The 144,179-nt window shown below is 43.5% G+C and overlaps 2 protein-coding genes across 7 annotated transcripts in view; one reads left to right on the top strand and one right to left on the bottom strand.

Moving 5' to 3' along the window:
* The window catches only part of LHFPL6 (LHFPL tetraspan subfamily member 6), a 178,943-nt gene extending 176,666 nt beyond the window's left edge, over positions 1-2,277 (bottom strand). The window contains exons 1-2 of one of the 4 annotated variants that reach the window (XM_037799676.1): positions 2,255-2,277; positions 74-626 (exon numbers count right to left, since the gene is read on the bottom strand). In XM_037799676.1, the coding sequence (XP_037655604.1) occupies positions 74-458 (385 nt within the window). In that variant the 5' untranslated portion in view covers positions 459-626; positions 2,255-2,277. The other 3 variants (XM_037799675.1, XM_037799677.1, XM_037799674.1) reach the window with 3 other exon arrangements.
* A 34,288-nt stretch (positions 2,278-36,565) lies between these two features.
* COG6 (component of oligomeric golgi complex 6) lies at positions 36,566-118,698 on the top strand. 3 transcript variants are annotated; one of them, XM_037799664.1, is made up of 20 exons: positions 36,788-36,817; positions 41,110-41,186; positions 41,380-41,523; positions 51,267-51,338; positions 55,765-55,823; positions 64,421-64,532; positions 67,094-67,176; positions 67,533-67,603; positions 69,612-69,705; positions 73,856-73,984; positions 74,059-74,150; positions 75,461-75,525; positions 80,045-80,136; positions 84,999-85,116; positions 95,123-95,254; positions 95,592-95,759; positions 98,617-98,724; positions 106,770-106,823; positions 112,223-112,302; positions 117,120-118,698. In XM_037799664.1, exons 3-20 carry the CDS (start codon positions 41,383-41,385, stop codon positions 117,265-117,267), a joined length of 1,818 nt encoding a protein of 605 aa, XP_037655592.1. In that variant the 5' UTR covers positions 36,788-36,817; positions 41,110-41,186; positions 41,380-41,382; the 3' UTR covers positions 117,268-118,698. The 3 variants fall into 3 exon arrangements, with proteins under 3 accessions (XP_037655593.1, XP_037655591.1, XP_037655592.1); XM_037799663.1 differs by lacking the exon at positions 41,110-41,186 and having other exon boundaries at positions 36,567-36,817; XM_037799665.1 differs by lacking the exons at positions 41,110-41,186; positions 106,770-106,823; positions 112,223-112,302; positions 117,120-118,698 and adding an exon at positions 106,406-106,762 and having other exon boundaries at positions 36,566-36,817.
* Positions 118,699-144,179: the final 25,481 nt, after the last annotated feature.

The raw sequence follows: 144,179 nt of genomic DNA, 5'->3' as shown, positions 1-144,179 counted from the left end.
CCCACGGCTCCCGCTCCTAGGGCCGGTCCCAGCCGACGGGGAGTCCGGGCAACGGCTCCATGCAGCTACTTACCCCCCAGAAACTGGATCCCGCCGGCCACTCTCCCCACCGTCCTGGAGATGAGCTCGGACACGCAGCAGCCCATGAGCGCGGCCAGCGCCACGAGGAGCAGCAGGCCGCAGCCCAGGCCCGTCACCACGGCGCAGATTCGCCACTCGGCGCTGGGGATGCCGCGGAAGGAGGCGTAGCGGCCGCACTCCTCCACCATCACCATCACCTGCCGGCTCTCGTCGTGCACCGGGTACGAGCACCTCCGGAAGGTGCCGAAGGACACCGGCTTGCCCAGCTGTGAGCCCCAGAGCCAGTACGGCATGAAGAAGCCCACGCAGGAGGCGGCGGCGCAGAGGAAGGAGAGCAGGGCCCACACCAGCCCCGTGCAGGTCAGGCTGGAGGCCATGCCCACGGCCGGGAGGAGGCCCGCAGGTGTCAGGGCACGAGGCGCGCAGGCGCGCAGGTGAGCGCAGCTCTGCGCCACAGGAGGCTCTGTCCGCAGAAGGAACGATTCTTCAGAGCTGCTGGAGGGTGACTTCCCTTCTTCTGGAGCAAGGACGAGGGCCGAGGTTCCCTGGCAGAACAACAGGAAATACTGAAAGTTAAAAAACGTCTGGGAAGTGGTAACTGGACTCAGCCGTCTGCAACTTCCACTGCATAACCACCCAGACTTGTCCCGGCACTTCGGCACTTCGAGAGTGAGCAGAAGCTGCACTTTAAGTAAACTTTTGTCACACTAGCTCAACGCTTGTTCGCGTCTCCATCCCTACAAATGCTCCCAAATCACCTCTGACAGCTATTTGCTTAAAGAGATGCATGACTTCTATTTGCCAAGCCAGCGAATTCATTTCAGACGCTCACATTAAAAGTAATGTAGCATCTTTATTGGCAGTACTCATAATTCAGGATGTTAAAAGAAAATGAACCATACCATGGTTTGTTTATTTGGCCTGCAAAATTATTCTGCTCATAGTTTGTAGCAACTTCTCCCTGACCCTTTAACAGAGCACTGACTTTTTGCATGAGCCCAAACCGAATAAATGAAGACAATTTTTTTTTTCATAACTGCAGAGCACCAAAACTCAGCACACAGTACGGAGCGTCTAGGCACATCCATCAGCGGGAACTGTCACCAACACTCCCAGTCCTCCATGTGGGAATTCCTTCCAACCCAAGGAATCGCTGGCTGAGCAACTGTCAGCGGCGAACTTTCCAGCGCTCTACGGCGAACCCCAGCACGCATTTCCACCTGCTCCCTTTCGGGGCGCCCCCCGGAACCCGCGCGGCAGCCCCCCAGCCCGGCCTGCAGGCGCTCCAGCCAACGCCCCGGTCCCCCTTACCCCCCCGCCCCATTTCCAGTCCCGACCCCTCCGGGCGGCGCCGGCCCGGGGCTGGGGTGCTGTGGCCGGGGGCCGGGCTCTTCCCGGGCGCAGCCCCCGCCCCGAGGGGGTCCCCGGTCCCCCGCGGCCCGGCCCCGCCGAGGGACGGGGATGCTGGAAAGCAGCAACCGGGGCGGGCGCCCCCCGAACCACCGAGCCGGCGCCCGGGGCAGGGGCCGTGCGGGGCTCACCGGCGGCTCCCTTGGGCGGCCCCCTCCAGCTGGCGCACGACTCGCAGCCCGCGCGGCGGGAGCCCTCGGGCCCGGGTCGGGCCGGCGGCGGGGGACGGGAGGCGGCGCCGGCAGCGAGCCCGCCCCTTCCTGCGCCCGCCCCGCACCCCGGCTCGGCCCAGCGCGGGGGGCAGCGGCGGCTCCGGGGGTCGCGGGCGCCGGCTTTCCTACCGCCTTCCGGGGCGGCCGGGGAGGCGCGCGCGGGGTCCTCGGCCCGAGCAGCTCGTGGGCGGTGGGCGGTGGGCGCTGCGGGGCCGGGGCGGGGCCGGGGCGCAGCTGCCCCTCCTGAGACCCAGCGCCGCGCGGACCCCACCCGGCTCGGCTCGCTCTCCCTCCCCGCGCGCTCCCGCCCCCTTCCACGCCCCCTTCCACGCTCCCTCCCCCTCGCCCGCTCCCCCCACTCTCTCCCCTCCCTCCCCCGCCCACACACTCCCTTCTCCATCCCGCGCTCTCCCTCTTCCTTCCGATCAATTTTCAAATCAATCCCACCGCTGGGTTTCTTTTCTGAGAAACAACCGATTTTGATTTTCCGTCGGGACTTGGGGTCTCTTTCGCCGGTGAGCAGCTCTAACCCGCTTGGAAGTTCTGCCTACCTCCGTGGGTGACGTGGGCGTCTGCGCTGCGGAGGGTGTTGGAAGCAGCCCACTGTCCTCTTCTCCACACACGACTTGTGAAGTGCCTTTTCAAAGAACTTGAAAGTAATAAACGAATAGGGATACATTTCATCATAAGTTTTCAACTTGCACAATTTTAATTAGCCACGGTGCCCTGCGCCTTTCCACAGCTTCAGCCGGAGACAGTCCTGCGTTCTTTCATCATTTTGCAAGGCTTTAAGGAATTGGTTCCAACCCTTTTGAGGCCATAGACCTTTTTAAGAATATGATGATGATGAGGTTGCCACAAAAAAGTGCACATGCACCTGAGCCTCACTGCAGGGGTTCTTTGGGGGGGGGTGTGCTCATGCACATGCTCACACACACGCACACGGGCACACTGACAAGCCTGAGAAGGTTCTGAGTGTCACCACTGGGGGGTGATGCTGGCATCTAGTGGACAGAAGCTGGGCCTGCTGCTGAGCACCCTGCAAGGCACGGAACCCCCAGGACAAAAAACGACTGGCCCAGAGTGTCAGCAGCTTCGCAAAACCACTTCGGGTGAAATGTCTGATGATTCCCGGGGGCCCCACAGTCCATGAAGGAGCCCTAGATGCAGAATCCCGGGTTTAAATGGCTTTAATTCTTGTTATATGAATCACCAGTTACTGAGCTCTGCGATTGCACGATAAGGATTGGGGTGACTTCCAGTTCTCTCCCACACTCGTCAGTGTTGGCCAGCACCTTAATGGCTCTGAGATGTGAAGAGAGAAGATAATCGCAGGAACATGAACGAATGACAGCGAGATCCTGACACGGCCCCACACATTCTGGGGGAAGCAGGTCCAGGACACCTTCTCATGCTTGGTGTCGTCCTGAGCCCTGAGTAGAAGGCCAGGGGGACACTGACGACAATCCTAACCCCCAAGACTGGGCCCAGCTGTGTGTGTGTCAGTCACTGCACCCAGATCTTTTGGTAAGTTTAATCCAAAAGAAAAAAGAAAAAAAAAAAAAAACCCACTATGAAGGTGCAATTATTATTTCACAGAAAGGATAAATAATTTGCCCCAGACCTTACAGCTAAAAAGGGCACTTTAAACAATCTCATTCCCTGAATTCCACTGAAACAGTGTTGATACCATAGAAGTTCACCTAAAATTGAAAAGAATGCAGAGGAGGTGGCTGCATTTCAGCGATTTTCTTGGGAGGCAGTGTCGATTGTTGGTGAAAGCATGGTTCGTTACGCACCAAGACTCAAACCTCTAACGGAGAGGAGTGGGTTTGGACGAATGGTGACTTCTCCGGGCCTGTTATTTCATTTGCAAAAAGCAGTTAGAATAGATGATTTCTAATGTGCTTCTGGCTCTGATGTTCCCTTTCGTGATGACTGCTAGCATCATCATATAGATCCACTTATGTTTAAGAAGGAGTCTAGGGATCATTTAATCTAATCCAAGTATGTAATTTTACAGGTGAGGAAACCGAGGCTCACCATCCTCCAGCGTCTTCCCCAAAGCTGGGCCTGGAGTTCACATATCCCGATTTCCCTTTTCATTCATCATGCAATTATCTTCCCAAACTGAAACATCTTCTGAATTACTCTTTGGTTTCTTACAGGCACACATGACAGGCATAATGTCTTATGATATCGTTTAAACCCTGGCAATAAACTTGCTCCTTCAAAGGATCTTTAAATTAGTTCTCAGGGAGACTCTCCCACGTAGCAGATGTGGCTGTGGTGTCCTATTCCTGGTTCGGGTTTCAGACGCTGGTCCCTCTGAGTCATCAGATGAGATCATGAACGTGAAAGTATGTGGAAAGCTGTAAAACCTTCATGGCCACGCTCTTGAGTGGCTACCCAGTGTTAATTCCCAGCTCCCTCTCATTTGCTCATACTTTTCTAGCCTCCCAAGTTAGTGGTGACAACACTAACCAGCCAGTGAGTCTTCAGAGATGTGTGCCGAAGTGGCCACTGTGGAAGATCAAATTCCCTGATGAAGGAGAGAAGCATGAGAACACAGTTCTCTTACCATCCTGGCTGCCTTTGGACACACTCCTGAAGGATGAGATGTCTGGAGCTGTGGCAGCTTTCTGGCAACCATGAGGAAAATCACAGGGCCATCATTTCCCAGCACTCTAACATTGTACAGTTGCTGAACCAAACCTCAGCTCACCTCCTTTAAAAGTATTTGAAAAAAACTATAAATTGTTGATATGATTTAAGTCACCGTTAGTTGAATTTTCTGTTTCTAGCAGCTGAAATTGTTCCTGACTAACAAAGCACTGTACAGACAAGGAATATTCTCCATGACAGGAATCCACACTGATCAACTTTGTATCTCGATGCTTAGCAATTGTAGATAAATACTCAAAAACTGGTCTTTGATCTTTGAGAGAATGGATGAACGAATTAATGTTGTAATGATTATCCTTGTTCCAGCACAGCCCACGGAGAGCGGACATTCAGCTTCGCAGTGAGTGGTGACCCGTGACCTCAGGGACGGGTTATAGGCCCCATAAAATCCGTCCCCTCTTACCACGGCAGGGCAGATTGTGGTGGAGAGGACTTCAGTTCACATTTGTGGCAAACCATTTCCAGATCTTCCTCCCCTATGGAAGCAGTAAAACTCAAACCCCATTTCTCAGCCCCCTTGAAGCTTGAGTGGCTGTAGGAGCGTTCTGGTGGATGAGGTGAAAGTGGAGGGGCACTGGCACCCCCGGCCTTCCCCTTTGCACCCTCCCTGGACAGTGGGGTGCTGCGATAGCCTCCCCTTCACCGCCCTGTGGTAGGGGGAGGTGAGCACGTGAGCCAACGCTGGGCGGGAGAGAGCGCGGCCTCGCAGCCCAGGGAGGACCCCACAGCTACACGGGGAGCCCCGGGGCCGTGCACGGAGCGGTGTGGGTAGACGCAGAGGTGACCCCGATGCCCATGGGAGGACGCCCTGGGCTCGTCTGAGGAACTCCCCGGGCTGGGGGCGCGAGGCCCTGGCTGGTGCCTGCGGGAGGGGAGGGTTTGGCTCCCGCGTCGTGAAACCTCCTGGTTTTCGGGGGCGTCCAGGCAGCGCACCCCTGACCCTGACCCTCAGCCTTCCACAGATGCAGCGGCTGTTTCCAAGCACAAGTGACCCCCCGGGGCCTGGAGCCCCAGGATCCCCAGGAGAAGACCCGAGAAGGCCGTGGGGGGAGCTGGGCCCTGAAACAGCCTCAGGCGGCCGCGTGCCCCAGGCTGCTCCCGGCTCCATCTCTGCCTTCGGCGCCAGGCGCACCCCTGCTGGACACTGTCCCCTGGTCACCCCAGAGCGGCCCCCACAGCAGGTGCAGACCCCAGCAGGGCGAGGGGCTGCCCGGGCGCCCCCTTTCTGCGCCGAGTTAGCGCCGGACCCGCCCGAAGCCTGCAGTGGGCGCTGGGGACCCGGACCGTCTCCAGGAGCCCCGCGGGGCGCGTGGGCAGGGCCGGAAACCCGGGGGTGCGGGACACCAGGAGCCCCCTGAGAGCCCCGCGAGGTGAGGAGAAGCCGCGGACCGGGGAGGCCCTTTCCTTGCACAAATCCCTCCAAAGATGCATTTAAACGGTGAAATAAAATGGCATTTTAACCTTACACAAAGGGAGACATCTCAGGGGCCAAGCGCCTCGCAGGTCTTCTGGGCTCCCTTCAAGGAGCCCGTGAGCAAGAGGGGCGTGGCTTTAAAATGCTAATTCTTCCATTTGTGTGCAGTTATTTATGTTGAAATTCGTATTTAGCTGCGCCCACATCCTGTGGAAGGAGAGCTGCTGTTCCACGGCTGTGAACCCCCGCGGGCCCAGGGACCCCGGGCCCTTCCCGCGGGGCGGCCTCCGTCCAGCCGAGAACAGTCTACGCGGAGCCCTTTGTGCGACTCTCGTGGAAATAAGGCGTCTGTTGCTTGTCCCCCTTCCAGTGGGGCTGTCTGCATTATTCATTTACAGTTTGCAAATTCCTTTAGAAATAAAAAGTGCCACATGATTTCTATACATTATTATTTTATGAATTAAAGTGGCATACATATTTTAAATTAATAACATACAAGAAGAAAAAATGTGAAGTGTTAAATCACACTTTAACATACCAAATAGTTCACACTCAACCATCAAAAAGGAAAATGTCCATAATACATAATGTATAGTTTTTGCCCAATGATCCAGTGTGCATTTGAAAGCAGCACATAATTAGGTTTAGTATTGAATCACTGTGATGCTTGTACTACTTCTAACATATATTTTAATGTTTTCTTCCAGTATAAAAATCAGTTCAGGCTTCTCTATGTTACGTCTACGTGTTTTCTGTTTTTGTTTGTGTTTTCCCAGCCGTGTCAGAGAAGATTATTGTAAACACAACAGGAAGAGAGAAGAATGGTTATTTGTGGTAATAATATTTTACATTCACAAAGGTCTGTTTCTTCAGTACTTTTAAATCCTAACCCCTCCCCAAAATATAAGGCCCTTTGCAAGGATAAAATGTACTGCTAAAGGGAGCTGTCAGGAGAAAGCCAAACCCGAACGCCCGTGATCTGGTAGTTATGGCACTGAGAGGCGGGTGGCCACTGTAAGTCACTGCGCGTTGCGGGCACTCAGGGGACGTGCGGCCTCCGGGTTTCCCCAGGGGCTGGTCCCCGGGTCTCCTGGGTGCTGGCGGGAACCCCTGGCGCCCGTCGGCCGCTCTCCCTCTGGGGCAGGGCCGGAGTCGAGGGGCTGCCCTGCCCGGCTCTGACGTGGCTCGCAGGCCCCTGCCTGGGCCGAGCTGCCCCAGTCCCGCCTCCGTCAGCTATAAACCGGACATTTGGCGTCCACCGGCTGCTTGTTCAGATCCCAGTGGGAAAGGGGAGGACCACTACTGCCCTCTCAGAGACTCCAAATGAACTACCACCAGCTGAATGCAACCACAGCGGGGCATTAATTTAGGGTTGCTCATCTGTGACCAATCGTGGGCAGCACCAGGGCCGTGCTGAGGGCGCAGGGGAAGGGGGAGCCGAGCGCCCACAGTTCTCCAATGCCGCCCGGCTGACTCGCCCACCGCAGGGGGCGCGGTTGAGAGGGTGACTGTCCACCTGGGTGTGTCCCTTCTTCAAGATCAGCGTCTTGGCCTGTTGAAAGCCAAAGCTCCTGGCGAGGTGACAAGAGACAGAAGATACAGGAGTAAAAACAGGGTCAAGAGTGGAACACAGGTCACCCGTGTGAGCAGACGGAGAGTAGAGGTGGTGATGGGGGTAACGGCAGAGAGGGGGGGAAATGGAGGGGAGGGAGGAGAGAACTGTTCAGCAGTTCTGGTTCTGGTTCTGGTCCTGGGAGCAGGGGCAGGGAAGCCGGGCGGCACCCTCTGCCCTTCGGAGGCGGAAAGTGTGGGAGCCCCAGCCCGGCCGCCGTCACGCGAGAGGACACCCTCCCGGGGCCCCAGCAGTCGGCACGGCCTGTGGGGAGGCAGCAGCCTCAGTCCAGACCCCAGCGGCCTCCACGGCAACCCCGGGTCCCAGCCCTCTCCAGCCCTGCGCAGCTCCCAGCCCACCCAGCCTCCCTCCCTGGAGCCTCTCCCCGGGGTGGGCACCCCAGCTCTTGGGGGACTCCCCGCTGGGCCTCGCACCAGCTCCAGGCGAACAGATCGCAGGCCTGAAGAGACACTGGATAAAAAGTTAGTGTGTGACTCCACATCATCAAAAATATGTTCTTCTTCTAGTCACTAAATTATGCGATGTGCTTTTAAAGTATTTCCATTTAGCTAAAATTAGAAGTTCGAAAGCAGAGATCCTCAGCTGTCCAGAAATATATTAGCCAAATCAGCCCTTCCTTGATCAGTGCAGGTAAAAGTTTTACTGTGTAATTGAAATAAGCCACTGCCTACAAATTAATAAGAGAAAAATATAGTAACATGGGGACTTTTCTTTTCTTTTGGTGGATCTGACTAATTTTTCCACAAATAACCTGGATTTCTTATGCAATTAAACTGTTAAATCAGAATTATAAGACAATTGTCAATTAAGCAAGATTCCTGAAAGAACTAAATCTAACTCACTGGACTGGACGGGTCACGAGAAAGTGTATTTCAGGACAGAGCCAGGAAGGGTTGCAGCTGTGCAGGAAGGGAGCATGGATGTCACCAGGCACAGATTAGCGCCTGAGCCTCGGCACAAGCTGCACATCTGCGTGTTGGGATATTTCAAGGAAAACCTTGCTTTGGCCTCAGTATCCACCAGCTTCTTCTCTGTACCCTTCTATTCTTCTGGGGTCACTTTCTTCTTGAACATTTCTGCAACAGCTCAAGAACCTATCCTGTGAGGCCCCAAAATTCCTGCAAGTTCCTTGAAGCCTGGGTCTCTTGTCCCTGGACTGTGGGCCTCTCTTCTTTCTACCCCAGAGTTCTCAGAGCAGAGTCCAGGTGGGGAAACACCTCTTCTCTATCGCCACTTAACATGGGATGTGGGCGCAGCATTCTTAGCCATCAGGGAAATGCAAGTCAAAATCACAATGAGACAACGTTTCACACCCGCTAGAATGGCTGCTATTAAAAACAGAAAATCACAAATGTTAGAGAGGATGTGGAGAAATAGGAACCTGTGATGGTTCATGTGTCAACTTGGCCAGGTGATGGTGCCCAGGTGTCTGGTCAAGCAAGCACTGGCCTAACCCTTACTGCAAGGACATTTGTGGCTGGTTAATAATCCAGAAGGCTGGTTTATTAAATCATCAGTCAAGTGGCTGCAGCTGTGACTGATCACATCCACGAAGGGTGTGTCTTCCACAGTGAGAGAATTCAGTCAGCTGGATTTAATCCAATCAGTTGAAGACTTTCAAGCCAGTCAGACAGAGGACCTTCACTTCTTCAGCTAGCCAGCGAAGTGTTTCCTGAGGAGCTCACTGAACACCCTCATTGGAGTTGCCAGTTTGCGGCCTGCTCTACGGAATTTGGACTCATGCATCCCCACAGTTGCGTGAGACACTTTTATAAAATCTCATATTTACAGATATCTCGTGTTGATTCTGATTCCCTGGAGAACTCTAACTAATACAGAACCTCAGTCATGGCTGGTGGGAGTGTAAAATGGTGCGGCAGCTGTGGAAGACAGTTTGGTGGTTCCTCAGGAAGCTAAGTACAGAATTACCACATGACCCGGCAATCCCGCTACTAGGTATATACCCAGAAGAACTGAAAACAGGGACTTGCACAGATACTTTCACACCAATGTTCACAGCAACATTATTCACAGTCACCAAGAAATGGAAGCAACCCAGGTGTCCATCAACAGGTGAATGGATAAACAAAATGAGGACTATGCATATGATAGAGTATTGTTCAGCTGAAAGAAGGAATGAATTCCTGATAAATGTGACAACACAGATGAACCTGGAAGACATCATGTTGAGTGAAATAAGCCAAACACAAAAGGACAGATATTTATGATCTCACTGATATGAAATAATTAGAAAAATCAAATTCATATGGAAACTAGAATGCAGGTTACCAGGTAGAGAGTTACCTGATTCATACAGAGTTTCTGTTTGAAAAAGGTTTGGTAGTGGATGGTGATGATGGTAGCACGACATTGTAAACATAAGTGTTGTAGATTGCTAATGCTGCCAGAATGCAAAACACCAGAAATGGACTGGCTTTTATAAAGGGGGGTTATTTGGTTACACAGTCACTGTCTCAAGGCCATGAAGTGTCCAAGGTAACACATCAAAAATTGGGTACCTTCACTGGAGGATGGCCAATGGTGTTCAGAAAACCTCTGCTAGCTGGGAAGGCACAAGTCTGGCGTCTGCTCCAAGTTCTGGTTTCAAAATGGCTTTATCCCAGGACATTCCTCTGTAGGCTTCAGCTTCTCTCCAAAATGTCTCTCTCAGTTGCTCTTGGGGCATTTGTCCTTTCTTAGCTTCTCCAGAGCAAACATCTGCTTTCAAAGGGTCTCCAAAATGTCTCTGTGAACTGCAGTTCCTCTCAGCTCCTGTGCATTCTTCAAAGTGTCCCTCTTGGCTGTACCAAGCTTGCTCCTTCTGTCCAAGCTTATATAGTGCTTCAGTAAACTGATCAAGGCCCACGCTGAATGGGTGGGGCCACACCTCCATGAAAATCATCCAATCAGAGTTATCACCTACAGTTGGGTGGGGCGCATCTCCATGGACACAAAGAATTACAGTCTAATCAACATTGATATGTCTACCCACACAAGATTACATCAAAGACAATGCCGTTTTGGGGGGCATAATACTTTCAAACTGCACAATAAGTAATGGCACTGAACTATATATTTGTCACAGCCCATGAGGGCTGTGCCAGTCCAGAGGCCAAAGAAGACAACGAGCATTTTCTGATACATGAACTTTTATTCAGGGCTTACTTACAGGGTGAGAAGTCGTGGAGAGATCATGACGGCTCTCTCAGGCCGGGCAGGCATCGCGTTCGCAGGGAAGACGACCCAGCGATGCAAAAAAGGCAGAAAGCCTTTTATAAGGATTTAAGACAAAGACCTTCCTAAGGGTGGGAGAGCATAGATGCCAGAACAGGTCACTCTGACCTGGGGGCTGGTGCAGGAAGGACTAGAATAACACTTGGACAATTACATTTTGCTCTTTCTGTGAGACTAAGAACCTCTCACCTCCTTCCTGCTTGCATAAAGTTACATTTTAAGGTCAATTTACCCTTTTTCTCTTTACTGGCTTAGAAACATAATAGGTTAAACATTTAGCTGCCTGGGTCATGCAGACTGCTGTGAACCAAAGACCTGCAGGCCTGTTTTGCTCAGGCCATGGGTTGCCACAATCCACCCTACGCAACAGTTTGCATTGACCATAGGACAGACTTTACATTCATAATTCACAACAACAATGCAATAAACAACACAGTAATATTACATTGGTACAGAGAGATAATAAACTTATTAGCAAGTGGTGCTATGGCCAGGTTAATGAGTTTTACCATTTAGCACAAGCACTGCCTGGCTAAAATAGCTAAAGGATAATGCTACCAGGCATTTTGCTTTATTCTATATCTAGTTTTTACCATTTTTAAAACTTTGACCACAGAAATAAATTTCCCTTTTCACCAAATTTCTGCAACTTTCTATATTCATTCAGGTTTTGTTCCCTATCTCCTTTTTTTTATTCTGATACAACCAGTAATTTAGGACAAAATGACTTCCTTTTCCTTTAATGAAAAAAAAGAAATCCCTCATACCCTCTACATTAAAATTTTCAATATAATTCTGGAAATTATTCTTAAGCATTTCACAACATATTATTACCAATAACATTATACTTGTTAGAAGGCTAAATACCGCAAACATTTTAGTCAATGCATTATTGAAATAGTAACACTTTTTAACAAGAATTAACAACACATGTAAACATTAAATTGGACAGCTGAGTGGCTTAACAACATATATAAACCGAGTCTTCACAGTAGATAAAAGGATTCCAGGTGAGCGGCTTTTAAATACCATGTTTCCTCCCCCTGCAGGGAGCCCGTTAGAGTCAGAACTAGTTAGTTTCCCATGTGTTTTTAACACCCATGGGCTTAGGATTCTTAACCAGCGTGACTGCATGTGCCAGAACCAGAGCCAATTGACCTTATTTTCCCCAATTTCTAGTGTTTGTGGCACAGGTAAGAGAGAGTTATCATCACTGCCCCATTGTGGCTTGAAGGCAGCTGGCCCCTTTATCTGGAGTTAATTCTGATGCAGTCCTCGAGTCCATCATTTCTATCATCTTTTAAGTGTTGAGCTGTATCCATAGCAGTGAGAGCATATTTTGTCCCTTTGGACAGAGGAAAGGGGCCAATATAGTTTACCTGCCACCAGGTGACAGGAATCTGGTGTCCTCGGTGCCCAGTCTGCCAGCACAGCCATTCAGCCACGTCATGCATTGCTGGTGTTAGGCTGTGGAATTTTCGCTAGGGCATCCACTTCTATGTCACCCAGTAATGAATTGGTGTTATGGGCAGAGACATGATAAACGGTTACCTTGCATTTGTGGCAGGCAGTCCAGATGTCCTCCCACCAGATGGTGTCAGCGCTGGGCTGGACAGTCACGGCTGCCCAGGGAGCAGGTTGCCCATGTGCCAGTCCATGCAGAGTCGGGTGTATTTCCTTGTCCATCAATGGTGGGCACGGGAGGAGCCACCTCGGAAGGATCCACAGGAAGCAGGGCATGCTGCTCTCTCACATAGGAGGCCAGTCCTAAAATTTCATGCATCTCTGTTTTTAAAGAGCCATTGTCAAAGATGCCATGTCGTAGGAGGTAGACTTTCCATTTTTTCAGTGTGCTCACCTGAGCACTCCCCAAGTGGGGCTCATTTACAGTGTCCCATATCTGCATACCTGTATAGGTATGGTCTTCTGTAAGGTCACTGGCACCTGAGTTAGACCTTCAACACTTGCAACAGAGGATTACAAACTGTGCACAATTGCTCTTTTGAAGGGCTATATCTGAGTTCTGTGCCCTTCCATAGCTGGGACCAGAATCTAACAGGTATACATTTAGCTTGTTGCCTTTGCTGCAAACCCCACTCAAAGCCAATATTGGCACTGGCCACATCCAAATCACAGGGTATATTGGGGTCCACCCCCCCTTAAAGCCTGTGCTTGCAAAATAGTTCACTTAGTCTTTTTAAACACAGCCTGCTGTGGAAAATCCCATTCCCACACCTCTCCTTTTCTAATTAGGGTATACAAAGGTTTCAAAATTCATACTAAATAGAGTGTAAACACTTCCCAATAACTTAACAAACCAAGAAAAGGCATCAAACATTCAGAAGTAAGCAATGTGGGATAACTTTGCATTTTAACAGCAGCTGAAGGAATAGCCTTAGTTTTACCCAACCAGACAAAACCCAAGAACTTGGTAGAGTAGTCAGGCTCTTCTGGAGGTTTCCACATTTGAAGGTGTCCTTGTGGAAGCACAGCAAATGTCCCTTGTTGTTTTCCCCATGTGAAGGCTAACACAGGATGACTGGAAAAAATCTGAAAATATTCCAAATAACATATTAGCAAGATTTAACACAAAATTAAACAGGAGCAACAAGTTTGCTGATGGCTGTCTAGGTTTTTATCGATACTGGTTACTAACATCTCTTAGTTCATCTGGGGAAACCTCCTTTTGATTAGATGCTGCTGCCACTGCCTCGCCCTCTTCCCCCCATGGGGGGTCAGGGTGCTGAACTTCCGCTGTTTAACTCTTTGTTGGAACAGAGGTCGAGTACACCTACTTTCCTTAGTGTCAATTTCCCAGTCAGACAGGGGCGCATCATCTTCTGATGAGGAATCAACAGGGTCCCACACTTTAGGGTCCCAGTCAGGGGAAGCCAGGATACACCTAACTTGCCCTTTGGGCAGCTTATGCGCTCTTACTCTAGGGTGCTGGTATGCTGGTATTTTAAACTTTTATCCAGAGCATCTTTCATTTCTGCTTGTGCTAGCCTCATACCTTTTTCTAGCTTTAGTTTACCTCCCAGGTGGCTTACGGCCACCTTAGCTGCTAAAGCTTCCTCAGTAGTGGCGCATATAGCCTCTAACAATGGCCACAATGCAGCCACAATCTGGTGGCCCTTTTTTTCTTTCTGAATCCCCGGTGGTCCTGTGGCCTGATACAAGATGGCTATTTGTCCAGCCAGAGAGTTATAAACATTTCCATACTCCCTCAGCAGATTCCACTCATCTGGGAGGGTTGCCCCCCCACCCATAGACACCCATTCCTCTGGGAGGGTGGACACCCCTTCCCACATAGACGTCGCACGTCTCCCCAGTATCCTGCCCAGGGCCTTCTCCTTTCCCCTCCCCAAGTTCCTGTCATCAGTGCCCGGGATCTCCTTAGTCTCCTGCTGGCAGCTATTTAATTCTCTAGGCTGGCTCACCAATTGTCGCAGCCCAAGAGGGTCTTGCCAGTCCAAAGGCCAAAGAAGACAACAAAGATTTTCTGATACATGAACTTGTATTCACGGCTTACTTACAGGGTGAGAAGTCGTGGAGAGATCATGACGGCTCTCTCAGGCCAGGCAGGCATCGCATTCGCGGGGAAGTGACCACGCAATGCAAAGAGGACAGAAAGCCTTTTATATGGGTTTAAGACAAAGGCCTTCCTAAGGGTGGGGGGAGCACAGACGCAGGAACAGGTCATTCTGACCTGGGGGCTGGTGCAGGAAGGACTAGAATAGCACTTGAACAGTTATATTTTGTTCTTTTTGTGAGACTAAGAGCCTGTCACTTCCTGCCTGCTTCCCGTAAAGTTACATTTTAAGGTCAATTTACCCTTTTTCTCTTTACTGGCTTAGAAAGACACTAGTTAGCTGCCTAGGTCTTGCAGACTGCTGTGCACCAAAGATCTGCAGGCCTGTTTTGCTCAGGCCACAGGTTGCCACAATATTTGAATGTGGTTAAAAGGGAAAATTTTAGGTTGTAATTATGTCACTAGAATACACTCAAAAACAAAACAAAGCATAGGACCGTACAGTACAAACAGGGATCCCTAATGTAAACTCTGGACTATGGTTAATAGTATAATTATAATAATGTTATTTCATCAATTGTAACAAAGTTACCACACTAATGCAAAATTTTAATAATAGGGAAAACTGAGTGTGTGTGTGTGGGGGGGTGTCGTATACGGAACTCTGTATTTTCTGTTTGGTTTTTCTGTAAACCTACAACTTCTTTAAAAAAAAAAAAAGGAATTTGGGGCCTCCTGACTGTAGGGCCAGCAGCTGCCGGGCGTCCTCATGGCCACTCCCTCCTCCTGGCCCCTCCTGGATCTCATCCCACGCACCTGACTTCTTCTGAGCCCGGTAGCTCGTCTCTCCCAGGCTGTCCTTGGAAACTCAAGGCTTCTGCCTCTGCTTTCCTTGCCACCCCACTAATAAAAGAGGGTGTTCCCTTGCTAAGAGAACATGTGCCTCCCTCAAGGTTAACTCATGCAAACACCAGTCTACTTTTAAAAAAACATCGTAAATGAAACTTTCAAAATGTAGTATTAAATTAGGTTCCAAAGAAGTTTCTTTAAAAGCAAATTTTTATCTGTTTTGTATGAGTTCTACATCATCCTAGGAACCCTTTGAGCCAGAATATTAGAATTTAAAAGCCCTCATCATTCCTGGTTTAAGAAAGAACTCCTCAGGTGTGTGCCCCACACTGGCTCCCCACTTCTGGTCAGCATGCCCCCCGCAGGGCAGCCAGGGGGTGCGGGAGAGGGGTCTGCACAGACGCCGGTCTGCTAAAAGACACCCAGCGAGGTGGTCTTTACTGGACACGATTACTGGCCATGGTGTGTGATGCCTGCCCCGGCAGCTTGGACTGATCCGTTCACTTGCTCTGTGGGTCAGTGGCAGGGCTTGGACTGAGCGCAGTGCGCGGTTCCTGCGGTTTCCCCACGTGGAGTGTTTGTTTCTGTGAACAGCAGCCTCCTCGTGGTGGGGAGGCAGCACGAGGAGATCGGACCTTCAGAGATTTTTCTTCTAGGCTTAAGGATGCACGTTGGATTTCAGGGTAATCTTCTGACTTTTCTGTCCCTAATGGTTACATCCCAAATGCCTCTCCTCCAAAACCTTAGCCCAAGAGCAGGCTGGTGTCGAGACAGGTGCGCAGATTACGGCGCCGGCCAGGGGGCCCCGTCCCACCTGTGCGTAACCCCCCAGGTATTCAGTCATATGTTACAGTCCTCATGGTCTTCTTATCTTCTTCTGTTTTGGGCTTTACGGAGGTGGCTATTATTTCTCCAGTGGTGATAATGCTCAATCATAAATCATAAATTTTGTCTTCATTTACCAGCTGCTTTTAATCTGAAAATGGCACAAGTTTTGTTTGAAACTGCTTATAGCTTAGAAAACAAATACTTATGGTGTAGTGAAGAGAGAAATAGTCTGTTTTCCTTGGTTCAAAGGAGCTTTTGAGTCCGGTTAAAGAGAGTAGACGGAGAATAAACATCATGTTTATTTTGGTTTTTTAGAATTACATTGTGGTAAGATATATATGACATAAAATTTGCCATTTTAACCATATTTAAATATACAGTTCTGTGGCATTAATTACGTTCACAACGTTGTGCTACCCTCACTGCCATTGTTACCAAACCGTGTACATCACCCCAAGCAGACACCCTGTTTGCAGAGCTCCAACTCCCTTCCCCACCCCCCTTGGAAACTCTAAGCTATTGTCCATCTCTATGACTTTGCTTAGCGTCAATATTCCGTAGAGTTGGAGCCATGCGATATTTTTTCCTTTGTGTCTGGAAACATCCTGGTTTTTTGTCTGTTTGTTTTTGTTTGTTTGTTTTTGTTGTTGTTGTGTTCATCTTTTTCTTTACTTTTTTTTTTTTTTTTTTTTTGATTGATGCCCTCTAACCTGTATTTTTGTCTATGAAGAAGTGGAAAGCAGGGAGGCACCAAAAGGAACCCCAATGCAGACTCAACCCAGGGTCAGAGCCAGAACGTCCTGTTCTGGGCTTGGTTTAGTGGCCAAGTCAGCTCTTGGCCTTGGACAGGTGACAACGTAAACTGAGGACCCGGCTGTTCCTGTCGTCTGCCTCCGAACAAGGCTGTGGGCTTATCAGCCTCTGCACTAAGATGGTAAAGTGGTTACCAGCAGCTCATCAGGCCGTCCCAGAAAGTTCCCAGCTAAAACCACTGGGGATCACATTGTCAGGGTCCAGCAAAACCCAGCAGGCACCCAGGGGGCGAGATGCACCATTCTGCCGCTGGTTATTTCTCCCCATTCTTTGTTCCTGGACTTAGATAGAACTTACACCCTAAGGGCTTGATAATGGTTCAGTTGCGCTAATTCGGCTGCGGATCCAAGAGTCACAATGTAGCAGCAAGTTCTGAGTGTATCCTGGTCCCCAATCATTTGTTTTCCCCCACCCATTCTGCAGAGCATTTGGGGTAAGACTGGGTTCACCAGAAGCATATAAAGATCAAAACCCTAAACAAACTAAGTAGTGAACTTACACCCAGTTGCTTTCACTGTCTGTGTTAAAGAGAAAAGTTATTTTTTGTCTGAAGCTTTTCTAGAGCTTCTCGGATCAGATGTAGTGTGTAAGGAAGGAGAGCAGAGGCGCAGCTGCTGTGTAACCAAGTCAGAGCGCCCAGAGCGAGATGGCCCCGGAGCAGCGTCCACCGCGGTTCAGAACCAGCAGACTGTCTGAGCTCGGGTGAGGCGCTCCGCCTGCCTAACACGCAATTTATCCCTCGTGAAATTGGAGATGCTCTATCTGCCCATAACGCCATCCCAAGGAGTGAACGAGGTAACCTCTGCAAAGTGCGTTTTCCTTCTATATAGTAACCGCTCAGTAATAGCAGCTATTATTATAGCAGCATTTTCGTTTTGCCATCTTAGAATTTGTTTAGTAACAAATTATCCAGCACATGGTAACTTACAATTGAAGGCACCATTTTAAGATGAATTTTTAAATAAAATTAACAGGAGCTTTCTTTTTAAAATATGTTTTCAACATGCAATCCATTATGCCTCTCCACAACTCTTTTCAAAAGAGCAGACACATTCTGGCCAAAGTCTGCCCAATTTTTCATATAAATAATGTGTTAAAATGCACCTTAATTTTGATTGCTTGCTCAGTACGCTATATCACGAAATAGTGGCCAATAAAAGTTTCCAAAGGAAATCACCTTTGAAATTGAAGACGTTTAAATGAGAACTGAACATGGGGGACGTGGCGGGAACATGCTCGCTCGGAGCCCAGGACCTCTGAGGGAAGCCCGAGTGTGGACCCTGCGGGGCCCTGCGCGTTCCTCCAGCCGGTCCTGCCCGCGCGACTCGGAACCTCCCCGGCCGCCAGCGGACAGCGGCCCCCGCAGGCGCAGGGAAAACGCGGACTGCCGCAGCCGGAGGCCCCGGGCGTCACCTGTCTTTATTCTGAGATGATTAGAACACACAGTTCTCACAGTGTCAGACGTAGAGCGTCGCCCTGGGCGCAACTGTCCGCTGCCCACCTTTACCAGCCTCCTGGCACCAAGACCCCAGGACATCACAAAGACTGGGGGGCTCACCCTTTTCCAAGCCTTTCTCCCTGGTTTTGGGGGCCTCGAGACCGCATGACTTGTTCAAACGAACCACCTCATCTCTGACACCAGGCAGCTCCTCCAACAGGCTGGATGCAAACTGCAGACCCCAAAACCTCAGGAGGCAGCTTCTCATGAGGAGAGAGCAGCACTTCATAGTCATCTCCCACCACTGCAGCGCCACGTGGTCACTGGTGACAGCTTTGCTCTCAAATCCCCCGGGACGGAGTCTCACCTGACATGGGTCTGGCCATTTCTGTGCAAACGCTGGCTTAAGCGGAGAAAAAAACTGCATTGCATTAAATTTAAAGTTAAAATCAATGATTACTGTATCACAGTGACAGACCACTGCTATGGAATGTACAGCATCACCTGTTAATACTAACTTGTAGTTTGTGGAGAAATGACTTAAGAGCTGAGCCACACACATGTAATTCACACACTGATTCATGGAGCCATGAACCTGTGATCGTGAAAGGAATTGCTATTGACCAGCTGTTTGATTTTATGGTCTTTCTCAGCATTTTCATAATTCATCATATTTCAGTAATAACATCTATGTGCTTTTTCTAGTAGGTTGGTTATTAGCAAATATTTTCCAATTTTCTGACCAGCATAAATTTGTTTTAAGTTGATAAGAATAATATAAAATTTTCCAATGAAATCTTCATATAAAGGTGTTATAACCTTATTATCCACACTGTCTTCATCAGCCATGACTTGGTGAATATATTTTAAGAATCTGGGGCTGAAGGAAGACTCTGATTTTCTTTACTGTAGGAAAATGATGATACTGATCACAAATTAGTATGCTACTTAGTTCGAATTGCCTTTCTCAGTTGTGGCAATCAACTTCCACTATGTTTAACCTATAAACACACATCATATTTGATGAATGTATGACATGAAGTCGCAGACAGTAATTAAAGATCCACCACCCCTAACTGGAGGTTTCTGTAAATTCCAAACACCAAAATTTGCTTTTTATAAGTGAAAAAATTCACTTATTTGTTCATTAAACATATTTATTGACTGTATAAGGGGTTGTTCTCCTTGATGCTATGTGATATATAGCTGAATAATGTGTGTCTTAAACCTCAAGGTATCTTGCCATAGGTAGGGAAATAGATGAGGTATGTATGCATTAGCCATAATAAAATTTCACTTAAAACGTTTCTTTACAGCTCCTTAAGTTTGTGAGAGCCAGGCAGAGTAAACAAAGTCATCGCCGAGATGAAGCTTCTCTTTGGGGCTTGTTGTGTTTGGTGACACCTTTTTTGGGAAGCCAACAGGCTTTAGACCAGAGCCATAGAACTCACGCTTCAGTGTGAGAATCATCTGGAAGACTTGTTAAATACAGATGGCCAGGCTGTCGCCAGAGTCTGTGATTCAGCCGGTCTAGGTGAGGCCTGGGAATCTGCATTTCTGACAAGTTTTCAGGTGAGCCTGATGCTCACAGTACAGTGTAAGAAAAGAGTTAAGTTTAGCTTTCACATAAAGGTGACGTGGAACAGGGGAAATAAAAACTAAACCCAACTAGCACAAACTGACTCTGCAATTAGAGGGAAAGAAAGGGCCTCTGACGTAAGCCTAGAGTTAATGTCAGCTCCGTATCTGGGTAAAAAGAAGTAACAGCCAGGGTCACCAAAATGTGAAGGAACATGAGGTGTAGTCAAAGGCGGGCTAGTCAGCTCTCTCAGATAAACTGTAACCTCCGGAGTACCCAGCCAGCGGGGAAAAGGGAGGGACCTGCATGTTAGGCTTAGGAAATAAATTGTGCTGCTGTCCTTTGTTCAGCGCGCCGACCATTCCATTTTCTTTTGGTTGTGCACCTGCTCCTGCAAGAATGAAAATAAATTTCTTTTCTCCTCCACAATCAGGTGAGCCTTTGTTTTCTTCCACATACGACTCTGTATCTAACAACCTGGGGGCTGTTCTGGTTTGCTAATGCTGCCAGAATGCAAAACACCAGAAATGGATCAGCTTTTATAAAGGGGGTTTATTTGGTTACACAGTTACAGTCTTAAGGCCATAAAGTGTCCAAGGTAAGTTATCAACAATTGGGTACCTTCACTGGAGGATGGCCAATGGCGTCTGGAAAACCTCTGTTAGGCGGCCAGTGTCTGCTCCAAGTGCTGGTTTCAAAATGACTATCTCTCAGGACGTTCCTCTCTAGGCTTCAGCTCCTCAAAAATGTCACTGTTTGTTGCTCTTGGAGTGCTCGTCCTCTCTTAGCTTCTCCGGAGCAAAAGCCTGCTTTCAAAGGCCATCTCCAAAATGTCTCTGTGAGGTGAAGCTCCTCTCTCAGTTCCAGTGTGTTCTTCAAAGTGTCCCTCTTGGCTGCAGCTCCTCTTCAAAATGTTGCTCTCAGCTGCACTGAGTTCCCTCTGCCTGTCAACTCATTTATATGGCTCCAGTGATCAAGGCCCACCCTGAATGGGTGGGGCCACACCTCCATGGAAATATCTAATGAGAGGTATCACCTACAGTTGGGTGGGGCACATTCCATGGAAATACTCAAAGAATTCCAATCTAATCAGCACTAAAATGTCTGCCCACACAAGATTATATTAAAGATAATGGCATTTGGGGGACACAATGTATTCAAAGTGGCACAGGGGCTTATCCGCGATGTTCCTTGTGTGGGCCGGGATGAAATGTTTGTGAGTTAGGGTCTACCCTTTACAAATGTGACCAAGGTCACTATTAGTTTTGGTAGGATTGGTAAAATACAAGGTTTGGCCCACCCCTTCTCCTTTTCCCAATATACACTTAGTTATTGTCTTTTTAGAGTGATCCTCAAGGGATCTGAAGTTGAAGTTATTTTTTAGGATTCAGGCTTGTGGGGAACTGAGTCTTCCATGTTGCCTGAGGCATATCTGGGGTGGTGGCTTGGAATGCTGAGCCACAGGCCTGTACAGAATGCCATGCAGGCCCGCCCTGTAAAGATGTGTGTCTTGTGACTACCATTGTCTTAAACCTAGATTGTATTCACCTGATGTAAACATAGGTCTCTGGCGGGCTCTCCCCCACCTGAGCACCTTTAGCATATACACCTGATCTTCTGAAATAAAGAGCTGGAGCAAGGCTGCATTGTCGTCCACTTAGCATGAGATGCGAGTGGGCCCCCTGCTCCCTTAATTCTTGGCTTTGTGTCCGTGTCTCATTCCTGCGTCGCCCTGGCAGCAATAAGTGGCGCCCGAACAGGGACTCAAGAACCGGACCTGGTTCCTGACAGAGGAATCACTTGAACGAAGGAGGCACAGCGGCGCTGGAACTCCGGGGGAGGTAACGGCCGTGTTTGTATGCGTTCCTTGTAGAACGACCCCGAGCGTTATAAGCAGGGTAATGGGCAATGTTGAAGGACACAATAAATATGTTTCCTATGTTTCCCTCTTACAGCAGCTGCTGCGGGCCAGCGGTGTCAAGGTGGGGGAGTCACAAATCTTAGAATTACTGCAGGTTATTGAAAAATACTGCTCTTGGTTCCCTACCCTTGGCTTGACTGCATGACTGGGAGCGGGTAGGTAAGGAATTGAAACAAAAACATATGCAAGGAGTTGATTTACCTGTTACTATTTGGTCTACATGGTCTTTAAGTCTGTTCTTGAGACTTTAAAAACTGATGATGATGAGGAAGAATATGAGTCTGATGACAATACTGGTCCCAATCCTCTTTCTGATGATGATAAGGGTAAAAAAGATCCAGTAAAATCTCAAGTTTTTTATTCTTGTCAATGCCCCAAACCTCCTTCTGCGCCTTGCTGGGAGGAATGGCCCCCGCCTCCTCCGCCGCCCCTTCCTGCACATAGCTGTACCCCGGCAGTTAAACCTGCGCGCCTCTCTGGCACACAGCAGGGTCTGGCAGAAGCCAGGCGGCAAGGAGATTTAGAGGCCATATGTTGTCCTGTTGCCTTCCCTGTTACGGTTCGTGAGGAAGTGCCTCCTGGACAAGACGCTAATTATCCTGATGGCGTTTATACTTACTTCCATGAGCATGTCCCATTTGCAGTTCTTAAAGAATTGAAAAGAGCTGTACAAACGTATGGGATTCATTCCCCTTTTTCAGTTGGCATATTGCAAAGTTTAGCTGAAGGTTCTCGTCTAATTCCCATAGATTGGACCACATTATCCCGTACAGTCCTTAGCCCAGGAGAATATCTACAATTTAGGACTTGGTGGACTGAGCATGCAGAACGACAGGCTGCACATAATCGGCAACAGAAAGTAAATATAAATCTAGATCAATTACTGGGCCAAGGAGCTTATTCCACTGTTGAAAATCAGTCTGTTTATAATAATCAGGCAATCGAGCAGATTCGCCGTTGTTTGCAAGCTTGGAACAAAATTGAATCTAAGGGTAAAGCTGCACAATCCTTTCAAAAGGTTTTACAAGGGCCAAAAGAATCGTATCCAGATTTCATTGCCCGGCTCCAAGAGGCAATACACCAGCAGGTTACTAGTTCAGAGGCTGCCGATACTATTTTGCAGCTGCTAGCATATGAAAATGCTAATAAAGATTGTCAACGAGCCATTGCCCCATTTAAAGGTAAAGCTGATCTTACTGGCTATATTCATTTATGCCAGGATATTGGGACTGAACGTTATAAAGCAGAAATAATGGCTCAAGCCATGGCTAACTTGAGAGTTGGCTCTCGTTTCCCAGGAAAATGCTTTTCCTGTGGAAAAGTGGGTCATACCAGAAAAGAATGTGGTCACTTTAAAAATAAATCTCCACAAAAGCAGCCTGGTATGTGCCCAAAATGCCAAAAAGGTCGACACTGGGCTAACCAGTGCCGATCTGCTTTTCATAAGGATGGCACCTCCTTTTCGGGAAACGGCAATCGGTGCGGGCTCCCAGCCCCTCACAGAAAGGGAGCGCAGCATAGACCTCGCTGCCAATGCTGAGGTATGTCTCCTCCCCAATAATCCTGTTAAGGTCCCCACTGGCTATTATGGCCCCTTACCTAAAGGGACGGTGGGTCTTTTGCTTGGACACAGTTCTCTCAATCTTAAGGGTGTTCGTGTACACACTGGAGTCATTGACTGTAACTATACTGGGGAAATTCAGGTGGTCATGTCTTCTTCTATTCCATGGACTGCCCATAAAGGTGAAAGAATTGCTCAACTCTTATTATTACCTTATGTACCTTTTGGTTCCTCCTCTAAACCTTGGGAAAATGGAAGTTTTGGTAGCACAGGAAAGGCAGGAATTTTTCTCACAGAGGCTCTGCAGGAGCCGCGCTCTATGTGTACTCTTACAATTCATGGGCGTAGCTTTACTGGGCTTATAAATATGGGCACAGATGTCTCTATTATTAGTCAACAACATTGGCCCCGACATTGGCCTTTGCAAGAGGCACGAATTACTGTTGTGGGCCTAGGCTCCCCTCAGGGACTTATGCAAAGTGTTCGTATTTTGCCTTGCCTTGGCCCTGAGGGACAGAAGGCCACTTTACAACCTTATGCAGCTGCTCTGCCTCTTAATCTTTGGGGCAGAGACCCACTTGAACAATGGGGTGCTACTGTACATATCCCTCCTCCTAGTGGAGTGTACAGTGTTCAAAGCCACAAAATGATGGCAAATATGGGGTGTGCCCCTAGTTGTGGGCTTGGCGTAAGTTTGCAAGGTACCCCTTCACCCACACAAGTCTCACCAAAATGTGACCAATTTGGTTTAGGATATAAACCTTTTTAGTGGCAGCCGCTGTTCATTCGCCTCCCCAACCTGTCCCATTAGTATCGACTGCAACAAAACCAGTATGGGTATAGCAGTGGCCACTTACAAAAGAAAAATTAGAGGCTTTACATGAATTGGTTCAAGAACAATTGTCCTTGCAGCATATCAAAGAGTCTTTTAGTTCTTGGAATTCTCCTGTGTTCCCAATAAAGAAAAAATCAGGAAAATGGAAAATATTAACTGACCTAAGAGGTGTTAATGCTGTCATTCAGCCCATGGGACCTTTACAACCTGGGCTCCCCAATCCTAGCATGATTCCTGAAAACTGGGCTTTAGTGGTCATTGATATTAAAGGCTGATTCTTTTCCATCCCTTTAGCTGATCAAGACAAGGAAAAATTTGCTTTTACTATTTTGTCCCTTAACAATAAAACCCCTTCTAAACGATATCAGTGGAAGGTCCTACCACAAGGTATGCTAAATAGTCCTACAATATGTCAATATTATGTCGACTGTACTTTACAGCCTGTCTATTTAAATTTTCCTAAAGCTTATATAATCCATTATATGGATGATATTTTGTGCTCTGCACCTCAGGAGACTGAAGTAGAAGCTTTGTTCTATGCTGTTTGAAAAGCTTTACAGGATGTAGGATTGCACATTGCTACTGACAAAGTGCAACGTACTTTACCTGTACAGTATTTGGGTTCTAGTATCAACAGACTTACGATTCAACCCCAAAAAGTACAACTCCGCAGAGATGCTGTTACCACCTTAAATAATTTACAAAAACTACTAGGGGATATTAATTGGCTTCACCCCAATTAATTAGTTAGCTAGGTATAGCTAACTATGAGCTCTCCAACCTATTTTCTCTCCTTTGTGGAGATTCTAAATTAAACAGCCCTAGATCTTTAACTTCAGCTGCAGAGAAGGAATTACAATTAGTGGAAGCTAAAGTTCACCAAGCTCAGATATCCCGTGTTGATCCTACACAACCTTTATCTCTACTTATCTTTTCCACTCCCAAATCCCCCACAGGCTTGCTTTTGCAAAATGATAAGCTTGTAGAATGGATCTTCTTGCCCAATTCTTCTGTAAAATCCATTTCCCCTTATCTAGATCTCTTAGCTACTTTAGTTGCTCAAGCCAGAAAAAAGGCAAAACAACTCAATGGTTTTGACCTTCGTTTAATTGTGCTCCCTATAACTGCTAAAGAACTCTGTTATTTTGCAACAACTTCTAGCCCGGCAAATTGCTCTAGCTGACTGTGTTGGCCAGGTGGATAATCATTATCCAAAAAATGATCTTTTCCAGTTCATTCGACGTACACAATGGATACTGCCTAAGTATACTTCTTGTGAGCCTTTAATCAATGCTCCCATTGTTTTTACTGATGGGTCATCTAAAGGTCGAGCTCCCTATACTGGCCCTAAGTCCAAAGTTTTAGATCTTCCTCATTTCTCTGCCCAGCAAGCTGAACTGGCTGCTGTAATAGCCGTCTTAACAGATTTTTCTGAGGCTGTTAATATTTTATCTGATTCTGCCTATGTTGTTCATGTAGTTAGTAAAACTGAAGCAGCATCCATTAAGCAACAGTTGCCTCCTTGTTTATTTAACCTTTTTCTTGAGCTACAATCAGCTATTCATGCTCGTGTATCTCCTTTTTATATTACCCATATTCGTTCCCATACCAACCTCCCAGGCCCTTTAGCAGCTGGCAATGCTGCTGCGGATAAATTATTACTGCCTGTTATTTCAGAAGCTTCTCATTTTCACTCGCTTACTCATCTTAATGTGCAAGGACTCATGACTCGATTTTCCCTTACTAGAACACAAGCTAAAGATATTGTTTCTTCTTGTCCTAATTGTCAACTGCTTACTGCTCCACCTTTGCAGGATCCTGGTGTTAACCCCCGTGGTCTAGCCCCCAATGATTTATGGCAAATGGATGTTACTCATATCCCTTCCTTTGGCCGCGTAGCCACTGTTCATGTCAGCATTGACACGTACTCTGGCTTTCTTTGGGCCACAGCACAAACCGGTGAAACATTTCGACATGTTCGTACTCACCTTTTTGCCTGTTTTGCCTCTATGGGCTTGCCCCATGCTTTAAAAACCGATAATGGCCCAGCCTATACATCTGCAAAATTTGCTACTTTTACTACTTCTTGGGGCATTCGTCATACCACTGGTATTCCTTATAATCCCCGAGGACAAGCTATGGTTGAGCGTGCCCATCATACTTTAAAAACTATGTTAACAAAACAAAAAGGGGGAGATGATGGAACTCCCCATGAACAATTATCAAAAACTTTATTTACTTTAAATTTTCTAAATTTTTATGAAAAAACTGGGTTGCACTGCCGCAGAACGACATTTTCCAGCTGAAAAAACAACACTGAAACATTATTTCCAGAAAGCACCTCCTATATGGTGGAAGGACATGCTAACTAATGAACGGACAATGGGTACTTTATTAACATGGGGAAGAGGTTATGCTTGTGTTTCCCCAGGTGATGGACGAGCACCACTTTGGATACCGGCCCAATGACTGAAGCCGTACCATGAACCCAGCAAAGAAAAGAAAATTCCTATGGGACGTCGAGCCACCAGTGATGCAGTTCCAGGGTCTGACACTGAAGACAACAGTGATTGGGCCAACACCCCGAACTAGGGAAGCCCGACATCCAACTTGGGGTCAGATAAAGAAATTATGTTGGGTTGCTGAAAAACAAGTCCAAAGAGACAAGCTGCCTATGACAGGTTCTAACCTGATGGCAGCAATGTTGGCTCTTATTGCTATTGCTGTGAGTATATCTCCGGCATGTGCTCATTCTGGAAATTATACCTATTGGGCTTATATTCCTAACCCCCCATTGCTGCAACAAGGCAACAGTTCGTTCAGTTTTCCCTCCTCCTTATTTTGGCTGCCTGGGTCCAAACCATTGTTGGGCATGGAGGCCATGGAGCATAGGCTGTCAAGGAGACAAAACTAACCCTCTTGGGGGGCATTGCCCCTCCCTTACATCACCCTGTATGGCCCCGGAGGATGGCTGGTTAGCCAGAGACGGGTAAGATTCCTCAGGGAAGGAACAACCTAAGACAGGCACAGTCGCAGAGGCGCCATCAGGAGAAAACTTGGGGGCCAACAGAGGTGGGGCACAGAACCTCACCCCCCCAGCTTTGTGAGGGTCTGAACCCTCACCCCTTTTTAAGGGAGGTCTCCTGCCCCTGTGGCTACTTTGTTTCCCGGCTCAGATCGGAGCCCCAGTGGCAGAGATCTAACCAGCGGCTAAAATAAAAAGGGGGATATGCGGGAAACTGAGTCTTCCATGTTGCCTGAGGCATATCTGGGGTGGTGGCTTGGAATGCTGAGCCGCAGGCCTGTACAGAATGCCATGCAGGCCCGCCCTGTAAAGATGTGTGTCTTGTGACTACCATTGTCTTAAACCTAGATTGTATTCACCTAATGTAAATTATCCCTTCTGATATACACCTAAGAACCTTTAGCATATACACCTGATCTTCTGAAATAAAGAGCTGGAGCAAGGCTGCATTGTCGTCCACTTAGCACGAGATGCAGTGGGCCCCCTGCTCCCTTAATTCTTAGCTTTGTGTCCGTGTCTCATTCCTGCGTTGCCCTGTCAGCAATACAGGCTGAGTTGCTGTGTACTTATCATCTGGTTTAGGCACAGGTCCCTTCACTCAGGTATAATGAGTTTAGCCTCTCTGCTGTTTGGACTGCTTTTCAGTTGTCAGCAGTACTTGATAGGGTCCTTTCCAGGCTGGTTGAAGTTTGGACTCCTTCCACAACTTGATTAGGACCCAGCTGCCATGTTAGTGTTGATGGATGGCAAATTTAAGAGGCGGGGTCTGGGCCAGCAAACCACGAAATCTGAGGGATGATAAAGTAGAAGACAGGGCCAGTATATAATTCTTAAGGAAGAGATCTTTTGAATCTAGGGAAGGGAGTTCTCCAGTTCTCCCGGGAAAAGGCAAACCAAAAAGCATTTCATAAAGGGAACTGCCCTTTTGTAGGAGCAGTTTTGATCCTTAATAAGGCTATAGGTAAGCACTTGATCCAGGGTAACTTTGTCTCCAAGACTAATTTAGAAAGATGCTTTTTTAGGGTTTGATTCATTCTCTCCACTCTCCCAGAGGATGGTGGATGCCAGGGTGTATGGAAGTCCCAGGTAAGCTTCCCATAATGTTCTGCAACACATGGGCAGTAAAGTGGCAACCATTGTCAGAATCTATATTTTCCACTAAACCATAATTTCCTGTTCAAAATAGGCAGAAGGCAGTTGTTCTAGTTTGCTAATGCTGCCGGAATGCAAAACACCAGAGATGGATTGGCTTTTATAAAAAGGGATTTATTTGGTTACATAGTTAGAGTCTTAAGACCATAAACTGTCCAAGGTAACACATCAGCAATTGGGTACCTTCACTGGAGGATGGCCAATGGTGTTCGGAAAACCTCTGTTAGCTGGGAAGGCACATGGCGGGTGTCTGCTCCAAAGTTCTGGGTTCAAAATGGCTTTCTCCCAGGACGTTCCTCTCTCGGCTGCAGTTCCTCAAAAATGTCACTCTTAGTTGTTCTTGGGGCATTTGTCCTCTCTTAGCTTCTCTGGAGCAAAAGTCTGCTTTCAAAGGCCGTCTCCAAAATGTCTCTGTAAACTGCAGTTCCTCTCTCAGCTCCTGTGCATTCTTCAAAGTGTCCCTCTTGGCTGTAGCAAGCTCGCTCCTTCTGTCTGAGCTTATATAGTGCTCCAGTGAACTAATCAAGGCCCACACTGAATGGGTGGGGCCACATCCCCATGGAAATTATACAATGAAAGATCTTGTCCACAGTTGAGTGATCATTATCTCCATGGAAACATCCAATCAAAAGTCTCCAACCCAATCAACACCAATACGTTTCCTGCCCACGCAAGACTGCACCAAAGATAATGGCATCTGGGGGGACATAATACATCCAAACCAGCACACTGGCGTTGTGACTAATCTCAGTACTCTGCTGGATTCTGCACCTTTCTTATATAGATTTCTTCCTTTTCTGTCCCACAGACCACAGATTTATAGTTATTGCATCGGCCGGTACTCCCCCGCTGTGGTGTAGTGTCGGGGTTGGACTGTAAATTGTGGGTCCTGACGGATACGTGGGCAAGTAGCCAAAATACTCTCTTCAGGACTTGGAAAGTTGAGCAGAGGCAGAAAAAAACAGCTTCCAGGATCCCTATTGCAGCCTGGTTCCCAGCTGAGTCTTCAGCCTTCCCTTCAGATTTTTGAGCTGTTTTCATGTCTTTCCAATAAATTTCTCTGTCTCTTGCTTTGCAACCAAAAACCCAACTGATACAGGCATCCCGGGGAAGGCTACACAGAGCAAAAGGGATGCAATTGGCAGAGAAAGGTCACCAGCTCCTCATCCATACCTCAGTCAGATCAGCCACTTACTGGTGGATTCTTCTATACATTTTGCTTGAAGAAGGGGATTGATTGCTAAAAGGCTTTGAAATTGAGGCATTCATGACTGCTAAGGTTTCAGCCAAGAAACCTTAACCCTGGAGAATTTTAAGGACAGATTGAAGGATGAGAACAACCGCAGAAAAATCTTGAAAGAAAAAGAAGATGAAAAACTTGAGGCTTTTCTCAAAATTGCCAGGGGCATCAGAGAGAAGAGAGTCAGGAGATTTTTTCCACGTGCGCAGCCTCCGTGCCCCACACTGAAGAAAGCAGTCAATGCAAATCGCAGGAGGTTCAAAGAAAGGGCCACGGAAGGCACAATAAAGGCAGAGAAGCACGAGGTTGGCACCTCAGCATTACCAAGAGCAGCCTGTGGCCAAGGTTGTCCTGGGCCAGACACAAATGCCACCAGGACTTCCTAGACACTGATTTTGGTAAAGATGGAAGCTGAACATCTCATACTTGATTTCTTGGCTTTTCTAAAACATAGCACGGCTAAAGAGTTTCTAATCATCCATTCATTGATGTGTCCGAAGTGCAGCAGCCAGGGGTGCAAAGACCCTGGCACGGTGGAGCCTTCTCCAGAAAGGTGGTATTTGGGGTGCAGTGTCCATTTCCAGGGGCAGGCATGGCTGGTGGCAGTGCAATGCTCAGAGCTGGCTGAAGGATCCAGGGTCTGGCTGAGGCCAGCATGTCCTCAACTTATTGGTTCTGGACACTTATTTTGGTCATGGTCCTGGCAACACAGCTTCCTTCCTTTCTGCCTGTTTCCTGAGCCTGTTTCTCCAGTTTTCACAGAGTCTCTGACTTGCCCAATTGTGGAAATTCTGTGGATAAAAAACTTGTAAACTCTGCTTCTGCTTCAGCATGCATATAGTCAGAAGACTGCCTTTGTCTAAACTCCTGTCGAAGACGATGGGAATGTCTTGCCTTGCTATGCTGTGTTCTTGCACATAGTCCATTCCACTCCCAAGGTCAGGCTTATCTGTTGTCTACTTGCCTGTCGATCTTGGTGTCATAAAGGTCAGAATGTCCTGCCTCCCCTCCTGCCTCCCTGAAGAGCCTTGAGTGCCAGCACGTCTCCCTACCCCGAAAATCTCAATAAAAACCGAGATGAGAATTGCTGGGGAGGACACTCTCCCTTGAGTTGTTCTCACTCTCACCTCTCTTGACTTTTGTCTCAAGTAATTCATTGTGTCACTGTGGTTACTGCTGGACAGAAAACCACACCTGATAGTAACCAGTCCTCAAGGAAAGGAGGGGAAATCAAGTCTTTGCTGTTTGAGCGGCTGGGAGCTGGGAATGGTAAAACTGGTGGGGACAGAGTGCTGGGTCTCGGGCAGCCCACAGCCTGCATTGACGGCAGAGCTTGTCACCTTGGCCTGTGGGGTTGCTCTGGAACATGCAGCCTATTTGGGAGGACCGTGTGGCCACTTCTGTATGAAGAACATGAGATATTCAAAGACTGTGCTTCAGTGCTGGAGGGTGCTGAGAATGACAAGCTGAAATGCCAAAGGCCCCTGCTAAAGCTGCGGACTGAAGCTCAGGGACTTTCGACGGGCCGTGCTATGAGCATCTCTGTCTCTTATAACTGTAGGACAGAGAGAGAAAAAAGGAAGAGAGAAAGAGAAAATTCATATGCTTTTTCATGTGGTTGTCCAATTACAATGTCCCTCAACTCACAGCCTTACCAAGTGGCTTATATGAAAATTAGGGTATTGATCGGGAAAGAGTGGGACCCCAAGAATTGGAATTTGAATATAGAAAAAGATTCAGGAGACTCAAAATACTCAGATCCCTAAACCCCACTGAACCTCCCCTGAACCCGCGAGAGGGGGCTATCTCCTAAGGAGAAGGCAAGTGTCCTTAGGCCCTACCTCCATGTCCACCCCAGTTATAGCAGGGACAGATGTTAGCAGGCCCCAATCCCTGCTAATGACAGCAAACATCTGGGTTGTAGGTATGGGAATGCACTTTAAGGATGTTAGGTCAAGGGGAGAACATAATTTGAAATGTGGCTGAATTTATTAATGTGGGTGCATTGTCAGGGATTCTTGGTTCTAAGAGCAATGCACTGGCTCAAACGGCTGAAGAGTTTCTAATTATCCATTCATTGACTTAATGAAGGCTGGACTCAAAATAGTCGCCCCAGAGAAATGAAGTTAAGATACCGTAGCCTTTGGTATAATGTCGAGGAAGGAATCCAAAAACCTAATTAGAAAGAAACGTTGAAGTGGTTTTTTTATCCACTACCAACTACTCCTAGATTTTTTTCTCCTGAGGGGGCTTAGACAACTCACTCTCTGAGGACCTGAGATCTACATTGGCATGGGAGGTTTCTTCGAAAAGCATTTAGTGGTGGTTTTATGTAGATTGTGATCACCAGTGGAAGATACCACTGTTGAAATAGTCTCCATAATCTCAAACAGGATGGCAAAACCATGATGGGTAGCAGCCAAGAAGCAGCCTTAACTGCCAGGGGCACCTATAAAAATATTCAGCAGAGCATAGACCCAAAATAAATGGACAGTCATCACAGGGCTTTTTGATGCCACTATTTACCACATCTTTGGCCTGATGGGAAGTTTTCCCTATGATCAATTACCTGGAAAGAAAAGTATTTGAGTCTAGTTTACAAATCTTTCTACCTACAGGTCTGGCCCCTCTGAAAGTGGTCTGCAGGAGCATCTTGCCCTGTTCCCTGGGCTTCTCTGGGCAGTGGGAAGGGAACTCTTCAAGTAGCACCTTTTGCTGTTCAGTTTGCCTGGGAGTAGAGGATGGAGGTCAGAAGTGATGCTAGTTCATGGGCAGTGGATAACGGATAGGCTGAGTGGTTATGGATTTGCTTGGGTCAAGGTCGAAGGATGGGGTAAGAAGGTTTGGGAAGAGGTATGCAGATGTTCACTTGGAGCCTGAGGTAGAAAATGCTTTGGGTCACATGAATACGGGTAGATCAGAGGTCCCCACTGCAAGCCTGGTCCTCACTAACCAGGTGGACAAAATGACCATCTCCGTGGATGTGATCATCCTTCTCCCTAACCACCCCAAGTGGGCTCATTCGGGCCTAGGAACGAGTGACAGGGTGACGAGGATATAGACTCAACATATGACTTTGTTGAGTACCCACGTTGCCTCTGTATATGAAAATGCCCCATGTGGACCAGTCAGCCATTGAGTCATTAGCTTCCTTCCCTCGGGGAGGGAGCAACCATTTGTTCTATTGAATTAGAATCAGATTTGAATTTGCTTTCATTTTCTAGCACCCATGATGTACTGTATACTTCATATACCACCATGATTTCACACACAGGATTGCTTGTTAGTGAAAGAAGTAATATGATAACTATGGAATTTATTTGTCTCATTATGCATTCTGTTATGAAGAAGCAATTCTAAAATAATGGTAGAGACTATTAGTGACGCCTTACTACACCAGCCAGGAGAAACAGCTCATGAGGTTAGGGTGTGTGCTATTCTCCGAACTAGAGGTCAGCATCTAGTCCCATCTCTCATGACCAGAACGGATGACCCAGGAACAAAGGGGTGGGAGTGCAGTGGCTTTTCCCGTTACTACACATAACGACCTACTTGCAAACTTTTTGCTCTTTTCCAGGGCTGCTGTCCCTGGAAACTATATTGCTTACATTTCTACCACCTCCTGCAAGAACTTGATACTGCCCAAGCCTTTTAGAGCCACTCTCTCATAGCTCAAGCACAGAGCAGGTGCATGTGTTTGGAAGAACCTAGGTCTTGTGTTTAGAGGTGTTGGGGTCTTACGAGGGAAAACTCGTACCAGGAATAGCAGCAGTGACCCACTGAACAAGGGGCTTGAACCCCTACCCAGCCATGTGGGCTATGAACGGCGCTGCACAGACAGGCAGAAAAGGCTGAATAACGTTTCATCGTATGTAGATGCCACATTTGGTTTATCCATTCGTCAGTGCTTCCATCTTTTGGCAATTATGAATTATGTCATACGAATGTAGGCACGCAAATATCTGTTCAAGTCCTCACTTTCAATTCTTTTGGGTCTATACCTAGCAGTAGGATTACTGGTCATATGGTGGTTCTGTACATAGCTGTCTGACGAACCGCCAAACTGTCTTCTACAGCAGCGGCACCATTCTAAATTCCCACACACAATGACCGTGCGCTCCTATTTCTTCACACCCTAACACTTGTCATTTTCCACTTTTTAGTATAATAGTCATTCTAGAGGGTGTGAAATGGTATCTCATGGTTTTGATTTGCATTTCCCTAATGGCTAATGATGCTGAGCATCTTTTCATGTTCTTTTTTTGCCATTTGGATATTCAAGTCTTTTGCCCATTTAAAATTATTTTTTGTTATTGAGTTGCAGGATTCCTTAAATATTTTGGATATTAAACGCTTATTGGATATGTGGCTTCCAAATAGTTTCTCCCATTCTGTGGGTTGTCTTTTTAACTTTTATGATAAAGTCCTTTGCTCTACAAAGGTTTTTAATTGGATGAGGTCCCATTTATCTATTTTTTTTTTTCTGTTGTTGCCTGTGTGTTGGGTGTAAAGTCTAGGAGACCATTGCCTAACCCAAGGTCCTGAAGATGCTTCCCTATGTTTTCTTCTAGGAGTTTGATAATTCCGGTTCTTATATTTAGGTATTTGGACCATTTGGAGTTTATTTTTGGGGTGAAGTAGGGGTTCCCCTTCATTCCTCTGCATATGGACATCCAGTTTTCCCAGCACTGTTTGTTGAAGAGACTACTCTTTTCTGCTTGAATGGACTTGGCACCCCTGTCAAAAAGCAGTTGGCTACAAATTTCAGGGTTGATTTCTGAATTCTCATTTCTACACCACTTTCCTATATTTCTGTCCTTCTGTCAGTACCATGCAATTTTCCTGTCTTTGTACTATCACTGATAATTCCAATTCACAAATTGTTTCCTTTCTAATAATTGCAAATTGTATAAACAAACAAAGTAGGTCTTAATAATAACCTGTTAATATCTTTAGTAACATGTAAATATGATTAGAAAATTTCTATCAGTTCAGTAGGGTATACAACCATCGTTATTTTCTCTATATCTCACAACTCATCTGTGTTTAGAACTTGGGCAGAGTTAGCTACTTCTCCACAGGCTTCGTACCAAGTCCTGACCAAATTCTGCTACTATTAAAAAAACATATTTGCAAGCCATTTTAACAACATTAAGTCTTCTGATGCATGAATATGGAATGTCTTTCCATTTATTTAGGCAGTCTTTAATTTCAATGATTTGTAGTTTTCACTGCACAAATCTTCTACTTTTGTTAAACTTATTTCTAAGGATTTTATTTTTTTATGCTAGTAAAAGAATTTTTTACTTTCATTTTAGATTATTCACTGTTAGTGCACAGAAATTCACTGGATTTTGATATACTGTTTATACTCTATATTCTGCTATTCTTCAACCTTACTGAACTTGTTTATTCATTCTAATCATTTTTAGTGGATTCCTTACCATCTTCTATATACAAGATCTTGTTACCTGCAGATAGATTTTACTTATTCTTTTCTGATCTGGATGTCTTTTATTTCTTTTTCTTGTCTAGTTGTTCTGGTTAGAACCTCCAGTATAAAATCTAACTAGCATGGTGACAGCAGGTAGATTCAGTTTACTACAGTTTATTTTTTAGTATTTCTGCTACTATGTTCATGAGAAACAATGAAAAAGTTGGTTAACATTAAAAAAATCAATCAGTGTAATTCACCATACTGCAGGAATAAAAGGGATTAAAATTATGTGATACAACAAAATGCCTATCAAAGCCTACACTTGCTTTGGATACTTGACAAGCAGGCTCTAAAATTTATACGGAATCACAAGGGATCTAGAACAGCCACAATGATCCAGAAAAAGAACAAAGTAGGAGGACTCAAATTTCCCAATTTCAAAACCAACTACAAAGGTACAGTAATCAGGACAGTGTGGTACTGGCATAAAGATAGACATAGGCTAATCAAATAGAACTAAGCATATAGAAACAAACTCCTACACTTATGCTCAGTTTTCTACAATGGGAGCTTTAACAAATGGTTACAACATACAAAACAATGACATTGGTTGCCTATCTCACAGCACACACCCAAAGAACTCAAAGCAAGTGCTAGAACTGTAAAACTCAGAAGAAAACACAGGAACAAAACTTCGTGATCTTGGGTTAGGCGATGATTTCAAAGATACGGCCCCCAAAGCACAAACGTTAAAAGAGAAGATTGAGCTATTGGACTTAATCAAATTAAAATCTTTTGTGTCTCAAACGATTCCATCAAGAAAGTGAAGAAAATGCAGACTGGGAGAAAATATTTTCTAATCAATTGTCGCAGCCCAAGAGAGCCATGCTAGTCCAGAGGCCAAAGAAGACAATGAGCATTTTCTGATACATGAACTTTTATTCAGGGCTTACTTACAGGGTGAGAAGTCGTGGAGAGATCACGAAGGCTATCTCAGGCAGGGCAGGCATCGCGTTTGCAGGGTAGACCGAGCGATGCAAAAAGGACAGAAAGCCTTTTTTAAGGGTTTAAGACAAAGGCCTTCCTAAGGGTGGGGGGAGCATAGATGCAGGAACAGGTCACTCTGACCTGGGGGGTGGTGCAGGAAGGACTAGAATAACACTTGGACAATTACATTTTGCTCTTTCTGTGAGACTAAGAACCTCTCACCTCCTGCCTGCTTGCATAAAGTTACATTTTAAGGTCAATTTACCCTTTTTCTCTTTACTGGCTTAGAAAGACAATAGTTTAAACATTTAGCTCCTAGGGCATGCAGACTGCTGTGCACCAAGGATCTGCAGGCCTGTTTTGCTCAGGCCACAGGCTGCCACATCAATTTAACTTACTAAGTGTATACGCCCGGTACACGGTTCAGTGCGTTTCATATTTGCTAGTTTGCTCAGAACTTCAGGGATCCCGAAGTCTCTCATCCTTAGCTCCAAGCTAAGGTAGCGCTGCAACCCCAGCAGCTCCGCCACGCCCCGCACCCACTTCCGCCTCCCTCTTGCGCTTCCGGGAGCCGAGCCCTTCCGAGGGCAGTGCGCACGCGCAGTACCCTGTGCACAGAGGACGCAGGCGGGGCGCACGCGCAGTACCCGGCGCGCAGGAGGCGGCCCACGAGAGGCGCGCGCAGTAGCTCGGGAGCACGCGCACGCGCAGTGTCCGCGCCGCGAGCGTAGGTATCTGCTCGTTGCTGAGGTGGCGGCCGAGTCAGGGCTGCACGGTCCGATCTTCGGGGGCCCGGGCACCATGGCCGAGGGCAGTGGGGAGGTGGCGGCCCTGCCAGCGTCCGGGGTTGCTAACAACCTGGGCAATGGGGCCGCGACCTCGGTGCAGACCCTCAACCCGCTCTCGCGGAAGCTGCAGAAGGTCCTGGAGACGCGGCTGGACCACGACCAGGTGCGGCCGGGGTCAGCGGGGGTGGCCGGGGTCCGCGTGAGGGCGGCCGGGGTCGGCGGGGGGCGGCCGGGGTCGGCGGGGGCGGCCGGGGCGCGGGACCCACGGGTTCGGGTCCGGCTCGCCCGCTGCCCCCATCGCGGGGCGCGGCACGGCAGCGCGGGGTTTGGGCGCTGAGAGCCCAGGTTCTTAGGAGCGCGGTGTAGACGGTGGAAGGCGCCCGCGTTAAAGGTCTTGCGCCCGGCTTCGCTGTGGCCGGGAGGCACCCTCCCTGCTTCCGTTTCTCCGTGGGCCCCGACGGTGCCCGCCCTCGGCCGCTCCCACCCAGGACCAGGCGTTGGCTTCACCGTCTTCGTCCCTTTAGTTGCGCCTTTTCCTTTTTCCTCACGAGCACTGCTAAAGCGTTCCCATCCCTCAGCGGACCCGCGCCCCCGTGTTCTCGGGGTCCCCTGCCCCGCGCCGCCTTACTGGGCTCCTCAGCTTTGCTTGGCTCCTTCTCATAATCTCCATCTCCCTACTGATAATCTGTTTTTGTTCGTCTTTTCCCTGGTTTCCTTTAGTTCTTTGTCCGTGTTTTCCTTTTGCTCTTGAGCGAGCATGTTCAGGATCATTTTCTAGTTTCCCAGGTCTGGTCCTCCTCACTGATGGTTTCTGAAGTTGTACTTTCTCCTTTGCCTGGGTCATTGCTTCCTGGTTCTTTGTGTGTTTTGTAATCTCTTGTTGAAACCTGGACATTTTGATGTTTTAATGTGTTATCACTGAGATTTAGATTCTGAGGTTTCTGTTCTTCAAGCCGTTATCCAGCTACTGTTACTACACAGCTTTCCTTGAATGCCAGGAACTAAAAAAAAATTTTTTTCCCAGTCTTTGCAGATTGTGCAGGCGCTCTCCTTTAGGGTGCATCCTTACAATGAGTTTAGAGAACAGCTTGAGGCTAAAGCGTATGGGGCTTCCCTGGTTCTTTCCCCACATGCATCTTGTCTTGTGTGCGCACGTGTGTGTGTGTGTGTGTGGGGGGGGTCCTAGGAAATCCACTGTTTACACAGTTCCAAATGCCCCCTCTTCCCTAGGAAACACTTTACTCACAGTCCTGGGCCCTGCACTGTGTCCTACAGCCAGCAGCCCCAGCCCCAGCCCCAGTCAGCACGACTGACTGCTGTCCTGTGACGGTCTGCAGGAGAGCTCAGTGAGCTGCCTTCTACCTGCCAAGCAGGTCCTGGGATGGGAGCCCCATGCACCACCAGGCAGACTGGGCCAGATACTCACACTCCCAGTGTGTGCACGAGGCTTACGGTGCCCCCTCCAGAACTGGGGCCAGGGACCCATGCCGGGAGTGTGGGCCAGCTCTGCTTGTAAGCGGCCTTTTTCTTGATTCTGTGCTTGCCCTGTTACTGCAATCCTTTAACTGTTTTCTGGGAGTGTATAAGATGTTTCTGCTAGTCCTTGCTAGACCATTTCTTTTGAGCCAGGCCCTAGTTAAGGCTGTAGTCAAAAGAAATTGCTTTATTTTAGCTATTTTTTTATACAGTAAATATTTGTAGATATAAAGGTACTTTTGCTTTCTCAAATATTTTTTATTAACCTAACTTTATCAATATTCAAGCAGATGAGGTTTTTCTATATCCTTAAAGCAAGAACATACGTAATCTTTAGAGAAGTCTGCATATAGTGAAAATTGGTGCTTAGTCATAATTCTTACTGACAAGCATCTAAAATTAAATCATGCAATAGTAGTAATAATGTTAAAACCATAGCGTTCTCCAATTATAATATTTTATCTTTAGAAAATCTGTTACATGTTTCAACGCACTTCTATTTACGTCTGTTCGCTTTTAATGCATGCATAGTTCTTGCCCTAACCTAATTTCCAGTTGGCCCATAAATTGATGTGTTTATGCTACTTAGCCCTTGGGACAACTGTTGCAACTGTCTTGAATTTCCTTAAGCAAATAAGGCTTTCCTAATACAATTAGTGCAGATAGTATAAGTAATGTGGTATTTAAATGGCAAATATGGGATTTAAATCCTAGGAAATGTCTGACTTTTCTTAAATATTAAATTTATTTTAACTAGCTTTACTAATTTTATCATTCCAGCCAGTAGTTCAAAATAACATTGTGACAAAAACACGGAAGGTGCACCTGTTAGACTAGATGTTAGTTCGGGTATAGGCATCGCTCTCTGCTGGCTCTAGGGTGTTATTGGGATATCCAGGATCGGTCCTCTGCCCCTCCTCTATTTATATTCTCTCTGTAACTCCGTGGCTTTAAGTAGTAAAAAGTGTGATGACTTTCACACGTATAACCCTATTCCTGGCATCTCTTCTGAGCTCCAGCTTTGTGGAGTCTGTTGTTTGTGTTACCTACAAGTGGGTGTCTCACCGAGCTCATGGAGTTTACCTCGGCCATGGGAACTCTTGACTCTCCCCCAGGCGGGTTCCTACCCCTTTAGTAAAGAGCGTGGCCACCGACCCGCTCAGGCAGACTCGGAGGAGGCACTTGGAGTCCTCTCCGTTTTTCATACCCCACGTCTGCCCGCTCACAAACGTGGCTCTGCTGGAGATGCTGCTGCTCACATCTGTACTGGCGCCGTGGTGGCCGGAGCCTTCCCACAGCTCACCTGGTCGTCTCCTCGCCCACCACCTGTTTCCTCTCCTTCTCCCCATTGTCCGTTCTCCGGGGGACCTGTCCTTGGGCCACGCTGGCCCTTTTGCCCTGTTGCTCAGCCTCCGCAGAGGTTCCTCTCAGCCCACCCCACACTGCAGTCTGGTTTCCCGTTGCCGTGGCAACAGGTCACCACCCTCCTTGTCACGAAGGTCAGAAGTCCAGGGTCAGTCTTTGGGCTGTAGTCAGGTGTCAGCAGGGCTGGCCCTGCTGGACACTCCTGGTATTTTCTGGCCCTGGAGATGCCCCTTCCCTGGGCTTACACCCTGCGCTGCCTGCCTCCCACCTCCCTCTGTGAGCACCATCGTGGTGCCCTGATTGCATCACGTCTGCCCAGGTTGTGGAGTGAGCACAGGGAAGCCCGTCTCTGGAAGCCCCTCATTGGGCCTACTACACCCCTCACCCTGTTCACTTTCTTTTCAGCAGTCACAGCTCCCTGAATTATCTTATTCGTCTGGCCTTTAGTTGCCTTTTCTTCCTGCAGAATGTGCACTCCGGAAGAGCAAGGGGCTGGCCTGAACAGTGCCTGGCATTTAATTAGGATGTAGGAAATACTTGTTACCCAATTAAATTAAATTACACGTTAAAATAAAAATAACGTCATAGTGATTAGATGAGAAGACTGATAGGCTATTTTAGGGAAAAGAACAAAAAGAATTCTCTAAAAGAAGTAGTTTATTTACATATCCACCATTAGAATTTAAATCAGACATATGCTAACAGCCTTAAATTTAATTAATGGTTTGTGGTTTGTTTTTTTTTTTAACTGAAATAAGTTTCTTCATTATGATTTCATGAAGGGGCTCCTGAAATGCCAAGTGTGGCAGACCGTTTTACTTCTTGATATGTACTTCTCTTTCCTTGCATGTAGTTTGACTCTTGTATAGACACTCTAGAACTGTTTAAAAAATTTTAAATTTTATTCATGTTTTATACTAGTTAACGCATTCTCACAGCATGAAAAGCAAAAATAACAAAAAGGTATAATATCTCCCTCCAAGTTGTGCTGCCCACTGCGCAGTTCCTTGCAGATGCCAGTGGCACTTACTCCTGGCCGTCACCCAGATGTGTGCACAGGAGATGTGCAAATGTGTATTCCCTTTTCTTTTTTCACACAGAAAAAAACTATTATGATTACTTCTATACTTTGCTATTTCACTTACTGTATATTGAAGCTCATATTGTGTAAGTACATAACGAATTTCCTTTTTCTTTGTTTTAATGCATTTTATTGAGGAATATTCACACAGTATGAATACAATCAGTGGCTCACAGTGTCATCATATAATTGTACATTCATCACCATAATCAATTATTAAGCCTTTTCATTACTCCAAAAGAAATTAAAAAGATAAAGATATAAAACAAAACCCAAAATATCCCATAACGCTTATCCCCCCCCATTGACTCCTAGTATTGATGTGGTATGTTTGTTACTGTTGATGAAAGAATATTAAGATTATTACTGTTAACTATAGTCCATAGTTTGCAATAGGTACCTTTTTACCCATACACCATTCTATTATTAACTCCTTGTAATAGTGTTGTACATTTATTCTAGTTCAGCCTCTTTATTTTTCTTTTTTAATGGATATGCCATAATTTATTTAACCAGTTCCCTTTGGAATTCAGGTTGTTTCCAGTCTTTGCAATTCCAAACAATTCTGCAGTGAATATCTGCGTGTGTGTATGTATACCTTTATACACAAGTAAGTATATATTATGTTTCAGGAATAAGTTTACTGTTAAGTAATGTGAAATTCATCCAGTATTTTCTGGATTGTTTAAAAGAGACAAATTATTTGAAAATGATTAAATTTTGGCTTGAAAAGGAATACATTTAAAAGTTGGTCGAATACATATATAGATGGAAACCCATTTCTTCTGTTACCTGTTGTTTAGGAGATGTTGGAAGCTCTCAAGGCACTTTCAAGCTTTTTTGTTGAAAATAGTTTGCGGACTCGAAGAAATTTACGTGGAGATATTGAACGCCGAAGCTTAGCTATCAATGAAGAATTTGTAAACATTTTCAAGGAAGTGAAGGAAGTATGTAAATTCTTTTCATTTAACATTTATTGATAACTTTAGGCCTGGCACTATGCTAAATATTATTTTTATGAATTATGTTATGTTTGCTATTCATGTACCATGTTCAAGTAAAAAATGTAACTACTGCTGCATCGAGGAATTTACTTGGATTAGTGTGCTTTCTTAAACTGTGACCTCCACTAATGGTGTAGCATTTGTTCTTGGAGAGTGTCTTGGGAATTTTAGCTCTTCTCTCTCTCTCTTTTTTTTTTTCCAAACAAATATATCTTCTCTGAGTAGTAGAAATATCCCCTCATTGTATAACATCTCCTTGGACAACAGCTTCTCAACTGGAGAGTAATTAAGATTGATTTATTTTACTAGATCCTAAATTCTGAAATTTTCGGATTAATTAGGATCAGTTACTTCAATGAATAAATACTGTTTCATCATATTTGAGTAATGTAATATTAGCATCCTAATATGTGAGATGCATGGAAGTGTTATACGTGGTCTCATTGAGTGCTTGATAAAATAGTGTTTTTAACATTTTAATAGGGCTTCGCTAAGTCAAGGCTAATAAATTGGAGGTTTGAAAGGAAAGTTGTTGGTGTTCCTAAAGACAAAGGAAGACAAAGTAGCAATGGGAGTGCCCAGACTGTGGTCTGCAAACCCCATTTCCACCAAAAGGAACCGTCTCATCGCTGCCTGAAGCAGGGACGCTGACTCAGGTTATTGATTAAGGGTCTGATAGACTCGAGCTAGCTGGAAGAGGCTTCCCTTGGCCCAAGGTAGGACAGCTTGAACATCAGTGAGATTAACTGCTGCTTACAGAGACATATCAAATATGTTGTGGTCCATGAGTTTATAATGATAATGTGAAACAAACAGAACCCTCATGAGTTATCTTTGGGGAACCAACTTACTGATTTGAAAACTGGTCAGTAAAAGGAAGGACTCAGCATTCATCCTGTCTTTTTGCACTAACGATGCCTCTAAGTTACAAATGGTTGATGATGGGAAGTTTCTCTTATAGAAATCTTCCAGTTAATAGATGAAGGAGATATGATGGAAGTGGAACATCTCTGTTGCATAACCACTGAGAAGATGAGGGATCCAGCTCGGAGTTGCTCGGCCTGGTGCTGTTGGCGGTTTGGGCCTGGTGGTTGCTGGGAACCGTCCTCGGCATTTGGGGTATACCACATGTAAGAAAGGAATAAGTTTCGTTTTCACATAAAGACAGCATGGAATAAGGGAAATGGAGGCAAAACCAGTTTAAACAAGCCCCAGACAAAGAGAAGAGAGAATCTACCTGATGTAAAGAGACATGAGGTAGTATCAGAGGCGGGAACTCACAGCAAAAAAATAAAAATTTGGGGGGGGATTGGCTAATCAGTTCAAAATCTCAATAATGAGCTAGTTGGCTCTCTGGGATTGGCTGTACAAATTAAAATCTCAAAAAATGAATTAGTTAGTGTTCTCGGATAGGCTGTAACCTCTGTAGTACCCAGTCAATGGGGAAACAGGGGAGGGACTTGCGAATTAGGAGTAGGAGATTTAAACATCGCCATTCTCTTCCTCGGGCGCGCCAGCCTTCCGCGTGTTTGGCTGGACGCCCCATCTTGCAAGATCGTAAATAAATTCTTTTCTCCTCCAGAACCGAGAGAGCGTTTATTCCCTTACAGGTACCACTTTATTTCCGACAACTTGGGGGCTCGTCCGGGATCCAAAGCTTCGGAGGGGGACCCCCGAGGTGGACAAAGGGAAGGCGCGCCCCGCTGATTGAGCGGTCTCGGACTCCGCCATTGGGGGCCCATCTCCGGCAGCTAAAGGGCCCGAGACCAGATACTTGGATCTGCCGGTTGTGGATGAGAAAAGGGGGAAAAGAAAAAAAGGGCCTGCCTCTGGTTAACCAGGCAACTCCGTGCACGGACCAAGGTAAGGAAAGAAATATTATATTACCTTGGTGGTTAAAGCATTCTGAAAGTCTGGGGCTGATCCTGAGGGAAAGATGCCCAAACAAGACTCAGAATGGGGACATTCTGATGAGCCTAGAGCTGATCCTAAGGGAAAGATGCTCAGGCAAGACTCAGAATGGGGAATAGAGGCAGTCAGCCGGCCGGGAATAAAGGGAAGGGGGTACCTTTAGGGTCCCCGGGGAACATTCCTCTAAATAATCCATTGGGAAACATGTTAAAACATTGGACTAAAAGTAATTGGACCAAGGGAAAGGGTAAAAGAAAATGATCAAATATTATTGTTATGTTTAGACAAAAAAAAAAAAAAAAAAAAAAAAAGGCATTTTGCTGCCAAATATATTCTGGCCAAAATATAAGGCAGATAAGAGTTGGCTTTGTGCTGACCTCGTGTGTCATGTTAATAAAAATAAATCTTTTTCCAAGGCAGAATTGAACTGTGCCATGTGGTGGCTGCAGGGAAAAAAGAAACTAAAACCTGGGATAAGAATTCCCCCACCTTATGGTTTCCCCTCCCCCACTGGGGCGGGAACCATTAAAGCCTGAGGTTTTGGTGGAAGCAGTCTATGCCCCCAGGCAATTGGAGAGCCGGTTAATGCTGACTGCTCCAGTAATTACAACCCACCAAAAGTTAAAAAAAAAAAATGGAGAGATTTCCAAAAGTTTCTGTTTCTAAAGGCTCTTAAAGAAAGGAAGGTAAGAATCATTAATAAAAAAAGCCTAGCAAGGCTAGCTGAATAACAATTAACTTGATTCTTAAAATCTGGTTTATGTAAATATCCCTTTCTTCGGAGAAGAAAGGGAAATGGGAAAGAGGGCGGCTATGAGAGAAAGAGAGAGACTGCATCCACCTAAAATAAAATTGGCTGTACCCATATCCCCAAAGAACGATGAAAGTTGAGGTCTGAAGTCAAGTGGTCTCAGGCTGGGAGAGTGGAGTGGCCCACATGCATGAAAAGGGTGAGTTTGCCCTGGGGGTTGAGGGTGGGCCTTCCGCCTCAATGCTCTAGAAAAGTTTTGCCGCCTCAGGACCCAGAGGGTGGAGCACATTCCCAGGGGAATGGGAAAAGCCTGGCCGCCACCCCACTGTTCAGAGAAGGTAGAGCCTTTACCCCGAAGAGGCAGAGTCTGGGTGGCACCCCGATGTTTAAGAAGGGTGGGGCCAAAAAGGTAATCTCCCCAACATCACCCCAGACTTTGAAAAGAAAAGGGCTGCCACAAAAGCCTCTAAAAAGGGTTGGACTCCCACTCCCTCAAGCCCCAAGAATACAATGTCATTCTGTTAATAACTCAGACTTTAAAAGGTCAGCTATATAAAGGAATTTTAGCCTAATATTCAGAGAAGATCCAAAAATCGATGAATGGCTGAATAAGCCATTAGAGGAAATATTCAGAGAGTCAACAAGCCAGGGAGGAAACAGACAAAAGTGAGATAGAGAAGTAATTGGAGCAGTTTAAAAAAAAAAAAAAAAAAAAGGAGGAAGGAAATTTGTAGCATGGGGTTTGTGTGATTCTCTATTCATATACTTATGTGGGGCTAAACAGGTATTAATAAATACATTTACATATTTTAGTGTGCTGTGTAATTAAGTCTAAGGCATGTGGAAGCTACATTTAAAGTCCCTTAATGTGTGTATCAGGGTATATAGAAAGTTATATGCACATTTTTTAGGACTGTATTTGGATGCATTCTGAGTTAAAACTTCATGAATCTAATGGGAGTTTAAGTTGTATGTTTACACAGGAATGTGGGATAGTTGTATTTGTATGTAATAAAAGCATGTAATATAATTACGTAGGAGTCTTTCAAACCGTTAAAGTTTGTCAGTGTGTAATTTAAAACTTGGCAAAAATTTCCTGTGTACTCATCTATAGTAAACTGAAGCTATTTCTTTGTGTCTTTATAGCGTATACTAGTTTGTGTGTACTCTAAAGCTGGGCAATTGTGTGCAGTTTCACAATAGTGTGAAAAATGAAAAAAAGTGAGAAAAACTGTGTAAAAGTTTTCTATGTATGTGTAACAGTAGTGTATTGGCTATACATGCTTGTAAATGGGAATGTATGTCTGTTTCGTATGGTTATGAGTGTGTATATAAGTTATATGTGTCTGTATTCCAGATATATGAGACTGTGTATTCTTGTAAAAAGCAGAATAATTTTTCTGATATATTTTGGGCAAAAGCAAAAGGTCCATACTCAAAATGCAAGTAAATGTTCCTATAAAAGGGTTTAAGGTTCACTAAAGCTGAATTAAACAAACTTAGAACAGTGAATGGTTCATATCTCTTCCCAGGTCTCCATTTGGTAATGCCAGGTTGCTATCTTAACATTAAGTCTAATAGGAATAAAGACACCACATATATTGTCAAATACTACACACCAAGGCTTGTCCTCCTCTCCCTGGAGAGTGGGTTTTTACTCATCTAACAGCAAAACTTGTGTGTATGTTCAGGTTATGCATATATGTGAATCACGTATATTCAAGCATCACTAAACTAGGTGTACTAAAAACTGAATTTTAAGTTAGCATTTAAGAGTGGTAAGCCTTTTTATGTTCATTAATCTTAGGTTATTGTAAATTATTGTTGTCCTTTAGTCTAATTGTTCTAGCCTGAAATGTTGGTAAGTTCTTGCTGCTCTTCATGCACATGACTTCAGGAGTGTCTGTACCTAAAGCAGGTATTAGCAGTTTTACACTAGGGGAGTCATTAGAGGGGTGCAAGCCATGTGTAATTTAGTACTTAGGCAATTACAAGGTGTAGGCCTTTGGTTTTTGGTTTGCCTTTCCCCAGGAGGACTGGAGAGCTCCCCTCCCTAGACACAAAGGATCTTTTTCTTAAGAATTATATACTGGCCTTGTCTTCTACTTTATCATCTCTCAGGCACCGTGGACTGCTGGCTCAGACCCCGCCTCTTGAATTTGCTGCCCATTGACATCAGCCTGGCAGCTGGGTTCTGATCCAGTCGTGGAAAGAATCCAAACTTCAACCGATCTGGGAAGGACCCTATCAAGTCTTGCTGACAACTGAGACGGCAGTCCGAATGGCAGAAAGAGGCTGGACTCATTACACACAAGTGAAGGGACCGGTGCCTGAACCAGACGATAAGTATCCAGCAACTCAACCTGAATCCTGGAAAGTGACTCCTACCTCAGATCCCCTAAGGATCACTTTAAATAGGCAACAGTTAAAGGAACATATTAGAACGGAGAAAGGGCTGGATTAAACCCTATGTTTGCATTGTGCTCTGTGTATAGCTTAATGATGAAATTGCTTATGCTGATCATAATGTTCTATATTCAAGGAGTAACAGGTTCTGCTAAGCTGGTTATAAGTGTAGTCAAAGGTTAAAGTCTCAAACTGTACAATTTGATGTTTGTCAAGTAATGAGCTGTAAAAATCTAAAACATCAGCAACAACTGAGGGAGGAATATAAGCATTTATGTAAGCAGACTGTTCAAATAGAAAGCAAAATTGTTGGGCGAACATTTAAGAGTATAACTTATGAGACACCTAACCCCTGTTATTCTTGGAACACTGCTTGGTGGACCACACAGTATGAGGGATGGGTCTTACCCAGGTTGAAGGAAAAACCATTAAGGGAAACTTGGCTAAAATTTAACTCTCCAGTACAAATTGACCCCAAGGTCATTAGAATACTTAAGGCCAAAGACTTAAAGCAAACCACAGAAATAGAGACAGGTTATGGAAATACAAATGCCTGGGTAGAATGGGGCAAACATACCATCCAGAGTCTAAACAGAAGTGACTGTTATGCTTGTACAACCAAACAACCCACTGTTCAGATTATGCCCTTCCCCTTAGGGATGAAAAAGCATGAAAGGGAGTTTAAATGTATAACACTCCTCTTTCAAAATGCTACTCCTGGTGAAAGTTGTAGTACGTTGTCCTCCCTTTTCCCTCCAGTCCAGGAGGGAAGTGTCAAAGCCATACCAGCGTCTCACCTTGGTCCCGGAAACCACTCTGCCTGTCTCTCCAGATGGGAAGAAGGGCTCCAGGATCTTGGTACCATGGCTCTGTGTACACAGGTGTGGAATGTGAGCAAGGATAGTACTGGCAACTTCTCCAGCCTAACTATACCCTGAGCAGACCTCTGGTGGTACTGTGGGAAGGGCATCCTCTGGCCAACACTACCTGAAAGGTGAGGAGGAACCTGTGCTCTGGTTCAATTGGCTATTTCATTTACCCTGGCATTTGAAAGTAATAAAGTACCAACCCAAGGCAAAGGAGAAAAGAAAAATGTACAAAGTGTACCTAGTTCCTTCAATAAAAAATGTTTGTAGATAGTATAGGGGTTCCCCAGAAAGTTCCTAATAAGTTTAAAGCTAAAAATCAATTAGCCGCAGAATTTAAATCATCCTTATTCTGGTAGGTCACCATCAATAAAAATGTCAATCATCAGCTAAAATTCATCAACTATACCAGGAATGTCATTAAAAAAATAGCAGAACAGTTAGATGCCACTAGCCGAATGGCATGGGAGAACAGAATGGCCCTAGACATAACGCTAGCTGAAAAAGGAGGCATCTGTGCTATAGTTGGAGAAAATTGTCGCACATTCATCCCCAATAATACTGCACCTAATGGAACTATCACCAAAGCCCTACAAGACTTAACAGACTTATTTCAAAAACTAGAAAAGAATTCTAGCATTAACAACCCACTCATAGAATGGTTGGAAAATTAGTTCGAGAAATGGAAAGGAATTGCAACATCTATTTTAATTTTCCTTATCATTCCAGCCAAAATGTTTATAACAGATGGGTGCTACATAATCCCGTGTGCTCAAAGGCTAGTTCAAAAACCCATCAAAACCACTAGAATCAAAAATAAAAAAAGATCCCTATGATAAAAAATGTGAAAAAGCCCTTAGCAAATTTGAGAATCTAAAATGTGAAAACTAAAAGTGTTTAAAAAGAAAGAGGAGGGAATCTGTAAGAAAGGAATAAGTTTCGTTTTCACATAAAGACAGCATGGAATAAGGGAAATGGAGGCAAAACCAGTTTAAACAAGCCCCAGACAAAGAGAAGAGAGAATCTACCTGATGTAAAGAGACATGAGGTAGTATCAGAGGCAGGAACTCACAGCAAAAAAATAAAAATTTGGGGGGGGATTGGCTAATCAGTTCAAAATCTCAATAATGAGCTAGTTGGCTCTCTGGGATTGGCTGTACAAATTAAAATCTCAAAAAATGAATTAGTTAGTGTTCTCGGATAGGCTGTAACCTCTGTAGTACCCAGTCAATGGGGAAACAGGGGAGGGACTTGCGAATTAGGAGTAGGAGATTTAAACATCGCCATTCTCTTCCTCGGGCGCGCCAGCCTTCCGCGTGTTTGGCTGGACGCCCCATCTTGCAAGATCGTAAATAAATTCTTTTCTCCTCCAGAACCGAGAGAGCGTTTATTCCCTTACAGGTACCACTTTATTTCCGACACCACAGCATCCCTGCTCCCCGCCTTCCTCTGCTGTTCAAACCCAAACTGTCTCCACTCGAGCCCCATGGAGGTACCTACACCACTGATGAAGAATTCTTGCCGGGAAATTGGACCGGAATATAATCAAGATTCTAGATCTAACTGCCAGTTTATAGAACACCCTGGGGACAGAGTAAAATCTAGTGTCGGGAACTCTTCAGGTGACTGAAACTGGTTTCTCCGAGAAATGAATTACCGGAAAAACAAAAAGCAAAGCAGAAATAAGTGAGAATTAGTAGATTAAGAAAAGTAATGAGGCATATCAACCAGTTGCTATTTGTGAATTTTATTTGTTCCTGATTTGAACAAATTATTTAAAAAAAAAATTTTAATTGAGGAAATTTGAACACTGACTAGGATTATTGTTAAATGTTTAGATGTAAAAATGGTACTGTGGTTATGCTTTTTTTTTTTTTTTAAGTCCTCTTGGAACTACATACTGATATGTTGATTTCTGGACTTCATTCAGAATAATTCAGTTTGTAGGAAAGTGCAAAAGTGAATAGAGAGGGAAAACCTGGGTGGGGAGATGTGTACACAAGAATGTGAGTTAGTAATTGTTGAAGCTGGAGGATGGATGCATAGGTGTTCTTATTATCTCACTTCCTGATATTTTTAAAAACTACTTATTGTCTGTGCATTTCACAGCTTACATTTTTTTTTTTATGGTAATTGGAGGAAAAAGAAAGTCATGCAATCTAAAGTTCCTTGAATTACCATTTAGTAAACCTCTGCATTTGTGTCATATATTGTTAAGAGGGTAAGTTCTATTATTTTACACTCAGATCCATTCCTTACATTGTGGTGGTTGCAGTAGATATTGGGAGTAGCTGTTCTGGACCTAGTGACTGAGAAGGGTCGAGAGCTCATCCCTCTTGATGATGCAGTGAGGGTTAGGGGAATGGTGAGGTTAGTTTGCTTAGGTATCTGCTTTTGCTGATGTTAAATGATATTTTGAAATCCTGCCTTCTTTATTCACCTCAAAGTACTTTAGGACTTAATTTGATGATATGACTTAGGTCCTATTTATAATAAACATCTGGTGCTATGATTTTTACGATTCTAAGTATTGTAGAGAGAAGGGAAAAGTCGTCTAGAATTTAGGTTGACACCGGTGTTCTCACAGGTGACTTTGTAACCATGGTGCCCCTTCGTTCCGTTTCTGGTCCTGCCACTCGGCTCATGTCATCCCCTCAGAGAAGGCCTCTTCCTTATTTACCTTTCTGTCGTGGGTCACTGAATGTAACTCGTCAGAGAAGACAGTAGGCAGTTGGAAGCCTCATGTGATTTTGTGATACGAGGGATTTGTCTAGGCAAGATTAGAACTGGGAGATGTGCTGGGGGAGTTTCCTGTCAGTTCATACCAGAAATGACAGTTCACTGAACTAAAGCCCTGGCTTTTGGGGTAGTGAAAAAGAAATGGGGATGATGTGCATATTCCGGAGGTGTAAATGAAAGCATTTAGTAACTACTGGAATTCCTGCATATGTGGAGGGTGCCGGGAGGTGGGAATGCATAGGGAGAGAAGGAGGTGGGAATGCATAGGGAGAGAACGTTACTGAGAAAATTATCAGGTTTTTGACAGGAACTAATATGTAGTGGATTTCATCAACATAAGAGGAAGCACTATTGTTAGTTTATTGTGTTTTAAAACTTGCTTGTTTTTATTAAAATCACAATTCATGTATATAAAAGGTAATACGGTCAGAAGTTAAAAAAAACAATTACATTATTGTCCTATCACCCAGAAAAAACTGTTGCTAATATTTTACTGTATATTTTTCTCTTTTTCTATATATAGATACATTTTTTCTATACAATGGATATGTGCTGTTGTATAACATTATTTTTACCTTATATAGACTTCTTTCCATGCCAATAAAATATATCTACATTATCATTGTCAGTGTATGCCAAGATTTCCTTTGGTTTGAAGTATTTCACATTTTCCATTTATTATTGGTGATTCTGTGTTGATCATACTCATGTGTATATTGTTGCACATGTATCTAATTAATTCCTTAGGTTAATTTTTTAGTAGTAGAATTCCCAAATAATGAGGTGTTTATATATTTAATGCATTTAGTGTTTTCCTATTGCCACCTTCTGAAAAGAATGTACTAGTTTTTTTCCATCTTCTCTAATACTAGATTTTATTCTTTTTAGTCATTTCAGAGCTTAAATATGAAATCTAAAATAAAATCATTGGATTAAAATGAGAACTTGGCCAGGAGAAGAGAAATTTCTGTAACAATCTATAGGATGTTTAATGGTATTTTTCTCCTTTTCAGGAACTTGAAAGCATAAATGAAGATATTCAGGCAATGAGCAGCTGTTGTCAAGATATGACAAGTCGCCTACAGGTACTGTATGGTGGCTAGATTTTAACATAGTGCACACAGAGTAAGCTCTCATGATTGTTCCATAGGTCTACAAAATGTATCTAGCACTTCATGCTCTATGGCAAGTTTCAATATAAATATGCTTTTAAAAAAAACAACTGTCTTTGTTTTTCTTTGGGTAATGGTCTACTGGTATTGTTCAGTTAACCCCAGAAGCTACTGCATTTTTGTCTAGCTAGTACAGGCCTTTCAATCCCATAATGTCCCAGCAGGAATGCCATCCTTCAGAGAAAGAAATTCTTAAGAATAAGTCCAAACCGAAGCTCTACCTGAGAAAGGCCCAGTTTAATTCTTACTCATGGTCAACCTACAATAATCCCAGGAAAAGGTGTATATGTTAGGTCTGTGTGCTACATCCGTCCTAAGCCTCTGGCTGCCGAATGAGCATTTGACGCAATTACTCTCACTCACGTGATGCTGGAACAGTCCATGGACAGGTGTACTTGAGGGGTCCACCTCCACCCTCATGGTTTCATTCCAGACTTGAACGTCGAACCTTCTCGGGAACTGTCAGCAGCCCCGGTTTTCTAGGGGGGTCTGTATTGATCTGTGCCTGTTCGCGGAGGGATCCGCGGCCTCTTGTGCCCTGTCAGCTAGACTGGTCCCACTCCTGCTTCTCCAAAGTTCTCGCTCTCCTAGGCTCCTCCAGCTCTTGATGTTCTTAGTGATATCTGAGACCTTTGTTAATTTCCTGATTTTGTAACACATGCAGAATCATATCATCTTCCCTAATGATCTTAATGCCATTTAAAATTGTTTGTACATGTTGATTTTGTTGCTTAATGCTTGATAGTCTTACTCTTCTTTATTTCCTTTTCCTGTCTTCTGTTTTCCATGACTTAATGCTTTTTCTCAAATTACACTCCATATGGCTTTCTCTGCTGAACTCTTGTATTTATTTTGTAATATTAATGCTGTTTTGTACTATATTGGGTTACTCACTTTCCTCTGCTTTTAGTGGTAGTACCTCTTTATTTTCTCATTCTTCCTCATAATTATATTGTTACTATTTTCCTCATAGCTATTTTTAAAAGTTTTCATTGTGGTAGCATGTATATAACATAAAATTTGTCATTTTAATCATTTTTAAGTGTACAGTTCAGTGACATTAATTACGTTTACAATGTTGTGCTAACACACCACAATCCTTTACCAAAACTTTTTCATCACTCTAAACAGAAACTTTGTATCCAATTAAGCAAAAATTCCCTCTTCTTTTTCCCACCAGCCCCTGATAACCTCTAATTTACTTTCTGTCTTTATGAATTTGCTTTTTCTAGATATTTCATATAAGAAGTATCATATAGCACTTGCTCTTTTACAGCTGGCTTATTTCACTTAGCATTATGTTGCAGTAGGTCTCATAACTTCATTCTTTCTTGTGGCAGAATAAATTGCATTGTTTGTCTACACTACATTTGTCTGTCCATTCATCTGTTAATGGACATTTGTGTTGCTTCCAGCTTGGGATGTTGTGAATAATGCTGCTGTGAACATTGGTGTGCAAGTGTCTATTTGAGTCCCTGCTCTGAATTCTTTTGAGTGTATACCTAGCAGTGGAATTGCTGGGCCATGTGGTAATTCTTTGATTTGCATTTTTGAGGAACTGCCATGCTGTTTTCCACAGCAGCTGCAGCATTTTACATTCCCACCAATAGTGCACAAAAGTTCCAATTTCTCCACATCCTCTCCAAAACTTGTTATTTTTTGTTTTTTTTTTTTTTTTTAATTATAGTCATCCTAGTGGATGTGAAATGGTACTCGTTTTTTCTTTTTTCCAATGTTTACTGATACTGACCATCTTTTCATGTGCTTACTGGCCATTTTTGTATCTTTTTTTGGAGAAATATCTATTCAAATTTTTTACCCATGTTCTTTAAATTGGGTTGTGTTTTGGTGGTTGAGTTATAAGAGTTCTTTATATAATCCGGATGTTAAACCCTTATCAGATATATGGTTTCCAAATATTCCCTTCCATTCTGTAGGTTGTCTTTTCACTTGTATCCTTTGATGGCTCTCTTAGCTATTTTTAATTGTAAAAAGATGGAAGTATTATTATTCTTCCTGCTATATTCAAAACAATTTATAAGTATTTTAAATCAAGCCAAAGTGACTTATTTAGTCCTTCATATTCTCTTTGTGCCCTGTCCCACTCCCATTCTGTTTTTTGCCCCCCTGCAGTGTTGTGGGCCTTCCCTCCCTCCCTCCCTCCCCTCCGTCCCTCTTTCCCATCCCTCCTTCCCTCCTTCCTGTTTATGTAGAGTAGTAAACTGCATCCATTTAAAGTGTGCAAACCAATGAGTTTTGACAGTTCTGTGCACCTGTGAAACAATCACCACAAACAAGATGGAGATTATTTTTGTCACTTTTAATAGAATTATTAGATATTTATTTAGAATACTTAAAAATATTTAATAGACTATTAATATTCTATTAATATTAATAATTAATAGAATACTTAAAAATATTTTATGTTGCCTGTTGCTTCCTTGCATTTTTGATGCATGTATCATTTCTTAAATCAGATATGTGATTTTGAAAATTTCATTCATCCTTTCCAATTTTGCTTAAAACTAATTTATTTGGATATATAGCATTATTGGAATCTAAAAAGTACTTGCTCATAGTAGCAACTCTAGAGTAATGTTTCCAGTTTATTCATTCATAAAGGAAAGTGTTTCTTGGAGGCTCCTCCCACTCTTTTTATTACAAGGTATTAGAAGGATTAATTTAATTAGTTAATATTTCCTATAGTACTTGGAATATGAGATATTTTAGGAATTATTATTATTACAAAATGCATTTAGATATTTAAGAACTACATTTGGTATGGTTTATCCCTTTGGCTGTGGTTTTGCTTGATAAATTTAGAAGCACATTTATTATAAGAAATAATCATTTTTAATATATAAGATAAGTTAATTAAAATTTGTCTTAATAATCTTCACTATTATTCCCAAACATTATTTTGGAGTTGTTACTATCATGTATAAATGAGTCAGGAAATGTGCAAAAAATGGTTGAATAATTCTTATTGTATAACATTACGCTTGAGTATCATATTTTGATTCTTAGGTGATAGCGATTGTAAGGGACATGCTCAATTTAATAATTACTGTTTGGGACTAGAAAGAAGCTAGTATGTTCCTTTCGATAATGATTTTGTGAAGCAGTCTTTTTTCTGGAAATATTTAATTGTAAACATTTTTTAGAATTGAGAAATACTGTATTTGAGAACATTGTAGAAGGTGGGAATAAGGGTGGGAGTGGGTCTTTAAAACGGAATGACTTTAGGAAGGACGAGTGCCTGAAGAAGTGGGTGGTCCCGAGGCGGTTCTGTCCCCTGAACGGGGTGCTCTGGAGTTACCAGGGTGGGGTCTGTTTTCTTAAGCCCCTCTTCCCTGCTGGGCGTAGCGTGATTGTAGGGAGCACAGAGCCACGAGAGTGCCACTTTGGGAGGGGAGGGGGAGCTCCGCAGCAGACAGGACATGTGTGAAGCCTCCGGACGGCTGCGGCCAAGGCCTGTGGGTGGACCAGGCCTCCCACGCTCCAGACCAGGACAGCAGCACCTTGGCTCTGGCCCCACGGACTCGAGTGACCGTTTGGGGTTTTCTCTCTAACAGATTGACTCACCCTGCTCTGATGTGTTTTTGTTTACTTCCTAGTTTCTGGATACTGGTGACTCCAGCTTACACCCTGTTTGGCTCACTGGTACTTCAGGCATGGGGCCTTCGTCCTCTCCCTCCCGATGACCACTTGGTGTCTGCTCTCACTGCTAACTGCCTTACTTTCGTAGCATTCCCTGGTTTGATTGTCTCCACTCGTGTTTCCGTCCTCTCGGTAACACTTGGCTCGTCTTTGGCTAGAACGCCCTCTCATCAGGTTCTCACTCCTCAGGTGGCCAGCTCTGGCTGGGAGGAAAGGATCATGTGGTGTGGCACTGGGGCGGGGCAGTGTCCTTCCAGCCAGGGCAGGTCCACGCTGTGCCCGTGGGAGGAGGTGGCTTGAAGGTCCCATCTCAGACGTTCCCACTGAGGCCTGTCCCAGCTCAGTGCAGTGTCCTCTGGATTCTCACTTCAGCCCAGTCTCCCTTCTGGTGCTTCCTTTTCTTCGGAAAGCACCACAGCCAGTGCTTGCCTTTGTGCCTCCTCCTTATTCTCTCCTGCGGGCCTTACCATCCCGTGGGGACCGTGGACCCTGTGAGCCTTTTGCTCCAGCAGTGTGTGCACCTGGACATGCGTTCCTTTACTCGGCCTCTTTCAACTTTTGGGCTCTGGGCTGCGACCTCCTTGGCTGTGCGTCTGGCCCCTGTCTAGCGGTGGTCCTGCTTTTCTGAAGTACGTTCAGACCAGAATGCACTGACATTAGATTATGTTTGTCATTTTAGGCGGCGAAGGAGCAGACTCAAGACTTAATAGTAAAAACCACTAAGCTTCAAGGTGAAAGGTAAGTTGTTTTCTTTAAACATATAGTCACCTCTTGATTGATTTGGGGATTGAGTGGAAAGAAAATTATAGGTAACTCCAAATAAAAGTTAAAACAAAATAATAAAAAACATGGTTCAAAATTGATTGAACGCACCAGATTCTGTGCTGCTCTCCAGAAGTGTGAGACAGAGACAGGAGCAGTAGTTGAGAGGCGCTGAGCTTGATGCCAGGGTGGAACGCCTGCTCCTTCTTTGGAATAGCGCTGAGGATGTTTGTTTATTGTTTGTTATGGAGCTTGAAAATAATTACTTTCTAAAATGTGGATTTTTCCAGAGTTTTAATAGTAGTATTTTTTTTGTCAAATTCATTGTCTTGTTTTATTTACTCATGATCAATCCCCTGTGGTATAATTGAGTTGCCCATGAATTCCTGTAGCTTACACGGACAGGTGTACTAAATGTTTGTTGACTGACTGGGTGAGGGTGAGTGCCGTCTGGAGCAGTGCGATGTGATGGCTGTGGTTACGCTGAGAGGCTTTCGCTGTGCATCTCCTGTGTGTGTTGACTGAGTGACGGGTGTAATTATGCTGAAAGGCATTCAGCATGCATCTCCTGTGTTTGCTCACTGACTAACAGTTGTGATCGTGCTGACAGGCTTCACCGTGTGCCCTTAGGCTGGAGCATTTCCCTAGAGGCCGTGCCCCTCCGTGCATGTGTGGCCAGGAGCAGCACCAAACCTCTGCATTCTGGGTGTCCCTTGGTGCTGTGGAGGCAGGACCACCTCAGAGCTTGCTGTGAAGCCCTTCACGTCCCACAGTCAGATGTGGGTCATCAGATGGGTGTCGTCCACATGTGTTTGATAGATCATACAATGTAAATAGATAAACTGATGTAATAGAAGAAGCAATAGTTTAAGACTATGATTAGGAAGTTTTTCAAGAGAGATTGCTCATTTTTTACTTTAATTTGTCTTCCTTTGCAGTTTTCTCAAATGGAGGAATTCAGATTTCTTCCTGTTCTTTCGCCTTTGGCCAAAACAAAATTTTTCCAGGATTAATTCAGATGTGGACTCTAAAGAATGATTCAAAGGAGAACTTTTAGCAGCCTTGGGGGCCGAGGGGAGGTGCCTGGTCATGCCTAGTGCAGTCCTGAGTTTGGGAAGCGGGTCACTTGTACCTGACGAGTGTTCAGCCTTGGTGTTGAGTGCTGCACTGAGTGGGAGAGAAAGGGATGGGTGGCACCCAGTGTTCCTCAAGTGCAGTTGGCCAGCTTGGGTGAGGGGGCGGAGGGGCAGAAGCAGGGGGCCGTGGGCTTGGGTCTGGTGGGGATCGAGAGGAGGAAGTCAGGGCCGGGAGGGGGGGATTGGAGTGTATCGTGGGGAGGGGGTCTAAGAGCAGAGAGAGAAGGGATAGCAGAGCGGGCAGAAGCGGGGCGGAGCGGAGCGTGACCCCCCTTGGAGAGGGGGCTGTGCTTCATCTGGAACATTGGCATGGAGGGGTCCATGAGGGGTCAGCTAAGGTTAGAAGTGGAGGGGAGAGAAACAGGACGTTTATGCCCATCCATGGCAGTTTTCTTTTAGAAATAGGAAGTAAGGATGTTGTGAGGAAATACGGGGTGGGTTAGGAGAAAGCAATTTTTAAAAGGATGGAGTTGAAGGACAGCGGCTGGGCCTGGGTGGGGGTGGCAGGGGTGAGAAAAGTTGTGACTGAGGAAGTGCAGCAGCTCTGCGTATTCAGAAACTGGTATGCGCTTTTAGGATAGATCCAGAATGTTTTTAATATCACAGCAGGGTTTTGAAAGAAAAATTTATTAGAAAATGAATTCCTAGATAGAGACCCAGAACATGAATTTTTTTCTTAAGCTAATATTGGCTGACCTCAGAAACAAGCATTGACTCAACTAAAAATTGTGACTAAAAACCGAGGGGATCACAGGTCAGTAATCCTATACAAAGCGTATTTAAATTTTTCCTGGTTGAGTTAGGTATTTCTGTTGCCATCTTTACTGTAGTATGTTTATGTTCTTATAATTAATTGTTGGTTTCATTGTCTGTCTTTCCATACTAAACCATGAGCTTGTGAGAATAATGGCAATTTCTTTTTCTCTTTCTTTGTCTCTGGTGCCTGACACATTGCAGATTCAATAAGTAGTTTTTGAGTGAATGGATACTGGATGCACCCATTCTAATGGCAGAGAAGGACCATCAAATAAAAACTGAGCTCTTTGCTGTGTGGTGGCTCCTGTCACTGAGTGGGACTCGGTTATCCCAGGGGGCAGTCTTAGAATGTGGTAACTAGTGTTCCGTGAGCAGTCTTCTCCTGCGCAGACCCTCGGCTTTGGAAGCCTGGGAGCGTGCTCAGTACAGGTGTGACATGCTAGTGTCCCCATAGCTGTAGATGTGATATGCCATGAACGTTTGTGTCAGCGTGTTGTAGGAAAATGACATCGCAGGAGTGATGGCGAAAGACTCCTGGTTGCTGGCAGAGTCATTTTTCCATTTTTAAATACTCCCTTTTCTTTTTAACCACAAGCTTTGTCAAGTAAGCAGTTAGCATTAGAAATAGACGTGCTGTGAACTTGTTTGGATAACGTGGTACAGAGGTTCTTCCAGTTGAGTGAGAAGGAGACCAGTTACCAGCTTAGCTGCAGCTTCTCGGTTTCCCATAGTGTTTCAGTGATAGTCTTAGGAAAGGCTTTCTGCAGGTACATGCTTCCTTTGTTTAAGTGATACTGAAATCACTATTCATGATATATTTTATTCTCTCTTAGACCAGCCATATTTCTCTCTGGACTCAGAAAAATGGTCTCTGTAATATTAAAGTGGAAGGAAAACAGGCTTTGGCAACAAAAGCTTGAATTCTAATCTAAATCAAGGGCAAGAAGTTATGGATCTTTAATTTTGGACAAGTCATTTTTTAACCTCCCTTAACCTCGATTTCCACATCTGAAAAATGGGAGTGATATCTCTGTTACAGGGTGGTTGTGAGGATTAGTGATTTATGAGAAGTACGCAGCATGTTGCCTGCCATCTGTCTGTGCGTTTGCCCTCTGGTTAGACCAGGAAAGCTTTTCAGGGCTTGCTTTGTTGGCTGGGAAGCGTAGAGCCATTTTATGCTTGATTTCAGTAGCTTTCTGTACTATTTACTTGCCCATCCCTTCCCCTTTACTTCTTACTATTTTTCTTTTTTAATAGTTTTCATTTAATTTTAATTGTGTTTTTAGTTGTAAAGTACTTTAATTCAGGTTTTGAATTTGGTGACATGAAAGTATAAAACCATTTATTTGCATAAATTTGTATGTAAAAATATATTGCAGTGTCAGTGGCATGCAGGGAGTCAGCTAGGGTAGATTATAAAAGCTTTATTTCAGTGATATGTATTGCCCTGGAAACAAAAGCCAGGGAGTAAGGCACAGTATGGTTTTCCCTTCTCTGTGCTTACGATGATTGTACAGGGAAGGAAACTGTGTGAAGGAAAATTTGAAAACAACCCTTGGTTCCAGCATTTTTAATTCGGTTTGGGGATGATGTGAATCTTTTTTTTTAAACTCTATCTGATCTAATAATGTTTTTCTTTTCCTGATATGTAAGAGCTTGCAGTTTGTAGGTGCGTATTTAAAGTGGGTGATACTGTTTATTTCCTGATTTAACTACATGAATCAACAGAAAGACTTTTCCTAAGTTTTTTGTTACTTCTACCTGAAATTCCATTTCCCAAAATTGATTTGTTGAAAACTTATTTATCCTTGAAGGTCCCACTGTTGTTTATGCCCATCATATATCTCAAAATATTTTACAATTTTTAGAATTTTAGGCAACTATATGTGTGTGTCTGTATATGCTCTCATATGTATTGTCACAAGGAAAGGCTTTGAACAGCTCAGTTTATAGTAACTTTAATCTACATTTGTGTATTACAGTTCTATTACCCAGCTGTTTTCCATGTTCATCCAGAAAGCTTTAGAGTCATCAGAAGAAAATGGTTTTTCCTTGTATTCCCTCCCAAAATGGCATTGCTCTTACAGCACTTATCTTCTGCTCTATATTCCTAACCACTTGCTGGACATGATGTTCTCTGGCTGTATTTTGCCTGCTCTTTGTACCCAGCGCTTTCTACGTGACAAGCCTGTTTAATGTGTTCACATGATTACTTTAACTTTGGAAGTAGTTATTGCTGAAACTGCCTGTGATGGTTCTTATGTTTTGAGACTCCTTTATAGAAATAATTATGATTGGGTTTATATTTACATAAAAATTACTAAGGAATCAAAAATATCACACTGCATGCATGTATTAGACTGCTGTTCAAGCCATTTTCCATCGTTGCGCAGTCACTTGAGGTGTAGTTCACATACCGTAGAGTTCACCCATTTAGAGTGTACGGTCCAGTGGCTTTTCCTCTAGCCATAGAGTTGTGCAAACATTTTCATCCCCCCCAAAAGAAATCCCGTATCCATCAGCAGTCACCCTTCATTACCCCCTCCCAGCTGTAGGCAACCACTAACCTGTTTTCTGCTTCTTTAGATTTGCCTATGTGGACATTTCCTGCGCTGAAATCCTGCAATACGTGGCCTTTTGTGTCCGGCTTCTTTCACGTGTTGTAGTGTGTCTCTGAACTCGATTCCTTTGTAATGACTGAATAACGTTCCATTGTGTGGTTAGTGTGGTTATGTCACTCTGTGTGTTCTCGTCACCTGTTGATGGCCACTTGGCTTGTTTCCGCACTTCAGCTACTGTGAGTGATGCCGTGACAAATGTTTGAACAGGTCTTGGTGTGGACGTACATTTTTGCATCTCTTTGCTTAGGTAGATTCCTGGGGGAGGAGTTGGTGGTAACTGCTGAACTTTCTCAGGAACCCAAACCATCTCCCACAGCAGCTGTCCCCTTTTGCAAGCCCACCAGCAGTGTAGGGGTTCCAGTTCTCCCGTCCACGCCAACACTTGTTACCGTCTGTCTTGTTGACGGTAGCCATTGGGTGGTGATAAAGTGGTCTCGCATTTTGGTTTTGATTTGCAGTTCCTTAATTACTAATGATGTTGAGCATCTTCACACATGCTTGTTGCCCATTTGTAGACTTTCTTCGAGGAAATGTCTGTTTAAGTTTGTTGCCCAGTTTTAATCAGGCTAATTATCTTATTATTGCGTTGTAAAAGTTCTGGATTCTGGAGACAAGTTCCCCATCAGATATAAGAATTTCCAAATATTTCCCCCATTGTGTGGGTTGTTTCACTTTCTTGATGGTATCATTTGCAGCACATTTTTTATTTTGATGCCCAGTTTGTCTAAATTGTGTCACTTTTGCTTGCTGTATTTCTAAAAGACTTTATTGCATTGACATTTATTATTTTATATCCTAACTTTAGAAATACTAAAATAAAAGATTCAGGAGTATATTTTACTGTGCGGATTTTAAAATCATGGCATGAGACTGGAAATGCTGACCAGTGATCAGCCTATTTATAGGATTGTAACTTTTTTACCTCTCATTTTTTGAAAAAACATATTTAACTTTCAGTTTGATATATTATAGAAATTTTATGTGGCAAGTTTCAGTGATTTTTTTTTTCCTTTCTATTTTAGGATCAAGAGAAGTCTTTTAAAAATACTTCTCCTTAAGTATTATAATTGACAGCCAGATGTTTTAAAGTCCTAAAGATCTGGAGGCAGGCTGTTTCATTTCGTTTCCTTTGTACCAACTGAATAAAAGGGGCCTTGCAAATATAGAAAAGTACTTTTTCTTTCTTAAAAAAATCTTTTTTTCCTGACATAATGTTAATATATATCCGTTGTATAAAATTTAAAAACCATTAAAATTAACTTATTTCCTCCACCCAGATGTAACCACTATTAACACTTTGATGTGTTCTTTCAGAGAGAGAGAGAGAGAGAGAGAGAGAGAGAGAGAGAGAGTGTGTGTGTAATTACATTTTACTTTATACATTTTACTATGTTTCTTTTATTTCTAAAAAATATGGTATTTAATAGTGACATTATATTGTCTTGTGAATGAACATCAGGTTTTTAACCATTTTTAAATAATTGGATATTTTTATTGTTTCCATGATAAAAATAATTGTTTGGTGTATCTTTTTAAATCATTGTGTGCATTTAAGATTATTGCTGTAGAATAAATTCCTAGAACTAATTTTTGGGTCAAATTGTATAAACTTTTTAATGTGTCCTGATACATACATATTGTCACATTTTGTTTTAAAAAGGTTATACAAATTTATACTTCCATCAGCAGTATATGAGAGTGTCCATTTTATTAAACTTTTGTCAACACCTAGGTATTGTCATTAAAGAAAAACCATGCTGATTTCATAGATGAGAAAAGGTGTCACACTGTTTTAATGTACATGTCTTTGAGTATTGTGGGGGGTCATTTTTTTCAAGTTGTTTTACCACTTGTATTTTTTCACTTTCTTGGTTTGTATTTACGTGTATTTTTATGTTAATGTTTTTCTTAATGTTTTGAGATTATTTGGCAGAAGTGACTCAGGGAAGTAGAGTTAAAATATGACATACATATTTCTGGAGGAGAAAAAGCAACACAAGCTTTCATAAATATGTTCTGGGGTGGTTTGAAGGAATCATTATGAAGATTAAAAAGCTTATTTTTAAATATTCTGTTAATATATGAATACATTCTTAAAATTCGTCTGTGTATATTAAATGTCTTATAAATACATCGTTTTAAATTAGTGCTTATAGATCTATCTCATGTCTTTTATTTGCTGTATATTATTCCATGTTATGTATGTGTCCTGTTTGTTTATGCATTAAATAACTTCACTTAATAGGCAGGGCATACATGAACACATCTCAAGTATGCTAGAAGTTGTAATTTATGTATCATTATGTATATATTTTATGTTAACATTTGTTTCATAATTTTTACTTATATATTAAAAGCCCTCCAAAAGACAGCACAATTCAGCAGTGAGGTAAGGGTAGGGCAGGGTCTGTAAAATACGTTCCTTGTGTCACATCATGCCCTGGCCTGGGGCCTCACCCAGTGCAAGCCCCCACTGATGCCAGTAGAGTGCACGGATACTTCCAAACCATTCTGTCAGAACAGTGGTGAAAATCCACTTGGAAAGAATATGTGAGTTACACTGAAGAGTAACATGATTTAAACAAATATATTAGAATTTATTCGGTCACTACTGTAAAAGTTGACACCTTGTGATAACAAATCCTTGTTTTAGTAATGTGGCCATTGTTAAAAGTATTTTTGAACCATCTCTTTGGTAGATGCAGAGGCTATAGTTCAAAGTCTTTTGTGTTATGGATTGATTTTTCGATACACTCATGTTATTTGGAATGAATTTTAATGATTAAGGGATATGATCAAGAAGTTTTGTTTAAAATGAAATGTAACTATAAACCAAAGAGACTAATTTTCTTTGTGCCTTTTAAATTGACTCTAAAGAGAAATCTAAAAGACACTCCAAAATGGTTTTAGTTGAAATGGCTTCGCTGTTTTTTCATTAGTTTAAATCTTGTATGGTGATTGGAGCTTTAAGAGTATAAAATAAAACCTGTTGTAGTAACTTTGAGAAATTTGTAGTAAGATAATTAAGGACATATACCATGCAAATCTGGGAAAATTTAATTAGGTGATCTGGTTTATCATTTGAGATAAATAGAACCTGGCTGCCACCTGGAGGACTTTTCTTTTGTAACTTTTTATACTATTTGGCAGGAGCATTTGTCTTTGTGAATTTAAAACCTCACAACCAAAGTGCAGAAACAAAACAAAGAGGACACCTCAGCTATACAAATAGCATCCATGTTTCTCTTTGTTCATTCTCATGTGAACATTGTTAGCTTGTAGAATATTGCTTGGCTGCGAATACTGCCATGAAACACTTCTGTAATTTCATTTATGTGTCTTCAGGTCTAGGGTAGTAGAAACCAGGAAAGTTGAATTTTTCCTGTGGTTTCTGATAGGGTAGCTCACGTCTCTGACTTGCCTTTGGGTGGGAGTCCTGTCCATGCCCAGTCCCTCTTTAAGGCCCTAAGGTGGCATTCCAGATTAGACCGTGCCTTTTTCTAACCTTCAGGTAGTCTAGGAGGGTTGCATAGTCTAATTTAAGAGAGTTTATTGCTCTACTGTATAGAAAAAGTAGGAGAGCAACTAGATTTTTGAGGAATTAGTAAGTGGCTTCCATTTCTAATCTAAAATAAAAGTGAATAGACCTGATTTGGGGTTGCTCTGTACTTTATGTTAAAACGTCAAAGGCTTAGGGCATTTAACTGAAAGCAGTAACATGTTTTTCTCCTATAAAATAGCTGAACTTTTCCAGTACCTAGTTGGCTTGTACTTGAGGTGTTGAGAATTTGTAATGCGTGGGCCACTTTTGTACTTATTTCTTCTTTTGCACAATGAGCAACTCCTTTAACTGTGAGCAAGTCTATGAACAATATCAGCTAATTTTATCACCTTCATGCTTGATGAGCTTCCACCGTTAAGGCAGAAATGAGGCAATAGAGGAAGCTGAGGGTCTTTCACATCTTTGTTTTGAAGAGTTATTAGCTTAGAGATGTAATTTGTTTGAAAGTTATGCAGAGACATAGCATGCTTGATTTTAATGTTTATTTTTTATTTATAGTCAAAGATTAGAAATACGAGCACAAGTTGCTGATGCCTTCTTGTCCAAGTTCCAGCTGACTTCTGACGAGATGCGTCTTCTCCGAGGCTCCAGAGAGGGGCCCATCACTGAGGTATGGCTTTCCATATGGTGATTGAGGCACAGCAGCTATAGATGCTGGAGCACAGTGTATTTAAAGGCTTTGTTTTCCATTTGTACAAATAAGTTGGAACTGAAAATCTTTTTAAAATTTTAATTTATTTGGAAATTAGGATGTATATTTCAAAACTTATTTTAATTAAGTTTTTTCCAAAGAAATGCATGTGCTTCTTTAGAAATGAAAGAGTTATGACAAGGCTTGTAATAAAACATATCACCTTTTTACCGTTCCTGCCCCTAAGTTCTTTGGCAGCTATTTTCAACCTTGTTAATTGCTTCTTTTGTATAGTCTGTATTCTGGGTCTCTATTTAAGAAGACTATACTTTGATTATTATATTAAATGTTGTCTGTTGATTTTTTATCCTGAAATATGAGGATTTAGCCTAACCTTCCTTCTGCCCCTCCTCCCAACACAAACACAAACACACTCTCCCACTCTTTCTTCATTCCTCACTGTATAGTTTTGTCACATTTCCTTTTTATATTATAACATTACAGTTATTATATACTTTCTTTTACCATTTTTTTGTTCTTCCTGGAGTTAGAAATTGCTTATCTTTTCATCTAATTACTTTTTCTTAACTCCTCACCATTCTTAGCAGAACTGTAAAGCTTCTTACCATGATAAACATTAGAGGAAAGTTCATTTCTTTTTTTCCCTTGAAGACATTTAATTTTCCCAGAAAGAAATCCTTCAGTTGTCTAGCCGGAAGGGGGTCTACACACAGGCCTGCTGCCCGAATTCTGGGCCTGCGCACCAGAAGGGTCCTCTGGGGCTGGGGGCTCACTGAGCCCCTCTTAGTAGACATTACTATTATGTTTCTTTCTACTTGGCAGAAATAGTAGACATTATTGGAGGAGAAGGTTTCCAGTTTTATTCATCAAAAGAAAGTAATCACACATCCATTATTTTCATGGTTGGACCCTATTTGGGATTATCTGGAATGTAAAGCTCCAGTACGTTTTTCTAAAGGAGAAGAAAATCTTGGCCTTCAGCTCCAGCCCACTCATGTCCTTAACGCGCACCTTTTATGTCTCCAGCTCTGTTTGACCTGAACGTTCATGAGAAGCACATACAGCGTGGTCTTTGTGATAAGGGCACTGCCCTCAAGGAACAGGAGTTGTAGCACCTGGCGTTTTTTGCTTTGTTTAATAATCTTTAGGATTGCGTTTCTCTCTCACTAGGCTGACTATATGCTTCTTGAGGACGGGGATTCTTTTTTTTTTTTTTTTTTTTGCAATAAGTCCAGTGGTTTATTATCCCCAATACTGCTGTTATTGTAAACATTTTTGGAAGGTTGCTACATGAGCTGGCAATGTTGGAGTCCCTATCTAGGCATTTAGCAAATGTTTCTTGCTTAGGGTGGAATTCTAGAAGAAGAAGAGAAACAGACCTTGCCCTAAAGGTTTGCCTGTCAAGGTGCTAGAGGCGTGTAAAAGTAATATGGTGAATAGATGCTTCAGTTCTAAAAGAAAATTCGGTTAATTCTAATGTTGATGGAATAATGCTCTAAAATGCTCTACTGGTAAACTGCCTACTGCAAATAAAGACAAAGGACTATGTTAATTGAAACTGTTTTCTGTGACATTAATATAGCTATCCTGCAGTATGTGAAACTAAGGCATTTCTGTAAAGTTGTCTGCACAGCAAGATTAGGGTCTTTTTTTTTTGCCCACATTGAAATCCATTGTGACATAGAAAGTAATTAGAACTGGCTCTTTAAACATTTAGCATGCTCTTATCAAGAAGGAAGGGTCCAAAAGGAAACACTGAAAAAAGATAATAACAACCCTGATGAGAGTTTCAATTTCCCAACCTATTCAGGTTCCTTTAAATAAGCCCTGGGCACTACACAAACCCATGATTAACAGCAGGTAATTATGTCTCTGGAATTAACCCAGGCCACCTCCAGTTTTCCCTCTTTGACCCCTCCAGTTCTTCCTATATACAAACCCTCACTTGGCTCCACTTCTCCACTCTCATTATTTACCCCTCTCCATTTTTCCTATCTAAATATAAAAATATATTATTACTGGCCTTGAACTGAAGAGTTGAACTCAACTTAAAAAGTTCATTAATTCATCTATAGCAGAGGGGTAAGGCCTGTTGACTTGTGGGTAAGCCCTAAAGCACCGTCACTGCACTCCATCAGTCTGGGAGAAGCTGACTTCTCCTCTCCGCCCTAGAGAGCTCCTGCCCAGCAACCCACACTCTGGCCAGGGTAGCCTTTGTTGCCACCTGCTGTGCCTGTTTACTACAAGGACAGGGATTTTTGTCTTTACAAGATTTGTATTCCTGACAGCTAGCACACTATTTGACATATGGTAGGCATTGAATTAATCCATGTTTTAAAATGTTTATAAATAATATTGTACTCTTCATAAGAATTTACAGAAAGTTGAGCCTAGTATAGGAAGGCTTCATTAGAACAAGTGAAAGAATTTGTTTTCCTCTTGTGCTTTTCCAGTTAGAGTAGTGTATTTTTATTGAAAAAAAAAATGAGCATTTTAAAGTCACGTTTTTAATTTTAAAGGATTTCTTCAAAGCATTGGGAAGAGTAAAACAGATTCATAATGATGTCAAAGTTCTCTTGCGTACAAACCAACAAACTGCAGGGTGAGTATAACCTTTTCATTGAAGTAATTACATTACCTAATATATTTCTAAAGTTTTAAAAACATTCTAAGTTCTTTTTGGAACTGCATGACATTTTGTGGATTAGGAGTTTAGTCTTTATTTTTGGATAAGGCCAAGTTGTACCCTGACATGTTTAGAGTAAAACACCAACTGGGTAAATAAGAGATGGTATTGCAGTTTGAACATTTAATTGCCAAAAATTAAGAAAATAATGCCATAAAACAGTTAAAACTTACTAGTCTATAACCAAATGATTCTATAATTAAACAAACTAGGTGCTTAGAGGTAATGATGGCTTAAAGTTTAAATTGTAATGAATCTTCAAAATTTTTTAGTTTAGAAATTATGGAACAGATGGCCTTGCTTCAAGAAACAGCTTATGAAAGACTTTACCGATGGGCTCAAAGTAAGTTAGTTGGTTTTCATGTGGCCTAGATTGATGACTGTTAGTGATTGATGTCTTTGTTTCACTTGATCTTTATTTCTTAATCTTAGTAATCCAAACATAAGTTGAAAAAAAAAAAAAAAAGAAACTTTACATTTGAGCATATTGTCCTTTGTGTTTGTATCATGAGCATATATTACCAGCTGAGAACTGTTTGATTAAGAACAGAAATAAAAAATGAAGATAGTATTTCTGCCCTAGATTATCTCAAAATCAATTAGACCTCATGTTATTTACATAAATATTGTAGATGGTGGATTAGTTTACTGTTGCTGCCATAAATGACTACAAACAGCAGCTTAAGACAACGCAAATCTATTGTCTTAAAACAGCCGTAGATCGGAACTGTGCAGGTCCCAGGGGGCTAAACCAAGGTGTCGCGTGGCCGTGCTGCATGCAGGGGGGCATGCGGAGCACGTGCTGGTGGGTGGCAGGACTCGGCTCCTCAGCTCCCCACATCCTTGCTGGCCTCAGCGGGGGGCGTTCCTGGGCTCCTGCCCCCCCCCCCTTCCATCTTCAGGGCCTGCAAGAGCAGATTGGGTCCCGCCCATGCTTTGTGTGTCTCCTCCTCTTCAACTTTGTCTCTAACTCTCCTGCCAGCAACTTCCACCTATAAGGTGCCTGTCTGATTCCGTTGGCCCTGTCTGGGTCATGCAGGGTGGTCTCATTGTTACTTTATAAGTTTAATTCTGTCTGCAAAGTCCCTTTTTCCATGTTGCCTTACAGGGAAAAAAAAGATGGAGATGCCATCTTTGGTGGCGTTTTTTCTGCACCACAAGACGTTTATTTGCTTTAGTTGATATGTATATTCATTTGTTTTAAAATGTTTCATTAAGCTGTTTAAAACATAGCCTTTTAAAATCAGAGCCAGGTAAGAACAGGAGGATGTGCCGTTTTAGGGGGGTGATCACCTGACAGAAGGCGTGGGAAGTCTATCCAGTGAGAACACCTGATCCTTTAGTCAGGTGATTTCTCTTGATCCCAAAAACCTGTTCCATGTTCTGCTTTTCTTGTTGATACTGTTTTCTTCCATCTGGGGTGTTCTCTCTGCCTCCAAATGCACTCTCAACCCTCAGGGTTGCGCTTGGGTTCTATGTCTTCCTGGAACTCTCTGTGATGACATTAAATTACAGAGACCTTTCCCATTTCTTAATACGCACCCCTGGAAATGTTTATGTGGCCCTCAGTAACCCCTTACCCCATGTTATTACTTACCTTTTCATATGTGTACATAGTTTATCTCTCCAGTTAGATTTCTCCTCTGCCTCTGATTTCTTTGAGATCCCACAGTATCTAACATCCAGTGTCAGCAGCGTCACTTCCTGGGCACAGGTGTGTTCCTTGTCAGTGCATTATAAACACATGAGGGATGCCCGTACCAGAGGTTGGGATTCCTGAACACGTCCTCAAGTATTTTAACACAGCAGGCACTTTGTAAACATTTTATGGATAAAATTAGATCAGGAAAATAAAGACAATGTAGCTGTGGAGATTTTTAAGAGTTTGAGACTATTTTAAAATTACAGTTCTACTCCCACATGCTGATTATCCACGCAAACATTTTTTGCAAACTCCCTAAAGGTTGCTCCTTGGAAGAAGGAACCGGTAAGAAAAGCTTTAGTCTCTCCCCTCTCCACTGAACCCAGCGCAGTGCCATGCATAGAGCAGTTATTCAGTAAATATTTGCTCATTGATCAGTGTCTGCAGAACTGTAGTTTTTTATAACAATACAATGGGGTTTATATGTAGCAGATAGTTTATGTGGTCATTTAAAGTTATATAAATATTGAAGCTTAAATTTTTAGTTTGGTTAACAGCATAAACTAAATTTTTATTGGCATGCTCTCTAGGCTTTTCCAAGCATTTTTTTTCAAATATTGGCTATAAAATTTAGACTCCTGGTGTATAAGGGGCTTGATGAAGACTTCGTTTTAATCTGACAAGAGTAATATTGCTGGTTATTTTTCAGGTGAATGCAGAGCTTTGACACAGGAGTCATGTGACATATCTCCGGTGCTAACTCAGGCCATGGAAGCCCTGCAGGATAGACCCGTCTTGTACAAGTTGGTCACTCTTTCCTAACTAAAATAGCAAACCTGCTCTTCCTTTGATGCTTTACATTAGTCATCAGTATTTTCAACTTCATGTATAGTAGCATAATGTTTCTGATACTTTGCACTGATGTTTCCCTCCTACCTGCTTGTATCACTGGAACCTCAGCGTATTTGCCCGTTACTTGTAGAACATGATGAGGGGACCAAGGTGCCCCTGTGTGAGACCAACTGTTATCTATATCGAGGTTGAGGGCCTTTTCCCCAGTGTGTTGTCTTGTCAACCACCTTGAAATTGTAAGGGACTAGAAGTCCTGTACCAACCCTGCCTGGAGAGGAGGAGGGCACATGGGGAACTGCAAGGGATAAGTGCACAGAGATGAGGAGATAGGTCATTTAAAATCAGGGTTCATGAAAAGGATATATAAAATAGAGGGGCCCAAGTCTGATCCGTCAGCTATGACAGCTGAGAAACAAGTGGCCATGCGTTGGGTAAGAGCCTGTGCATGGTCATCTTGTGTACATAGTCCTGTCATTCTGCCTTTTAGTTTTATTCTTGTATTTCTCATATAATATAAAAATAATGCTTTTTTTTTCTTCAAATGCCAGGGGTAGTGTGAAAATGAGCTTTGGGAGACTAAAGGGAGGTGAAAACTCAGGAAACAGAAAGCCGGGGACTCCTGCTGACATTGAGTCATCCTGTTCAGGTGCTTCTGGGACTGGTTTTAGAGGCGTACCCCTCCGGCAGTAAAGGTCCGGAGCCCCAGCCCTGGGGCAGCTGTGTGTAATCACAGCCCTCCAGTGCAGGAGGACTCAGAACAGTATCGATACAGCCCCACCCTCGTTCTTGATTTCACAGACGTCAGCACGCCCACGGGAGTGGAATCCGTTCATCGCAGTCTGGGGACTGGGATTTTGCAGTAAGGCTCTGGGAGTTCAGAAGTAGGGGAAGGGGGTGAGCGTGAGGGTAAGTTCCCTGAGGGAAATGGGTTTGAAGTGAGTTGGGAAGGTTGAATAGCATTTTCCAGAGGGGAAGGGAGAACAGGACGTTCCATATTGCGCCCATACAAGGGCAGGGCTGTGGGCTGAGAAGGAGCAGTCCTTGGGCAGTGAGCTGCCGGAGCCTCCCCGTAAGACCCAGGAGCCAGGGCTGTGTGGAATGTCAGATTTGTTTAGAACATCATTGATTGTCAGAGCATTTAAAACACGTGGTATTTGATTTTAATAGTGTGTAACATTGTCTGCAGATTAATGGTTGTTCACTAGATTAATTTAAAAAATTTTCCATTGGATGTTTTGGGCAGTTGGAAAGGACATCTGTCTGCCAACATGTAAATGAATTTTTACTGAATTTGACTGTCGATCAACCCTTGGAGAAAGGAGCAATACTGTATAATGGTTTAGAAGGTGGGCTCTTGGGTCAGGTTTCTTGGACAAGCCCCTCAACCCATGAGCTCCGAGTCCTTTGCTATAAAAGAAGTATAACGGGTGCCCGTCTTCCAGGGTGCTTGTGAAGGTTATGTTAGATTGGTCTCAGTAGGTGCTTAACACTGTGCTTGGCACATTGCTGAACGTGCCTATTATTTTTATTTTGGAATGCGGTAAACTAGGAAGCTGTTAACTAAGAGGAATGTATATAACAGCAAGGGAAAAGCTTGAAAGGCAGAGCAGAGCTACAGTAGAGCCAAAGAAGGGCTGTCTCTGAAGGCACACGCCAGGGAGTTGGGGACGATCGTGTGGTGTGGAAGGCTGTCAGGGCGTTTTGCAGTTGAGTGGAGGAGGAGGTCTCCGCGGCCAGTTGATTAGGATAAGATGCGCACTAAGGGAATCTTGGCTTGTCATCAAGTAATTCCTTTCAAAGTTGTAGCTTCTTTATTTAGAGAAGACTTAATGTATCCTGCTAACCACCAGATGGCACTGTATGAACTTGATTTAAGTATTGTGTAAGGTTTCATTGTTTATTATCATGTCTCAAAAATGTGTCCATATCACGTGCAAGGAAAATGTCAGTTCCTGAAGTCCTTGGGGAAGGTTACCATGCTTCGTTTTTCTTAGGTAGTATGTGTGTACCTGGAATGCTAAGGCATTACTGACTTTTAATAAGCCAAGTATAAATTTTCTTTAAAATTGAATTTATCCTAAGTGAAAGTTTAAAAAATTAATTGATGATTTCATCTTTGCTTTGGTAAGCCTTCAGAATATAAATTGTTTAAGAATCTAGTAATATGTACAATGCTGATCTTTCTTCATTTTGTATTTGTTGCATTACTCAGAGGGGCTTCTACCCTATTCTTTTAATTTGCTTTTTGACTGGAAATTTTCTTCTCTCAATATATATAGCTAAACATAAAAAGTGAAACGTTTAATTTTTTATCTTAACCATAAGTATTTTTGAATATTTACATAATTTTAACATTCAGTCTTCTAAATGCATTTTTAATTTTGCACATTTGTTGGAAGAGAGTTTGTTTTGGGTCAAAGAAGTTTTCCTGTGTCCTTGGGAAGAGGTGTTTCAGGTCTGCGGTTACAGTTGGAGGGTTCTGCAGCTCCTGCATGTTGCAGGAGGATTAACATGGACCTCCACTGTTGCTCAGGGAAGTGGGCAGATGAAACTCCCGGGTGTTGGGCTGGGCACGCCTGTGTCAGCACCAGCTGTGCACCTGCTCTGGTCACAGTAGTCGGTCCTGGAGGCAGGAATGATGCGTTTACCTGTAGCATTCTCAGGAGGGGCTTGGGAATGAGGATTAGTTTCATATATTTAAAGTTTGTGAATTTTGTGCTTTAATAAGTAGTCACCTGCCCATGAGTTTATTTCATAGAATCAGGTGATCATTTAATTAAAAGATTGCCTTCTTCAACTTAAACATATTTATGATTTAAGAGTATGAGGGAAAAAAAAAGAAGCAAGAATTTGTTCCTAGTTTAACAAAATAGAAAGTGAATGCAACGTAATTATACAGTTAAGCAAAGCTTGATACTGCATTTTCCCTTTCCTGTGCTACTATGCCACTGCAGGGAATTTCAAAACCATTTCCTTTTAACTAAAAAAAAAACCTACACGCAGAGGACTACAGTCTGCTTAATAGCGAACATCCTAAAAAAAGAACGTCCCCTAAAAATTTATAGTTCCCAAACACTTCACTACCCTCTTTCAGCTTTATATATTTTTAAAACTTGATTTCATTAAATCAGTAATGTATTTAAAAAAACTAAACAATATATCTCAAGAAATTAATCTTTTTGGAGACCTTTGAGACATCTTGGTAACCTTTGTTTATATTTTGGGTAATCACACACTTCTTAATGTTTGGTCTGGTAGAATACTGTTTAGTGATTGAAAAGTCAGTGGATTCTAAATCTGGTGATGTTGGATTATGAAACAAATATTTTGTTTTTAAAATAGTACAGTCAGTGGTAGAGGTGATAATGGGAAACAAGGGCTGATGATAGTTAGAGAAATGGGTCCTCTGGGCAACTTGAAGCCATCCTGTTCATAGATTTCCTTCAAATTGCCCTGTGTCCCAGTCCAAAGCTTCCCGTCCTAAAGAACTTTTTTTTTTTTTTCCAAACTATAATAAAGGACTTCTAATTTTATGTAAAAAGATACTTGCTGTATCTATGCATGGCCAGTAAATTTAAGGAGCATCTACTATGTGTAATATTGGAGTCCAGATAAATTTTTAAAAATGGATAGTATCTTTTGAGTACATTTTACTGGTAAGTTGTGATATGTATGAAGGAGAAATTTTCAATGTAGAAGAAAAGTTTTGGATTGCAGAGCTGTAATTAAGACCAGCCTCTGAGAACTGGACAGCATGGCCTTAGGCCCCCTGCTGGCATTGCGGCTGGAGCTGCGCATGCAGGGAACCTGGGGAGCCCAGGTGTTCTCCTCTTCCCAGAGGTGCTGCTCTTTCCCCTGCCCCCATTTTAGTCCCAAATCCCAACAGTCTTTCTTACGAGGAGCAAAAATATGTACTGGTAGATTGAGTTTTTATAATGATAAAGTCGAATCGTAAATATTTTTTATTGTTTAAAAATAACATTGCTTGAGACAGTGCCCTAAGTGTGGCTTTCTAAATATCTTGTTAACTTCAGAATGCAGGTGTAGTATGATGCAACTATTAGGAAAAACAGTGTTTTCTGTGTGACTTGCTTCTTCTAGATACACTTTGGATGAATTTGGAACAGCCAGAAGAAGCACAGTTGTCCGTGGCTTTATTGACGCTCTCACGAGAGGAGGCCCAGGAGGTACCCCCAGACCCATCGAGATGCACTCCCACGACCCCCTGAGGTATGGTCATCGGACAGCATGACTTGCGGGTGCTTTCATGAAGGAAATCTTTACTGACCTCCCGTTTTTATCAGGTACGTGGGGGATATGTTGGCATGGCTGCATCAGGCGACTGCGTCTGAAAAGGAGCACCTCGAAGCTCTCTTAAAGCGTGTGGCCGCACAAGGTGAGCCTGCAGGCCTTTCTTGCCAGAGCCTGAAAATAGAAAATACTACAGCGCTCTGCTTCCATTCCTGTTGCCCCCAGCTGCACTGCGGCCAACACTCTGCTCCTGGGTGGCGCAGCCCGCTTCCGTCTCCTTCCCCCCCCCCCTTCTCCCTAGAGGAGGAGTATGCGGTTTTGTCGTGGACGCTTTGACCTTCTGTGTCAAGGCTGGACACCTCTGCTGCACTTTCAGGGCATCTCTTGAGTATCCCGCATGTTATCTCAGATCCTCAGCATGACATGTACCTTCATCTCATCTGCGAGGAAACAGGCTGAGCAACTTGTTATGGTCATTAAGCTAATTCTTGCATTTCTGCTGCCCACCCTCCTTTTCATTCTCTGGTGCTGACTGTACTTACGTTCCTGTCTTGGTTTCAAGAGGAAAACTGACCTGAGGATTGCTGATGTTGCCGTTTGCACATCTCATGTGTTCTTGGCTGCGGCTGCCTTCAGGTGTTTGTTTGGAGTTTGAGGGTTTACTCAGGAGTTAAAAAATGTGCTGTTTTTGCCAGGAAGTGGAGAGAAACTTCGTGACGTGTATCCCTTGGTTATTCTATGTAGCATAGCCACGAGCAAGGCCAGGGTTGAAGCTGGCGGCAGGACCTAACCACAGAGCTTTGCTCTTTGTTGCTGAGATGAGACTCAGCAACTGCATGGCATAGGCACAAAGCCTGCGTTTTTTATGTTAATTCTGTGATCTGAATTATCCAGTTTAAAAGAATGTATTTCTTTAAAGATGGCTCAGAAAGTATGTATAAGAGGCGGGAAGGGAGTGGATTGGAGTTAGGTGAAATGGGTTGTACGTGGGCGTGGTGGCTCTTCCATGCCCAGGTCCTTTATCTGTTGAGAATGACATTGGTTGCAGGCAGCAAACGTCAGGTGCCCAGATGGTGCGTGATGAACATGCTGTTTAGCAAGTGTCATTTCTCCACTGGGCTGCAGATGTTTGTTGTTTGTGTGTCTGCAGCACCACTGCCTGGAATGTGGTGTGTGCGGAGTGAAATGCTAATGCAGCTTCACACTGCGTACTAGACTCTTTTCTCAAAAAACTGGCATTTATTTATTAACAGATGAACTAGCGAGGCTTCCTGGACTGAGGTATTAACAAAATTAACAATGTCCTCAGAGATACTGAACTTAATAAAACATTGTTATTGCTACTTTAAATGTTTGTTCTTAATGCTGTTGATCATATGCTTTACTGTTAGTGTCTTGGACTCAGGTAAAGCAAGATACAATATGGAAAATATTAAATTCTATAATTAATTTTAGGTGTTGAAGAAAACATTCAGGAAGTTGTGGGGCATATCACTGAGGGTGTGTGCAGGCCTCTAAAGGTAAAATATTTTGCTTTTATATGTTATGTGGTATCTAGTTAAATTATTGTCATATTCTTAGAAGTTTAAAGAAATCAAGCAGTAATTTGCCCAGTTAACACATTAATGTAGGATGATAAAAATTTTTTAAAATAACAATTTTCTCTCTAAAAAAGAAAATTCAAAGTATTTTTAGTTTGCATATATTGAATTTTTAAAATATATTCTTTTCCATAGTAATTTATGTTGAGAGAAAGCCTATTAAGTTGAAACAGCCAACTATGAATTCTTAACAGTGTTTTACTGGGAACATATTCCATTTATTGCTTGAAGCATGCTAAATTTTTGTTTATTTATCATAGTAATAAATAATGGTTGACCCGAAGATAAAATATTGCTTAGTTTTAATATTATCAATACTATTTGTAGTACAAGGAGCAGAATTTGGAGTCAAACTTGGGTCAGAATTCCCACTTTGCCACTTCATGTAAACTTGTTCAAACTGCATAACTCTTCTGTACCTTATTTTGCTTGTGTTTAACCTGATTATGAAAATACCTCGCTGTGGTGAAGGTTGTTCTAAGGGTTAAATGATGTAGGAGCACCTGAGAGTGCCCATTTCCTGGTACCAGTTAGGCTTGCAGCAAATCTTATTTTCCTTTATTAACATTTGCAGAATAATTTGCAATTATTGGTTTACTTTTCTTTGTTGATTAATTTCAATTTATGTCGAAATTGAAATCCAGAAGTTCTCACCAAGAACTGAATTTTAAAACTAAGTTTCTTTCATTTCTAAGGTTTTCTTTTTTTTTTGGGTATTTTGTCCCAGGCAAGGAAATCTCAGGGGGCATGCCTTGGGAATATTGATTATATTTGCACATTTAATTATTCCTATAACTCAGTCATCTTAGAGCTCAGTTGCATGTTCAATAAACAGCCAAGTATTAAGAAATTATTTTACTTATTTCTCCCAAATAAAATATTTACTTACCATGTTTGATTTTTAGACACTAATAGATCATATAAATGTTGCTTGTTTTGTATGTTAGTAATTATTGGAAAAATAAAATGAGAAAAAGGAAAATAAAAAAATTCTTATTCTGTACTTCTGATACTTTTTTTTAACTACATATAGTTAAGTGAAACTCCTAGTCATTTTGGTGAATAAATTGTACTTTATCTTTTATTCCCTCCTTAATTATGGTATTATGTTTCTTATTACAGCCTTTCCTTTTTTAAAAAAAATGGTTGTGTGAAGTATCAGTATTCTAGAATCAGGGATGGGGTGGGCCTGAAAGCTTCTGGTCTGAATGAGAAATGTTATGTTAAAAATGCTTAAAGTGTTGCCCACGCTAAAGAAGTACATGCTGGAGTCGGCCTCTGTTTTAAAACATACAGAAAAATCCGCATTTAATCTTCCGTAAATGTGTTTTCCCAGAAAAGTGCTAAACAAGCGTAGGGCATTGCTGTGACTATTTGGGACATGTGGCTGTGAGGTATGGAGAGGTGAAGAAGGGAAAATGCTTCCGTTACAAAATGAAGAGAAGCCCCTTTAGTTTCTGAACTGACAGAGCTTGAATGTTTCCTTGTTTACTGAGTATCTCATGTTCAGTAATGAATGCTTCATGTTTATTGATGCCTTCGGTGACTAGTTTACGGGATTCACAGTAACACATTGGAGTAGTCGACGGTGATGTGTTTAATGATCCAGCAGACTCTGGTACCCTTCCTTCCTTCAGAGAGCCCCAGACAGTGTTGCACTTTTATTCAAGACTTTTCTTCCTATGTGACTGTGTTTGGCTATCAAAATATTTTTAGTGGTTCAGTCGTTAGCTGAGAGAAAAGAAACCTTGCTTTAATATATTCATTTGCAATTATTCTGATTGCTTTTCTTAGTGATGGATCTGCTTCTGTGTTCATTAATATACACTTTCATCCATCTAACTGATAAGCAGCTAATCTTTTCCTAATGATACATGATGTTGGATTTTTGGCTTAGTTGCTGTCACTCAGTCTTTTTTCATTTTAGGAGTGAATTCTTGTTAGGGCTAGGGAGATTTAAAAAAAAATTATAGACTCAGTTTTTAGCGCAGCTTAAGGTTTACAGAAAACCTTGGCAGACAGTACAGTGAGTTCAATATATGCCCCCTTGTTTTGTTTCCTCTGCAATTCGTGTGGTACGTGTGTTCAAGTCATGAACCACTGCTGACATCTTATCACTCAAGTCCACAGTCAACATTACGGCTCACGCCTTGCACTGTGCAGTTCCGAGGTTTTTGAGAAATGACGATGTCATGAATCCACCGTTACAGCAGCACACAGGATAGTGTCACTGCCTGTGAGGCAGGTGTGGTTTTGATTTTTAGAAGCATAAAAAGAAGGTTGCAATGGTAATGGAAAATATCCTTGAGAAACCATATATTGATTTTACTCGACCCTGTATTTAACTGTTTCTTTGTCTTAATAAAGTAAACTTCATAGGTAGTAGACTAAGTATTTATAAGTGTATGCATTGAGCTCTCTAGGGTTATAGCCAGTTTGAGAAATCTGTGCTCTGAGCTTAAAATTACATATAGATGAAATTAGATCGTGGAGAGGGTGCCAGGGGCCATGTCCATTACTTCACAGGTACCTTCAACCCAAACAGAATCCATATAATAAATCTTCATCTTTCAAGTCCCTTGGGTAAAATGATCCATCTTTTGTGTGAATGCTCGAAATTCTGAGAGATTCTGAGCCAGCATTTGGATTTTAACTCTTTAAATAGAAACTGTAGAGTATCATATGTGTCCTGTCCTCTTTAAACCATGGTGGGCTCTGCAAACAGCTGCGTCCACAGAGCTGAGTGGTCTGGGACCCTCGTCAGTGCCCACCCGCTCGCAGGCTCTGTGGTTTTCCCTCCCCCAGCTTTCTTCTCCGCTCTGCTTGCTTCCCCTGCCCTTCTCTCCCACGACCCCATGCCATCCTCCGCCTGGCCACGGGCTCCGAGTGTGCGCCTGTGCAGGGCATGCCCTGGGACCCTGCCTGAGCTCTGTAGACAGCTCTCCCCGCGGCCAGCACCGCTACTGCCTCCACTTCTTCAGTCTCCTGCCATTTCCTCCTTCCTGGTGTCTGTTTCTTTGCTGACTCTCGGCTTCTGCTTACGCCCGTGTAAGACAGTGCTCCTTTCTGCGCGCCTCGCCGACCTGGTGCATCAGCCATTCTCCGTGGTGCTCCTGGCAGCGGAAAGGGTGCCGCTTTCTCTCACACCCTGTGTGTGTGAAGAGAGGTGGGAGTTGCTTTTCGCTTTCCTCCCCTTTCTTTCTTCCTCCCTTCCCTCTGTTATTTTCTTTCTTTCCTTCTCCTCCCTCCTCTCCTTTCTGTCTTCTTAAAGGAGTTGAAGCGAAGAACATTTTCTTGATGCCTGAAAATTCTAGAAGGCAGGTTGCCAGGGAGCTGAGGTGGTTTTGGGAATCTGTGGGGGGAGAGCTGTTGGACCTAAGAGAAATAGTAATGTGGAAAATTAGGATTTTTAAATTCAGATGCTGTTAGTGACCTGTAGCCCTGTAGCCGCTATCCAGTCTGGTGCCTTATGCCAAAGAGGTATTAGTCGCATACACATTGTATTCAGTTCATGTAAAGGTAAATTAATTTCTGTAACCTGAGATTTTCATGTACTGGTACAAGCACATCTGTACAGTCTCAGTTTAGCAAATGACATTTGTTGGCATTATGACATACGCCAAAATCTAAGTGAAGAGGGTGTTCAACTTTCCACAGCATCTATTAAACAGATGCTGCAGAGAAGTAAAAGCAGCAGAAAACACAGTGTCTGTGTTCATGTTTAGAATCTAGTTGGGAAAGCAGGAAGATGGAATCCATTGCAGTCAGCAAGAGGCGCAGGGTGGCTGAGGGTGAATGCATTGAAGTGGGAGTGTGATGGAAGGGAGAGGTCAGGAGGGGCCGCGGTTTAATCAGAAAGACTCTCAGCAGTTGCCGTGAGCAGATCGAGCTGATGGTAGACTAGGTCTGATTTTGCCCTGGTAGTCTTACAAGTTTTCACAAACATGTTGGAGCAAATTTAAAATTTGTTTCCTTTCCTATCCTCTGATTAATAGTTAGCAAAATAAACTTGGTATGGTAGTTTTAAAGACAAGGATTCTTTCATCTTTTCTGGATATTTGGTCACTGATAATCTGCTTTTTGGGATGTAGCAGCTGCTTTTGCAATTTCGTACTGAAGTAAGTTCCATTATATACTAGTGATAAACCACAAAATGATCTCATTGTATTGATATTGTACAACTGTCTTAGCCAAATTCTGTAGGTAATGGGTAGTAAAATGTTTCTGTTTTTTTTACTATCCCCTGTGACTTAATACCCAGAAATTTCTTTATTTAGTAGGCATTTTGTGATTTCTGCAATAATACAATTTTATCTTTATTTTTAATAGTATTTGTAACATGTGATTAATGAACAATAGTTATGCTTTTAAACAATAGTTAATGAAGAAAAGTTGTGTTTTTAAGAAATGTTTAATTTCCTCTCACATGTTTTAATAGGTTCGAATTGAACAAGTAATAGTTGCTGAACCTGGGGCAGTTTTATTATATAAAATTTCTAATCTCCTCAAATTCTACCACCATACAATTAGGTAAGTGGAGTGGAGAGATGTGCTCTCTTGTTTCTGTTGGAACACAGTGCAAGATTTGTTCTCTTTCCCTTGTGTGGGCAGCTGAGTGTAACTAGTGGGGCCTCCATGCCCTGGGAGTCCCCGCAGGCGTTTATCCCAGCTGCGTTCTGTGTTTTCTCTTCTCTTTCTTTCTCCAAGCAAACCTGTGCACATGCTCACACACACAGTGGATGCAGCACTGTAAGTCTGGAGAAGTACTTGTTGAGTCTTCATGCAGTAGTGCAAGAGCTCCATGGCCACTAAAATACTCAAAATGAGGCCTGTGGGGTGGAATGTTCTGTTCTGGATGTAGATAACCTGAATTCTTCTATAGCATTTAGTTTTCCATCAGTGATGAAACAGAACCATAGCTCTGTCTTCTCTAAATAAAAGCTGCTGTATCTGATTAGGAACCACTTGTCTTGCCTAAAATGTGGTCTTTGATTCCAAAATTTAAGTTCATTTTTGCATTTCATGTATTGTTTGGTATACAATTTGGTATGTATGTAATCCGGTTAGAACAGTCCTTCCAAAAGCTGTATTTTTAGTAGTTCCCATTATTTTTCCATTAAAAAGTGATTTAAAAATTACTTTCTATGCAGCGGCAAGGTCAGGAATAGGAGGCCGGGGTGGAGGCCACGAGGTTGTAGCCAACAGACCTGTGCACCGGGTGGTCGAGGGCATCCAGGGCAGCACAGCACGGAGGAGCTGAGAAGACTAACAAGCAAGGCTCTGTCGGGGCTGGGGCTTGGGCTCGCTGCTCAGTGTTTTACACATGGATTTGTTGTCACCTTCCCTGTAACCCAGAAGAAGTAAACTAGGTTCAATCATAATGTTGCAGACTTAGGAGAATAAGAGAAAGATAAGTACTTAGGAAAAACGAGCTGTGGAAAGTAGCTAGACATAGCAAATGTTGGGTTATGAAAAGATAGTGGCAAAGCCATTTTAAAATTATCTACTTAGTACTGCATGAAATTTCGTATTTGAAGATAAGAAGTTATTATCATAGAGACTGCTAGAAATAGAATCATTTGTATTTTGAAGATAGTGATAGGCTTTTGGGCTCTGAGAATTATAATTTTTGTCTTTGAAGATGATATTGAGGATGACAAAATCTTTAGATAGAGTTTTTAATGTATACTTTTGCTATTTGTTCACACATTTCCTCATTTATCCAATTAAAAAATTGACTGTATTCAGGAGCCTAAGCTTACATTCTAATGGGGAGATAACCAATTAAACAAGTGTCAGCTATTTTAGTGGAGGAAAAGTAGAGTAGTGAAAGGAAATAGGAACTAGAGGGAGTGGTTGCGCTGAGTGGGTGACGTTAGCTTGCAGCTGCTTCTGAAGGCGTTTTGGGGTGTGAAGTTGCTGCATGCGGAGGGCTCGGAGAGGCTCAGATGTCGGAGGCCCACAGGAGGGCCAGGGGTTCGAGGGGGGTGAGTTGCTGGGGGGAGGGGGAGACAAAACCAGAGAGGCAGATAGAGAGCAGACCTTGTGGCGTTTTGTAGGCCCTGGCAAGGATTTTGACTATATTGAGTGAGTTGGGGAAGACCTGGGAGCAGGGGAGCGGCTTGGCTGCCTTGTGAGGCCTGGGTGCCCTGATGGTGCAGGGGGCCCACGGGGCAGGGATGTGCTTAAGAAGCAGTCTGTGGTTTGAGCTGAAATTATGAGCTGGTTTAGTGATAACCTTTGAGGTGGTGAAAAGTACATTTTTATGTTCAAGCCAGTAGGATATATGTGTGGATTGGATGGAGCGAGAGGTGAGGAAAGGAGGGTCCAGGAAGGATGCTGGCTTTGGGTGAGGGGTGCTGTTCACCTGGGCGGGGAGCCTTGGCGCGGAGGAGCAGGTTTAAGGGGGTGAAGTAACAGACCCTGGCTGTGGCTATGCAGGTCCGATGTGCCCAAGAGCCTACAGGAGGAGACGTTGGGTAGGCAGACGGCCCAGAAGCCAGGGCTGGAACTCAGGGTGTGGCTGTGTGCAGCCTGCGGCTGGTGCTGGAAGCCAGGGGGCTGGGCGAGCTCACCTGGGGAGGGGGTGCAGATAAAGCGGGCAGCCAGGGGCACCATCAAGACGAGATGAGGCCCTCAAAGGGAACTGGGGAGAGAGCCAGTGACGAGGAGCAGTCAGCAGACTTGCAAGACTCCAGAAAATGTTGCTCCCTGTATGTTAAAGTTCCTGGAAGGTGGCTTCCCCCAAAAGACAGTAAGGAGTGAACCAGGAAAGGGAACACCGGAGCCAGGCAGCCGGGAATCCCGTACACTTGATTCTCTTTCCTGTAAAACTTTTTCTCCCTGGCATTATTAATTGCTTTGTTTTTGTCCTTGCTTGTTTTCTATGCTCTTGTCTTTATTTCACACCCAAACTTTTAAGTGGGCTGAAGGTTTTCTCACCTTATAGGTGAGCACATCAAAGAAACCCCTCTGCTCTCCTCCCTACCTCCCTTCCAACACCCTCTGGGAGCCCTCCCTCTGTCCCCAGCACCCTGTGTCCCCAGCACCCGCTCACTGCCTGCTGCCTGGCCTCCACACCGGCCTGCTTGCTCCTGCTGTCAGGGCCCTCCTGGGCCCCTCTGAGTAGCATTGACGTCCTCATTGCAGAGCCTCAGTCATCCTCGCAAGCCTGGGGAGGGGGAAGCAGGGGTGTTGTAGTGCCAGAGTGTCACCTAAGAGCACTTTCCTCTGGTTTCCTGTCTGGGGAAACGTGTGTTCAGTACTCAGAACTGGAAAATCAAGCAGTAGAAGTTATGCATGTTGAATGGAAGTGCGGAGTGGGACATCAGCATCTGAAAGCACCTGGCCCAGGTACGGTCCCTGGCGAATGTCAGTAAGCACTAGCAGCTCTAGATCTGGGTGACTGCAGAGTATAGCTCATAACTCCAGTTTTACAAAGCGGTGTCTCCACCATTTCATGAAAGTACCAGTCTCAATTTGCTTTCGTTCAGTTTTCCTCCTGTCGTTTGGTGTATGCTCTTGTTTGGAGGAATACTTGTTTTAAGTACACACATAGGCATGTTTAGAGTTCCTTCCAACTTATTTTGGTGTGTGGCTTATACTGTTTTTTACTGTAACACATCTTTATTTTTAAATATAAGTATTATGGCTACCCGGGTGGGGATTTGTATTTTGCTGTTTGCATTATATGTTTTCCCTTATAATTTGCATTGTCTGCATGAACTATATGACAATATATTCAAATTTATGTTAGTTTCAGAATTTACTGTAATACATGGTATTTGCTTTTATAATATATCATCACGTGTGTTATATCAGAAAATTTGCTATTTTTAGCTTGCTGTCTGCTGGTACTTATTAATGCCATTTTATTTATCCGCAGCAATCTTGACTTTTTTCAGGCATATTGAGGTTTTACGCCTTCAGAAATTAGGAGGAAAGCTGAATGAAAGCAAATTGAAACTAGTACTTTCTTGAAAAAGGTTGGGTTATGGTATATTTTCACATAAACTAAAAACTTTCCCCCTAAAAAATCATTTTAAATTCATGTTCAGTGAATGAATTAGAAGAGTTAGAAGAATAAAATTGGGAATTATTTTATATGCAAGCTTGTCTTATAACATGGCAAAAACAGGAAACCTCCTTGGATAGGGTCTCAGAAATATTCTTGTAATAGCAAACTGAGGATCGCAGAATATGCTAATGTCATTGATTATTTCAGAGTATCATGTTTTTCAAAATTAGCCTAAATATATTGCTATTTAAGCAGCTGTATAAAATTTAGAAACTTTATAATGTATTATATTATATTATATTGTATTATAATGTATTCTATTATGTTATAAAGTTTCAGTTTATAATCTTAAGTTTTGTTTAAAAAAAACCCAGTGTTAATGAAATTTAAATATTTTATCTTTAAAACTTTCAGCTTTATTACATCAGCGTAAAATATTTGATAGAACTATTGGTGGAATTGTTTTCTTAAAATTAAAATTAGATCTCTTTGGATAATCAGGACATATATCTATTATAACAGAGAAAGAATAGAAATATGGTGTTCTGGTTTGCTAATGCTGCCAGAATGCAAAACACCAGAAATGGATTGGCTTTTATAAAAGGGGTTTCTTTGGTTACACAGTTACAGTCTTAAGGCCATGAAGTGTCCAGGATAACGCATCAACAATCGGGTACCTTCACTGGAGGATGGCTGATGGTGTCTGGAAAACCTCTGTTAGCTGGGAAGGCACGTGGCTGGCATCTGCTCCGAAGTTCTGGTTTCAAAATGGCTTTTTCCTAGGACATTCCTCTCTAGGCTGCAGCTGCTCTTCAAAATGTCTCTCTTAGTTGCTCTGAGTCCCTCTGTGAATTCCTTTATATGACTCCAGTGATCCAATTAACACACAACCTGAATGGGCGGGGTAACACCTCCATGGGAATTTCCAGTCAAACTTTTCACTCATGGTTGATTGAGTCACATCTCCATGGAAACAGTCAGAGGATGCCAATCTAATCAACACTAATACGTCTGCTCCCACAAGATTGCATCAAAGATAATGGCATTTTGGGGGTCATAATACATCCAAACTGGCACATACAGGTTTGCATACCAGGAATGTCTGTTCTAACCTGCAGTTATGCTAAAAGAGATTGTGAAATATTGAAAACATACTAGTTTTTTCATTGTTTCACAACCTAACTCAAAAGCAAAACAAACAAACAAACAAAAATAACATTTATGTATAAACCGGGAGTAATTGTTTTCAATTCACAGATTATATTTTACTTAAAAACTTTTATTTACATTTAGACCTTTTAAAGCTTTATTCTGGGTTGAAGAACTGAGTTGTCTCTGCCTCTGCTTTGCACCCTGAAATATTCTTTGCTTTTAGTGGCATCGTTGGAAATAGCGCAACCACTTTGTTGACTACCATTGAAGAAATGCATTTGCTGAGCAAAAAAATATTCTTCAATAGCCTGAGTCTTCATGCAAGTAAATTAATGGACAAGGTACGTTTCAGAAGTGCAGTTCTCGCGCCATGTGAGTGTGAGTCTTCTGCATGTGCACAGGCTGTTGCGGGGTGTGGCTGCTTGTTAGTGTGAGAATGGGGTGTGAGTGTGGTGGGAAGGGGAGCTTATAGAGTCATGTGTGTCTCCAGAAGGAAAGCTGGAGGTTAAAGTATGGGGATCTAACACAGTGAATCTTGTGGTGGATGATGTCCGTGAGTAACTGCAAACATAAAAAGTTCTCTCATGAGCTAAAGCAGGTGTACGACTGTTCAGGGACTTAATAGTAGAGAGTGTGTGGGAAAAGATGCACCTATTGCAGATCATTGTGATTACAGTAATATTTTAATACTTCCATCAATGGTAACAAATGTACCTACCAATATATGGGTCACTGATGGGGATAGGGAGTTTGGGAGGATTAGGGTTTTCTTTTCCTTTTCTTTTCTGGAGTATGAAAATGTTCTAAAATTGTTCATGGGGATGTACACACAACCATGTGATGATGCTGTGAGCCAGTGATTGTATACTGCAGATGGTTTCTATGGTGTGTGAATATATCTCAATAAAGTTGCCTTTGAAAAAAAAAAGAGGGGCTGTTACACAGTTTTTGCACTGGCAGTGACTTTTTCCAGTTCAAACGATGCTCTTCTGAATCCCTCCTCTGTGAGCCGGCTTCCTGCCTGGGCTTCCAGACTGTGTTCTAGGAACGGTGTAGTGAGTCGTAATTAGGGGGCGGACCCTCAAGTCCTGCCTCCATGTTGCTACTACCAGAAACCTGTAACTAAGGCCAGTCACAACCAAAGTGACACACAGATTGGAAAACTCCTACAAAATATTTTTCCACATAGCTTATGTTTTTACGCTGTGAATTCCCAGTTCTGTCCTTATGAAATGTGTTCTCTGAGCTACAGACCCTAATTAATCATTAAAACAAATAGAAAACAAACAAAAGAAAAACCCCACGAAAACAAAAACCAATCAAACAACAGCAAAAATCTAAAAAAGTCCTGTTACAGCTGTACTTTAAATTGAGCAGTGGATTGTGCCAGGACCACTGATCAAATTCTTCTCTAATTTTGTCTCATTACTGGGGTCTCAGGTGTTTAAAGGATGCAGCACAGTCACCACGGCTGGCTTAGAAATACGTAATTTTTATCATTTTACTCTAACAGGCTAGTGATAGTAGGTGTGGTTTCTGTAATGTCATGTGGCACCGTCCGTGGCAATGCAGCTCAGATACCCGGTCAGCATCCACTCTCCTCGGCTCAGAGAAGCCTGGAGGACGTCTGCTTCCAGCCCCCACGCATGACACAGATTCTTTCATGACAGGAGCCTGTATTTGTGGAGCTGGAGCATCTGCCTTCTGTGCTTTCCTGCTTTACATATTTCTTTCTGTATCAGAAGTTTAAATATGTTCATATGAGTTTCTGTCTAAACAGAATTATTTTACAGTCATTCATACATGATACAGTAGGCCAAGGTAGAAGCACTGCATAAAAATAAGAAATATCAATGTATTCGAGGGGGATACTTATGGATAATATGGTCTTCTGCTTTGAAAACTCAAGAGAATCAACTGAAAAGCTGTAGAACCAGGAAACGAAGTTAGGAAAGTAGTTGGTGACAAGATCAATATGTGAAAATAAATTGTTTCCCTGTCTGTTTATTGAGGGACTCAGTAAATTCTAGTGTCATGAATGACTGTTCTCCTTCAGTCCTCCCTGCCCTGGCAGCCGCCTCTCATTATTTACCTTCCTTTTACCCGTTTCCTCAAAACGCCTTCCTCCTGCCAGGGGTCCTGCTCCTTGCCAGCAGCAGGTAATGGGCATTTTGAAGAATCTCTGCCAACATGATGAGCAAAAATTGATATCTTACTGTTTTTCTCATTTGGATTTCTGTGTTTCTAGTGAGATTGAGCATTGAAAAATATGTTTATTATTGACCAATTGTGAATTGTTTTTTTTCCTGCTGGATTGTATATTATTCTTCATAATTTGTGATACTCTTTATGCATTAAGATATTACAGTTTATCATTTGCCTTTTAAATTTACCTGTATTATTTTCTGACACATCAGCTTTTAATGTTTGTGTGTAAAATCTGAATTTTTTTCTTTATGATTTCTCCGTTGGGTACGTGCCATGCTTGGAAACTTCCCCGCAAGAAAATCTGTGTACAGTTGAGTATATAATAAAGTTAGCATCCATCAGTGGAAAAAATGATGGATTATTTAATAATTACATTTAGATGCATTTTCTTGGGTGCTTCAGAGGTTTCACTTTTACATCAAATTTTTGATCTGTCTGAAGATTTTGTCCATGCTGAGAAATAAGGTTCTTATTTATTTTGCCCAAATACTTATCCATTTATTTTGTGTGATTTTTCCCCTGAAAAGATTAAGTTCCTCTATTAGTTCTCATGTAAAAGTTAAACTGAAAGTTGCAAGAGAGTAGGACAATACAGTGGGAAGCAGAAGGTGTACACATGGAGGATGGCACCTTCCAATTAAAACCTTCCACAGAATAGGAAGAAAGGCAGTAAGAAGGTAATTACAACCAAAACGGGAATATATTAAGGACTGATTAATATTGTAGCCTCTGTGTGCTCACAGCAATGAAGGGAACTTTCTTGATTTAGTAACATCGTTATTGTTTTTGTTGTCATTGTGACTGTGCCCTGAAATGTTTTTCTCAGTTATGAATTGGGCCATTTTTATGGGTATTCTCGCACAAAGTTGAGATTGCAATACGATTCTCTTCTTACAACTTTATATGTTGTTTATATATACAGTCATTTCATGTGTCTTTCAAAAATTTTCTTTCATCAAATTCTGATGTTTCATGTTTTTGTATTAATTTTATCCTTCTTTTATTCTCCTTCTTGTAGACCACTTTATTTCTTCTAAAAAGTTTCTAGCCTTATGCAGAAAACACCACTGCAGAGTTCTTCATTAGCAAAGCACCTAAGTAGAGATTTTGTTAATAGAGTTTTAGGTGGGTAGTAAAATTGTCAGGAAGAGTAGCTTTTAAAATAAAAGTATAATCAGCGATGAACTCTTTTCGTGTGTTGTCTTCTATGCTTTTCAAAAGACATGTTTGGGAGCTAATTATGTATCTAGTATGAAAAAAAAAAAAAAAAAACCCAGAAATCTCAAGGCATCATTTGATTGAAAGATATAATTTTTTCTTATCAAAGCAGTTTGAAGCAGTGTGCAAAGTCTAATGCAAATATGCACCTGTACTGCATAAGACACAGTGCCCCATCAATTTACATTATACAGACATTCCCCAAAATTCTGTTCACTATGGCAGTAGTACAGTTCTAATTTAAAAGGATATGGTATGCTGTAAATGACTCAAATTAACATCAAATTAATAATAAATAGTCAGAATTGATTTGTCCAGTTCTCTGAAATTTGGTACCTGCACAGTACAACTAACTTTAATTAATTAAAAACATGCCTCATCCACCCACCCTAAAAGGTCCTTTAAATAAAATGTAGCTTAAATTCTAGCATGTGCTTACTTCTTAGAATCTCTTTTTACTACTCGGCGTATAGTGTGGGGGTCAGCAGCATGGACGTCACCTCAGCCCTTAGCTGACATGCGGAAGACTCAGCCCCCAGACGCTAACTCAGAATATGGATTTTCACAAGAACCCTGGGAGATTGGTGTGTACGTTAAAGTTCTAGATGAATAGTTTGAATTGCACATTATTCCACACAGGTCGTTCTGTCGGAAAAAAAAATCACTGTTTTTCAGCCAAAATTGCTTTTTCAGTTTTTAAAATAAAAGTCAACAGTATGTGAAATAAAAAAGTTGTAATACTTGGAAATTATTTCTCACAAATGTTGGTTTGCACACTTAACATTTATCTTGTATAATTTTAACTACTGAAAAACTTTAAATCCACTTGTCAATTACTGGAACAGGTATGAACTTAGAGCAAAAGGAGCTGTTTGCTGGCAAATCCTATTGATTCATACTTAGCTATAGATCACACTAATTTTTGAATGAATGTCTTCTGTTTAATTTATGTTAGTACCTATGCATGTGTGTCTGTAGTACCTTTACATTTTAGTTAAATTTTTGAAACTAAACACATTACAGTTGTAGAAGCATCTCTTCCCATTTTGGCTGGTTCCTTACCCTTTGGCATGCCCCCACACCCCACCCACTCCCCACGGTAGTGTGTCTGCAGTTACCAGGTTATTCTCCTACCTTTCTCCCTCTGGGTGACCCTCCAGATGTGAAATTTGCTCTGGTACGGTGTTGGGTGGCTCTGGGTTCCCTTTCTGCCGTTTCTGGGGAGAGAGTTTGTCCTCTCTCTGTGGGAAGCTGGATGATCATGTCGTTCAGGCGTTCCCCAGTGGGGCAGTGGCGGGCAGCTGCTGAGCTGAAGGGGTCCACGGTCTGTTAGAGACCCACCACTTTCCGTCGTCTGGGTGGGGGCCAGTGGCCTTCCAGGGCTCAGCCGCCCCCTCGGGAGGGAGGCCGTGCCTGTGGAGCGTTCTCTTTGGGTTCCAGATCAATGCCGGGTTTCTGGTGGATGAGGAGTCCGGAGGAGGCCTTTCCCCATTTCCTCCAGGGGCACTGATGGTGCTCCTCAGTTGGGAGAGGCTGCGTAAGTGTGAGCGCCTGGTCACCGTACGCCACACTTGGGGGGGGGGGGGTGCAGACAGTCTGGATGTGGTTCCCTGTGCTGATCCCCAGGGGTGGGTGCCCGGGGACCTGTGCGGCTTCTGTCCCTGCCCCTTCCCTGGCTCTCAGGCCTAGGGCTCCCCACGAGCTCAGGCCCTCTCCTTTGTCAGTTGCTGATGGTGATTTCGTTTTACTGGGTGTCAGGTATTAGGTAATCATCTCATCTCAGAAAGCTGATGCATTAACTTTTTATGTTGTATCACCCTTTTGATTTGCTAATATTTTGTTGAGAATTTTTTACCTCTGTGTTCGTAGGGAATATTGGTCTGCTGTCTTTTCTTGTGATGTCTTTGTCTACTTTGAGTATCAGGGTAATACTGGTCCGGTAAAATAGTAGGTAAGATTTCCTTTTTTTTTTTTTTTTTTTAAGTTGGTGATGTACTGGTGTTAATTCTTCTTTAAACGTTTGTTTGAATTTACCATGAAGCCATCTGGTCCTGGGCTTTTCTTTGTGCACAGTTTTTGTTTCTCTGTTTGTTTTGATTACTGATTCAGTCTCTTTACTTATTACTGGCCTATTGAAATTTTCTATTTTTTTTTTATTTGGTCAGGTTAAGTTAATTGTGTGTTTCTAGGAATTTGTCCATTTCATTTAGGTTATCTAATTTGTTGAGATAGAACTGTTCGTAGTATTCTCTTATAATCTTTTTTACTTCTGTGAGGTCAGTAGTAATGTGCCTCCTTTTATTGAACATTTTAAAGAACCTATTTTTGGTTTTGCTGATTTTCTCTACTTTTCAATTTTCTGTTTCACTTATTTCTGTTCTAACCTTTGTTATTTCCTTTCTTCTGTTTGTTTTAGGTTTAGTTTGCTCTTTTTCTAATGTCTTAAGAAAGAAGATTAGGTTACTGATGTGAGGTCTTTACTCTCTGTAAATACAGGCATTTATAGCTGTAAATTTTTCCCTAATCACTGTTTTTGCGGCATGCCATGAGTTTTGGGATGCTGTGTTTTCATTTTCATTCATCTCAAACTATTGTCTAATTTCTGTTGTGGTTTCTTCTTTTGACAAATTGACTATTTAAGGATGTATTGTTTCATTTCCACCTATTAATGAATTTCCCAAATTTTCTTCTTTCCTGTTACTGATATCTAATTTTATTCCTTTGTAGTTGGAGAACATACTTTGTAAGATTAAGTTTATTGAGATCTGTTTTGTAAGCTAGGATCAGGTCTTTTCCGGAGAATGAGCCATGTGCACTTGAGAGGAACGTGAGTTCTGCTGTTTTTTGGGGTGGAGTGCCCTCTCTATTAGGTCTACTTGCTTTATATGTTGTTCAAGTCCTCTGTTTCCTTTTTGGTCTTCTGACTAGGTATCCTATCCATTATTGAAAGTGATGTATCCAAGTCTCCAACTACTATTGTAGAATTGCCTCTCCTTTTTATTCTGTCAATGCATGCTTCATTTATTTTGGGTCCTGTTAAGTGTATATATGTGTATAATTGTGATAGCTTCTTGATGAGTTTACCCTTTTTTCAATATATAGTGTCCTCCTTTGTTTCTTGTAAGTTTTTTTTACTTAAAGTCTATTTTGTCTGTTGATAGTATAGCCATTGCAGCTCTCTTTTGGTTACTGTCTACATGGAATATCTTTTTCCATCCTTTTACTTGCAGCCTGCTTGTGTCTTTGAATCTAAAGTGTCTCTTGCAGTCAGCATATAGTTGGGTAATTTTTATTTTGTTATTTTTTATCTAGTGGGATGATCTCTGCCTTTTGATTGGATCTTTTAATTTATAGTTGTTTAATCCAATATAGTTGGATTTATGCCTGCTGTTGAGCTATTTGTTTTCCTTTGTGTTAAATCTTTTTGTTCCTCTGTTCCTGTTACTTTCTTCTTTTGTGTTAAAGTCTAGTGTACCATTTTCATTGTCTTTAGTTTATTTATACATTGCATACATCAGTACAGATTTATAATTATTGCTTTTACAATTGTCTTTTAAGTCAGATAGGAGGAAGAAGAGAGTGACAAACAAAACATACACTTAGGCTTTCTTTCCTGTTTACCTACGGAGTTGCCGTCACAGTTTCCCTGTCTTCCTCCAGGTGAACCGAAGTCAGCATCTCCTGTTTTTTTCTGTTTATTTGTTTTTGTTTGTTTCTGTTTTGTTTCTGTTTCTTTGAGAATACCTTCAGTTTTCCTTCACTTTTGAAGGGCACTTTTGCTGGCTGTAGGATTCTCGGTTGACAGTCTTTGTTTTTTCTGTTTTTCCCTTTCAGCTCTTCGAATGTGTTTTCCTGCTGCCTCTGGCCTCCGTGGTTTCTGATGGAAGGTGACTTTGCGCTTCCTGAGGACCGTTGGCCACGATGGTCACTGCTCTCCCGGGGCTTCCAGGGCGCTGTGCTCTGTCCTCATCTTCCTGTAGTTGGATCCTGAGGTAGCTCAGCATGGTTCTCTTTGGGCTTATCCTACTTGGAGTTCAGTGAGCTTCTTAGATTGTAAATTCACGTTTTTCATCAGACTTGAGAATTTTTTGGCCATTATTTCTTCAAATATTCTTTCCCTTTCTTCTCTCCTCCCTGGATTCCCATTGTGGTGCCCCATAGGTCTCAGAGGCACTGTTCATTTGTCTTCATTTTCTTTCTGTTTTTAGATGATCCTCTCCATCAGCCTGTCTTTACATTATTCCACAGCTCAAATCTGCAGTACTTTTCCACTCCAGAGTTTCCATTTGGTACTTTTTAACAATTTCTGTCTCTTTATTGATATTCTCTATTTGGCTAGGCATCCTCATGCTTTCCTTTAGTTCGTTAGATGTACTTTCCTTTAGTTCTTTGGACATATTTTTAAATAGCTGATTTAAAGTCTTTTTCTGCTCAGTCTAACATCTGAACGTGCTAGTTGGACGGTTTCTATTGACTACTTTTTTTCTGTGAAGGACCCCTATTTTCTTGTTCTTGTGCCTGTCTCATAATGTTTTGTTGAAAACTGGACATTTTAAATAGTACAACCTGGCAACTCTGGAATCAGAGATTCTTCCACAGGTTTAGTTGTTGCTGTTGGTTGTTTTTGTTTGCCGACTTTCTTGACCTTGCTTTGTAAAGTCTGTATGTTTGTTGCTTGTTGCTGCTGGAGTCTCTGTTTGGTTAGCCTGATGGCCGTCTGACATCTGCGCAGAGATTTCCTGAAATGTGTGGAACCAGTGTCTCCCAGCCTTGCCGAGGGGCCATGTTGCATGTTGGGATGCTCACACCTTCGGCACACAGGCAGGCAGGGTGCGAGGCCGCCTTGGCTCTTATGTTCTGCTCTCCAGAGCCTCGAGTCAGCCTGGGGCGAGCACTGAGCCCTCTCAGGTGTCTCCTGGGGACGTGCCTGGCCCTGGGAGTGCACACGGCTGACACAATGCCCAGGGCTCAGCCCGGCCCAGCAGGGTCCCTGTGGCATTCGTTCCCGGGCGCTGCCAGGCCGGCCAGATGATGAGATGGTGTCAGGAGGCGCTGGTGGAGAGAGGGCAGGGGGCTCGGGCGAGGTACCCACATGAAGCCTGTCGTCTTGACTGAGGTCAGCCACTTCTCTAGAAGAAACGCTCCCTGGATTGTTGCGGAGTTCTGAAAAAGTTTGTTTTGGTCATTACGCCAGTTCTTTCTGCTTTTATGGAGGAGTGAATTTTCAGAGGTCCTTACTCTGCTATTCCTGTTGAGTCCACTTTTGCGTTACCTTTTTTTTTTTTTAATTTTGAAGTAAAATTCACATTACCTAAATTTACCATTTTAACCATTTTAAACTATTGATTTCAGGGGCTTTTATTACATTCAAATGTTGTGCAGTCATCACCACTGTCTAGTTCCAGAACATTTTCATCATCACTGAAGGAAGCCCCGTTCCCGTTAAGCAGTCACCCCTCCATCCCCTAGTCCCTGCAGCCACTGACTCCTTTCAGTCCCTGTGGACTTGCCGGGAATCGGATAGTACCCTCGGGGTCTGGCTTCCTTCACCGAGCATGATGTCTCAAGGCTCATCTGTGCCGCTTCATGTATCAGGACTTCATATCTTTTCTGGATAAAAGTCTGTTCAAGTCCTTTGCTCATTTTTATATTGGGTTGTTTGTCTTTTTGTTGTTGAGTTGTAGGAGTTCTTTGTATGTTCTGGATATGAAGTCCTTTTCAGATAGTTGATTTCCAAATATTTTCTCCCATTCTGTAGATTGTCTTTTTACTTTCTTGGTAAGCTCCTTTAATGCACAGAAGGTTTTAATTTTGATGAAGTCCATTTTCTCTATTTTTTTGTTTTGTTGCCTGTGCTTCTGGTGTCATATATAAAAAATCACTACCAAATGCAAGATTATGAAATTTTCTCCTATGTTTTCATCTAAGAGTTTAATACTTTTAGCTCTTACATTTAGGCCTTTGATTTGTTTGAGTTAATTTTTTATATGGTGTGACATAGAGGCCCAGTTTAATTCTTGTGCATTTGGATGTCCATTTGCCCCTGCACCATTTGTTAAGACAATATCCCCCCAACATTAGCTTTTATACACAAAAATTCTTAATATAAAAGCTGGTACTTTTAACTTCTTACACCTTTTTACCTACCTAAGTGCCAAATTTTGTGTCATTTACAAAATCTACCAATTAACATAAGTACTCTGAAAAGTATACTTTAAAAGTTGGCAGGCTCCTCTCCTAGTGCAGTAGAATGCCTGCTGTGGGTCCAGTAGCTGCAACAATCCCAGCTAATCCTTAGGAGCCCCCTGACGCTCACAGCAGTTGAGTGACGTTCCTGAGGTCACACAGCTGGGAAATGGCGTGTCGAGGATTTGAACTCACTCTGCTGAACCCCAGAGCCCAAGGTCTCCATGGTGATGTTGGGTTGTCTGTGTGGGTGCTTCTTGGAGTGACAGTCCGGGAAGCATCTCGGGGGCATTGCCCGGGCACCAGAGCCTAGACGCACACAGCCGGAAGCTCTAACGTGGCCTGATGTAGCTGGCAGGTCTTAATCACACAACCGTCAGGGAAGCACTGGGCTGTGTGCGCTGTTGTCTTATGACTTGGGCTGAAAACAGGTCAGCCGTTTTAATTACATGTCCAAACACAATTCTGCAGTTCATATGAAGGCAACCTTTTCTTATACACTTTTGCGTTTGAGAGTGCAGAGTGGTATATTAATTCTGAGATAATCTGGCAAGAACCTTTTGTGTCACTCTTTGCTGATTAGTGGGATTCAAATTAAGCTTTTTGAGAAATTACAGATTTTTAATTTATGAGCCAATGCATGTTTTATTCATATTATTTTACTATGAACTGACATTTATTTTGTACGTTAACATTTGGTGGAAAAACAGACGTAGGCGATAATCTGTATTTTAGGTTGAACTCCCTCCGCCTGATCTTGGGCCAAGTTCTGCCTTAAGCCAGACGCTCACACTATTGCGTGAGGTTCTGGCGTCTCACGATTCCTCAGTCGTGCCACTAGATGCTCGCCAAGCTGATTTTGTGCAGGTATGTCGAAAATTCATTTCTAGTGATTGCATTTTGCCACACTGTTGCACGTTCTGTTCAATTTCTCCTGACGCTTTGTAACACGTTTCAACAATCCCTTTCTTATTGTTAATTTTTCCTTCGAATATTAAGCCAGTTCTCTTTAATTTAAAAAGTATTCAGAGTTGCCTACTTTTTAAACTATTATGGTTCTTACACCATTGAATCTTTTTCCTGTGTGCTTCTTTAAGTTGGCTCCCTTCTAATTAGTTTGGCATCAATTCTGAAGTGTCGTTAGCCCAGGAGTGTGAACCGATTGGGATGTGAAGAGTGAATTTAGTTTTGTTGTCCCTTGTAGGTTTTATCCTGTGCCCTGGACCCTCTCCTCCAGATGTGCACTGTCTCAGCCAGCAACTTAGGTTCTGCTGACATGGCCACTTTCATGGTCAACTCGCTGTATATGATGAAGACAACATTGGCTCTGTTTGAATTCACCGACAGACGTCTGGAAATGCTGCAGTTCCAGGTAAATGTTGCTATAAAATGATTACTTACTTGATGGAATCTTTTCCTTTCCTATGATAGTTTTCAGCTACAGGCCTGAACCTAATTTTCACTTTATCTGTGTGAATCCCTTGATATATTCTGGTGGAACACTGTATATACCCGCACACACATAAGTTTGCATTTCAGTCTGTCTGTCCACCACCAGCTAGCTCTTGTACCCACCTACCTATTCAATGTTTTGGTTTTCATCTTTGGAAAAGCTAGGGTATGTAGTGGCTAAGATGCTGGATGTGATGGTAGAATGAAGCTTTTCTGAGGAATCTGTATACAGCTTTCAGTTTCCAAACTGTGAATAATATGCTGTATTTCTCAAGCTGTGGAGCTAGTACAGAAGGTGTTACAGGGGACAGACATATTTTTATCTACGTGTAAATTAGTGTTAGGCAAAACATTGCACTTGGTTATACCAATCACTCCAGTCCTTTAAGCCAAGTGGTATCATGTAGGGTTTGTAAGAAGGCTAAAACAAAGGCATTTGTAAAATCTACCAGATACGTGGGTTCCATTTTGAAATAATGACTAAATGGTAGATAAAAAGTTGAAAAAAAAAACAGCAGCAACTTTTGCATGTGCCTGTTATCACAAGTATATAAACAATTTGGCTTGTGTATAGTAAGAATTTGTTAAGTTTTGGGTTTTTCTGAGGAATGAATTTTGATACATCTAAATTGATGATATTTTCAATTTTCTCTTTCCTTCTTTTAAAAGAAATGTATCAGTTACCTGTATTAAAGTTAAATTATTCCATAGTAGTGAAAAACAGTACACTAGCCCCTTCCAGCATTTCTCCTTCTGAAGGACAACATCTTTAAACTTTTTAATTACCTTTTTTGGTGTTTAAGTCTGTAACTTTACATGCTTGTTTGTATTGTTCTGTATGTATGTTTTTTACTTTGAGTCTGATCTATTGAATTTTCACTGCGGATGATGAAGATTTCGTTTTGTCTACCTCCTCTCCCACCTTCCCGCTCACTCCTCACTCCCCAGAAATGTGTATGTTTAGACCTTTCCATCCTCCCAATGTAATTTTTAATTACACTGATACTAGTTTAAATTATTACGACTATGGCAACACTCTTGAGGGCTGAGCCATGAAGCTAAAGTGGGGTTAATTTTTTTCTTGCATAACTTTTTTGTTTTCCAAGGAGCTAATAATTTTCTTTTCATTTTCTTGAGTTTTGCTGTATTTATCACTAATTCAGTCCTAAACTTGCTGCCATTTGTCCAGATCTCTTCCCAAGATGTTCATATATGTCATGTGCTTATCAATTTGTTTTGTCACCAATTATCTCCTTTTCTGAAATGTTCTGTGACTGTTTTCTGCCAGATACAGAGTTCTTTGTATATATGTTATTTCTTCAGGTTCTTGATTTCCTTGCTTGTTCCCCAGCCCCAGCTGGATTTGTCAGCTGGACTTTCCATGTGTGTCCACATTTTTCCCAGTTGCTCTGCCCTCAGGCACCCGGGGCCCCTCTCTCCAGCCTCCGCCGACACTCACCTCGCAGGGCCGTCCTGAGAGGACGCGCCCTGGTCCAGCCTGCTTGTGATCCTCCTGCTGACCGCCCTGACACGGAGACGCACATGGACGCTGTATTTTGAAGCTCCTGTCCTGAGCCCATTACAGCTCCTGGATCTGTCCTTAATTTATTTCTAACTCTCCTCACTTTAAGTACACTTCAGTGATGTTTCCTCTTTTTACTTTTTTTCTGTTTTTCCTTCAGACCGTTAATTTGGTAATGGTCTCTCGCAATAACCCTTCTCTTTCTCACTTCAGTAAATGTTCACGTCTGCAGATCTTGTTTTTTTTGATTTTCAGAAAATTTTCTGTAGGCTGTCACTGTGCTTCCTTGGGCATTCCCTTGAAAATATACTAAAGTACTGTGTGTTTTCCAATAGTGTTGCCTTAGAAGATTCTTGTTTTGGTTATACGGATTGGTTTCCTCTTAGGTTACAAAGACATCTTTTAAATAAGCTGTAATTTTCTTTATGGGAGGGGTGGGGTGCACCCCTGGAGCTGCTCAGGTCCTAGCAGCATTCACATGGTGACAGGTACTGCAGCATGCAGGGTGAGGTCTGCTGGCGAGCACGCTTGCCCCACGGTGTGAGGGTAGGAGGCGGCTCCAGGCTGTGCTGATAAACGCAGGGGAGGAGCGAGCATCCTCCCACCAGGGGGTGCTTCAGGCCCCCAGGGGCGACCCCATCTGCAGCGTTGCCCCCTTAGCTTAGGAGGCTTCCCAAAGGTTGCCCTGCGCAGGTGAGCCTGTGCCATTCCTACCTGCTAGCCAGGTCTCTGGGGGCAGTGCCTGCCCTGCAGCTTTTGGCTGTGCTCTTCTGGGCCTCAGCCCTGGGTGTCACAGGCCTGCTTTCTCCCCAGCCCAGTGAGGTTCCTTCCAGGTGTGTCCCTGTGGCCTGTGCTGTTCATTCAGTCAGGGAAGGGACGAATCAGGCCCTCGTTGCCCCCAGATTCTTTCTAAGGATTGTGTTTAATATTGTTGCTGTTGCTAGTGGGTTTTATTTTGTTGTTTTGCTTATTACCAGCTTTTAAGAGATGAAAGCAACTCTTTTTTGAGGGGGGGCGGGTGGCTGGTGTCTAGTGTCTAGTGCTGGAATCCTCTTGGTAATCATCTTTTAAAGCGGACTTCCTCTCCCTGTTGGGAGGACTTTGTCCTTGGGAGAAGAAGCAGCCTTTGAACAGAAGCAGTCCTTTTGCCACAGTCTGTGTCACACAAAGGGACAAATCCAGGGTAGTCTATCCCTACTCTCATCAGTCCTTTTCCTCTTTGGAATTTTTTTCTTTCTATTGTGTTCTGTTTTAGATTGAAGCACATTTGGACACACTTATAAATGAGCAAGCATCCTACGTTTTAACTAGAGCAGGCTTGAGTTACATCTATAACACCGTGCAGCAGCATAAACCTGAACAGGTAAGCACATGGATGTCCCTCAGTAAATGAACTGGCTTAGCATGTGGATTCTGGAGCCAGACTTGGCACTGTAACCCCAGTTCCGCTGCTAATAGCTATGTGATGCTGGGAAAGTGACTTTGTCGCCTTGTCCTCGTCGTTGGGCTGGTGGAACTGGTAGCGTCTGTGTCATGGGTTGCTCGGAAGACCAAGGGGGGGTGACACATGTACAGTTCATGGATGACTGCCTGACTTATGGTACTGTGCCCAGAATTATCAGCTCTCCTTACTGCGGGTGGCTTTGGTTAAAAGGAATGAAAATATCCAGCGGGCTAGGAAGACAGCGGATTAGGAGAGACAGGGCAAAAAAGGTCTTCATGAAAAACACTAAATAAAAGAGAAAGTGCTCCAGAATACCATTTCCAGCCATGCACCAGCTGGACAAGGTCTGCTAAATCCACAGGGACTGTGTACTTGGTGAAACCAAGGGTCTGTGTTCTGAAACAAGTGAGTGTGCCTGCTGGAGAAGTGGCAGCCACGCCGTGGTTGGGAGAAGCCAGGGGTTGGTGCTTGGAGACGGATTAGTTTAAAAACCCAAAAGTGGCCGCGGATCCGGCAGTGAGAGCCACGCAGGGCAGCATGGCAGGAAGTGCTTCCCACAACCTGTGGGCACGCTTTAGTATCTGGCGTGGACGATAGCCTTTCACACACCTGCAGCTCATTGTCCCGGGGCTAGGAAGGTGGAGGTCCACAAAAGGGGGAAATTACCATGCCCCACATGGCCATCTTCTCAGCGGGTTGGGAACACCCTTGCACAGTGCTGCGGCCCAGAGCTTCCCTTGGGGTCTGCGCGCACCTGTGACGTAGCACAGTCTTCCCTCAGCGGAGGCCCTAGGAAGGCACGGCTTGGAAGAGGGACCTGTACAGAAGTCCCAGGGGCCCTACACCAATGCCACGGACATGAGGGTCCACGGCAGAGACAAACTGTGGCAAGACTGAACTGAAGGTTTGGACTCCTGCAACAGCTTTAAGTCTTCAGGAACACCTGCAAGTTTTGATTGTGAAAGCCACTCTCTCTTCCTAACCACATTCAGGGTAGGCAGCACCAACTATACATGGAAATTTGATGCATTGATTGGACCCCAACAAGATACGGACCCCCACTCACCACAAAGACAAAGTTGGGGAGAACTGGCTTGAGGGGAATAGATGGCTCCTGGGCGCCACCTGCTGGTGACTCAGAGAAAGTGCACTCCACCAAGCTGTAAATCTGACAAATTAGAGATAGTTGTTCAGATAAGCCTACATATCCTAAAACAACCCTAGCAAGATAAGCAAATGCCAAGAGGCCAAAAACAACAGAAAAATTTTAAAGCAGATGAAGAAACCAGAAGATATAGATAACCCAAACACCCAAATCAAAAGATAAGAGGAGACACAGTACTTGTAGCAGTTAAAGAACTAAGGACAAACAACGAGATCATGGCACAAGATATAAAGGACATGAAGAAGACCCTAGAAGAGCATAAAGAAGAATTTGCAAGAGTAAAAAAAAATAGACAATCTTTTGGAAATAAAAAACTGTCAATCAAATTTAAAAGATTCTGGATACTCACAGTAATAGATTAGAGGAAGCTGAGCAGCGAATCAGCAAGCTCGAAGAGGACAGAATGGAAAGTGAAAAAACAAAAGAAAGAATGGGGAAAAAATCGAAATGGGTCTCAGGGATATGATGGACAACATAAAGTGCACAAATATAATAATCATTGGTATTCCAGAAGGCGAAGAGAAGGGTAAGGGTCTAGGAAGGGTATTCAAAGAAATTTTTCCCAAACTTTCTAAGCAACTTAAGTACGTAAATCTTAGATGCCCAGTGAACTCCAAACAGAATAAATCCAAATAAACCCACTGCGAGACATATTCTGATCATATTGTCAAATGCTGAACCAAAGGAGCAAGTTCTGAAAGCAGCAAAAGAAAAGCAATTCACCACATGCAAAGGAAACAACATAAGACTAAGTAGTGACTACTCAGCAGCCACCATGGAGGCAAGAAGGCAGTGGCATGACATATTTAAAATTCTGAGAGAGAAAAATCTCCAACCAAGAAGTCTTTATCCAGCAAAGCTCTCCTTCAAATGTGAGGGAGAGGTTTAATTTTTCACAGACAAACAAATGCTGAGAGAATTTGCTAACAAGAGACCTGCCCTACTTGATATACTAAAGGGAGCCCTACTGACAGTGAAACAAAGAAGGAAGAGAGACGTATGGAAAAAGGTTCGGAACTAAAGAGATTCAGTAAGGGTATGTTAAAGGACATTAAAAGAGAAGAAAAATATATCTGACAAACATAAACCAAAGGATAAGATGGCTGATTCAAGAAATGCCTTCACAGTAATAACACGGAATGTAAATGGATTAAACTCCCCAATTAAAAGATACAGATGGGCAGAATGGATTAAAAAATATGAACCATCAATATGTTGCATACAAGAGACTCATCTTAGACACAGGGACACAAAGAAATTGAAAGTGAAAGGATGGAAAAAATATTTCATGCAAGTTACAGCCAAAAGAAAGCAGAAATAGCAATATTAATCTCAGATAAAATAGACTTTAAATGCAAGGATGTTAAGAGAGACAAAGAAGGCCACTACATACTAATAAAAGGAACAATTCAACAAGAAGAAAAAACAATCACAAGTGTTTATGCACCCAATCAATGCCCCAAAATACATGAGACAGACATTGGCAAAACTAAAGGAAGCAATTGATGTTTCTACAATAATTGTGGGAGACTTCAATACATCACTCTCTTGTATAGATAGATCAACCAGACAGAAGACCAGTAAGGAAACTGAAAACCGAAACAATCTGATAAATGAACTTGAATTAACAGACATGTATAGAACATTACATCCCAAATCACCAGGATACACATTCTTCTCTAGTGCTCACGGAACTTTCTCCAGAATAGATGATATGCTGGAACATAAAACAAGCCTCAATAAATTTAAAAAAATGGAAATTATTCAAAGCACATTCTCTGATCACAATGGAATACAATTAGAAGCCAATAACCATCAGAGACTTAGAAAATTAAAAAATACCTGGAGGTTAAACAACACACTCCTAAACAATCAGTGGGTTAAAGAAGAAATAGCAAGAGAAATTGCTAAATATTTAGACACGAATGAAAATGAGAACACAGCACATCAAAACCTATGGGATGCATCAAAAGCAGTAATGAGGGGGAAATTTATAGCTCTAAATGCATACATTAAAAAGGAAGAAAGAGCTAAAATCAATGAACTAATGGAGCAACTGAAGAAGCTAGAAAATGAGCAGCAAACTAATCCTAGACCAAGTAAAAGAAAAGAAACAACAAGGATTAAAGCAGAAGTAAATGACACAGAGAACAAACACACAATAAAGAGAATAAATAACACCAAAAGTTGATTCTTTGAGATCAACAAGATTGACAAGCCCCTAGCTAGACTGAAAAAATTTCAAAAAGAGAGAAGACCCAAATAAACAAAATAATGAACAAGAGAGGCAACGTTACTGCGGATTCTGAAGAAATTTAAAAAGTTATAAGAGGATACTATGAACAACTGTATGCCAACGAACTGGATAATATAGAGGAAATGGACAGTTTCCTCAAACATACGAACAGCCTAGACTGACCAGAGAAGACATAGAAGACCTCGACCAACCAATCACAGCCAAAGAGATCCAGTCAGTCATCAAAAAACTAAATGCCCAGGGCCAGATGGCTTCACAGGGGAATTCTACCAAACTTTCCAAAAAGAACTGACACCAATCTTACTTAAACTCTTTCAAAACATTGAAGAAAATGGAACACTACCTAACACATTTTATGAAGCGAACATCACTCTAATACCAAAAACATGTAAAGATGCTACAAAAAAGGAAAACTACAGGCCTATCTCCCTAACTAATATAGATACAAAAATTCTCAACAAAATACTTGCAAATCGAATCCAAAGATACATTAGAAAAATCATACACCATGACCAGGTGGGGTTCATTCCAGGCATGCAAGGATGGTTCAACATAAGAAAATCAATCCATGTAATACAACACATTAACAAATCAAAAGAGAAAAATCAAATGATCATCTCAATAGACGCTGAAAAAGCGTTTGACAAAATCCAACCTCCCTCCTTGATAAAAACACTTCAAAAGGTAGGAGTTGAAGGAAACTTCCTCAGTATGATAAAGAGCATATATGAAAAACCCACAGCCTACATAGTACTCAATGGTGAGAGACTGAAAGCCTTCCCTCTAAGATCAGGAACAAGACAAGGATGCCCGCTGTCACCACTTTTATTCAACACTGTGCTGGAAGTGCTAGCCAGGGTAGTCTGGCAAGACAAAGAAATAAAAGGCATCCAAATTGGAAAGGAAGAAGTAAAACTGTCATTATTTGTACATGATATGATTTTATATCTGGAAAGCCCTGAGAGATCAATGATACAGCTACTAGAGCTAATAAACAAATTTAGCAAAGTAGTGGGATACAAGATTACGGCACATAAGTTAGTAATGTTCCTATGTACTAGAAATGACCGAACTGAAGAGACACTCAAGAAAAAGATACCATTTTCAATAGCAACTACAAAAATCAAGTACCTAGGAATAAACTTAACCAAAGATGTAAAAGACGTATAAAAGAAAACTACATAACTTTACTAAAAGAAATATAAAGCGACCTAAATAGATGGAAAAATATTCCATGTTCATGAATATGAAGGCTAAATGTCATTAAGATGTCAATTCTATGCAAACTCATCTACAAATTCAGTGCAATCCCAATCAAAATTCCAACAACCTACTTTGCAGACTTGGAAAAGCTAGTTATCAAATTTATTTGGAAAGGGACGATGCCTTGAATTGCTAAAATCATTCTAAAAAAGAAAAATGAAGCGGGAGGACTTACACTCCCTGACTTTGAAGCTTATTATAAAGCCACAGTTGTCAGAACAGCATGGTACTGGCACAAAGATAGACATGTTGATCAATGGAATAGAGTTGAGAATTCGGAGATAGACCCCCAGATCTATGGCCGACTGATCTTTGATAAGGCCCCCAAAACCACTGAACTGGGACCTAACAGTCTGTTCAACAAATGGGGCTGGGAGAGCTGGATATCCATATCCAAAAGAATGAAAGAGGACCCCCACCTCACTCCCTACACAAAAATTAACTCAAAATGGGTTAAAGACCTCAACATAAGACAGTACCATAAAACTCCTAGAAGATAATGTAGGGAAACATCTTCAAGACCTTGTATTAGGTGGTCACTTCCTAGACATTACACCCAAAGCACAAGCAACAAAAGAAAAATTAGATAAATGGGAACTCCTCAAACTTAGATTTCTGTACCTTAAAGGAATTGTCAAAAAGGTGAAGAGGCAGCCAACTCAATGGGAAGAAATTTTTGGAAACTATGTATCTGACAAAAGACTGATTCCTTGCAGATATAAAGAAATTCTACAACTCAACGACAATACTACAGGCAGCCGAATTATAAAATTGGCAAAAGATATGAAAGGACAGTTCTCTGAAGAGGAAATATAAATGGACAAAAAAACACATGAAAAAAATGTTCAGCTTTTCTAGCTGTTAGGGAGATGCAAATTAAGACCACAGTGAGATACCATCTCACACCGGTTAGAATGGCTGCCATTAAATAAACAGGAAACTACAAATGCTAGAGAGGATGTGGAGAAATTGGAACTCTTATTCATTGTTGGTGGAACTGTATAATGGTTCAGCCACTCTGGAAAACAGTCTGGCATTCCTTAGAAAAGTAGATATAGGGTTACCCTTCGATCCAGCAATGGTACTTCTCAGTATACACCCAGAAAATCTGAAAGCAGTGACACGAACAGATACCTGCACACCAATGTTCATAGCAGCAATCTTCACAATTGGCAAGAGATGGAAACAACCCAAATGTCCTTCAACAGTTGAGTGAATAAATAAAATGTGGTATATACACAGGATGGAATAGTATGTGGCAGTAAGAAGGAACAAGGTTGTGAAACATCACAACGTGGATGAACGTTGAAGACATAATGCTGAGCGGAATAAGCCAGGCACAAAAGGAGCAATATTATGTTACCACTAATTTGAACCTGAAAAATGTAAAATAAATGGTTTATAATGTAGAATGTAGGGGACCTAGAGATAGATAGCAATTAGTGAAGGGGGAACGATAAGTTATCATGGGTAAATTTAACATTCTGGGAATGCTCAGTAATGACTGGTTTGGTATTTCTGGTGGGTATGGTAGGAACAAGTTCACAAAAATATAGTTATCTTAGGTTGTCTGTTTTTCTTATTCCTTTGTTTTGGTTTTATTTGAAATGTTTTTTTATTGTCTTTTTTTAAATTTTTTGATAAAGTTAATAGAGAAAAAAACAACAATGAAAAAAAATATGCAGAGCCCCCCTGAGGAGCTGGGGAATGGTTGCTGATGTTCTCACAAACATTGAGGACTGGCGGTTTGATGTACTGAGCCCCATATCATGGGACTTGCCCTTAAGAAGCCTGTTATTGCACAGGAGAGGCTAGGCCTGCTTATAATTGTGCCTAAGAGTGTCCCCCTGAATCCCTCTTCATTGCTCAGATGTGGCCTCTCTCTCTAGCTAAGCCAGCTTGGCTAGTGAAGTCACTGCCCTCCCCCCTAGGTGGGATCTGACACCCAGGGGTGTAAATCACCCTGGCAAGGCGGAATATGTCTCCTGGGGAGGATCTGGACCCGGCCTTGGGAGATGGAGACCAACATCTTCTTGACCGAAAGGGGAATGAAATGAAAATAAAATTTCAGTGGCTGAACGGTTTCAAATGGAGTTGAGAGATCACTGTGGTGGACATTCTTATGTACTATATAGGTAACCCTTTTTAGGTTTTAGTGTATTGGAATAGCTAGTAGTAAATACCTGAAACTATCAAACTATAACCCAGTAGCCTGACTCTTGAAGATGATTGTATAACAATGTAGCTTACAAGGGGTGACAGTGTGTTTGTGAAAACCTTGTGGATCGCACTCCCTTTATCCAGTGTATGGATGGATGAGTAGAAAAATGGGGGCAAAAAACTAAAGGAAAAATAGGGCGGGAGGTGGGGGACAATTTGGGTGTTCTTTTTTTACTCTTACTTTTTTATTCTTATTTTCACTTTTTCTGGTACAAGGAAAATGTTCAAAAAATAGATCTGGGTGATGAATTAACAACTATATGATGGTAATGTGGACAATTGTATACTTTGTATGATTGCATGGAGTGTGAATTAATCTTAATAAAAAAAAAAAGAAAATATCCAAAAATTAGCATTATAAAATATGCGAAGGATATTCATACTGGTGTCCTAAATTGCTGCCATTTAATCTGATGGGTAAAAGTATTCATCCCCTTTTAATTTAGTGAATTGTGGTCTGTTACTTGGGAAAGGTAATGACTTCCAGGGCCAGCCTAGCATCTTGGTAAAATGCAGAACTCCAGTAGACAGAGAAGGGAGTGGTGGGAGCCTTTGAAAGCTGAGTCAGCTTTCCTCTTTGAAAAGCAGCGATCTCTTGAATGACACGGAGAAGTTGGCCACGTGTGTCTTATAACCCAGGACCTCTTGACTGATGCTCTCAAAAACTGATAGTTCTGATTTTTTTCCTTTTGCAGTGGTAGTAAGCAAATTTCTACCAGTGGGAACCTGTTCTGCCTTTCTAAAGTTAGCAAAGTGAAACTCTGCAGGACTCCACGTCTCGCTGGCATCTTACTCAGCTGCCACCTTTATCTTGCTCACGAGTCAAACTGAAGTGTCGTGGTGTTTCCGTGGTGAACAGTCTTTGCCTCTTCCTTCCTCCAGCAAGTATTACTGAGCATGTAAAGGCCCTTTCTCTTGTGGCATTAAATCGACGCTTGAATTGTTTGGAAATAAACTAAATGGATTTCCAAATTGGGGAAGTCCACTAATGGTTCATTCCACTTAATTGAACAGAAATGTATATACCCTCTTGTAATGTTGCCTCTTGCTCTTTTTTAGGGCCCTTTAGCACATTTGCCAAACCTGGATTCTGCGGCCCTGAAGGCTGCCATGGTAAGTAAATAAACTTTCAATTTAGGTTTGCTGGGGAGCATTGCTATTACTTTGTCCTGGGTGATAACTTTTATCTCGTGTGGAGTTTTCATAGGCCCCATAATGATGACTGAGGAGCTGTGCGTCCCTGTTTCTAAGGAGGTAGGACCACGGGGTGTGCTCCAGGAATTGCCCCGTTCCTTGGAGGTCTCGTCCTTTCCCCTTGTGTTGTTCTCCTGTCATGCACCCACTCCTGGGAGCTGGCGTGTCCCCACAGAGCTCCTGTCACCTTGTAAACTGACTACCTTCCTTCACCTAAATCACTTTTCAGAAATGAAACCAAGGTTGGAAGATGCTTACACATTAAGACATAGACTTGCATAAAAACACTTTTAGTAGATGCAGAGTCCCTCCTGCCGCTGCCCATAAGCACATTCAGTTATTCAACAGGAAAAGTTTAAAATCACAGTTTATTGGTGCTCTGTGAACTCATAGTGTACCCGCAGCTGGGCATCTTCGGAGCCTGTTGGAGCTGCATGGCTGGGCAGCGCGTCCACACCGGAGGCGGGTGTGCTCTTGGTCATGAAACAGGCCTTTATTAGCATACCTTGAGGATGTTGTAGGAGCAGGCTTATTTTATTGCTCATTTACGTCTTTTTCTACTAATGGTGCATCTATCAATTTTTGATGTTTAAAGAATATGAAAAATACTGTTGGCACCACTTGGGCCTTTCAGTTAAGTTCCAATATTATTTTTACTCTTTCTTCGTTAAAAGACCTTTTATTCTGTTCCGTTTTAAAATTTACACCAACCACTCTATTCCCTTCCTCTAAAACTTAGGAATTGGGAAGCGTTCTCACCTCAGTCTCTTCCTTGCTCAAGCTCCCAAAGACAAGTTCAGAAGCTTTCTTCCTTTTCAGAGTTCTACCCTCGTGGACAGACAAGAGTAACAAACATGAACAAGTCAGGTTACATATTATTACAGACTTACTGCTGTGATCTCTGGTTTTAGGTTCGTGGCTTCTTCCTGCGATGGTCTTAAAACAACAGTTACTCTCTGAGTGTGCGACCCAGGGAACCTTCAGTTTATTACCTTCTTTTCAAGGGAGGACCCCTTTCTGCATTGGCCCCCGTTTCCAGCAGGTGCTAGCGTGTATGGGGCATCCTCTGTGTGTCCTGTGCCACTCTTTCATCTCCCAGCAGCCCCACCCTACCACAGGGCCTTACCTGCTGTGCTGACCTCTTGCCACGGGGCGTGGCTGGCACACGCCTCCCTAGGGTGGCTGTTGGCAGAGCTTTTCTGTCTGTCATCTCACAGAGCTGGGAGAATGACCTTCAGTCCCCCTTCCAGCATGAAGCAATTCTGGACACCGTTCAACCAGCAAACGTTCTGGAGTTTCAGGGTTGGCATTGTTGAAGAGCTCTGAACCCTGGTCAGTCTGATAAAGCAGCCGGTATCCAGTTCACTCGGAATATTGTTTCCATTAGTAAATGCCAGACGGGAGAGAGGGGGATGGAAGCAGCATTCGTTAGTCATCTGCCCTGTGCCAGGTAGTTTCAGGCAGGTTTTATCACTAACCATTTAATTCTCTCCTGATGAGTTTGAGGGTACTTTTCCTGCTTTATAATGAAAAACCTGAGAGGTTTAAAAACTAGCCCAGAAAAGACAGTCCACGGAATGGGAGAAAATATTCGCATGTCATTTATCTGATAAGGGACTTGAATCCAGAATATATTACAAACTCTTACAACTCAGTATAAGAAGACAACCCAATTAAAAAATGGGGAAAGGATTTGAGTTGATGTTTCTCCAAAGAAGATAAAGTGGTCAGTAAGCACGTGAAAAGATGCTCAAACATCTTTCCTTAGTCGATAAGGAAATGCAAAGTAAAAGACAGTGAGATTCCAGCTGACCAAGACGGTGCTGCAGGACACCCCTGGGTCCGTCCCCCACAGATCTTTGAACAACTAGCAAAAATGGTTGAGCTCTGAAACTGGTTGAGCAGGGTGGGCCCCAAATCAAGAAAACGCACCTTAGAATTGATAGAAGAAGCTCAGTGCACTATTGAAGTTAAGCTGGTATCAAATCAAATGTGATTGCTACAGATTTAGGATATTAAATTTAAGTCCCATGGTAACCACAAGGAAAATTTATGACAAATGTACACAGAAAGAAATGAAAGGGAACTCAAAATGGTACAATAAATTCTGTATTCATAGATTGGAGGACTAAATGTTGTTAAGATGTCAGTTTTACCAAAAGTGGTTTATAGATGAAATGCAATCTCAATCAAAATTCCAACAGCTGCCTTTGCAGAAATGGAAAAGCCAACCATCAAATTCATATGGAAGGCTAAGGACCCCAATTAGCCAAAACCATCTGGAAAAGAATAACAAAATTGGAGGACTCCATTTTCCTACTTTAAAATCTGTTACACAGCCATATTAATCAAAACAGAAAGGTACTTGTGCATGCACAGACATATAAACCAGTGGAATTGAATTGAGAGTCCAGAAATAAACCCTCACAGGTATGGCCAGTTTATTTTTGACAAAGGTGCCACATCCCCTCAATCCGGAAAGAACAGTCTCTTCAGCTGGTGCTGGGAAAACTGGAGGTCCATATTTGAAAGAATAAAAGGTGGACCTTTTATTTTCACACTATATATAAAAATTAACTCAGAATGGACCAAAGATCTAATAAAAAGACAAAACTATTAAACTCATAGAAGAAAATGTAGGGAAACATCTTCAGAAGCAACAGAAGAAAAATAGATAATGGCACTGCTTCAAAATTAAAAACTTCTGTGCATCAAAGGACCTTATCAAGAACGTAAAAGTCAACCTACAGAAGGGGAGAAAGATTTGGAAGCCACATGCTGCAACAGGGACGACCCTCGAAAACAGGCTCAGTGAAGGAAGCCGGCCACAGAGGATGCACGGATCATATGATCCCATGTATGTGAACTGTCCGGCCTGGGCAAATCCATAGAGACAGGAGGCTTTGCCATGGAGTGACTGCTAATGGTTGCAAGGTTCCTTTCTTGGGTGAGGAAATGTTCTAACATTAAATTGTGGTGGTGATTGCACAAGTCTGAATGTAACAAAAATGCTTGAATTGTATACTTTAATTGTGTGGACTTTATGGTTTGTGAATTATATCTCCATAAACCTGTTCAGGAGAAAAGCAGAACAAAGAAACTGGTCCAGTGCTTCAGAGGTAGTATTTAAGAGGACTGGAATTTAAATCCAATTCTTCCAACTCCAAAGCCCTTAGTCTTTCTGTAAACTGTGCTGCTTTTATGTTGTAGCCTGCTCAACTCACTTCAGAAGACCAGCAATCCACAGTAAGAAACGGTCTGTGAAACTGAGGGCCTGAGATTACCTCCTTATGTTTCCTTTCCCAAGATTTGTGAGCCCAAGTCCAGTGGCTCCTGGCACCAGTGGGCAGCAGGTGTCAGCCGGCAGGACGCAGCCCGTGGGCGTCCCCGTGGGAGAAGAGGTGTGGTTCTCCCGTCCCTCCTGCCACCCCCAGAACAGCTGTTCCTATAAGGTTCTGTGTTCACCATTCACCGCAGTAATCCCCTCACAGTGTGTAAGCCCCACGATGGGGACACATGGCCACCTCAGGGCCGGTGCAAGAATGTGTGTGCCAGCATGAGCCAAACAGTAAAAAAATCCAAACGCCCTTCACTAGTGAGTGCATCGTGCACCAGACTCGTTCTCAGAAATAAGAGGGACCCCTGATTCGTGTGATTTTTTGCCTCGTGGAGCTGGACACAAAAGTGCTCTAGACCATGTGATTGCCTGCGTGTGCTCCAGGAAATCCCGAGCAGTAGGGCCCACAGGAGGTCAGCGCCTGCCGGGGACAGCAGGGGATCAAGGCACCCTCTAAAGGTCGTGGTTGCGTGGCTGTCTACGTTTGTCAGGACTTACCAAGTTGTGCACTTAAAATTGGTACATGAAGCATCAATAAAAATCTAAAAACAAATGCATACACCCCTCTATTCCTTTTCATTGTCTTCCTCCTGTCTCTTCTCTTTTCTTTCCTCTTCCTGTTCTGTTTTGACTTCTAAACCCTGTCTGTTCCTGTTCTGTCATTAATCATTTTGACTTTTCCTTCCCTTTATTTGTGCTTTCTCTTGCTTACCTAGTACGGCTAGGCTCAGTAAATGTGTGTCTGCTCCCTTTTTCTCCCCTCTGATTTGTGCCATCACAGTCCATTGAAGTAGCACCTTCCCTTGAGCAAGAGAAAAGCAAAAAAACAAAACAAAAACAAATGAGAAAATAAAATAAAGCTTTCTAGTATAGAGTAATTAGGTCAAAGGCCAGTTTGAGTTAGACAGCATGTTAAAAAAATTGAAGTGACTTGTCCTACAAAATTAAATAATGAGGAATGTATTCTAATGATGCCATGAATTGATTTACACGGACCCAGTACCTGGAAGTCAGTCCCTTTATCCTCTCTGTTACCATGTCATGACGATCTTACTTTCTGACTTTCCCACATTTGCCCACTTGTGTCCGCTGTTCCTGCCTCCATGGTCCAAGGCTGCAGTTGTGCCCTCGTTTGGCCTCCTTGCACCTCTGCTTGACTACGCCTACGTTCCATCCTTTCTGTAGCCAGGTTTAACTTCTTAAGTCATCTTCACCTACTTAACTTCAGAGGTTTCCTAATGCTTTTATGGTAAAACCTAAAATCTTTATAAAAGCTTGCAGGCCTCTCTGATTGTTCTCTTCCCACCTCAGCGCTTGGACCGTGAAACCACGTCCCTCCGTCAGTCGTGCTGCTCTGCTCACTCCCCTCAGCTGCCTTTCCTCAGCGAGGCCTTGGCTGAACCCACAGTCCGGTTGTGGCGCCTGTGGGTGCTTTCACACTGCCTTGGTTTCTTCCTCCAGAGCAGTTAACACCATTTGTAATTGCGTATTTATTTATATTTTTATTTGTTTAATACAGCTCTCCGCAGGCCATGAGCTCTACGCAGCTAGCTCTGTAGTTCTTTTGCTCCCCATTACACTCCCATGGCCTAAGCCAGTGCCTCCCATGGTGGGTGCTTGGTACGTACTTGCTGGTGAGCGAGTGAGCGGATGAGTGGATGAGTGCAGCAGGCGCAGGAAAGTCAGGTGCACTCGAAACCTTGCGACTTTACTCAGAAGCTCTGAGGCAGTTTTAAATGAATGGTTTGGATTTGGGGTTTTAAAAGTAGGTATTGCTACTAATGACTGTATTAAAAAGGTGACAGTTTTCAGAGCTTTTTACTTAGGCTATCCAAGGAAAAGTCATTTAAACACAAAAAACTAGTTATTTAGAATATGTTGTGTTTCCCCCTAAGACATAACCTTTAAAAGAGATGGTAGTGTTGGCGATGTTTGTCACCAAGTGAAAGTACTTTGTTTTGCGTTTCTCTGTTCCATTTAGGTTCAGTTTGATCGTTACCTGTCAGCCCCAGACAACTTATTACTGCCACAGCTAAACTTCCTTCTAAGTGCCACAGTGAAGTAAGTATTTTCAGTTCCAAATAGTTGGTAAAAGTTCACATATTTTTAAATACCAAGTAAATTTCCTGGGGAAAAATTATTTTCAAGACTAGATTTGCCACTGAAGAGCTTTCTTCTGCTTCAGCACCCTCAAGGAATGCAGTACCCCCGTCCGAAGGGGCTCCTAAATGCACACTCTCTGCCAGCCTCTTCTTCCTGCCCGAGTCACAGTGTAGATGCTGCCGAAATCTGACTGCACCCTTGCCTCTGTGTAGGGCAAACTCTCCACTTAACACAGTATTGCTCTAAATTACGCCTAATAGAATTTGAGCTGTGGAGCCATAGTACCTAACTCTTACTGTCAGAATTAGGCATGATATGTCGTGGAAGAAAGAAGATCAAGATATCCATTGTGCAATGCAGATAAAACATTTTATGGACTTTGGAACTAAATATTTTCCATAGATAAATTATAAAATTATTCAATGTCATATAGTTATTAGGGGTATATTTGAGACAAAGGACCATATATTAAATATTAGAATATTATTATTAGAAGAAACCAAGAAATCATGTGACCTCCTTGATGTAAAAAAAAATTGACGTATTAACATTGTCTTAAGGTAGGAAATTAGGCAACATTTTTTATAAGTTATTTTTCTCTTCCTGGTTTCACCAGCTTTGTATGAAGTGCATTCTATGTACCACACACTGGGAGTTAAGGTTTAAAAGACAATTATTGTGTTGTTAGGAGCACATAGTCTGCTGAAAAGTTAGACATGTGACCAAAAATTTATGTCACAGTAGTGCAGGGAAGAAAGAACTGTCAAACTTGAGGGAAACTCCTCAAAGATTTAAAAAGAGGCTGTGTTCTTTTGATCCGTAGGACAGGTCTAGAGTGACAGGCAGCGCAGGCTGGCAGTGTTTGGTCCAGCGTGTTGAAGAATTTGGTTTCAGTTAGAATTGGCAGCAAGCGGGATGGACTGCTGCCCCTCCGTGGGAGAAGCCAGGAAGGTGCTCCATCTGCCGAGGGGTTAGAGTAATGAGTTTAGTTTTTTTTCCTGACTTTTTATATTCTGTTTTCCTAAAATATATCTGTAAAGGTGTTATTTCTCAAAATCAGAAATATAAGGACCTAATCATAAGAGAAATGCTGTTATATAATGGCTCCAATAGTTTGGGTGTGTTTCTTAAATTATTTAATAACCAAACTTGCAGTTTTGTTTTTTTTTTAATTTAACCATATCTCTCAATATTTAATATTTAAATGTTCAGTTGGAGCCTCACTGAATATAAAACATACCATTATTCTTTTCATTTTGTATTGGGGGAAATTTTTTATGAGTTTTAAAAGGATAGCAAGAAACCCAATTGCCATAAAGGAAAAAAAATTGACATATTTTACTACATAACATGTTAAATTTTTGTACAGAAAAACACAAGTTAAACAAAATTAAAATTTAAACAAAGAGGTGGAAGAAGACTTGAAAAATATATATCAAATTATCCTTAATATATTATCCTTAATGTATAAAAAGATCCTACAAATCAATAAGAAATAATAGAAAAGTTGGCACTGTATGTTCGGACAGTTCACAGAGGAAATCCAAATGGCAAATAAATACATGAAGAGATCACGAATTAGTGCCCTTTATAGCAGAAGCTCCCCTCCCACTCTCCGCTTAACCCTGGTAAACTATTCTACCTTGTGTCACTGTGTACTTGCTGCTTCTGGGGATTTCATATCACTGAGCATGTCATTAATCAGTTCTTTAGGATTCTGGTTGCCATAACAGCATGACACAACTTTTATCATTACCATAAACCCAGCATTTCTAAAAATAGCCATTTCAGCATTTCAGCGTTTCAGGTTCTGGGCACTCCAAGATGAGTGTGCAGCAGCAAGTGTGCATTAGAACTAGAAAGAAATTATAGCAAATATCATACCTCATGATGAAACATTAGAAACATTTTCTTTGAAGTTTAAGAAATTCACACTTGCTGCTGTACACTCATCTTGGGGGTTCAAGCCAATGCAGTGGGTTTAGGAAAGGAAAGGACAAGGGGCAGCACTGAATCAACAGACGAGCTGGGTCTGGCTCAGTCTGGCCCACAGATGCCTATGGCATTGGCTGGTGGATCCTGGGGGACCTAGAAGAGGCGTCAACGGGCAGCCTCCTAATCCTCACTTCTGGGTCTAGTGAATAGAGTCTGAAGAGAGCCACAGTCTCTACGTCGGATGCCAGACCTGAGCCAGTTAACAGACCCCAGGGCCGTGAATGGAGGACCTTCCCTTGGGAAGGACCCTGCTATGCTGCCAAAAATGTGTGCTGTTATCTTCCTCCCAGCCCCAAAGGGACCCTCCACCAGGGTGGCTGTGCTCTGCAGAAATTTGGGGCAGGCTTTGGGGCCTTACCGGACCTGCCTCTGAGCCAACATGAATTTTAAGAGACCCCAAGAATGCCATTGTGGGCTCTCAGGCAGAGTAAAAGCGTTTGGAGCTCAGGTGGGAGTGGAGTTTGGGCTCGGTCTGTCTCCTAGTGGGTCCCCAGGACCTAGTCCTGTGGCTCTTTCCCCATTCTGGAATCCGTAATTGAAGTAGCCCTCCCCAGCGGCCGGCAAGATCTCCTGTCTCAGCCAGGGTGCTCCAGGGAAGCAGAAGCCCACTGGCCTCGCCCATGGTGGCGTTTCTGATGTTTCTGTTGTGATGAAGGGAAGACAAAGGAGAATTGCTCAGCCAGTGTGTTATTTGTAAGTGTATTATCATCTTTCTAGTTTTTCAGGCTTCACCTTTTAACACCTTTTTTCTCCTGTGGCACATTCGATTGCTCTCTTAGCTGTGGTGCTGTAATAAAGCTGTTTTAGTGACCACAGAACCTGAATGCTGAAATGGCTGTTTTTAGAGATGCTGGGTTTATGGTAATGATAAAAGTTGTGTCATGTTGTTATGGCAACCAGAATCCTAAAGCACTGATTAGTGACAAGCTCAGTGGTTCTCTGGAAGTAAGAGGTTCATTTCTTATCACAGTGCACTACTTTAAATATGTATTAAAATACAGTTATTTCTGTGAACATATTTTAAAATAAGGACGTCATCCCCATTTAGTTGTGCATTCATCTTTATTAAGATTTTTTAAATTAATGGAGTGGAAGAGCTCTGTGGCATTTTTGACCAGACAAGTTGCATTTCCCAGTGTATGGGATCCTGAAGCACGAGTAACTGAAAAATGTCGCGTTTTGTAAAATGATGTAACAAGCTGGTTTTTCTCCCCTTCAATTTTTCTATATGGTTTTCTACATGTTATTTTTAATATTTTTAATATTTTGATGTGTAATAAACTAGGAAAGCTGTTTTCTAAGTTTAAGAGCTATTAAGGAAATTTTTCCAAAACTTGAGAATACGGCCAGAGGTGTATGGGAGAACACGTCTTCTAGTGTCATGCTGAAGTGCAGTTGTACTATATTTAGGGGAATGCTTTTTCATTTGATCTCTGTTTACTATTGATTAAAGGTCCCAAACTCTGTGTAGTTGCTTGGTAACTTGTAGGTTGTATCTGTGGAGGTTGTGGTTCTCATTGCGCTGTGGGATAGTAGCCAGTTTTGATCTAACCTGCGGTGTTCTGTCAGTGCCTGTGAGGTCTGGTTCATTTCTCTGGTTCAAGTTCTCTCCTTCCTTGTTGATGCTCTGTCTGGATGCTCTGTCTACTGATGAGAGTGGTATTTTGAAGTTGAGAGACCATTTCTGCTGAGACCTAAGGATACTTAAAGATGGATGTGAGAGTCATTCCAAAGGAACAGAGGCGAGTGGCCAGGGGACCTGTGGGCAGTGTGAGCACAATGGAGAGAACTGTAGGGAGTCGCGCTGGGGTAGTGAAATAGGACGCATTTGTTTTTTTTTACTGCTTTTGAATGATGGACTGAGGAGGGTTGATGCCTCTGGAACCAAAGGAAGCCCCTGAAGGTCTTTGAGATCCCACATAAGGGAGAGAAACCTGCCATGCCTGTGATGGTTGCAGTGGCATCTGGAAGGCCAGCTGGGTGGGTCACAGGGGCCTGAGCAGGTGCCGTGAAGGGGAAGGTGGGCTTGTGGGTGGGCTTGAGAGGCAGGCTGCCAGTGTACTTGGTGCAAGAAGTGGAAAAACAGTTTTCATGTCTCTTGGCTAGGTCCAGTAGTACATGAGTGGTTTGAGCGGCTGGGGGTGACGCGGGGAGCTGGTGCAGGTGCAGGGGGCCCAGCACTTTTACCAGCTGGATAATCTTTAAAACTGTCACAAGTCTATTTCTGTTATCTTTCATGTGCTTTTGTAGGAATGTATATTTGTGAGAGTGCCATGATTTGTTGTAGGCAAGTGTCCCGTGATTTTATCCTGATGATATAAATAAAGAGATGAAGGGGGATTTGGAGATAGTCTTGTTAGTGAAGGAGCTGTCAGTGAAAGGACAGTTTATTGTAAGTTTTGGGGAGAGATTTGTTGATAAATTAGAATATTTGTAAGCATCTTTCTTTAAGGTTAATGAATGATCAGTTGCTTTTGCAAAATGAGAACCTTGATGGTGGGTCACAGCATCTGTTTCTAGGTTAGCAGATGCTGTGGCCTAGGGGCATGACCACGAGCGGAAGGCATACTGAGGAAGAAGAATTTAACAAATAAGTTAGTAAGTATAAAAATATTTTTATCGCAAAGCCAAGACACAAGGTACTTTCATAGTTGTGCAGTGATTTTTAAATGGTATGTGTGATAGTTAAGGGAATGAAATATATTGATTCAGGTGTTAACATTTCTTATGTTATCTGTGAGCCTTTTCTGACCATGTGCTCATACGCTTGTTGCCACCAGGGAGCAGATCGTGAAGCAGTCCACAGAACTGGTCTGCAGAGCCTACAGCGAGGTGTATGCGGCCGTGACAGATCCCGTCGGCGAGTACCGGGACCCGGAGAGCATCCTGCATCGGTCGCCGCAGCAGGTGCGGGCGCTGCTCTCCTGAGGGTCCGACCAGTTGTTGGCGCAGCACGTTGCCCCTGACACACTGGAGGGTTTCTTGTGTTTTAGGCTGTTAGTCTTTACTTTAAAATTTGATAGTTAGGACTCTCTTTGTCCTAAGATGGTAGGTTCCAGTACTTTTTGCTTTTTGCAACTTTTGGTCGCAGTAACATGTGCATGGATGACGTGTGCTGAGCCCAGTCCACGCTGTGCGGCCTTGGGGTCGGGATATCTCTGCTCCGCTGTCCGCCCCGGAGCTCCGCCATTCCCTCTGCTCTGGAGACGTGTGCATGGGAAAAGGTGGTCAGGAGAGGAGGGTTATTTTACTAGACTAGTTCTAAATTTATGGCACATAGAAGACTTGTCTAAACTTACTAATTAGTGGCATTCAGGATGTGACCCGATAAAATGTCTCTTTACCCAGTTCCTTTGCTTTCTTGCTAGTTGTTAGCATGAGTAGGCACATGTAGTCACTTTTCTTAACCTGGCCTATGTCTCTGCCCCTAAAAGGGTTGTGAGAAAAGATGAAAGTGGCAGATTGTGCTTTCGAAGTACAGACTATGAATCTCCCTGTTTTACTTTAGCACACAGAACATATATTAACTACTCGTGTTTTTATGCAGTTTTAAATACACCCTCAGCCAAGAGTGAAAGAGAGAGAGGTTACCTGAGTAGAGACTCTACTCCGGTTCTCCCTGGACTAGGCTCCGGGCCTCCCAGGGTGTGCGTCCTGTACTGTGTGTCCGTCCTTCCGTGGTTGAAGATACGCAGTTGCCACACAACACAGACCCCAAGTCCAGTGTCCTGCGCAAGCGGGAGGCACTGCTGGAGGGGCGGTCCTGGCAGGCAGTGCGGCCTGACGTTAGAACTGCCCCGAGAGCCACAACCACCTGTTTGTCAGCATCGGCCTCAGTGCGCTTGAGAAGCTCCTTCCTGTTAGGGTTGCTGGGACAGCACGTCTTCATTTTTGGTTAGCCTCTCAAAAGAGATAATAAGCCCCTAAACTATAAATGAGAAAATTGAGGCACAAGGTAAAAAATGGACGGATTTTAAATACTTTGAAAAATAGCAACATAAAATTAGTATTTGTAGTAAATTGTCTACTATATGACATAAATTAGCATTTCTAGAACATGGCCATTTATCTGTCTGCAGTTCATACTTGCTTATACTAGTGTAGTTATTTTGGAATAAGAATGACTATATCTCATCTGTGTTGGTATAAATTTGTATTTTTAGTTTTTACCCTTCAGTGAGTATGTGTGATATATAAAAGACGGAATATTAAGTGACATAAATCAGTAGCTTAAATTTACATAATTTATTGTATTGCAAGAAAAGATTGACACCTTACCATTAGTGAATGACTTTATTTTCTTGAAAAAATGAATTTTGCTTTTTACCTGGTTTTCTCAAATAAAATGTTAAACAGTTTTCTGTGCAGTGATCATTGCAATACTTTTGTATATCTCACTGAGAGGTTTTTAGAAAATGTGCTAATATCGAAGGAAGAACAAGCCAGGGCCAAACTGAGGTGGCCAGTAGACAGACGACCGGCAGAACGTGCTGACAGCACGATCGTGAGGATCAAGCCAAAAGGAATTTGTACGTGGTAAGACATCAGCATGGCACTTAGATATGGGCCGTACCTCATAGTTGGCATTTTGAGCTCTTGTGACTTGGCATAAGTATAACCTTAGATAGCGCACGTGAGCCCCTGTGAAAGGCCTTCTGAGAGAAAAGGTATTTGCCGGGCAGTGCTCTCCTCTGGTGGAACTTTCCCTTTTCTTTTGCCGTGCCTGTACTTGAGCAGGTAGAAGTTCATTGGGAAAAATCACACACGTGGGCTGATGGGCTTTACCTTACATCCATAATCACAGTCTTTACCTGAGTGGTCAGTCTTTCTTTGTGAAACTTAGCTTTGCCCTTTCTGCTGCCCCTCACTAGGAGTGACTGTCATAATTCATTGAAAAATAGAAGCTTCCAGACTCATCCTCATTTTCCTGTCCTAAAATATCACACCCATCTCCTGTGCCCCTTCTCCTCTTGCATTGTTGACAGAGTTCCTCCTGTGCTGGCCGTCCCCTGCCTTTGTGCTCAGGATCCTGGGCTCTCACCTCCTCGGAGACTTTTCTCCGAGTTACTTCATCTTACTAAATCAACAACCTCTGCCCTCCCACACCAATCAGGAGGGTGGAGTGAGGTGTTTCAGGGCTTTGGGCAACCAGCAAGAACTGGCAGAAACATCTTTCTCAGTGTTCCAGGAAGCAGTTATGGGACTGCAGTAACAGGGCGAGCACGGATTCAAGAAAAAGGCCACTTAAAAGCGGTGGCTCTCCTGGTGCCCTGGCTGGCTCCTCTCTCACCCCTCACCAGCTCAGTGCAGAGCCACCCACACACCCCGTGGTTCTGGAGGGAGCCTTGTGCACACACTGGGAGTATGTGTGTAGGGCCCAGTCTGCCTGCTGGTGCCTGAGGCTCCCATCCCAGGACCTGTCCTGTGTGTGGAAGGTGGCTCATCAAGCTCTCCTACAGGACACTCTGTTAGTGGTCAAGTCATGCTGCCTGGGGCAAGGGGTTGCAGGCTTGAGGACACAGTGCAAGGCCAGGATGGTGAGGAAACTTTCCTTTGGAGAAGGGGACATTCATATCCATGTAAATGGGGGAATTTGTGGGGCCACACACATGCCCAAGATACAAAGCGTGTGCAGAAAGGACCAGGGAGGCCCCTAGGCTGGGCCTGGAGCTACCCTCTAGAAACATTGTGTGAACAAACCCTGAAGGAGAGCACACACAGGTTAATCTGCAAAGGCTGGGAAAGGTGTTTTCTTTTTTTCTTTCTTTTTTTGTTAGCTCCTGGCATTCAAGGAAAGCTGTGTTGTAATACTAGCTGGATACAAACTTAAGGAACAGATGTCTCAGAGTCTAAATTCCAGCAACAACGTGTTAAAGTAACAGAGAGTCCACATTTCAAGAAAAGACGAGAAAACAGAAAAAACGAAATGACGGCCCAGACCAAAGACAAAAAAGCATTAGAAACCATCCATGAGGACCAGACCTGGTGCATTGCAGAAAAAGATAAATGTATATTTTTTACATTGCCCTAATTATGCTCAGAGAGCGACCAAGAATTAAAGGAAATGAGGAAAATGATACATGAACAGAAAAAATATCAGTAGTTGGAAATTATGAAAAGGAACAACATGGAGCTGAAGAGCACAGGAACAGAAATTTAAAGTTCCCCAGAAGGGTTCAACAGCCAGCAGTTTGGAGCTGGCAGAAGAAAGAATCAGTGAACTTGAAGACAATGGAAATCATACAGTCTGAGGAGCAGAAGGAAGAAAGAATAAAGAACAGAGCCTGAGGAACCTGTGGGACACCATCAGGTGTACCAGTGTCCTCACTGTTGGAGTCGCAGAAGGAAAAGAGAGAGAGAAAGGGGCAGAGAGAATACAGATGACATGAATTTACACATTCAGGATGCTCAATGATCTCCAAACAGGGAAATCCCAAATAGACCCACACCATGGCATATTATAATCAGATCGTTGAATGCCAAAGATCGAGAATTCTGAAAGCTGCAAGGGAGAAACAATGTATTATGTACAGGGGACTTCAATAAGATAAAGTGTTGATTTCTCTTTGGAAGCTACAGAGAGGCAAGAAAGCAGTGGAATGACAAAGTGCTGAAAGCAAAAAACTGCCAACCAAGAATTCTATATCTGGCAAAACTGTCTGTTCTGGTTTGCTAATGCTGCCATTGTGCCAAATACCAGAAATGGATTGGCTTTATAAAGGGGGTTTAGTAGGTTACGAATTTACAGTTCTAAGGCCATAAAAGTGTCCAAACTAAGGTATCAACAAGAGGATACCTTCACTGAAAAAAGGCTGATGACATCCAGAACACCTCTGTCAGCTGGGAAGGCACATGGCTGGCATCTGCTGGTCCTTTGCTCCTGGGTTCTGGATTCAAAATGGCTTTCTCCAAAATGTTTCTAGGTTTCTCTCTTAGCTTTTCTCTCTCAGCTCCTGTGCATCCTTGCTTGTTCTCCCAGGGCACTTCTCTTTGAGCATCTGGAGGTCCTCCTTAGCTCCTCCAGGGCAAACTCGGGGCTGCATATCTTAGCATCTCCAAATGTCTGGGTCTGTGTTGCCTTTCAGCTCTCTTCAGAATGCCTCTGCCTTTTATCCTTTCACAGAGGAAGCCAGTAAACTAAGACCCACCTGGAATGGGCAGGGTCACACCACCATGGAAGTAATGGAATCAAAAGGCCCACGCTCAATTGGGTGGGTCACATCTCCATGGAAACAACCTAATCAAAAGATCCAACCCACAATATGCCTGCCCCCACATGACTGCATTAAAAGAAATGGCTTTTTATGGGGTACATAACAGATTCAAACCAGCACATGACCTTTCAAAAATAAGGAAGAAATGAAGACATTTCCGTATAAACAAAAGCTGAGGGACTTCATCACCATGAGACCCGCCCTACAAGAAATGCTCAAGAGAGTTCTGCATGTTGAAAGGAGAGGAAAATACACAACAGATCATGAAAAAATAAAGATTTCTGGTAAAGATTGTGATGGGTAAATTTAGATGTCACTACTGTTGTATTTTGGGTTTGTAACTCCACCTATTTCTTCCTATAGGACCTAAAGGGCAAATGCATAAAATATAATAAGTCAGTGGTTTGGGATTCATAATGTATAAATATGTCATTTGTGACAAGAACTACATAAAGGTGGGGGATGGAGGGGATAGGGACATAGTTTGTGTAGACTAAATTATGTTGGTGTCAAAGCAGACCAGATTGTTAGAGATTTAGCAAGTTAAATTTAAGCCCCATGGTATCTACAAAGAAAATATCAGAATATGCATGTTCACAGAAATTGGAGTACAAGTTGCCAGGGGCTGGGGCAGGGGGAACTGGGAGTTAATACATAGTAGGTGTAGAGTTTCTGTTTGGGTTGCAGGAAAAGTTCTAGTAGTGGAGGGTGGTGAGGGTACTCATTAAAGTTGATGTTTTTTTATGTATGTTCCCACAGTTGAGGTGTGTGGGAGAGAATGAGCAACCAAAGAGACAGTGACAGTTAAAAATGCATGATCCTGGATGGGATCTGACAAAGGGAAAGTTCCAAAGGATATTATTGGGACATGTTAAAAAAAAAAAAAAAAGTACACTAAGCTTTATATCAATGTTAAAAGTTCTTGAACTTGATCACTGAATTTAATGTGTATACATAAGTGAATATCTTGATCTTGGGAAATATACATGGCAGTGTTACGTGTTCAGAGAGCATGATGTGTACAACCTACACCAAGTGTTCAGAAAATGAATTGATAAATAGTAGACAGATGGATAGATAGAATGATACGGCAGATGTGAGAAAATGTTAACACTGGCGGTGGGATGGGATATCTGAGGATATTAGGTCATGTTGGAATTCTCTGTATGGGGGGTTTGTGTTATTTTATAATGTCCTGTAAGATTGAAAGTATTTCAAAATAAAAAGCTTAAAAAAATTTTTAAAACGCTGCCCTCTCTGCATTATTCTCAACAGCATACACAGTGTTTTAATGTTGACAATATTTCAGGAATGCTTCACCTCCCAGTTCCTAAGAGCTCCGTTTCTCTGCTCCCTTTCACTGTTGCTCACACATGCTGTCTTTACTGCGTGGCCTCCCATTCTCTCTCGGTGTCCCAGTATGGCCTCACCCTCTCACCACTGCACAAAGCTCATCTTGATGGCATCCCCACCAACCTTGTATGTTGTCAGATCCACTGAATTATTCTCTATCCTTATTTTACTTGAAATATAAAATACCACTCCACACTCTACTGTTGGAAATACTGTTCTCTCCAGGCTTCCGTGGCATCCTACTGGTTTTCCTTCTGCTTCGCTGGCAAAACTCCTTTTTACTTCCTCCCCTAGATCTTTTTACCATACATGATTCCCAAAAGTTGATATTCCTAGGACTTTACCTTGGAAACTCAATGTTGGTCTCTCAAGCCTCCCCTTAAGGGTTATTTCCTCAGCATAACTTGTCTGTCCTGATTAATAGTAGCTCAGATGTTTTGAGATATATTCACATAGTTGAATACAGCAGTGAAAAAATAAATGGTTTTCAAAATCAATGATAAGCAATAAAAGAAAGTCACAATAATGTATTATGATTCCATTTATAGAAAGTTTTTATAAAGAGTAAGGCAGAATTATACATTATTATGGATACATGTATATGTGGTAGAGCTATAAGGGATATGTAACCAATAATTTACACAGAATTTAAGATTGTCCCTCAGGAGGGAAATCAGGGTGCACTGAAGATACTGCTAATGTTCTTGCATTAGGTTGTTGGTATACACATGTTCATTTCATTTTTTAAAGCTCTTTATAATTTATGCATATGCTACGTGAACTTGTCTTCATAATTTTGAAAAAGGATAAAATTTTGCTTAACAGAAGGCCTGTGCTAAAGTTAAAATTCAATAGATCTTAGCTATTATTTTCATTACTCTTATTCTTAGTTACATTTACTAAGTGCCTCCCAGATGTGAAACCATGTAAAAAGTACCAGGGTTTAAAAGATCGCGTAACATTCATGATTAAAAAAAAAAAAAAAAAAAAAAAAAACTCAGAAAAATAGAAATAGAAGGTGTTTGGTTTACTAATACTGCCAGAAGGCAAAATACCAGAATTGGATTGGCTTTTATAAAGGGGGTTTATTTGGTTACAAAGTTACAGTCTTAAGACCATGAAAATGTCCAAATTAAGGCATCGGCGATAGGGTACCTTTGCTGAAGGATGGCTGATGGCATCTGGAAAACCTGTTAGCTGGGAAGGCACGCAGCTGGTGTCTGCTTGCTCCTAGGTTGCATTTCAAAATAGCATTCTACATAATTTCTGTCTTAAGCTGCAACTGCTCTGAGGACCTTCTGTTTGTGAGCTTTTATAGGGCTCCAGTAAACTAATCAAGACCCATGCTGAATGGGCAGGGCCACACCTCCATGGAAATAATCTAATCAAATCTTTACCCACACTTGGGTGGAAACAACCTAATCCAAAGGTTCCAACTCAATCAACACTAATATGTTGCCCCCCCCCACAAGATTGCATTAAAGAGTACAGCATTTTGGGGGACATAATACATCCAAAATGGCATAGAAGGTAACTTCTTAACATGATAAAGGGCGTATATGTAATACCCACAGCCAACATACTCATTAGCAAAAGATTGAATGCCTTCTCCCTGAATTCAGGAAAAAGAAAGGGTCTTTTCAACACCCTTTCAACACTGCTATTCAACATTCTACTGGAAATACTTGCCAGAGGAATTAGGCAAGAAAAGGAAATAAAAGGCATCCAAATTGGAAAGGAGGAAGTAAAACATCACTGTTTGCAGACGGCATGAACTTTTTTTTTCCGTTTTTTTCATTTTATTGAGATATATTCACATACCATGCAGTCCAACAAAACAAAGTGTACATTCGATTGTTCACAGTACCACCACATAGTTGTACATTCACCACCAAAATCAATCCCTGGCACCTTCATTACCACACACACAAAAATAACAAGAATAATAATTAATGTGAAAAAGAACAATTAAAGTAAAAAAGAACATGGGTGCCTTTGTTTGTTTTCTTTCCCCCATTTCTCTACTCATCCATCCATAAACTACACGAAGGGGAGTGTGGTCCATATGGCTTTCCCAATCACATTGTCACCCCTCATAAGCTACATTTTTATACAATCATCTTCAAGATTCATGGGTCCTGGGCTGCAGTTTGATTGCTTTAGGTATTTACTGCTAGCTACTCCAATTCACTAGAACCTAAAAAGGGTTGTCTATATTGTGCGTAAGAGTGCCCATCAGAGTGACCTCTTGACTCCTTTTGGAATCTCTCTGCCACTGTAGCTTATTTCATTTTCTTTCACATCCCCTTTTTGGTCAAGAAGATGTTCTCCATCCCACAATGCCAGGTCTACATTCCTCCCCAGGAGTCATATTCCACTTTGCCAGGAACATTCACTCCCCTGGGTGTCTGATCCCATGTAGGGGGGAGGGCAGGGATTTCACATGCCAAGTTGGCTTAGCTAGAGAGAGGGCCACATGTGAGCAACAAAGAGGCATTCAGGAGGAGGATCTTAGGCACAATTATAGGGAGGCCTAGCCTCTCCTTTGCAGCAACAGTCTTCCCAAGGGCAAGTCCTGTGGTAGAGGGCTCAACCCATCAAACCACCAGTCCCCTATGTCTGTGAGGACATTAGCAACCATCAGGGTTGGGCAGGCCAATACCCCTGCATTCTCCACCAGCTCCTCAAGGGGGCTCTGCGTATTTTTTTCGTTTTTTTTTAATTCTTTTTTTTTTTAAATCGACTATATAAAAAATTGAAAAAAATTAAAAAATTAAAAAAACATACAATAAAAAAACATTTCAAACAGACCATAACAAGGGAGTAAGAAAAAGACAACTAACCTAAAATAACTACTTTACTTCCAACATGTTTCTACTCTACCCCAAGAAAGTAACCTAATATACCCACATTTCTGTGAACTTGTTCCTACTATACCCATCAGAAATTAACAGACTATAGTCATTGCTGGGCATTCTCAGAATGTTAAATTTACCCACGATAGCTTATCTGTTCTTATTGGATTATTGTTCCCTCTTCCTTAATTGTTCTCTATCACTAGTTCCCCTACATTCTACGTTGTAAACCATTTGTTTTACATTTTTCAATGTTCACATTAGTGGTAGCATATAATATTTCTCTTTTTGTACCTGGCTTATTTTGCTCAGCATTATATCTTCATGGTTTATCCATGTTGTCATATGTTTCATGACATTGTTCCTTCTTACTGCCGCGTAGTATTCCATCATGTGTATATACCACATTTCGTTTATCCACTCATCTGTTGAAGGACATCTGGGTTGTTTCCATCTCTTAGCAATTGTGAATAATGTTGCTGTGAACATTGGCATACAGGTATCTGTTCGTGTCACTGCTTTCAGATCTTCTGGGTATATACTAAGAAGTGCAATCGCTGGATCGAAGGGTAACTCTATATCTAGTTTTCTAAGGAACCGCCAGACTGAATTCCAGAATGGCTGAACCATTATACATTCCCACCAACAATGAATAAGAGTTCCAATTTCTCCACATCCTCTCCAGCATTTGTAGTTTCCCGTTTGTTTAATGGTAGCCATTCTAATTGGTGTGAGATGGTATCTCATTGTGGTCTTAATTTGCACCTCTCTAACAGCTAGTGAAGCTGAACATTTTTTCATGTGTTTCTTAGCCATATGTATTTCCTCTTCAGAGAACTGTCTTTTCATATCTTTTGCCCATTTTATAATTGGGCTGTCTGTACTATTGTCATTGAGTTGTAGGATTTTGTTATATATGCAAGATGTCAGCCTTTTGTCAGATACATGGTTTCCAGAAATATTTTCCCCATTGAGTTGGCTGCCTCTTTACCTTTTTGACAAATTCCTTTGAGGTATAGAAACTTCTAAGCTTGAGGAATTCCCATTTATCTATTTTTTCTTTTGTTGCTTGTGCTTTGGGTGTAAAGTCTAGGAAGTGGCCGCCTAATACAAGGTCTTGAAGATGTTTCCCTATGTTATCTTCTAGGAGTTTTATGGTACTGTCTTTTATATTGAGATCTTTGATCCATTTTGAGGTAATTTTTGGGTATGGTGTGAGGTAGGGGTCCTCTTTCATTCTTTTGGATATGGATACCCAACTCTCCCAGCCTCATTTGTTGAAAAGAGTATTATGTCCCAGTTCAGTGACTTTGGGGGCCTTATCAAAGATCAGTCAGCCATATATGTGGGGGTCTATCTCCGAATTCTCAATTCGAGTCCATTGATCAATATGTCTATTTTTGTGCTACAACCATGCTGTTTTGACTACTGTGGCTTTATAATAAGCTTCAAAGTCAGGGAGTGCACGTCCTCCCACTTCGTTTTTCTTTTATAGAGTGTCTTTAGCAATTTGAGGCATCTTCCCTTTCCAAATAGATTTGATTACTAGGTTTTCCAAGTCTGCAAAGTAGGTTGTTGGAATTTTGATTGGGATTGCATTAAATCTATAGATGAGTTTGGGTAGAATTGACATCTTAATGACATTTAGCCTTCCTATCCATGAACATGGAATATTTTTCCATCTTTTAAGGTCCCCTTCTATTTCTTTTAGTAGAGTTATGTAGTTTTCTTTGTATAGGTCTTGTACATCTTTCGTTAAGTTTATTCCTAGGAACTTGATTTTTTTAGTTGCTACTGAAAATGGTACCTTTTTCTTGAGTGTCTCTTCAGTTTGTTCATTTCTAGCATATAGAAACATTACTGACTTATGTGCATTAATCTTGTATCCTGTACTTTGCTAAATTTATTAGCTCTAGTAGCTGTATCGTTGATTTCTCAGGGTTTTCCAGATATAAGATCATATCATCTGCAAACAATGACAGTTTTACTTCTTCCTTTCCAACGTGGATGCCTTTTATTTCTTTGTCTTGCCGGATTGCCCTGGCTAGCACTTCCAGCACAATGTTGAATAACAGTGGTGACAGTGGGCATCCTTGTCTTGTTCCTGATCTTAGGGGGAAGGCTTTCAGTCTCTCACCATTGAGTACTATGCTGGCTGTGGGTTTTTCATATATGCTCTTTATCATATTGAGGAAGTTTCCTTCAATTCCTACCTTTTGAAGTGTTTTTATCAAAAAGGGATGTTGGATTTTGTCAAATGCTTTTTCAGCATCTATTGAGATGATCATTTGATTTCTCTCTTTTGATTTGTTAATGTGTTGTAATACATCGATTGATTTTCTTATGTTGAACCATCCTTGCATGCCTGGAATGAACCCCCCCTTGGTTATGGTGTACGATTTTTTAAATGTGTCTTTGGATTCGATTTGCAAGTATTTTGTTGAGAATTTTTGTATCTATATTCATTAGGGAGATAGGCCTGTAGTTTTCCTTTTTTGTAGCATCTTTGCCTGGTTTCGGTATTACATTGATGTTAGCTTCATAAAATAGGTAGTGTTCCATTTTCTTCGATGTTTTAAAGAGTTTAAGTAAGATTGGTGTCAGTTCTTTTTGGAAAGTTTGGTAGAATTCCCTTGTGAAGCCATCTAGCCCTGGGCATTTATTTGTGGGAAGCTTTTTGATGACTGAGATTGGGTCTCTTTGATTGTGATTGGTGTTGAGGTCTTCTGTGTCTTCTCTGGTCAGTCTAGGTTGTTCATATGTTTCCAGGAAATTGTCCATTTCCTCTACATTATCCAGTTTGTTGGCATACAGTTGTTCATAGTATCCTCTTATAATTTTTTTAATTTCTTCGGGATCCTCAGTAATGTCACCTTTCTCATTCATTATTTTGTTTATATGGATCTTCCCTCTTTGATTTTGTCAGTCTAGCTAGGGCCTTGTCAATCTTGTTGATCTTCTCAAAGAACCAACTTTTGGTGTTATTTATCCTATTGTTTTTTTTTTGTTGTTGTTGTTCTCTGTCATTTATTTCTGCTTTAATCCTTATTTCTTTCTTCTACTTGGTTTAGGATTGGTTTGCTGTTCATTTTCTAGCTTCTTCAGTTGATCCATTAGTTCTTTGATTTGGGCTCTTTCTTCCTTTTTTAATGTATGCATTTAGTGCTATAAATTTCCCTGTCATTGCCACTTTTGCTGCATCCCATAGGTTTTGGTATGTTGTGTTCTCATTTTCATTCGTCTCTATATATTTAGCAATTTCTCTTGCTATTTCTTCTTTAACCCACTGATTGTTTAGGAGCGTGTTGTTTAAAACCTCCAGGTATTTGTGAATTTTCTAAGTTGCTGATGGTTATTGACTTCTAATTGCATTCCATTGTGGTCAGAGAATGTGCTTTGAATATTTTTAGTTTTTTTAAGTTTATTGAGGCTTGTTTTGTGTCCCAGCATATGATCTATTCTGGAGAAAGTTCCGTGAGCACTAGAGAAGAATGTGTATCCTGGTGATTTGGGATGTAATATTCTATACATGTCTGTTAAATCCAATTCATTTATCAGATTCTTTAGGTTTTCAATTTCCTTATTGGTCTTCTGTCTGGTTGATCTATCTATAGGAGACAGTGATGTGTTGAAGTCTCCCACAATTATTGTGTGTTTTAGTTTTCTAATGCTGCCAGAATGCAAAATACCAGAGATGGATTGACTTTTATAAAAAGGGGTTTATTTGGTTATACAGTTAAAGTCTTAAAGCCATAAGGTGTTCAAGGTAACACATCAGCAATCGGGTACCTTCACTGGAGGATGGCCAATGGTGTCTGGAAAACCTCTGTTAGCTGGGAAGGCACGTGGCTGGCATCTGCTCCAAGTTCTGGTTTCAAAATGGCTTTCTCCCAGGACGTTCCTCTCTAGGCTGCAGTTCCTCAAAAATGTCACTCTTAGTTGCACTTGGGATATTTGTCCTCTCTCAGCTTCTCCAGAGCAAGAGTCTGCTTTCAATGGCCGTCTTCAAACTGTCTCTCATCTGCAGCTCCTGTGCTTTCTTCAAAGTGTCCCTCTTGGCTGCAGCTCCTCTTCAAAATGTCCCTCACAGCTGCAGCTGCACTGAGTTCCTTCTGTTTGTCAGCCCATTTATATGGCTCCACTGATCAAGGCCCACCCTGTGTGGGGCCACGCCTCCATGGAAATATCTCATCAGTTATCACCCACAGTTGGGTGGGGCACATTCCATGGAAACACTCAAAGAATTCCAATCTAATTAACACTGATAGGTCTGCCCAGACAAGATTACATCAAAGATAATGGCATTTGGGGGACATAATACATCGAAACCGGCACATTGTAGAAACATCAATTGCTTCCTTTAGTTTTGCCAGTGTTTCTCTTATGTATATTGTGACACCTTGATTGGGTGCATAAACATTTATGATTGTTATTTCTTCTTGTTGAATTGCCCCTTTTGTTAGTGTGTAGTGGGCTTCTTCGTCTCTCATAACATCCTTGCATTTAAAGTCTATTTTATCTGAGATTAATATTGCTACTCCTGCTTTCTTTTGGCTGTAGCTTGCATGAAATATTTTTTTCCATCCTTTCACTTTCAATTTCTTTGTGTCCCTGTGTCTAAGATGAGTCTCTTGTGTGCAACATATTAATGGTTCATTTTTTTTTTGATCCATTCTGCCAATTTATATCTTTTGATTGGGGAGTTTAATCCATTTGCATTCGACATTATTAATGTGAAGGTATTTCTTGAACAGCCATCTTATCCTTTGGTTTATGTTTGTGTGATATATTTTTTCCCTCTCTCTCTTGATGTCCTTTAATGTATTCATTCTGAATCGTTTTAGTACTGAACCTTTCTCCATCTCTCTCCTTTCTTTGTTTTTCTGTCAGGAGGGTTCCCTTTAGTATCTCAAGTAGGGCAGGTCTCTTGTTAGCAAGTTTTGTATGTTTTTGTACTTTGATGAGTGACATTGCTAAATTTACTTATTAATTCTAACATTTATCTGTAGATTCTTTTGTATTTTCTAAATCAGTGGTTACATAATCTGTGATTAGTGACAGATTATATCTTCTTCTTGCTTTATTGCAACATTGAGGAGCCAGCTTATGTTCTCCCAAATGTGTGGAAGGAGGAGAAGCTTTTGATCTTTCACTAGACATGTTTTGATGTCATATGTCAAATTAAGAAATTTCCCTTCTGCTCCTGGTTTAGTATGATTATTTCAAATCATGAATGAGTACAGAATTGTGTCAAATGTTTTTTTCTATATCTATCTAAAGTTTTCCCTCCATTATTTGCTTAATGTGGAGAATTTCAAATGTCAATACAACCTTGCATTCCTGGAATAAATGCACTGGTTCTGATGTATTATCTTTTTTATATCCCTCTCATTTAGATTTGTTAATATATCATTTAGAATTTTTGTGTCTATGTTCATGAGACAGGTTACCATGTAACTTTCTTGTATTGTCCTCATCAGGTTTTGGTCACAGGGCTCTACGGGCCCCATGAGACAGATGGGGACATGTTCCTCCTCTTTCTGTGTCTGGAAGAGTTTGTGGAAGATTGATGTTCTTTCTTCCTTAAACATTTGGAAGAATTCTGAGCAAAACTAACAAGACCTGGGAAGGATTTAAATTGTAGGTCCAATTCCTTTAATAGATATAGGACTAGTCAGATGCTCTATTTCTTCTTGTGCCAGTTTTGATACATTCTATTTTTGAAGGCCTTTGTCCATTTCATCTAAATTTTCTAATTTATTGGCACAGCATTGTTCTCCTTAATATTCTCTTGTGTTTTCAATATCTGGAAACAGGTATGGATAATATATGTTTTTTTTTTTTCCGTTTTTCCTTCTTTAGTCTTGCTGAGCATTATGAATTTTATTAGCTGTTTCAAGAACCTATTTTGGAGATAGTTTATTTTTTTATTATATGTTTGTTTTCTATTTCATTGATATTTGCTCTCTCTTTGTTATTTCTTTCCTCCTACTTTCTGGGGGTTTAATTTGTGCTTCTTTTTCCAACTTTTGAAGTAGAAGTTTATTATCATTTATTTTCAGCCTCTCTTCTTTTTGAATATATTCACTTAAATGTATTTATTCAATATGTTCATCTGTCTTTCCATATAAGCACAGCTTTAGCTGTATCCATAAGTTTTATATATTTTCATTATCATTCAGTTCAAAGTGCTTTCTAATTTCCATCGTGATTTCTTCTTTGACCCATGGATTGTCAGAGGTGAACTACTAAACATATGATTTTCTGGTTATCTTTTTGTTATTGCTATCAAGCTATTCCACTGCAGTCAGGAAATATACTGTGTATATCAATCCTTTTGTGTTTGTTCATACTTGATTTATGGCCTAGCATGTGATCTTTTTTTGATAAATTTTTCCTTTACACTTGAAAATAATGTGTTTTCTGTAGTTACTGGATGCAATGTTCAGCATGTTAGGTAGGTAATCATTCACCTTGTTGAGATCATCTATAGCTTTTCTAAGTTTTTATCTGCTTGTGTCAGTTACTGAGTATGCCAGTTTGAATATATTATGTCCCCCAAATGCCATTATCTTTGATGTAATCTTGTGTGGGCAGATGATCAGTGTTGATTAGATTGTAATTCTTTGAGTGTTTCCATGGAGACGTGCCCCACCCAACCGTGGCTGATGACTCTGATTGGATAATTTCCATGGAGGTGTGGCCTTGCCCATTCTGCATGGGCCTTGATTAGTTCACTGGAGCACTATATAAGCTCAGACAGAAGGAGCAAGCTTGCTACAGCCAAGAGGGACACTTTGAAGAATGCACAGAAGCTGAGAGAAGATATGCAGATGAGAGACAATTTGAAGACAGCCTTTGAAAGCAGACTCTTGTTCCAGAGAATCTAAGAGAGGACAAACACCGCAGGAGCAACTAAGAGTGACATTTTTGAGGAGCTGCAGCCTAGAATTGAAATGTCCTGGGAGAAAGCCATTTTGAAACCAGAACTTGGAGCAGACACCAGCCATGTGCCTTCCCAGATGACAGAGGTTTTCCGAACACCATTGGCCATCCTCCAGTGAAGGTACCCGATTGTTGATGACTTACCTTGGACATTTTATGGCCTTAAGACTGTAACTGTGTAACCAAATAAACCCCCTTTATAAAAGCCAGTCCATTTCTGGTGTTTTGCATTCCGGCAGCTTTAGCAAACTAGAACATTTGTTAAAAACTTTAATATGATTGTGGATTTGTCTTTATATCTTTTCAGTTTTCTCTGTATTGTTCTGTGTGTTTTGAGTTTATTTGTAGATATTTAAATGCTATCCATTATTATTTCTTCTTTGAATCTTTTGTTACTTAGGAATATGGTATTGGCATTTTTGCTCTTGAAATTTTTTACCGAGAGAGAGGTGATAAAGTTAGTTTCTTAAAAAGAATAATTGATAATGGTGGTGGATTTTCCTCTGCCCCTTTGACTTCTCCCTATGTGCCTCCTAATCCAAAAGTTGTAAAAATAAACTGTGCACTTATCCGATCATGGACAAGGAGACACCGGCCGCTCCAGTTGCCTCCGCCTGTGAATAATTGAACTGTTTCTTACCCTTCCCTCTCAACGCTGCACTGGGGAGCTGGGCTTCTGGTGGCTCTGACTGGTTTTAATGTCAACAGGATCTTGGTATCTAATATATTAGAGATAATCTGATTTCATTCTCTAACATGAGTATAAGCAAGTATGTCACGCTGACTTCCAGATTCCAGTTTTTTGAGATAGTTAAAATATGAATCCTTTTATAACTAGATGTTTCTTGAATGAACCAAGGAAATGATTTTCTTGTTTGGTGGATATTCTGCTGTAAAACTGTGCATAATACGGAGTATAAATTTAGGGTAAAACGTGGAGTTTGATTTACATCCAGCAGCCTCAGAGTTTTCATCCAAGTCTGGTGGTTGGGAAGGAGCAGGCAGCTTCTGTGCTGTGTGCAGCTCGTTGCTGAGCGTGATGTAACTGGCACACCTGAGCAGTCAGGCCAGGTGCCAGCACTGCGTGGGCTCCAAGGCCAGGTGGCACAGTGGGGGCTCTGCCCAGGGCAGCTCTCCAGGCCTCTGAGTCACCGCTGTCGCCTCCCCTGGGTCTCCATTCCCGCCCCTCCCGCCTGGCAGCTTGGAAAGAAAGCCTTGCCAGTTCCCATTTCGTAACATGTCGTGGGCCTCCGTGAACAGGCTCTGGGGTGTCCTGGCACGTGAGGACACTGGGCATGGCGGGGGAGCCCCTTGGGGGACTGCGGACACCCAGCCACCCCTGGCCCGCAGCCAAGCAACTCCAAAATTTCTTCAAGATGAGCTGGTGTCTAGTTCTGCCGTTTCCCCATCCCACCCTGTCCCACCCACCCCCACTCCCCACCCCCGCCCCCCAAAACAAAGCAGTGGGAAATCTTACTCTGACTTGTCCTGAACCTAGGCTCTGTGTGTGATGGAGCTGAGGCTGGGGCCCAGCCTTCCTAAGTCCCTCCATGGGAACTTGAATCGGCGCCGCCTCCCCAGGCTCCCCTGGAAGAGGCAGATGGGGAACTTGGCGATTCGCCAGCCTGAATTGCTGCTAACTAAAAGCCACCCACTTCGGTGCCCTCGGAGGGTCAGGAGAGCATTTAACCCCTCCCGGAGCAGATGCGCGCGGGCCTGCCGCCTGTCGCCTTCCTCTTCCTGCTGCAAAGGGGACGCCCGGGCTGCGCGCCCAGACCCTCCTCCGTCCATCGCGCCGCTGCGCCGACGGCTCTGGACTGCGGGGCGCGAGGGCGCGGCGGTCTCAGCAGGGACACTGGGCGCCGGGTGCCAGCGCCTCCCTGCTTTCTACCGCGGGGAAGGCCCGGCTCGCCCGGCCCGCATCTCGGTGCGCGGTGGCGGCTGAGGACGCGCGGGTCGGCCCTGGGAGTCGCTGCCGCTCCCCAGAGCCCCCAGGAGCGAGGGCGCCGGCTGGGAGGCCTGCGCGCTGGGAGGCCCGTGGAACCGAGGCGGCCACGCCCTGGCTGCTGGTGGGCGCCCCCCGTGGGGAGGAGGGACACGCCGAGGGGCGGGCAGGGCCTCGCGCAAAGGGTTTTTGCGTGGAGCCGCCACAGCCACGGCCGGGGGCTCGCAGCGCCCACCCAGCTCCGCGCGCCCCGCGGGCGCAGAGCGCCCTCCACCTCCGGTCCGCTGTTGCCCTTTCTCGCAGCTGAGCACTCGTCTGTCCCCTTCACACTTAGAGCGCGATGAGGTTTAGTGATGAGGCCGATATAGTTGGACCCTGTCGCCTGCCTTGCCCGCTCCTTCCAGGTGGCCCTCCCGGAGCTGCTCTCCCAGGACCTGGGCAGGCACCCCACCACCCACCCGGGCGCCCCGCCAGCGCTCCGTGCCCGGGGGCCTGGCCCTTCCTCCTCGCCGGCCTGTGTGGAGGCAGAGGCTGAATTAGGGTTCCACAGCCCAGAGCACTGCCGACTCCAGTGAGAGCTCGGCCCGGCTGGCTCCGTGCCACGGACGTCCAGCTCCCAAACGGGGCCTGCACCCCTGTGGTCCAGGGCACCCCAACAGCGACAGGGAAGGAGAAGCGGCTATCAGAGCTCTCGAGGTGGCCTCATGTCTGCCAGAACGCGGAACCCAGTTCCCTAACCCGTGGCTCTCAGAGAAAGGGTTCAAGAACTGATGGCAGAAGGCCTGTCAGTGACGGAGGAGCTGGAGGCCATGGGCGCCACTCTCCACCCAGTTCAGTCACCGCAGGCACAGGGACCACTCTGTTGCCAAGCGGCTCTTCAGAAGACGGGCTGGCCCCTTCTGTTGCTGAAGTCCTCACTTGATAAGATGCTCATCATCTTCTTAGTGTTCACTTTCATAAAACAAACAATAAAAACCTGCCCTCTCTCAGGCTCACAATCGCAGCTCCTTGCACCCTAAGGCCGTTTGGATCCATGTGGATGCAGGTGTGGTGCCTGGTGCTTGGGCCACCCATGACACTTGCGCCTTTCAAGGCCAGTGGGCAGGAGTCCGGTCCCACCAACTACGGGCCATGGCTCTGTGCTTGGCTTGCGCGCGAGTGGGCAGGGCAGGCGGCAGGACAGCAGCCTTTCCGACCGTTTCTGCAGGAACGGAACGCACTGGCCTGCTCGGCTGTCTGAGCACTGCTTTCTACGCTGTCAGAACAGTGGACAAGTCCAGCCGGCTGTGTTTGCCCCAGGGGCCCCGAGGGGGTCCAGTCCGGGAGCTGCCCCATCTCCCCATAGGCCCTGCTGCTGCGTGTGCATCCAGCTCCTGGGCCTGGGCCTGGAGCTCGCTGCAGGGCAGGACAGCCAGGGCCTCACCTGGGGCCTGCCTTCCCTATGGGGCAGTGAGTCCAGCCCTCTCGCCCTTGCTCTACTAACCTGTGGTTGGCCCACCCACTGGCTGGTTTTAGCACCCCCAGAACAGTGACCTCAAGTTTCTGTCATTATCATCATTCTCGTTGAGAACAGCCCCAGGCCTTCTCCGTGCCGTGCCCGCCCACCACAGCCTCTCGCTTACCTGCCCGGCATGTTTCCAGGCCCACCAGCCCCCCGGTGCTGCATTGAGTACAGCAGAGAAAGAGAACAAGGCAGGGAGGGGCTGGGGGGGACGGAGCAGAAGTGAAGCCCCCACCTGCCTGGTCTAACACAGCTCCTGGGTTCCAGCGACGGCCCCCAGCTGCCCTCCAGGCCCTCCCAGCGAGGCTCCGCAGACCCAGCCACTGCCTGCTCCTCCCGCAACCTGCTCACCTTTGCCTGTCGCCAGGGGGGGCTGTTCCAGCGGGGTCTGTCCCATGGGGTGGCCTTGCTTGGAAATAGGGCCTTTGAAGATGCAATTCCTTAAGATGAGGCCCCCTCGGTTATGGTGGTGTCCTAAATCCAGTGTGGCCGGTGGTGTCCTTGTAAGAAGGGGAGACTGGACACGGGAGAGGGCCGGGGGACAGCTGGGGCCGAGGGTGCCACGGATGGCCGGCCACCACCAGGGCCAGGGAAAGGCATCGTGCAGATGCCCCAGGAGCTCCACAGGGTGCAGGCCCCGCTATGCCCCGATTTCAGTCCCCAGAACTGGGAGAGAATAGCTTGCGGTTGCTTTGAGCTGCCCGCTTCGTGGCACTGGGTTTCAGCAGCTAGGAAACTACCTTACTCAGCTGTTTCCTGAAATGTCTTCCCATGCCCCGTTTCAGCTTACCAAAATCTAGCAAAGCTTTGTAAAACTTTTCCTGATTTCCTCTACGAATTCACTGGCAGCGTCTCCACCCGGGACCCTCGAGAACAACTGCATCTGCTTTATGTTCTAATTCTTCACGGATTTCATCGGTAAACATGGCCTGAACCCTGTCGCGCACCAGGCACTGAGCTCAGCATTTAGTTCGATTTTAAACAGACAGCATGATGCTGCCTCCCAGAGCCCCCCTTTGTTCCTCGGCTCCCCGTTGCTTCTCAGGACGGGCTGGCTCTCTGCACGGACCCCTGGATGTCGGCCGCACAGACTCAGCGGGTTCCCGGTCAGCGCCTCGGACCGACGTCCCTGCGGCTGCAGCTGCGTCATCTGCCATCGGGCTGTGGCCCAGGGACCCTTCCTGGCCGAGAGCTCAGTTCTTTGTCTCTTAGGGATGGTCGAGTAACCAGGTGTTTGATGTGGTCTATTTAGAAAGCAGAAAAATGTCCTCTTCCCTCCATGGGGCGGAAGGGCTGTTCCCAGTGAGCAGATGCTCCAGCTACAGGCAGAGGGTCTGCGCCGTCTCGCTGCCCCCCCCCCCCGGGGTCTCCAGGCACTGTGCTGGCTTTCTCCCCCCTCCATCCACCCCACAAGGCAGGCCTCTGTGGCCATCTTCAGACGAGAATCAGGAGCCATGAGGCCAGAAGGAAAAGCCGCAAACCGGCCCCTGGAGGGGCTGGCTCCCCAAAGCGCGATTGGGGCAGGGGCGCACCTCGATTCTCAGGAAGAGGTCTGGGCCCAGGGTGGCACAGCACAAAGTCCTTCCCCAGCGACCATGGGATGGGAAGGAGCGTCCCAGGCCAGCGGGCGCCGTGCATGCTGGAGCGTCCCTTCTGGAGGCTTCCGACAGGCAGCCGAGCAGGCCGGGCCGCCGTGATGCCCAGTCGCTGGAAGCTGCTTGTTTCTGCCTCTGCTTCGATTGCTTGGAAGGAGAGAGAAAGCAGGACAAAGCGCAAACCCCGAACTGGACATTGCAAGACGTCTGCTCGAAGGGCCTGAGGTGCATGCTCCAGGCTGCTGTCTTCTCTCGGTTTTCCAGAGGTGACCTCCTCGGCCAGATCCTTCAAGGCCAGCGGCTCCGTGGAAACGGGTTAATTCTTTCCTGCGACCTAGAGTGTCCACTAATGACCGGCGCCTCCCTGCCCAGAAGTGCCGTGGCTGTGGCGTCCATCCGGCCGTGCGCCCCGACCTGGAGCTCATGGACACCGAAAGGCTGCACCCACTGATGCTTTGGATTCCTTTCTTCCTTTTTAAAGCTCCATGGTGTCCAAATACTGGCCAGATCAGTCCCGAGACTCTGTCACTGTGGGAGCATCGAGGCCGCGGGGAGCTGGCCGAGTTCCTGGAAGGCGGCGGGGAAGCCACAGTGCCCGGGGGGATCCGCGGGAGGAAGCCTCGGTGGTGACCGTCCAGTCGTCCGGTCATCGATTATTTCCCAGTTTCCGTATCATTTTAAAGCGCTCAGAATGTAATGTGCATTTCAAAGGCTTGTGTTTGCCAGTGGAAAGTCGTTTATTATAATTGCTAGGCCAATTGTTTGTAGTGTATAGAACAGAATATAAGATACATGTCAAATGAGGTTTGGAATATATTTGAGAACGATATTTAGTATTTGTTGCAACTTATGCTTAAAAGTCCTCTATTTCATCTGTGGTTTTGGATATTAAATTTCTTTTCACTTCTGTAGATTTTATATATATATATGAGCTCCTTTGTAAATGTTTTTTATAATTATTTCACTTTTATCAATGGCTTGGGCAGTCTCTTAAATATTTTTACATCTATATAGTTTACAAAGGTGCAAAAATATTGCAAAGTTTATATTTTCACATTGTTGCAAAAACAATATGATAGTATTCAGAAAATTCAGAAGGAGCGAGATTGCGATTCATTACTAGCGATTATGTAAAAGGAGGACGTGCCGTCTTCACGCGCGGTCGGGCCCAGCCCTCAGCTGGCTTTCCCGGCCCGGGCAGGTCTCCTTCTGCTGAGAGGTGTCGGGTGGGGGGTGGTGCCTGGCGGTCCCAGCCGTACCGTCACCTGCTGGCCAAGGTGCTCGGTGTCGTCATGGCGCAGGTGGGGTGGTGACCTTGTGATGTCTCTAATAAGTGAAGATGCACAAAGAACGTAGGACAGGGCAGGACGCAGAGCAAGCACTCGGCAGATGCCGGCTGTTCCTGTTTCCCTTGTAGTAACACTGCGGAAACCTGGATTGTCTCTACCCGCTCAATCTGTGGTGTAACGGGAGAGCTCCAGACCAGGAACGAGGACATGGGGTTCCAGGCCCGGCTTTGTCCCCGGCTCGTCGTTGAGCTGGGCTGGCCCCGCTTGGCTGCCTGACAACACCCCGGCCACATTGCCGTTTTCCAACACAGAGTCAAGTTTAAATACAGCCTCAGCGCAACACGTCCAGGAGCCAGCCTACAGTGAAAGTGGACAAGTTCTAAAACAATCTTTAGAGGGAAACCTCTGGAAGGTGTTTTCTAGGGAAAATTCTGAATCAGTTAAGGTTCGGAAAATATGACCATATTTGAAAAGCTGAAGAAGGACCCCAAAAGAGACAGTGGAGCCAGCACTTTCCTTCTGACATCTGCCTTTGTTTGGGGGAGTGCCAGCCGAAAGTGGGGCAAGACGAACAGCACAGCCGTGTGTTGTGTGCAGTTGTTAGTTTAGGGAAACTTATTCTGACCAATTTTATTCAAAGAATAAATCAACAGACACCTGTACACAATTCGCCCCAAGAGTTCTCATTCCCAATATAGACCTAATCAAAACCATCAGGTGTGTCAAAAAAACGTTCCCTGGCCACACATCCCCCGGCTTGATGACGTTTGCGGGGAGATGGTCACTGCACCCCTGGGAAGACGCCTCGAGCAGAGGGGCACGTGCGGCGATGTGACGCGCGCGTTTTCTGAACGAGTCAGGGTGAGGCCGGGAGCTGGCGCGGCCAGTGCCCAGTGTCCAGTGTCTGCCGCAAATCTCCCAGGGGCTTGTCTGGTGGGCGTTGGGGACTCAGGTGACAGGGCCTGGAGGCTACGTGGCTACCGGGAAGGTTTGTCAAATCCTCTCGCTTTGTTTAATTTTCTCATTAATCTCATTTGATTTAGCAGATTTAATTGCTTATCTTTAGTATCAATTCTTCATTGGTTTCTATGTGAATTTTCTACTTTTTACTTTTAATTCAGGCTTCCTACCTTTAGTTGCTTTCCAGGAAGAAAGAAAAAAAGTCTTGTGCTGGTGGATAGGAAGGCAGTAACCGTGGGTTCTGTCGGCCCCGGGGAGCGGGTGCTGGTGGGTCCGGTTCCGCCCACGTGGGCCCCCCCGGGGCTGCCTGGGTCCAGCCGGCGACTGCTGCCCCGAGGGGCCGAGAGGGACTGGGCAGGGGGCGGCACCCTTCATCTCTGCCACATCCCTTTCGTGAGAACCGAGTCTCTAAGTCTGGCTCAAACCAAGGGGGAGAACCAGACCCCCTGCAGAAGGGACGCTTTTCAAAGAATTTTGCAGAGAATGTTAAGTCACGCTGTGTAACCCTGGGAAGTTTATTTAAAATCTCTGTGCTCCGGTTGCTTCATCAGTAAAATAGAAATAGTATTCAAATCCACCTTGGAGAGTTGGTAGAAGAATAAAAGGAATTGATGTAAAGGCCTCAAAACTGGACAGAGTACACAGTAGGTGCTCAGGAAGTCTCGGCAATTATGCGGCTTACTAAGTCCCTCCTGGACCCCTGGGGCCTGTGAAGCAGTTGATCCAGAGGCAGGAACGAGGGGTGCTGCCCCTCTTAGCTTCACGAGACTGCCCATTCCCTGGGCCCAGTCACCCCTCACCCCCTTAGACTGCGTTTTCTTCTTACCCCTGCCGTGGAATGAAAATGGGGCTGGTCTTGCCCCTGCCCCTTCCACACCTTTGGAATTTCCTGTGATGGTCCCAGGACCACACCTGATGGTTCATATGCTAATCATATGCTAATGAGAGGAGGGAGGGGCCTCACCTGCAGCTGCCTCCCCCAAGAGCCCAGCCAGGTGGCCGGGGGAGGGGCTGGGGCCACGTCGTCTCTGCCCACCTGCCGGCCTCCAGGGTGGGGCTCAGCTTGGGCTCAACCCCCGGGGCGCTGATTCTGTCAATCCCGCCTTCTAAGGAGACCCACACACGGGACTGAAGCCGGGGAGCTGCCATGGCTGATGACGAGATCTCCGCGCCGGAGGGGACGCCAACGCCACGTGGAGAGGACAGAGCCCACCTTGGGGACCCTCCTGCCTCGCCCTCTGCATCTCTTCTTTGGGCCGCTCCTTATGTGTATCTTTTCTGGTTTGCTAAAGCTGCCATCATGCAAAATACCAGAAGTGGATTGGCTTTTATAAAGGGGGTTTATTAGGCTACAAAGTTACAGTTCTAAGGCCTTAAAGGTGTCCAAACTAAGGCACCAACAAGAGGATACCTTCACTGAAGAAAGGCTGATGGCGTCCGGAACACCTCTGTCAGATGGGAAGGCAAGTGGCTGTCATCTGCTGGTCCTCTGCTCCTGGGTTCTGGTTTCAAAATGGCTTTCTCGAAAATGTCTCCAGCCTTCTGTCTCTCTTAGCTTCTCTCTCTCAGCTCCTGTGTGTCCTTGCTTGTTATCCCAGGGTGTTTCTCTCTAAGCATCTGGGGGTCCTCTCTTAGCTTCTCCAGGGAAAACTCTGGGCTTCATCTCTTAGCTCAGCATCTCCAAACATCTTTAAGATTGCATCACCAAGCGTCTCCAAGCATCTGGGTCTGTGATGGCTCTTAGCTTCTCCCAGGATCAAACTCTGGATTACATATCTTAGCATGTCTCCAAAATGTCTCTCTCCACTTTTTTGAGCTCCTTCTCTCTGTGATCTCTCTTAAAGGACTCCAGTGAACTAATGAAGACCCACCCTGAATAGGTGGGCCACATCTCCATGGAAATGATCTAATCAAAGGTCTCTCCCACGTTTGGGTGGGTCACATCTCCATGGAAACACTGAAAGGTCCCACCCACAAGATCAGATTGAAAGATCACGGCTCTTCTGGGGTCCATAAGTTTCAAACCAGCACAGTACACTTTTACTAAAATAAAGCTACAATTCTAAGTGTAGCGCTTTCAGGGAGTTCTGTGAGTTCTTCCAGCGAATCATCAAACCTGAGGGTGTTGTGGGAACCCTGGAATTGTAGCCAGTTGGTCAGAAGTGGGGTGGCCTGGGTCTCTGACCTTGTGGCTGGTGCCTGAGGGCAGCCCCGTGGAGGACGCCCTGAGCCTGGGTTCTGCCCAGCTCCAGAAGTCAGAGACAGAATTGGGTTCAGTTACTGCAGTGTTTGCAGTCAGTGTCAGAAGATGTTGGAGGCTGCTTCTGCAATGCTTTCCATCGCTCAGCCTGCTTGCTCTTTCTCGCCCGGTCTGGGGGTGCCAGCCGGGCTCTGAGATCCTGGGGCTCCGGGACAGGGACAAACAGCGCCAGTGTCCTGCTGAGAGCAGGGCAGGCACCTCAGCCTGAGCCACCGGAGCTGTCCGAGAGCCCAGAACAGACCCTCCCTGAGCAACGGCCTCCCCAGGGCCCGGGCCTGGAGCCACCCAGGAGGCTGTGTCCCCAACACCACAGGGAAGGGACCCAGGGCCAGAGACCACTTCAGACCACTGGCCTCAGTCCCTGGCCAGCCTCAGTCCCCTGCTGAGAGCAGTAATCAGGAACAAACACTGCAGGAGCGTTCGAGCATCTGGCTACCGGGGGCCACGGAGCCATTCTGCTGGATTAAACCAACTCATAGACACTGACTGGGTACCCACTGTGGGAAACCACAGACTTCCTTGTGGCCGAGCAACGAGTAGCCTTTAACCCGTGTTGGATCGTGGAGTAACTGCGAGCGGCCAAGTGACCTCCGGGGACACTTTGCAGATGGAACAGGCAGCCCGTTGTGAACTTTTCACAAATGCGTTGGTTTCAAACTGGCCTCCCAGTTATGGGACTTCAAAAAGAGAGAAGAAATGTCACGGGGTGTCAGGACAGTGCAACTCCCAGTATCTAAGGAAATTAAATTTTAAAGCTCAGGGGTTTGTTGTGAAGATATAAAGCAGTGTGATGGCTGGTGGTGAGGAAGGGGCAGCGGAGAGCCCTGCAGCTCAGACGTCACCTTCCAGCACTTGTGTCCCAGGGGCTGGCCCGTCCCTGTGGGAATTTCCACTCTATTCAGAGGCCGTGTCAGGGGGAAATAACTCACAGATTTTAATAAACACGTGAAAATTGCTGTTTCTGGTCGGGTGTCTCTGACCTTCCACTAACACGGCAGTGAGACCCGTGGTTTCCTGAGGCATTGCGCTTCCAGGCGGTGTAGGAAGACGCGGCTTTGGGCACAGTTCAGTGCATGCTCTTAGGGAGGGCCAGGATATTTGGAGGTGGAATACTGTGATCGACGGGGCACGATTTACTTTTCTTGTGTGACTGGCAAGCCAGCAAAGTCCCCTTGTGTTTATTCATAGGAAAGAGGACACAAAAGGGCAGATAAAGGTCAGAGCACAAAGTCTGTGTAGGGAACACGGGGCTCTCCGCGCACGAGCAGCCTCCGTCTCATGCGGGAAAATGGCCTCAAGTCGGCAGAGGATGTCCGGGAGCTGCTGAGAGCTCAGGGAAGGGCCCTGCTCTGTGCGCTGCACTGCCCTGTGGGCTCTTTCCCCCACGGGCCCTGTGTGGCATCTACGCCTCCTCACAACCCTCCTCCCCTCTCTTATGAGTGCTCCCTGTGCACCGTGGTCTGCGGCCAAAGCCGAGAACAGACAGAGGTGGAGGAGCTGCAGGTGGGGAGAGGATGAGGGCGTGGGGGCAGGTGCTTTCCGAGGGCTGGGGCAGCATTCATCCCAAATCACTGGAGAGTGAAAATTCAGTTGACAGAGAAGAGAGGTTTTAAAATACTGGACTTGTTCTCCTGAAAATACAAAGTGACCATGGCCTTAGGAAAAAAGTGGTGGCTAATGGGGAGGATTTTTTTTTCATGAGAAGTGAAAAGGCTGGAATGTGCGTATTTAATATTTTAGATGCAGTTGGCGGGGACTGAATGTCCCCATTTGACTCGCAGCTCGCACAGTGCCGGCTTTCAAGCGTGGAGCGCGTGGATGTGCCTTTTCCCCTTGTGTTGGCGTCCGAGCCCAGCCCGTGCCCTCTGTCCTGGTTTGCGTAGCCGCAGTGTCCCCGCAGCGCGGGCTCCGCACACAGCAGTT

The sequence above is a fragment of the Choloepus didactylus genome, chromosome 12 (assembly GCF_015220235.1).
Source record: "Choloepus didactylus isolate mChoDid1 chromosome 12, mChoDid1.pri, whole genome shotgun sequence".
Classification (NCBI taxonomy): Eukaryota; Metazoa; Chordata; class Mammalia; order Pilosa; family Megalonychidae; genus Choloepus; species Choloepus didactylus.
Note: the sequence above shows the minus strand (reverse complement) of the source record. Positions and strands in the feature narration are given on the sequence as shown.

Coding starts and splice junctions, on each gene's coding strand:
- COG6 (XM_037799663.1), top strand. CDS start 36,668: ATGGCCGAGGGCAGTGGGGAGGTGGCGGCCCTGCCAGCGTCCGGGGTT. Junction 36,818..41,379: donor CGCGGCTGGACCACGACCAG/GTGCGGCCGGGG, acceptor CCTGTTGTTTAG/GAGATGTTGGAAGCTCTCAA. Junction 112,303..117,119: donor CTTCTAAGTGCCACAGTGAA/GTAAGTATTTTC, acceptor TGTTGCCACCAG/GGAGCAGATCGTGAAGCAGT.